At 33.4% G+C, this 144,179-nt stretch overlaps 3 protein-coding genes across 9 annotated transcripts; 1 reads left to right on the forward strand and 2 right to left on the reverse strand.

The window, feature by feature from the left end:
• Positions 1-70,620: 70,620 nt before the first annotated feature.
• LOC108483574 (3beta-hydroxysteroid-dehydrogenase/decarboxylase) lies at positions 70,621-76,712 on the forward strand. 2 transcript variants are annotated; one of them, XM_017787041.2, is made up of 12 exons: positions 70,621-71,078; positions 71,166-71,255; positions 71,331-71,464; positions 71,557-71,727; positions 71,814-71,939; positions 72,107-72,186; positions 72,636-72,834; positions 73,270-73,375; positions 74,200-74,374; positions 74,718-74,874; positions 75,338-75,404; positions 75,619-76,052. In XM_017787041.2, exons 1-12 carry the CDS (start codon positions 70,847-70,849, stop codon positions 75,762-75,764), a joined length of 1,683 nt encoding a protein of 560 aa, XP_017642530.1. In that variant the 5' UTR covers positions 70,621-70,846; the 3' UTR covers positions 75,765-76,052. The 2 variants fall into 2 exon arrangements, with proteins under 2 accessions (XP_017642530.1, XP_017642531.1); XM_017787042.2 differs by lacking the exon at positions 75,619-76,052 and adding an exon at positions 76,264-76,712 and having other exon boundaries at positions 70,627-71,078.
• Positions 76,713-77,827: 1,115 nt separating this feature from the next.
• LOC108483118 (endoribonuclease Dicer homolog 3a) lies at positions 77,828-89,194 on the reverse strand. 5 transcript variants are annotated; one of them, XM_053029532.1, is made up of 26 exons: positions 88,969-89,194; positions 88,389-88,531; positions 88,123-88,303; positions 87,911-88,024; positions 87,389-87,523; positions 87,177-87,246; positions 86,833-86,897; positions 86,603-86,734; positions 86,341-86,493; positions 85,874-86,003; positions 85,639-85,744; positions 85,370-85,562; positions 85,130-85,290; positions 84,775-84,999; positions 84,404-84,669; positions 83,575-83,846; positions 82,897-83,423; positions 82,720-82,814; positions 81,815-82,041; positions 81,517-81,726; positions 80,434-80,898; positions 79,892-80,164; positions 79,386-79,712; positions 78,845-79,010; positions 78,353-78,464; positions 77,828-78,244 (listed from the first exon to the last, which is right to left on the reverse strand). In XM_053029532.1, exons 2-26 carry the CDS (start codon positions 88,466-88,468, stop codon positions 78,034-78,036), a joined length of 4,896 nt encoding a protein of 1,631 aa, XP_052885492.1. In that variant the 5' UTR covers positions 88,469-88,531; positions 88,969-89,194; the 3' UTR covers positions 77,828-78,033. The 5 variants fall into 5 exon arrangements, with proteins under 5 accessions (XP_052885492.1, XP_052885491.1, XP_017641828.1 ...); XM_053029531.1 differs by lacking the exon at positions 88,969-89,194 and adding an exon at positions 88,665-88,960; XM_017786339.2 differs by having other exon boundaries at positions 88,389-89,028.
• Positions 89,195-105,814: 16,620 nt separating this feature from the next.
• Positions 105,815-107,734, reverse strand: LOC108481985 (serine/threonine-protein kinase RIPK-like). 2 transcript variants are annotated; one of them, XM_017785089.2, is made up of 5 exons: positions 107,149-107,734; positions 106,925-107,060; positions 106,710-106,846; positions 106,471-106,594; positions 105,815-106,378 (listed from the first exon to the last, which is right to left on the reverse strand). In XM_017785089.2, the coding sequence occupies exons 1-5, from the start codon at positions 107,536-107,538 to the stop codon at positions 105,918-105,920; spliced, it is 1,248 nt and encodes a 415-aa protein (XP_017640578.1). In that variant the 5' UTR covers positions 107,539-107,734; the 3' UTR covers positions 105,815-105,917. The 2 variants fall into 2 exon arrangements, with proteins under 2 accessions (XP_017640578.1, XP_052885857.1); XM_053029897.1 differs by having other exon boundaries at positions 106,710-107,060.
• Positions 107,735-144,179: the final 36,445 nt, after the last annotated feature.

Genomic DNA, 144,179 nt, shown 5'->3' on the forward strand with positions numbered 1-144,179 from the left:
TCACAGTCGGTTAAAAATTCATATCTCGAGTTCCAAAACTTGAAATTAAGATCTGTAAATTTTTCCTGAAACTAGACTCATATATCTATCTATCAAATTTTTTATATAATTTTTTGTGAATCCAATTAGTACAGTTTATTAGTTAAAATATTCCCTATTTCAGGGTTCAACTACTCTGACCCCTGTGTATTACAAATCAGATATCTCCTTGTACAGAGTTTCAATGACTATGCTGTTTCTTTCTTATAAAACTAGGCTCAATAAGGATTTCATAAATGTAAGATAAAACTCCTAATTGTTTTTTTACAATTTATAGTGAATTTTTAAAGTCAGAATAGGGGATACAGAGATCACTCTGACCCTGTTCCACCAAAACTTAAATATCTCACAAAATATAACTCATATACCTGTTTTGTTCAATCCATATGAAAATAGACTCATCAAGCTTAAATTTCATAACTTAATCATCATTTAATTCCATTTCTACTATTTTTAGTGATTTTTCAAATTTACATCACTACTGTTGTCAGATTCTGTTTTATGGCAAATTTTACTTTACTATAGATTTTCATGGACTAAATAGCATTTTAAACATACATAACATCAAATATGACTTAGATTGGCCATTCCAATGGCTAACCATTTACAAACCCTTTTCTTGCCAAACCATAGCCATATCATAAGATCATTTACACAAAGTGAGTATTTTGCCATACATGCCACATTCAAAACACACAAGCCATTTTACCAATTTAAGCCTTTAGATAGTGTGAACGAGTCTTCGACCTGTCCCGATTCTCAAGCCGGCTTGTTAACAACTACAATGAATGAAAATGAGAGGGTAAGCATAAATGCTTAGTAAGTTCACATGCAAATAGCAAGTAACATAATCATGCAATTCCACATAAAACATCATTTGCATAAACAACATCAAGACATTCGTGTTTCGTTTGCATTTAATATCTTTCTACGATTTCATCATACCAAGTTCTCAACCCGAGGATTTAAGCACTTACCTGTCAAATTTGCTCATTCACCACACTTACCAATATATCACCTTCGTTTTAGGCATTCTTCTCATTCACTTAAGATTCACCCGTTGAACACATCGGAATATAATTCGAATACGCGGATTTCATGAACGTAAGTGCCATACCCGCAGCTAGAAAAACTCAATAGCCTGTGGAAATTATGTAGCCAAGCTACCATGTAACCCGCCCATAAGTGAACTCGGACTCAACTCAACGAGCTCGGGCGTTCGCATCCATAAGTGAACTCGGACTCAACTTAACGAGCTCGGAACTCAAGTATCCTAGTGACATGTCACTTGTATTCTAATCTATTCCTAAGGTTCAAACGGGCTTTTTCCTCGATCTCACATCTTTGCCGTCTTCCACGGAATATCGGAACCGATACTCGGTGATAGTTCATACTCATCAAGTAATTCACATAATTACATATTATTCAACAATAACCACAAAACATAACAATTCATGATAATAATAAGCATCATATCATATAAACAGCATTAAATTGCTCAAAATGACAATTATGTTACTACATTTACACATGAACTTACCTCGATACAAAATATTAGCAATCGAGCCTATTCTTCGTAAACTTTGTTTTTCCCTAGATCGCGACTTGAATCTCGTTTCTCTTGATCTATAATGCCAAATTAGTCTTATTTAATACATACATTCATCAAAAAAGTCTTTAATACGAACTTTGGAAAAATTACATTTTTGCCCCTAAACTTTTGCATAATTACACTTTTGCCCCTAGGCTCGGGAATTAAACTTCATCCCTTATTCTTATGTTTTATGACATGCTGATCATTTTTCCCTTCTATAGCAACATCAAATTCACACTCTAACATGCACTTATGACTATTAGGTATTTTTACCGATTAAGCCATTTTACTCGTTTTCACTGAAAACCGAGTAGTACAAGTTGTCTAAAATAATTTAAAACCTCATTTTCTATCATAAAACACAAAAATACACAAATTTCACCTATGGGTATTTTTACAAATATGAACCCTAGGTTGAATTATTGCTAGCATAAGCTTAATCGAGCTACCGGGATTCCAAAAACGTAAAGAACATTAAAAACGGGGCTTGGAATCACTTACTATGGAGCTTGGAAGATTGAAACAAACCCTAGCTATGGAGAACCCTTGAAATTTCGGCCTAATGAAGAAGATGGACAAAAATTGGCTTTTAATTTTGTTTTTAATTCATTTTAATAACTAAATGACCAAAATGCCCTTACTACTAAACTTTCCAAAAATTCCATCCATGTCCAATTTTTGTCCATAGACTTAGAAATTGGTAAAATTGCTATTTAAGACCTCCTCATTAATATTCCAAAGCAATTTCATACAAAAAACTCCTAGAATGCAAGTTTTGCAAATAATTCGATTTAGTCCCTAATTTCAATTTAAGCACTTTAGGCATAGGATTTCATCACGAAATTTTCACACAATCATGCAGTCATATCATAAACATCAAAATAATTATAAAATAGTTATTTCTATCTCGGATTTGTGGTCACAAAACCACTATTCCTTTAGGCCCTAATTCAGGATATTACAGTTTTGATGCTTATTTGGTACCGTTTTAGTGCTAATTTTTGTAGTGTTTTATTGTTCTTTTGCAACTATTTATTATGCTATTTGTTATCGTTTTTAACATTATTTCGATATTGTAAAACTTTTTTTATTATTAATTTGGTTATTATTTTAGTTCTAATTTGTTTCAATTTTAATATAACCACTTTTTATTATATTTTCAATTTCTATATTGTTTTAAGAATTGTTTTAGTCTCATTTTTATTTGTTTCTTGTTTTAATATTTGTTTTATGTTTTTAAATGTATTTAATTTATCATATTTTCAAAATTTTTATTTAATGAAATAAGAAAAAATTTAATATGGGCCAAGCCAGGCTGGATCGGGCTCAGGCCTACTATTTTTGTTCGAGAGTGAGCTTGGACAACTTTTGGGCCCATATTTCAGTCGGGTAGAAAATTGGGCCCGAGCCTAAAAAGCGAGCCTAAAATTTTTTATGGGCCCGACTCGGCCTGGCCCATGCACACCTCTACTCGTGTGGGCCACACGCCTAGATTGGCCTTGCCAATATGGATCACACAGCTTGGTCCAGTTATCACACGCTCGTGTGGCATTGACAGCTCGGTTTCTTGTGTTATGGGTACACACCTGGGGTCAATTCGATGTAAAAATGCTCTCGATCCCTCCAAAACCTAAAATCATCCATTAAGACACTAATTTAGTCGTTTAGAACTGAATTAAAACCGAACTCGAATCAAGCTATTCATCCGGAAAGCCACCAAAGCTTACCTTCAATCAGACCACAGTAAATTCCAAGAAACTAAGTCTCCAACAAATGATTTGAGCCCTTGAATCTTCCCCTAATCAGCATTAACAACACCCATCAATAAAGGATTAACAAGTGAAACACAATTACTCTACCCAACTTATCGGTCATGCACGGGAGGCATAGAACTAAAAAGGCGCTAAAATTCAGTAGCAAAAAAGAAAAGAGGAGAAATGATAAGAGCAGAAATAAGAAGAATGCACGTCAGAAACTTTGGGTATTTTGGGAGGAGTGAAGAAAATTTGCAAAAATGAAATGAACCAGATAATATCAGGAATCCCTAAAATTCCTCTCTACTAACCCACTAACAACCACTACTCAGAAACCCAACTCCACCAAAACACTTGCCATTGCTGAACCAAAAATAAATACCCATGCTTGCGCAGGGATTCGAACATAGAACCTCCAACACACCAACTCCTTTACCACTCGAACCAGCAGACTCATTCTGATATGGGATTATAAACAATTAACTATAAGCCCACCGAACAAGGATAGAGCTTACTTCAAAAAAATAACAAAATTGCTAAAGCTAGGGCTTGAACTTGGAACCTCTTACACACACTCAGAACTCTTAATCACTGAAGCAGATACATAGTTATGTCACAATTTAACAAAGGCAAACATAAGAAAATTGGGGAATTACAACTCTACCCCTTAAAAGAAATTTTGACCTCAAAATTTACTTTATCAGAAAAGATGAGGATACTCCTGACGCATTGAATTCTTAGGTTCCCAAGTAGCCTCTTCAGTGCTATGGTTCTGCCATAGCACGTTCACTAATGGAATGGACTTCCTCCTCAGGACCTTAACATCGCGATCCAAAATCTGAACTGACTCCTCCTCAAAAGTCAAGTCTGGCCTAACCTCGATCTCCTCAACTAAGACAACATGGGATGGATCAGAATGATACAACCTTAATATCGAGATGTGAAAGACATCATGGATGCGGTCCAACTCTGGAGGTAGCTCTAATTGATAAGCAACTGACCCCACACGTTTCGGAATTCGATACGGCCCGATGAACCCAGGGCTCAACTTGCCTTTGCGTCCAAATCTCAGAATTTTCTTCCATAGAGAAACCTTGAGAAAAACGTAGTCCCCCACAAAATACTCAATATCATGCCTCTTCAGATCCATATAAGACTTCTGTATATCAGAAGCCACCTTCAGACGATCCTGAATCAGGTGAACATTATCATCAGTCTCAGAAACCAATCAAGACCCAAAACTCCACGCTCGCCCAACTCAGTCCAACACAAAGGAGTACGGCACTTACGACCATACAAAGCCTCGTAAGGTGCCATCTGAATGCTAGCCTGGAAACTTTTATTGTAGTCAAACTAAGCTAGTAGCAAAAAATCCTCCCAACTACCTCAGAAATCAATCATGCAACTCTGAAGCATATCCTCCAGTATTTGAATCACCCTCTCAGATTGACCATCGGTCTGAGGATGGAACGCAGTACTGAAGTCCAATCTCGAACCCAGAGCCTCGTGTAATTTCTTCCAAAATCGAGACATGAAATGAGGATCTCTGTCAGAAATAATCGACAATGAGACCCCGTGCTGTCTAACTATCTCGAAAATATACAACTTCGCTAGCTTCTACAAAGAGTAATCAATTCGAACCGGAATGAAGTGGGCAAACTTGGTTAATCAATCCACGATGACCCAAACAGAATCCTTTTTAGTGGGTGTCAAAGGCAACCCAGTAACAAAGTCCATCGTTACTCGCTCCCATTTCCACAAAGGAATCTTAACTGACTGCAACAAACCCGAAGGCAACTGATGCTCAGCCTTAGCCTGCTGACAAGTCAAACAGCAAGCAACAAAATCAGTAACCTCACGCTTTAATCTTGACCACCAGTAAAGTTCACGGAGATCTCGATACATCTTATTGTCGCCGGGATACATAACATAAGGGCTACTATGTGCCTCCCTCAGAATAGACTATCGTAGGTCAGAAAATTTGGCACACAGATCCGTTCTCGAAAATACAACACACCATCACCGTTTAACCCAAAATCGGCAGTAGTATCACTCTCAATCTGTCGAAACTTCAAGCTCAAAGACTCATCCCCTAACTACTTATCCTGAATCTATTCAATCCAAGTCGGCTTAACTTGTAACTCAACCAAAAGACTCCCATCATCTAACAGACTGAGGCCTGCAAACATCACCTTCAAATCAGACATCGCCCTATGACTTAGAGCATCGGCTGCCACATTGGCTTTACCAAGATGATACTCTATCGTGCAGTCGTAGTCCTTAAGTAGCTCAATCCATCTACGCTGTCTAAGGTTCAACTCCTTCTTAGTAAGGAGATATTTGAGACTCTTGTGATTGGTGTAAATGATGCACCTCTCATCATACAAATAATGTCTCTAGATTTTCAACGCAAAGACCATTGCAGCCAACTCAAGATCATGTGTCGAATAGTTCCCCTTGTGTGTCTTAAGCTGACGGGACGCATAAGCCACAACCTGACCATCCAACATCAGAACATAACCCAAACCATTCTATGACACATCATTGTATACTACAAACTCCTTTTTGGATTTAGACTGTATCAGAACAAGAGCCTGAGTCAAAACGAATTTGAGCTTCTCAAAGCTTGATTACTGTGCATCAGTCCAGACAAATGGCACACCCTTACGCAAAATCTTAGTCAACGGCACAGCAATCAAAGAGAAGCCCTCCACGAAACGCTGATAGTATCCCGCTAAACCTAGAAAGCTGCAGATCTCAGATGTATTCTTAGGCTATTTCCAATCCAGCACAGCTTTAATCTTTTGAGGATCAACACGAATCCTCTCAGCAGAAACCACATGCCCTCAAAAAGTTACCTCTCGTAACCAGAATTCACACTTACTCAAATTAGAGTAGAGCTGTTTTTCTCAGAGTATCTGAAGCACTACTCTAATATGCCCATCATGCTCATCCTCAGTCTTAGAGTATACTAGAATGTCGTCGATGAAGCAACGGCGCACTAATCCAAAGAAGGCTGAAACACACGATTCATCAGATCTATGAATGCGGCCGGAGCATTCGTCAACCCAAAAGGCATAACTAGGAACTCGTAATGTCCATAACAAGCCCTAAATGCAGTCTTATGCACATCAGCCTCCTTAACCCTCAACTAATGATACCCAGATTGCAAATCGACTTCAAAAACACATAAGCCCCTCTGAACTGATCAAACAAGTCGTCAATCCTCGAAAACAAATACTTGTTTTTCACGGTTAACTTATTCAGCTATCGGTAATCAATGCACATCTTTATGTTCCCATCATTCTTCTTAACAAACAGAACTGGTGTTCCCCACGAAGACACATTAGGATGAATGAAACCATGGTCCAATAACTCTTGTAGTTGAGCCTTAAGCTCTGTAAGCTCTTTCAGTGCCATACGATAGGGAGCAATGGACATTGGAGCTGGATCAGGAAGAAGCTCAATACCAAAATCCACTTTTCAATTAGAAAGTAATCCCGATAACTCCTCAGGAAAGAAGTTCGAAAAATCCTTTACTGTTCTGAAATCCCCAATAGAAGAGTCCTCAGAATCAGAAACACTTACGTAGTCCAAGTACGCCTCACACCCTTTTCAGACCAGTTTCTCAGCTACTAAAGCGGAGATCACATACAATAGATAGTCTCGACGCTCCCCAATCATAACTACCTCCATATCATCCTTGGTTCTCAGAACAACCCTCCTAGATGTGCAGTTGAAACTGACTCGGTGCTTCACCAACCAATCCATACGTAAAATCAGGTCGAACTCTCCAAACGGAAGCTCCCTCAAATTAGCCAGAAATATCTCTCCTTGTACCTCTAACGGGACATCTTTATACAGTTTACTAACTTGAACAAACTGCCCCAACGTACTTATCACAGTAACTTCACTAGAAGTACTCTCAATCGATAACCCCAGATTTTCGGAAACAGAACAGGCTAAATAGAAATGACAAGATCCTATGTCTATCAGAGTAAAGTAAGGTACATCAAATATAAAAAGCGTACTGATGATGACATCAGGAGCATCTCTGTCCTCTCAGCAACGTGCAGCATAAACCAAAATAGGCTGTCTCGCCTTAGTCTGACCAGTACCTCTGCCTGGTGCTCTCTGTCCACGACCCAAACCATTACTACCCCTAGCCTGACCACGGGCCCTAGGTGGCTGCTGAATTACTCTTTGTGGCTGCGCAGGACCTAATATCGGAGCTTGCACTTGATCCTCCCTCAATGGACACTCCCAATACGGTGCTCTAAAGACCCACATCTCAAACAGACCCCAATCCTCCTCCAACACTCGCCCGGATGGCATCTACCACAATCACCGCACTGCTGCAACCTAGTTGGAGCAACAGAAGAAACATGCGCCCCCACTCTAATTGGCCCATTAGATCTGGCCTTTTTTCTATGCCTCTGTGTAGAACTTAAGGGCTCTGAATCCTTCTTATTCTTCCTTTCTCATGGTCTTTGTTTTGGCGCTCTGCGCACTTAACATCCTCATCAATCTTTGCCTTTTCTACCAGAACCGTGAACTCACGCTCTCTCTGCGGAGCTATTAAAACCCTCAGATTATCCCTTAGGCCGTCCTCAAACATAACACAGCTCTTATACTCAGATGCCACCATGTGTAACACCCCAAACTTGGCCTAGATGTTATGGCTGAATCTAGCGATGTCACATGGAATGGAATTTGAAATCGAACTTATCAAGTTAAATCGTTCCCGTTTATTTTCCTTTATTTAATTTTCATCCATTTCAAAACTATTTTTTTCTTGTTAGTTTGATTCGTTTAAAAACATAATTTGTAGCGAAAGCTTTTAAAACTGTGAAATTTAAAGGAAATTATTCGCGTTTAGGAAAACATCGTTTTAAATTAAACTGATCTTTTGTTGAGTTTGTGGTTTAAAAATCTATGAAAATAGTGAAAATCCAGAATAAAAGCAACAGTCAAAAAGTCCAATTTACATAAAAAAATACCCCAGAACTAGGTAATAAAAACCATAAATGAACTTAAAATCGTTCAGTAGACATGTGGTCACCATTGAGTCCTCTACAGCATCGATTCGTCTAAGTCTGGGGATTACCTGTACAGATAAACAAAAAGGGGTGAGTTTACGTAAACTCAATGTGTAATCCCCACAGAAAACATGCACATAATCAAATAACAGTTTTAGTTAATTACAGTCTGGCCTAATCCCATTTTAGTTCTAGTAGCAGTTCAGGCATTAACCTATTTCAGTTTCAATATCAGATATGCATTATGGCCTATGCCCATCACAGTAATAGTATCAGATATACATTAATCATTAAACAGAGTCCTACCTAACCAGCCTCTACACACCATCTTCATCCATCCCTACACTCCATGTGGGGTTTAAAACACCCACCCATCCCTACACTTCAAGTAGTACCGGATGCGGCACATAATCAGTAAATTGTAGCTGATCTGTCAGATAATAGGCTTAAGAGCCTTTCAGTACACTTCCTCCAAATATCAACATCCCAACCCAATGCAATGCAACATACAGTATATGACATGCTAATACATAAATATCAGTTATACACACAGTTCAGTGGTCATTCATATAATCCTCATGCTCAGTACATACATCATACATATAGTTCATGCATTTAAAGGTCTAAGTAGTGCTTACCGACCCTACAGTGGGTACATAGTCAACTTGGGTGACCCGTGCAACCTTAGAATACATTTCAGTTAAATGGGTTCACACGCCCATGTGGCTTGCTCGTGTGGCCCATACGGCCTAGTTTGGCCTTGTCCATGTCGATTACACAGCCTGGCCCAGATTTCCACATGTCTATGTGGACTACCCAGTCTAGCTCGTGTATCACACATGGCCTACCTGGCCATCACACAGTCTTTTCTTGAGCGCATGGCCTGGACTCGTCGATCACACGCCCGTGTTATGGCATACGACCTACCATACGATAGTGTGGCGTCGACAGAAAGGTTTTCAGCTTTTGCCAAAAATGTAATTTCTTACGATTCGGAAACACACCTGGTATCAATTCACTGTAAAACAATCTCGGACCTCTAGAAGCTTAAATAGTATTCAAAATAACACCGCATTAGCCAAAAAGAGTGACACTACATCTAACCACAATGAATTAGACAACTTCAGAAACTATCGAAACCCTTACTTTTAAACGAGAAACGAAGCCTTCACACAATACGAGTGCCGATTAGCAGCCACCAGTCCCTCGAGCAACATCTAATCAAGAAAATAACACATTACTAAACTCTATACCGTTTCCAAACTTCCAGAACTTCAAAAGGACTTACCTACAAAACCCAACTGCGAGGACTCGCAAGACAGAAAAATGAACAGGAAGTAAAAGGTACGACGATCAGAAGTGAGAGTTGGAAAAAGAAGAAATTTGAGAAAAAAATGTCAAAAACTGGGTGAAATTAGGTAGGAGAGAGAAAAATTGATAAAAAGAAAATAAAATGGGATATCCCTTAATTTTCTCAATCCTATCCACTAGCATCCACTATTCAGAATTTCAATTTAACTTGAAGTCCACCACACGCCACACGCCTCAAGCAAAAATAATTCCCTTGCTCACGCAGGGACTCGAACACAGGACCTCCAACCAACTAACACTCCACTTACCCACCAGACCAGTAGGCTCATTCTGATAGGGTTTTATAAATAAATTAATGTAAGCCCACTGCTTAAGTTAGAAAAATACCAAAATTTTCCAAACGCAAGGCTTGAACTTGGGACCTCACACACACACACACCTAGAACACTTAACCATTCAAGCAGATACACAATTTTGTCATATTTCCACAAAAGTTGAAATATAAATTTTGGGGCGTTACAACTCTACCCCCTAAAAGAAAAATTCGGCCTCTAAATTTACCTGATCAGAACAGATGAGGATACTATTGACGTATCACATTATTCAGCTCCCACCTAGCCTCCTCAGTGCTAAGATTCTGCCACAGTACCTTCACTAAAGGAATAGACTTCCTCTGAAGAACATTTACATCGCGATCCAAAATCTGAGCTGACTCTTCCTCGAAGGTCAAATCTGGCCTAACCTCAATCTCCTCAATAGGAACAACATGGTAGGGTCAGAGCGGTAGCGCCTCAACATCGAGACGTGGAATACATCATGAATACGGTCTAGCTTTGGAGGTAACTCCAACTGATAAGCAACAGGTTCCATTCGCTTTAGAATTCGGTAAGGCCCAATAAACCTAAGGCTCAATTTTCCCTTGCGACCAAACCTCAGAACCTTCTTCCATGGTGAGACCTTAAGAAATACGAAGTCCCCCATAGAATACTCAATCTCACGTCTCTTCAGATTAGCATAAGACTTATGTTTATCAGATGCCGCCTTTAGACGATCCTTAATCAGTCGAACCTTATCCTCTGTCTTGGAGACTAACTCGGGACCCAGAACCCGTCGTTCACCCAATTCAGTCAAACATAGGGGAGTGCGACACTTACATCCATAAAAAGCTTCGTAAGGTGCCATCTGAATGCTAGACTGGAAGATATTATTATAGGTGAACTATGTTAGCGCAGATAACCCTCCCAACTACCTTGAAAATCAATAACACATGTGACAACCCGAATTAGGGCCTAATCGAAATAGTGGTTTCATGACCACAAATCCGAGATAGAAATAATTGTTTTATAATTATTTTGGGGTTTATGATATGATTGCATGATTTTGTGAAAATTTCGTGATGAAATTCTATGCCTAAAGTGCTTAAATTGAAAATAGGGACTAAATCGAATAAGTTGCAAAATTTACATCCGGAAGTTTTAGTATGAAATTGTTTTGGAATATTAATTAGGAGGTCTTAAATAGCAATTTGACCAATTTTAAATTCATGGACAAAATTAGGACATGGAAGGAATTTTTGAAAGTTTAGTAAGGAGGGGCATTTTGGTCATTTGGATATTAAATGAAATAAAATGGGAAAAATAACACAAAATTGATCATCATCCTCCTTAGTTGCTGCGAATTCTCCCTCTCTCCATAGCTAGGGTTTCTTCAATTTTCAAGCTCCATAGTAAGTGATTCCAAGCCCGCTTTTAATGTTCTTTACGTTTTGGAATCCGGAAGCTCGATTAAGCTTATGCTAGTAATAATTTAACCTAGGGTTCACATTTGGAAAAATACCCATAGGTGAAATTTGTGTATTTTGATGTTTTATGATAGAATATGAGGTTTTAAATTATGTTAAATAACTTGTGCTACTCGGTTTTAAGTGAAAGCGAGTAAAAGCAGCATAATCGGTAAAATACCTATTGTTCATAACTATATGATAGAGTGAGAATTTGATGTTGTTGTAGAAGATAAAATGTTCAGCATATCATAAAACATAAGAATAAGGGCTGAAATTAAATTCCGAGCCTAGGGGCAAAATGTAATTTTGTAAAAGTTAGGGGCAAAATGTAATTTTTCCATAATGTGATTTTTGGATTGAAATAAATAGTATGAGTATTAAATGAGCTAAATGTGTTATTATAGATCAAGAAAGACGCGAATTGATCTCGAGCGGGAAGGAAAAGTTTTGGACTAAATTGCAAAATTTCCATATTTTGCACCAAGGTAAGTTTGTATGTAAATATTACAATAATTTCATGTACATTCTTATATTTCAGCCTATTATATAAACATACTAGCTGATGTTAAAATGTAAATCGACTATTGGAAGAATGGAAATAAATATAGAGAGAGATCCGGTTGAACAATCGGAGAGATCGAATGAAATAGAGGGCGTAGCTAGGTCACATGTATGATTCGAGTGCACATCATGTGTACAAGAAAGCTACGAGACACCTGTAGTAGCTAGGTCACATGTGTGATACGAGATGTATCCCATGTAGACAAGAGAGCTACGTGAAAGATAAATGTAGCTAGGTCGCATGCGTGATTCCAAGTGAAGGACACCATGTAGACAAGAGAGCTACGTGAAAGATAAATGTAGCTAGGTCGCATGCGTGATTCCAAGTGAAGGACACCATGTAGACAAGAGAGCTACGAGACAAATCGGTTAGGTCGCATGAGTGGTACTAAGTGTTCACCATGTGTACAAGAGAGCCGAACTAAACGAAGTATGATGGTGGAGTGTCTTTGAAACCATTAAATATCGAGGATTGATCCGAATTGTTCAACGGGATGGTTTTGTGGTGATATTGTGGTTTGGACCTACACTTATGGTGAATGAAATGTGGTGAAAATGATTTGTGGTATATACATATATAAGATAAAATGAGGTTAGCATAAAGAATGTGTGAAAGAGTGAAACTAGCATTAAAACTGTTTTTAAATGGTATCAGTGACGTGATTTTGAAAAATCACCAAAATAGGAGGAATATAATTAGAGGTTGAATGAGATGTAAAATTAAAGCTTAATGAGTCTACTTTCATATAAAAGAAACAGAGCAAGCAAAGGAATTCTATATTTTGAGATATTTACAATTGTATGTGACTTGCTCAGGATGAATACGTGATCCCCTGTTCCAACTTTGAAAAATCATTAAAAATTGTAAAAAGAAAATTAAGAAATATAGTTTACATGCCTAAATTCCTTATTGAGACTAGTTTTAAATGAAACATACTTCAGGGTTTTTTGAATTGTGTACTGAGAGATATTCAATTCGTAGTGAACAGAGGTCAGATCAGTCGAGCTGTGTAACAGGGGAAACTTTAACTAATAAACTGTACTAATCGGCTGAACCAAAAATTATAGAAAAAAATTAGCAAAAAGCTTTATGAGTCTAGATTCAGGGAAATTTTACGGATTTGAATTTCGAGTTTTGTAATCCGAGTTATGATTTATTTAGTGAATATGACGCAGTAGAGACAGCTAAATCAAAGTGGAATGAATAGTGAAGTTAAAGTAGATAAACTTGAATTGTTGTATAAATATGTTAGGTTCTTTAATTAGTATTTACATACTTACTTACTAAGCTATAAGCTTACTTTGTTTCTCTCTTTTGTCTTATAGTGTTCTTCGGCTTGCTCAGGAGTTAAGGATCGTGAAGATCTACCCGCACTATCATACTTTAGGGTATTTGAACTAAACGTTTTGAATTATGGCATGTATAGTAGGCTTAATTATTTTGTTACGTGTCATATTTGTCTAGGTTAAAATATTAGTTACTGATACTCGACCGGATACTTTGTACAAGCCATTAAAGTGGGCTAATATTGTTCAAGACATATGTTATACGATGCACTATCAAATTGGATGACATATTTATATCTCGATTATGTTTAATGGTATGTGTTATGTTCTGGTAATACCTTATATCTGCTTAAATGACAGTAGCAGGTAAGGGTGTTACAACACAGCTCCTCAACATATCCTTTAGTATCTGAATCACTCTCTCAGATGGACCATCGTCTAAGGATGGAATGCAATACTGAAGTCTAATATCGAACCCAAAGCCTTATGTAACTTTTTTTAGAATCAATACGTGAAGCGAGGATTCCTATTAGAAATGATCGACACCGGAACCCTATGTACTTTAATTATCTCCGAGATATACAATTTCACTAACTTCTGAAAAAACAATTGGTTCTAACCGGAATGAAGTGCGCAGACTTGGTTAGTCGATCCACGATAACCCAAACAGAATCTTTCTTAGTGGGTGTCAAGGGCAACCCACTAACGAAGTCCATAGTCACTTGTTCCCATTTCCATAAGAGAATTTTAACCGGCTGCAGCAAACCCGAAGGTAACTGAAGCTCAGCCTTAACCTGCTAGCATGTCAAACAACGTGCCACAAAATCAATAAATTCTCTTTTCAATCCCGGCCACCAGTATAGTTCTCGAAGGTCTCGATACATTTTATTCCTACCGGGATGCATAGCATAAGGGCTACTATGTGTCTCTCTCAGAATAGACTGTCTCAGATCAGTATCATTCGGTACACAAATTTGACCATGGAAACAAAGTACTTCATTATTATTCAGCCCAAAGTCAGAAGTGTTGCCACTCTCAATCTCACGGAAACGAAGACTGAACGACACATCCTCTAACTACCTATTACGAATCTGTTCTATCCAAGTCAGTTTAACCTATAGCTCAACCAACAAACTACCATCGTCGAACAAACTAAGTCGAGCGAACATCGCTATTAGATTAGTCATTGCCCTACGGCTCAATGCATCGGCCATCACATTGGTCTTGCCAGGATGGTACTCAATAGAATAGTCATAGTCCTTAAGCAGCTCAATCTATCTATGCTGCCTAAGATTCAACTCTTTCTAAACCAAGAGGTACTTAAGGCTTTTGTGATCAGTGTAGATAATGCACTTCTCACCGTACAGATAGTGTCTCTACTTTACCGTCCTGCATCAGAACACAACTGAAACCCACATGTGATGCGTCATTGTAAACCACAAACTCCTTTCCAAGTTTAGGCTGTATCAAAACAGGAGCCTCAGTTAGAACAGTTTTAAGCTTCTTAAAGCTCTCTTGTTGTGCATCAGTCCAGACGAAAGGGACACCCTTACGTAGAAGCTCACATTTTCACTGAAGTAGATACACATTTGTGTCACATTTCCACAAAATTTGAAATAGAAATTTTAGGGCATTACACCATGCCTCGAGCATAGCGGCTCAACCTCAGAAATTCAGCCTCATACTCAGCCACAGATCAGTCACCTTATGTGAGGTTCAAAAACTCACGCCTGCGAGCATCAACATAGCTCACTTCCACATACTTACTCTAGAAGGTAGTCTTAAAGAAGTCCCAGGTCTATCGATCAGGTTGAGTGCTCTCCTTCACTGTCAACTACCACTAGTAAGCCTCATCGCGAAGTAAGGAGACTGTACCCTTCAATTTTTGCTCGAGAGTACAGTCAAATCATCCATAATCCTCTCAGTAGCCTTCAACTAGTACTCAGCCACATTAGGGGTGACTCCTATGACACTCTTAAATAACTCAGCTCCATTAGACCGGAGTCACTCAGTTACCGACCCTCTGCCTCCAGATCCAGAATTAGGTCCAGCGACCCTCTCCAATATCTTCAACGTGGCTTGGGACAGTACATCGTCCCCAGCAGAATGACTCTAAGACCCAGTCTCAGTAGTATGTGACACAGGTGTCTCACTAGTGTCCAGATTCGGCATGCTGCCTTTTGATGAAGACTCAGCTGGAGCCTCCCTAAGGCCTTTACCTCAGCCTCGAATACCGTATCCACGGATACCTCATGCACTCATTGTGACTTAGAAGTTTTATCCACATTAAAAAAATTATGCATCAGTTTCGATATTTATTAACAGGTGTTTTATCAATAAGGTATCAGAATTTCAGAGTTGTTTCCGAAAATTTTAGTCTCAACCAGTTTGATTACAGTTTCAGAGTGTACTAACTATAGTGTTTTCAAGTAGCTATCATTAATGTTTTCAGAATTTTCTATCAGAAATCAAAAATACTTACAGAATCAGCGCTAGAGACTCAGTGAACCACATACTAATCAAAATATTTTTAAACCATATGAAAACCAATTCCTTATACCCATTTTGAAACCCAAAATCCACATCGAGTTTTGCAACCTAACTCTGATACCACTAAATGTAACACCCCAAACCCGGCCTAGATGTTATGGTTGTATCTGACGATGTCACATGAAAGGGATTTTGAAAACGGAGCTAACTCGATAAAAACCTTTAATTGCTTTTACTTATTTCAACCATATGTTCAATTAGTCGACTTGCCTTAAAACGTATTAATTTAGCGAAAGCTTAAAAAAATGTCGTGTTTGAGAAAAATAGTTCGTATTTTTAAAAAAAAAATGCTTAACATGAAACCATCATAAAAATATGTAGGTTAAATCCAAAAACCCAAAACCAAAGCTAGACAATTTAAAAAGTCCATACAGTCTCAAAAAATACAAAGAAACCATAAAACAAAATAAACTAGTGATAATGTGTGGTCCCCATCGAGTCCTTCGCTGCACCGATCCTCCTAACTTTGTGGATTACCTGTACAGATTAAACAAAAAAGAGTGAGTTTATGTAAACTCAGTGTGTAACCCCACAGAATTAAACATGCACATAACAGAAAATCAAAATCAGACAGATGCAGATTCGAGCCTAAGCCTATCTCAGATACAGACACAGATATACAGATCAGAATTAGAAGTCAAATGTCCTACCCCCTATCCTCTACACACCATCTCCAACCATCCTTACGCACCATGTGGGGTTTAAAAATACCCATCCAGCCTTACACACCACGTTGTACCGATACGGTACATAACAGATTAAGTGCAGCCAAGCTGCCATGATATAGGCGATAAATGCCTTTCAAAACACTTCCTCCATATATATATCATCCCAACCCCAATATCAGATACAAAATATTCAGTTTCAGACATACAGATCAACTATGCGTACATGCTTACATACAAATATAACATGCTTATACTATCATGCTCAATATAGAGTATCAGTAAAACAGATCATATAGTTTAGTGTTTTGTTAGCCCTTACTGACCCTACAGTAGGCCCACAGTCATTAGGGACGACTTGTGCAACCTTAGGGAAAAATACAGATAAATGGGCCCACACGTCTGTATTGCTTGTGTGGACCCACACGCTTAGATTGGTCTTGCCAGTATGGATCACAGGCTTGGCCTAGTTATCACACGCCCATGTAGCATGCTCGTATGGGCTCACACACCCAATCTGGCCTAACCCGCATGGCTCACACGACCACATTCTGGCCAGCACATAGCCTTGTCTTGCACACGGCCTGGCCTTGGTCATTCACACGGCCGTGTCATCGTTCACGGCCTACCACACGGTCGTGTCATTGTACATGGCCTACCACACGGCCGTGTGGTGTCGATAGTAAGGTTTTTGGCTTTTGCCAAAAACTCGCTTTCTTGCGTTACGGGTACACACCCAGTATCAATTCGATGCAAGAATGCTCTTGAGCCCTCCAAAACCTGAAATCATCCATTAAGACACTAATTTAGTCATTTAAAATCGAATTAAAATCGAACCCGAATCAAGCTATTCATTCGAAAAGCCATCAAACCTTACCTTCAATTGAACCATGGTAAATTCTAAGAAACTAAGTTAACAAAAACGATTTAAGCCCCTGAATCTTCCCCTAATTAGCACTAATAACACCCATCAATAATGGATTAACAAGTGAAACACAAGTACTCTACCCAACTTACCGGTCACGCACGGAAGGCACTGAACTAAAGAGGCGCTAAAATTTGGTAGCAAATAGGAAAACAAAAAAAAATAAATCAGTGAAAAAGAAAAGAGGAGACAAGAGCAGGAAGAAGAAGAATGCACGTCAAAAACTATGGGAATTTTGGGAGGAGAGAGGAAAATTTGAAAAAATGAAAGGAATTAGATAATATCAGGAATCCTTAAAATTCCTTTCTACTAACCCACTAATAGCCACTACTCAGAAACTCAACTCCACCAAAACACTTGCCATAGCCGAACCAAAAATAAATACCCATGCTTGCGCAGGGATTCGAACACAGGACCTCCAACACACCAACTCCCTTACCACTCGAACCAACAAGCTCATTCTGATATGGGATTATAGACAATTAACTATAACCCCACCGAATAAGGATAAAGCTTACTTCCAAAAATAACAAAATTGCTAAAGTTAGGGCTTGAACTTGGGACCTCACACACACACCTAGAACACTTAACTCACTGAAGCAGATACATAGTTATGCCAAAATTTTACAGAGGCAGACATAAGAAAATTGGGGCATTACAAACAAAACCTCGGTTAAGGGAAAAAGAGCACAGCGCGTATTTACTCCCCTTCATGAAAACATCACATACTTTCTCATATTCTATGTATTCAATTTTGAATACTAGTCTTTCAAATGACTATTTGAATGTATCTGGTAAGCATTTATATCACCATTCTTTTGAAAGTCATGAGTGAGGAAAAAATTTTGGGGAAATATATTTTGATCTCTTCAGGAGTTTCATCAATAATCATATGAAACTTTAATCATAAATCTTCTATAAAAACACAAATAGGTATTTTGGATCATTTTATAATCCTCCTTCAACTACTATTCGCAAAGTCAAACTTACCACATATGTTTAAATTATTTCAATTCATATAAATGAACAAATTCTCGATAATTTTAATACGCTTCTAACATTCTAAATCCAATGATTTTAATATAAATTTTACACTATATAGTGATTCATAAAAGGTTGTAACAACAACCATTAGACGCAAATTAAATATTTTATGAACTGTCAATTTAATAATATATCTAAAGGTTATTGTATCCACACAAAAGATTATTATATCTTTTCACAATTAATGCCAAGGCTTAGCGAAAAATTTCATATTTTTATTCCGCTTTTGCAAAACTACTTCATTTGTACCGTTACTGGTTTTATACCTTTAGATATTTGGACTACTGGTCTAAAAAATCCACAAATTTAATTGTACTTGAGTTGCGTCTTTCTATTTTGAACAATCTATTCCATAGATTTATTCAAGATTCTCCTTTTATTTCATTATTTCAAAAATAATATTGTATGCAAAACCATTATAGACCACTTTTATTATCGATTCCACATTTTTCTTAATTGACATAACGTATCGGGATTTCTTTATTTTTACTAATTTAATCTTCAGTTTTAGGTACCTAAATCTCTTCTAGAGTTTTACTTATTAGTTATGTCTTGGGTCTCTTTTCGAGCACCCGCCTCCACTATATGACCATTCAGAAGAATTTTCATTTTTGGAATTGATCAATCTATTATTTATTCTAACTGGTTGTCCTACTGGGACTTTGATTCAAATTAAAATATAAATGATATATAACACTTGGTTTTTCTCATTAAGCTTGTAAACACATCTAACAGTTAACTTATAATGAGTTATCCTTGTTGAACTTCTTGTTCAAATTACTCTCCCCTTGACTCATTACAAGTTATTATTTCCCTCCTCCTAATGTTGAGAAAACTATTTAATCAAAATTATAATCACAAATCATGTCATAATTAAATCTCCAATACATTCAAAACATCTAATAATACAAAGAGACTTGTAATTAATATATATTCCCAACATTCTTTAAGGATTCACTCATCTTTATGCGTTGTGGTGGAGCAATTGGAACATATACACACAAACAAAAATTCAAAGATGAGAAATATTTAACTTTTGATCAAAAACCAATTGTAATTGGGAGTATTTCTAACTAATTGGCTTGATGCGTACAACACGTAAGTCAACATAATCACATGTTGAAATAGGAAGTTTAGTTCCCATAAGTAATGATTTAGACATTAATTAGAGGTGTTAAATCAATAATTTCTCTTAGCCATTATGCGCATAAATAACAAACTTTTACAAAAGTTTTTCAAACTCAATCAATAAAAGACTGAGATATAAAATCATCAGTATTAGTAAGATTAATTGTCTTAATTGCATTATCTGAAATTAATTATTTAAACAAGCAATCTTGCAAACTGACAGGTTATAAGTTGATAACACATATGTGATTATTTTGTAGATGCATCTACCAAAATCATATAATATCAAAACTATCCACATGGTGGGTGAATGAATCCATATTCATTTCAGAAATGCAAGACATTAAATCTCAACTTTAGCTGGTGAGTTTCTAACAATCAATTTTCATTGGGAATAACCAACAAATGAGAATTCTTTAAGTTAAAGAATCTTTTGGTTCTTTAATGAATGTCCATATGAATTCTCAATTAATTTTCGCATCATATATGATCCAAGATAGTCTAACTAGTGACGCCAAGTAATAAATGCATTTGTATCAGTAAACTTTTGGTTTACTTTAATATGCGTTTCAATTGTACTAAATTGTAACAAATTGATAATTTTACTATCATTCCTTTTACTTTGTATCCACATATAAGTACTATTGTGACATTTACTACTGGAAATTTCTAAATTAATGTGAAGTCTATAATGTCACTAAGTCAATAAATATAATTTTCAAATTATATGCAATATTCGCTTCAGGAAATATGTCAAAATCTTCAAAAGTAGGGCATTTGTTCTAGTGGTATGATTCTCGCTTCAGATGCGAGAAGTTCTGAGTTCGATTCAAAAATACTTTTAAAACCCTTTTAACAAGAGTTTTGTATAATCAGTTAACCACTAAGAATAACTATCTAGGTCATGTATAGAAACAAACCTATACTAAATATATCAATAAACGTCACATCTCAAACATAAAAATATGACATAATGAAAACGAGCAATTTTTTTCATAACTATCATCATAAACATGCATGAAATTTAATTCAAAATCCAACTATTCAAGCTCATAAAACTTTTCATTTACAATTGCTAATGTTATTTCTCCAAATAATTAACAAATGAAATAATATAAAACGTATGAACTACTATCTTTAACAATTCTTTGAACTAAATCAAATCAATAACCATAAAATTCATTTGTTTGTTAACATAAATTTGCATACTAAATATGTTTTAATCAAATATATTATTTAATTATAAAACCTACTATAACGATATAAATAAATTAGTTAATAAATTAGATATACGATCTTCTTACATGTCCAATATTATAGTTAGAAATTATATAACATTATAAATTAATTTTAAAAATATTATTAAAATTTGTTATTAAATATTTAATCTAAATATTTGTTAAACATGAAGTTTATTATAAAAATTAAATATATAAATATTATGTTTTATTTAATAAAGATAAATTTATAAATTATCGTTATATTTTTAGAAAATTCATTCTTGAAGCGAAATGTGATAATGTAATTTTCTTGAGATTTTAATAAATATTTTTCATGCATATTAAAGATTATAAAATAACAAGAGAAAACACCAAATACTATCTAAAATGTTTGTTATTATAATTCAGTTTTATTTGTCTGAAAAACAAAACTACATCTCACCGTCATGCCATAGGTGTGTGTCTTATTTCGGAAGTAAATGATAAGCATGTCCTTTATTTAATATAATTCCAAATTAGAAATGCAATCACACATTTGGGGTGTTTGGCCCAACTGTCCTAAAACCACTTTATTACGATTTTAATTTCGCTCATTTATTATTTTCTAATTTTTTTCTTGAAATAGTTTGGCTTAAGGGTATAAAAAGTCCTTAAACTTATTCGAAAAAAGCAATTAAGCCCCTTCTTTTTTTTTCATTCAATTGTGCACTTGAACTTTCAAAATGCATAAAAAAAGCTCTCAAACTTCTTCAAAAAAAAGTAATTAAGCCCTACTTTTTTTCCCACTCAATTGGGTACTTGAACTTTCAAAATATATCAAAAGACCCTCAAAATTTTTCAAAAAAATTAAGCCCCTACTCTTATTAAAAATTAGAAAAAATTATAAATAATAAAAATATTAAATTTTATAAAAATTATTAAAATTTAATAAAATTTTAAAAATTTTAAATTTATTAAAAATTAGAATTTTTATAAAAATCATAAAAATTGTAAACTTTTATAAATTTTGGTTATTCAATTGTGCGATAATTATAATCCTTTTTCCTATGAATTATATAAAACAAAAACAAGTCATAAGCAAATGTGGAAAAACTAGGCACAAAAATTTACGTGGAAAAACTCCTCCAATTAATGGGATAAAAAACTAGAGCAAAGGAAACTTCACAAATGAGCAAACAAATAGAGTGTACAAGATAAAGAAATTCAAAACAAACCCTAACCCCAAATACAAAGTTCTTTCTGGCTAAAACACAAAACTAATTTAAAGTTCTCTAAAACTCTTTATTGATTTTCTCTCTAATGTTATGTTATTGTCCTCTCTTTTTCTAGGGTTACTAAGACCCTTTAAATAGGCTAAGATTAGAGTTCTAACATGACTATAATATCTCTGGTGTAATTAGAGTTTAACTGGGAAAAACAAACCTACTGAGAGTCTAATACGTAACTGCTTTAAGTTTGGAATTCATCACGTTGTTGCGACGTCCCAAACTCCTTGTCACGATGTCGCCTCTACTTTGACTCTGGTTTGACTGAGAAATGCGAGACACGCTCCACAAATCTCCACCTTGACTCGGATTTTAACATGCCTCCTTTTTTTGGCCCTGCCATGGGCCTAACTCGATCTTTGCAAAAGACTAACCAAGTCCAAACGGTGCTTAAAGTTGGAAACTAGAAGACTCTTATTCAAAACAGTCATACCTTTATTGCTCAAATGACCAAGTCTTACAACTGAGTTGACTCCAACTCCGTAATAGATGAGGAAATTTCTACTACACCAGTCACTATTAAACCTTGCAGAGTATATATAGTCTGTCGATTTTCTGACCTCTCATTAAAATGAGAGCTCCATGAGATACCTTAATGCCACTTGACTCGATGACTACAACCATTCGAGTCCAACATACCTAGGAACATGAGGTTTTTCTTTAAATTAGGCATATGCATGACACCTAATAGTGTCCTGATAATCCTATCGTCCATCCTAATCTGAACAGTACCAATACTAATTATCTTACAGAATAAATTATTCCTCATGATTACAACTCTACCTTCAATTGGACTATATGTGGAGAACTAGTCCTTGTTGGGACACATATGGTAAGAACATCTTGAATCTAGGATCCACTCAGACATAAGCTTAAACCTTTCAGTCGTAGATACCAGTAACCAATCATCACCTTTGTCCTCAGTAACATTAGCATCGGCTACCTCAACCTTTTTCTTTCCTTTCTAGTTGCTCTCAACAACCCTCACATTCTCATTTTTCAGCTTATAACACTCTATCTTAATATGACCTAACTTCTTGTAGAAGATAAATGTCTTGTCTTGATTCTTCAACTTCGATTTAGTCATATTTTTCGCAACCAAAATTGAGGCTTGCCTATCTAACTTGCTATTTGAACCTAATTCACTGTCGAGTTTGTATTTTCTCAACAAATTTCCCTTCATGTCCTCGAACAAGAGTTTATCTCTACCATAAATCAGGGTCTCCCTAAAAGTCTTATATGAAAGGGGTAAATAGCACAATAATAGCATAGCTTGATCTTCACCATCTATATTAGCCTTGACATTCTTCATACCATTCAAGAAAGTAACAAATTCACTGATGTGAGCCCTAATAGACTCACATTTAACTATACAAATGTGTACAAGCGTTGTTTCAGCACTAATTAATTAGCTAGAAACTTTTTCATATAAAGTTATTCTAACTTTCTCAATAAGACAGATGTCATTTTCTCCATGCGCACCTCCTACAACACATTTTTCATGAGGTATAACTAAATTGCAGACAAAGCCTTCTCATTAAGCTTACCCCATTCCGACTGATTCGAATTCACGGGCTTTTGCCATGTAACAACTTTCTTTAGACCATTCTGAATCAATATTACAGTCATCCAAACTTGCCATAAATTGAAATTTGTGATCCCATCGAACTTTTCAATATCGAATCTCATTGTTATCATCTTTGAATAAGTTGATTGTGGAGTCCTAACCAAGCTTTGATACCAATTTGTCAGGGATTGACCCGTATAAACAAAAAGAATGAAGGAATAGAGAAAAATTGGGCACACAAATTTACGTGAAAAAACTCTTCAAATCAAGAGGATAAAAAACCATGGGCAAAGAAGACTTCACTAATAAGCAAACAAGTGAAAAGTACAAAATAGAGAAATTCAAAACAAACCCTAACCCTAAATACAAAGCTCTCTCTAGCTAAAATACAAAATTCCCTTAAAACTCTCTAAAACTCTCTCTTAATTTTTTCTCTAATATTGTGTTATTGTTCTATCTTTTTCTAGGGTTACTAAGGCCCTTTAAATATACTAAGATTAAATTTTTAATATGACTATAACATCTCTGGTGTAATCAAAGTTTAATTGGGAAAAATAACCCTACTAAGAGTCTAACATGTATCTGCTTTAAGTTTGGAATTCGTTGCATCATCACAACGTCCCAAACTCCTCATCATGGCGTTGCCCCTGCTTTGTCTCTATTTCAAATGTTGTCGCATCGTTGCGACGTCATGTGATTCCTTATCGCAACATTACCTCTGCGTGATTTCAATGTATGATTATTAACTTGCAATTAGTACTCAATTTGTTTTCTAAATGTTCTAAAATTTACTAATGTTTTCTGCTTAACTTTTTCAATGAAGAAAACTGGCAATTTTGGGGTTGCAAGCAACTACAATGTTAATTTATTTATTATTTTTTAGCGGCGTTGGGGAAAAAATGCCACTATACACTACAAAAGTTACTAAAATAATATTTTGGTCTTAGCGGTGTTGCCAACACTGATCGTTACTATTTTTCGTATATTGTAGTGGTACAAAATGCCATGTAAAGCGTTACTTCTACCCTATGATAACGACATTTTTTGGTCAAAGCATCATAAATTTTTGCAATGATCATTTTAGAGGCATTTTTCGTGGCAACTTCTCTCATGCCTCTAACGTTTTTAGAGGCACATGGAAACATAACTATATCTTTTAAAAAATGTCTCAATTGCCTAAATTTGCTACAATGAAAATTAACTTTATATAAGTTTTGTATAATCAAAGCTACAGAATGTTTACACCGTTAACCCTAATATTATGCAGTAGATGCTAGTTATTCAAATACTAAAGTTGGAGATGGTTGGGATACTGTATTGGTATAGGGTGTAACAACCTATTTTTCAGTGGTGTCGGAATAGTAGTTTCGGGGCCACAACTCCAACACATCGGTCTGTAAATATTAATTATTTAATATTTAGGAGCTCATTAGTGTTGTATTAAATTTTTATCCAGTAACTTTAACGTTTAGATACTTAATTAAAGAAAAATGGTTAAATTATAAATACTATAAAAGTCAATTAATATTTAATTATTAGTTAAAAGGGTTAAAGTTAAATGTGGGGGAAGCATAATGGCAAATATACCATTAATATTGGTAGTGGATGACATTAGATAGTTTGGTAAGAAATTTCAATTAAAATAAGGTTAAAATAATAAAAATAAAACAAAAGCAAAATAAAAGTGGGGGTTGTCATCTTCTTTATTTTTTTGTTTGGTTTGGTCGAAACACCATTTTCTTTGAGGCTTGGGAGCTTGGTTTTTGTTATTTTCGAATGCATGTAAGCTCAATCCTTACCTGTTTCTTGTAATTTTTATATTTTTGTGATTGTTGTATTGATATTTAACTAGTTTAGGGATTGATTTGTGAGGTTGTTAAAGTTTAGAAAAATTACCATTGATGTTCTTAAAGTATTCTTGATGTTTTTTCTTGAGCATGAAGCTTCATGATAATTTTGATATAATTTGTAAAGTGATTTTAGTAATTTTCATGATCGGTATTAAATTGGAAAATATTTTTTTTAAAAAAGACATGGTTTTTCTTGATAAATTCATAATTATAGGGTTGTTATAGAATGTTAAAATTAGGTTCAATGGGTTTAAAGTTTAATTATGTGAAATAAGCTTATTTTGGTTTTAAGGATAAAATTGAATAAAATGTAAATGTTTGGGGTCTAATGTGCAAATTGTAAATAGGAAGTTATATGTATTAAATTGAATAGTATATGGAATTGAAGCTAATAATTGAAATAAATTATATCATAGATCAAGAACAAGTAGATAACCGAGGAAAAGGGAAAGCAATTGAATGGTCCCTGGATCTTTACCGTTACTACTGTTTAGCCTTGGCAAGTTCGTTCGGTTTATTTTTGATATAATGTACAATATGAATTGAGTGATATTTTAGTTGTTGATTGTTAAACTAAAAATTTCGATGTTAAATTAGTATGAATGGAAATAATAAACTGTTGGATCTTGGTTTAGAGGTAATATCTCCTGAGCCGACAAATATAGGATAAAGTACGATTGGCATGCCAATAGGTTATAGTGCGCACGATATGAGATTAATTTGAGATGAGACGATGATTCCTGGCATGTGATTTTACACTTAATATACTGAAGTCCAACATTTGTTGTAGACTATCGCGATATATTTCAGTAATTCTGGCGTGTTACTGGGGCGGATGTAAAGTCTTCAGGCTTGGCACTTAGTGCCTAGGCGTGTTTTCGAAGGGATGTTAGCTAACGGGCTAGGCACTTAGTGCCGAGGCATGCTATCGATGGGATTGGCTCGTTTGACCATTTAGCATGTTTTGAATGGATAACTGTGTAATATCCATATATCGTTCATTGGGTAATGTTTCTTGTGTTAAATGTCTTATTATTGAATTTTTTAAAGATTATTCATGAATCTCTTGATAACATTGTAGCTTGATAGTGAATGATCTCATACTTGTTTATGTATAAACTCACCTTTTGTGGATTGTGGTTGCCAGGAGACTCTGACTTTTTAATCTTGTTATTAAAATTGTTATATTTAATTCAGTAAGCTTTATCGTTTTAACCTTTGAACTTACTAAGCTCTAGTGAAGATTACTCGTGTTTTTTTCTATTCCTTGTAGATAACATTTTGTGGAGTTAGGTGATCGGATCAACTTGAAGATCACACTATCCAGATACATTTTGGTAGATTTTGATATGTTTATTTTGGATTATGTGGCATGTAATAGGTGTTTTTGTATGTGTTTAGATACTTATTAAAAATGTTATGTTTTAAGCTTGGTATAAGCTTACTTGTATATGTGCGTTTAATCTTGGTGTGAAAATGTTCATATAAAGTTGTTTTGGTCATGTGATATAAACCTTATTTAAGTTTTTGAATCATGGTATGAATGAATGTGAATGATTAAGAAGAAATGATAAGGTTGGCTTGAGTTTTATACATGAACTTATGAATTTGAATTCAAATTAGTTGATGTGGCATGTAAAATAAGGCTGATAATTGAATTGTGATGTCAATGAGGACACATTTGTTAGGCAATTAGGTTGATTGTTTTGGCTTGTTTTAGGTTTGTTCAAATGTGTTTTTAAAGTATGGAAATGTTTGGTTTTGATTTGGATCGAAACCTAAGTGTTTGGATGAAAGTTTGCCTTATTTTTAGAAGTTTTTTAAGGTGCACACGGCCTGGGCTATTCCACATGGCCGTATGACACACACGGCCATGTGTCTTATTAATTTTAGGTGCAGGATTTTTCACACGATCACAGTTAGTTGTATGGTCTGGCCACACGGGCATGTGTGGAGCTACACAGTCTGGGCTATTCCACACGGCCGTGTAACCCCTGTTTCTAAAATTTTCAAATTTTTGCATATTTTTCTGTTTTGATTCAAATTAGTCACAGATTGTTCCCAAACTATTTTTAAGGCCCCATAAGTTTGATTTAAGGCACGTAAGTGTATTTGTACCATAAATTGATTTTTTATATGTTTATAATTTATTTGTTTAATTGTTCTCAAATAAAGTGAAATACCATTTTTTGCCTTTTAATACTTTGTAACCCTAATCCGGTGACGGAGACAGATCAGGGGTGTTACAGTGGGCATTTTGAAACCTTATAATGTCAATCGAATTTATGGAATCCCAATAGGATTGAAAAAGCCTCCTGATCAATTAATTTGGCATTGGTCCAATAATGGTTGCTACACAGTAAAATCAGGAAACAAGTTAGTTGCTTAGTTGTATTCCAATTTTGGTTCGTTGGGAGTCGATGGACCTTGGTTGAAAGTTTGGAAAGGTCAATTTCCCCTGAAGACTAAAGACTTTACTTGGAGATGTCTTGATAATTTTATTCTTATTAGGGCAACACTAGTAGATAAAGGTTTAAATGTGCCTACATCTTGTGTTCATTGTGGAGATTTGGAAATGTTTAACCATTTTTTATCTCTTGTACTTCTACTTGTGAAGTCTAACAGCATGTTGGGATTCAGTTAACGCAACTTGACTTGCGTCAATTTATTCTTTTGTTACTTAAGTCAGATGATATTAGTAGAGTTTGCTCGATTCTTACCATTTTATGAAGTATTTGGTTCTATCTTAATTTTCTTGTTTGGAAAGGTGAGGCTCACTCTTCACAACATGTTGTTAATTTTGTTGAAATTTACTATGCAATGGATGGTGGCTCAATCTATTTTTGTCTCTACACCTATTACTTATCATTTAGAAGAGACGACTCCAGGGTGGAAAAGACCAGCTATCGGGGTTCTTAAATGTAATGTGGATGGTGCTTTATTTTGTGACGAGTAGTGTTAAAGTTTTGCAGTGATCATTCTAGACCATAATGGTTCTTTTGTGAAAGGTTTGGTTGGTCATGTTAATAATTTTTAGGACCCTTGTATTATTGATATTTTTGTATTTGCAAAGCGTTATCGTGGCTTCGCTTTCAAAGGTTTTGCAACAATCTGGTTTTAGCTAAATCAGAATAGTGGTTTTGGAACCACAAATCTGAGGCCATAAAATTATTTTAATATTAATTTTGGTGTTTACAGCATGTGAATATATGTGTGTAAAAATTTCATGAGTTAATTTCATCGTTTAATAGCTTAATTTGAGAAAAGGACTAAATCGCGTAAAATGCAAAAGTGGCATTCTATATGTTAAATGTGTCTATTTGCTATGGTTTATTAAACCAATGGTCCTTATGATGTTATTATGACATTGATAGTGAGAGTGGACATAAATGGGCTTAATATCATGGAATTTGATGGTTTTTAATTAAGGTTATAATAGTAATTGGATAATTATTATGTGTTAATTAACACAAACTCAATTTTAAGCTTATTTCTCATCTTCTTGGTTGAATATAAAGAGAAGAACAAGCCATTTTTAGGTTTTTAAATTTTGGCTACTTCATTGCTCAATTGTAAGTCCATTTTTACTCAGTTTTTGATGATTTCTATGTTTTTGTAATTGTTGCTTCATGTTCTAGCTAGCCCATGCCTTAATTTTTGAAAGTGTTGATGATTTTGAAAGTTTCCATTGATGAATTCATGTGTTTTTGGATGTTTAATGATGAAATATGAAAGCTTGGTGTTTAATATACATGTTTTGTAAAGTGATTTTGAGTAAAAATGTCAATTAGGGATTAAATTGTGAAATTTGTAAATTGAAAGGTTGAAATGTGAAATAAATGAAAAATATGGGGTGCTAGGGACCTATATGAATTTTTGCTAGGCTTGGGTTTAAAGAAATTTCATGAATTTTGTGTATTTGTTAAACAAAGACTAAATTGAATAAATGTGTAACTTTAGGGGCCAAAGTGCAAAAATACCCAAATATGTGTTTGTGGATGAAATTGAATAATTTGGTGATTAAATGGATTAAGTTTGAATCTATATAGATCAATAACGAAAGAAAACGGATTTAGATCGGGAAAAATCAAAAGTTGACGAATAGTTGATCCAGTCTGTTTATCCCGAATACGAGGTAAGTTCATATGCAAATAAATGTCTTTAAATTGAATTATATGTGTATACTTGTCATTGAACTATTATGAATGTTGAAAGAACAATTACGAGCAAGAATTGATAGAGTTACGCCATCCAAAAGTCCCGTACGAACCTTAGGAATAGTATAGGATACGAATGTCATGACATTAGGTTACCGAGATGTGATTACATGTAAGACCATGTCTAAGACATTGGCATTGTATTGTGATTACGTGTAAGACCATGTCTAGGACATTGGCATCGTTAATCGATTACGTATAAGACCCTTTCTGGGACAGTGGCATCGATATGTGATAACATGTAAGACCATATATGGGATATGGCATTGTACGAGCTATATGTGATTGCCGAGTATCCTTAACAATTTCGAATGGTTCTGTAACAGTCGATTTTTAGGTCAAATCAGAATAGTGGTTTCGAGACCACAAATTTGAAGTGAAAATATTTATTTTATTATTTTAATAAGGTCTACAGCATGATAGATTAGTTATGTGAAAGTTTCGTAAAGAAATTTTACCGTTTAAATTCTTAATTCGATAAAAAGGATTAAATCGCGTAGCGCATAAAATTTGAGTTCTATTGTTTAAATGTATTAAATAGCTATAAATCATTAAAGTAGAAGTCCTTATGTTGAAATTTGACCATGATTAAGGTTAATGGACATTTATGTCCATGGATTAGTGATATTTAATGGTTTATAATAAGGTTATAAAGGTAATTTAGTATTAAATGATTAATTAAAGTAAAGAAAAATCAAATATCACTTTGTTTCTTCTTCTTCTAGCCAAACTTAGAAAAAAAAACACCATTAAAGGAATTTCAAGGGTTCGGCCATCAATCTTTAAGCATGTAAGTCTATTTTGCTCGGTTTTTGATGATTTTTACGTTTGAGATTGTTGCTTTGTATTTTAGCTAGCCCATACCTTAGATTTTGAATTTTTTATAGATTTTGAATGATGCCATTTTTGAATATTTGAGTTCTTTGATGTTTAATGATAGATTATGGAAGCTTGATAATAGTTTTACAGGTTTTATAAAGTGATTTTTGACAAAAATGTCAAATAGGGATTAAATTGCGAAATTGTAAAATGTGGTAATTAAAAATGTGAAATAATGAAAAATATGGGCTGCTAGTACTATATAGGAAATTCAGTTACTATGGTTTATGGCTTAATTATGCAATTTTGCATTTTTATGTGTTAAGGACTAAATTGCAAAGTAGTCAAAAGTCTAAGGGTAAATTTATAATTTAGCCAAAATGAATGTTTTAGGCTAAATGAATTGAATGAAAGTTTGAATGAGTTAATTTGATATAATATAGATCAAGATAAGTCGAGATCGAGTTTAGATCGGGGAAAATGAAAGATTGACGAATAGCCGATAGTTTTCATCCGAGCAACACGAGGTAAGTTCGTATAATTAGAATTGAACTTTTCTATACTTGTAATTATTGAAATGAATGTATATAATTGAAATAATTGAAGTATAAATGCCTTATTGATATACTGTAATTGTTACTGTACTTCGTTTGAACTGTATAGATTTATTGGATAAGAGTGACATGTTACTGGATTACCGTTTTGGTCGATCTCCTGCATTTTTTGTGGACTCATCACAGCTCGTATGAGCTTACCGATATATCAGCTTATTGGAGCTTACCGTTTCAGCTCGTATGAGCTTACTGTTCAGCTCCATAGAGCTTACTGTTAAACTGGATAGAGCTTATCGTTTTAGCTCGTTAAAACTTACTTTTCATCAACTCAGGAGGAGCTTATAGATCATGGCTCGAAAGAGCATATATGATAATGAATTGACAGATTACTGATGATGTTCACTCCAATATCCTTTGAAGTTTTAATAAGTTCAACGGGCCTAAATACTGGTTATACGGATAAGTTACAGATTATAAATGTTACTAGTGTTATAAATATATGATGTGAGAATTTTGGAATGTTGTAAAGTAGTATATCAATGGATGATTTTATGTATTTGTCAAATGACTAACATTGATGGATACTTGTGATTAGGTGTTGGTTAATTGAATTGTTGGCATTTTTAATGTTGCTTTGATTATGTACAAATAGTAAGTTTAATTCTGTATTATATGGGCTTACTAAGCTATAAAGCTTACTCTGTTTCTTTTTCTATGTTTTATAGAGGTTTGCTAGCTCGCTCGTTTCGGACAAGTAGGAGTTGCATATCACACTATCCAACTTCCAATTGGTACTTTTGAACTTGTGAATTTGTAAATATAGCATGTATAGGCTAGTTTGAAAGATGATAGTTATGATACTTGATATCATGATTTTGGTATGTTTTTGTGTATAAGTAAGCCATGTGATTTGGTTTATTTTAATGTTGTGTTTTGGTTGAATTGAAATGTTCAATTATCGTGTGTTTTGGCAAAGAATGATGGAATGAAATTATGCAAGTGAAGTTTTGATATGTTGTTGTTAAATGAATGGATTATGCATGATGATGGATAGGTATTTGGGTATGAATTTGTTATGGTATGATATGGAAAATATTATGTATTGAAATGGTTATTTTGGTTGCCAATTGAGTTGCATAAATGTGGTTAATTATGCTTGTAAATGCTTGTGTTTATAGGGTGGCAAAATGGCACATGGTCACGGGCGTGTGTCTCAGCCATGTGTGACACATGGTCATGTTGCACGGCTATGTGTCCCCTGGTGTGAAAATGAAATTGAAGCCAGTATGCTCCACATGGCCTCACAAACAGGAGTATGATTAGCCGTGTGGTACAAGTCAGTATACCCCCTAAATGGCACACGGCCTAACAACGGGCGTGTGACTTGGCCGTGTTGCATAAGTCAGTGTACCCTACAGTTTTGGCATGCCCTGATACACGGACGTGTGTGGCCATTTCAAAGGGCACACAGGCTAGGCATACAGGCGTGTGGTTGGTCGTGTGACCCAAGTCAGTAACCTCTCCAGCTTTCACACGGCCTAGCTCACGAGCGTGTTTTCGGCCGTGTGACACAAGTCAGAATGTATGCCCAGCTTTCACACGGTCTAAGACACGGGCATGTCTATTAGCCATGTGAGGCACATGGCCTTTTCACACAGGTGTGTGACACTTGAAATGTGAAAATTTTTTTAAGTTTCTAAAATTTTTAATATGTTACGATTGAGTCCCGAATGAATGTTTAAAGCTTTGTGTGCTCAATTTAATTACATATAAAATACGAATGAATGTTATTGACTAAGATATGATGTTATTTGATATTTGATTGTTCTGAATTGAGTTACAATTCCGATAATACCTCTTAACCTCTTCTGACGATGGTTACGGGTTAGGGGTGTTACAGGTTCAATAGGCAAAGTCAAATCGAGAAAGAATGTGTGAATGAGTTAAACGACTCAGGTACGTATGAGATTCATACGAGTATTGAAAAGGAAAGCATTTGATGAATTCAATTATGATATAGAATATGTGTACAATGAGAAAGGTTTGTGAACTTGCATGTGTATTTAGATGTGCTTATTTATATCTTGCTTAATTGATGGAAATGATATTGATTCATAAGATGATTTATTTGTATATGGCTTACTAAGCTTTTAAAGCTTACTTGTGTGTTCTTTCCATGTTTTATAGATTATCGAATCTAGCTTGGACATCGGGAATCATTGTCACACTATCAACTACTTGTTGGTACTTTTGGAGCTTTGTTTATATGGTATATGGCATGTATAGGCTAGTATCATTTTGGTATATTTTGAGTCATGATATTAGCCAAGAGATTTGGCTTGTAAATGTTAATGTGTATGGTCATTTAAGTTGACTTGAATTATGTGTTTGATAAATGTTATATGTGATGTATATAAGTTACCATGTGTTTTGGCATGTTTGCCAATGTTGTTTATATGGCTAAGTGATTGCTTATTTGGTAGTTATTAGTTGATGTATTAATGCTTGAGAAAGTGTAAATTTTGGCATGATTTATGGATAATGAATTGCTAGGTTTGAGAAGCATGATTTGGTTGATAGAAAGGTGAGAAAATTCATTTAAGAGATATGTATGTTTTGATGATTTTTGGTATATTGATTTGGTATGATTTTGATTATGGAATTGAGTAGTTAAAATGGTTGATGATAGATGGCATGATATGTGTGTGAATTGGCATGTTTTGGCTGCCTATATATGTATTAAAATGATAATACTTTGATGGTTAGGTGTGCATGAGAAAAGGGTGGCAAATTGGCTTTGCAAATGGCCTATTTTTGTCCACACGGGCAGAGACATGGGCGTGTCTCTCAGCTGTGTGCGACACACGGTCATGTTACACAGCCGTATTGTAATATCCCGAATTAGGGCCTAATCAGAATAGTGGTTTCGTGACCACAAATCCGAGATAGAAATAATTATTTTATAATTATTTTGATGATTATGATATGATTGCATGATTGTGTGAAAATTTCGTGATGAAATTCTATGCCTAAAGTGCTTAAATTGAAAGTAGGGACTAAATCGAATAAGTTGCAAAACTTGCATTCTAGAAGTTTTTAGCATGAAATTGTTTTGGAATATTAATGAGGAGGTCTTAAATAGCAATTTGACCAATTTTAAGTTCATGGACAAAATTAGGACATGGAAGGAATTTTGGAAAGTTTAGTAGTAAGGGTATTTTGGTCATTTAGTTATTAAAATGAATTAAAAACAAAATTAAAAGCCAATTTTGTCCATCTTCTTCATTAGGCCGAAATTTCAAGGGTTCTCCATAGCTAGGGTTTGTTTCAAGCTTCCAAGCTCCATAGTAAGTGATTCCAAGCCCGCTTTTAATGTTCTTTATGTTTTTGGAATCCCGATAGCTCGATTAAGCTTATGTTAGCAATAATTCAACCTAGGGTTTATATTTGGAAAAATACCCATAGGTGAAATTTGTGTATTTTGATGTTTTATGATAGAATATGAGGTTTTAAATTATGTTAGACAACTTGTGCTACTCAGTTTTGAGTGAAAACGAGTAAAATGGCTTAATCGGCAAAAAATACCTAATAGTCACAAGTATATGTTAGAGAGAGAATTTGATGTTGCCATAGAAGGGAAAAGTGATCAGCATGTTATAAAACATAAGAATAAGGAATAAAGTTTAATTCCCGAGCCTAGGGGCAAAAGTGTAATTATGCAAAAGTTTAGGGGCAAAATTGTAATTTTTCCAAAATTTGAGTTAAGGATTAATCTGATAATATGAGTATTAAATGAGCTAAATGTGTTATTCTAGATCAAGAAAGATGTGGAATCGACCTCAATCGAGGAAAAGAAAAGATTGTGGACTAAATTGCAAAATCTTTGTATTTTGGTACGAAGGTAAGTTCATGTGTAAATAATGTAGCATAGTTGTTATTTTTAAGTTATTGATGTTAATTATGTGTTATGCTGAATTTCATTATGAAATGTATGCTTTGTGGTTAATTTCAAATAATATGTAAATTATGTGAGCTACTTGTTAAATATAATTGCTACCGAGTATTGATTTGGCATTCTACGGAAGACGGCAAGGATAAGTGTTCGAGAAAATCCCGTTTGAACCTTAGGAATAGATTAGGATACAAGTGACATGTCACTAGGATGGTTGAGCATCCGAACTCGTTGAGTTGAGTCCGAGTTCACTTATGGATGCGAATGTCCGAACTCGTTGAGTTGAGTCCGAGTTCGTGAGATGTAACTAGGCATCCGAACTCGTTGAGTTGAGTCCGAGTTCACTTATGGATGCGAACGCCTGAGCTCGTTGAGTTGAGTCCGAGTTCGCTTATGGGCGGGTTACATGATTGCTTGATTGAATATGTGGCACTTATATGCAAATTATCCATGTATCCAAATTATATTCGATGTGTTCAACGGGTAAAGTTTTACTCAAATGGAGGAATACTCGAGATGAAAAGAGACGTATTGGTAAGTGATGAGAAATGGATATTTTGGACAGGTATGTATTTAACCCTCGGGTTGAGTGTTGATTACAACCACGATAAGGTAATAAGATGATGAAAATGATTAAAAATGTGATAAGTGTGTTGATGATATATGCTAATGTTGATTAGTTTGATTGTTTGTTATGTTATTTATTATTTACATATGAACTTACTAAGCATTTATGCTTACTCCTCCTTCTTACTCATTGTAGTTTTGGACAAGCCGGTTCAGAGTCGGGATAGGTCGAAGGCTCATCACACTATCGGGAAGATTTTTGGTAAATGGCTTGTAAATTTAAGTATGGCATGTATAGCAATATACTTATTATGTGTAAATGATTTTATGATATGGTGACAGAATGGTTGAGAAAATATTTGATAATGATAAATTATGAAAATGGTAAGTTTAGATTATGTTTGATGATAAGGAAAATTATTAAGATACTTAGTGCATAAAAACTCATAAGAGGGATGAAATTTGCCATAAACAGAGTACTGCAGCAACACTGATGCGAGTTTGAAAATTTACTAAAAATCATAGCAACTGAATTTGGTGATGAACTACATATCAAATTGAAGCTTATTATGTCTAGTTTCACATGAAACAAATGAAACAGGTAAAGGAATTATATGTTAGAATATATTTGAATTTTAGTGAAACAGGGTCATAGCAGTTTTTGAATCCCCTATTCCTACTTTATAAATTCACCATAAATTGTAAAGATATAATTAGGTGGTGTATTTTATATCCTCAGAATACTTATTGAATCTAGTTTTAGGATAAATAAACCTCATAGTCATATGAATTTTTTACAGAGAGAAATGTCCTTCGTAGTAAACAGAGGTCAGACCAGTCGAGTCCTGAAACAGGGGTAACTTTAACTAATAAACTGTACTAATTGGCCCAACCAAAAATTTTATAAAAAAAATTAGTAGATAGGTATATGAGTCTAGATTCAGTGAAAATTTACATATCTTGATTTTGAGTTTCGTAACTCGAGATATGATTTTTCTTGTGACTGTGACGCAAGTAGCTTAAAAGCTGTGAATGTAGAAACAAATAATCCAAAGTTCTAAAAATGTTAAATTAAGCTTAGTAACACCTCATACTCGACTCCGGCGACGGTCTCGGGCGTGGAGGCGTTACATTTAGTGGTATCAGAGTAGGTTTAGTCAGTTCTCGGACTACGTGTTGTATGTACGGATTTTGCTATACATGCCATATGTATAAATTGTGATAGTGTGACGACTTGACCTTTTAAATGATTTTTTATAGTAAATGGATCCCGATCCAGTGTGGCGATGAAGTAGAGATTAATGCGCCAGCTCCGCTGAAGGAGCAGCACGATGAAAATCCACCTCCTCATGTTGGTCGGGGAGGAGGAGAAAGGGTCGGAAGCCTTTCTCCAAATGATGAGTGCATGGTACATCGAGTTCGTTAAGACGAACCCAAATGTATAACCTCCCCACCTCCCCAATTCCTCAACTTGTACCCCGATGCCTCAAGGTATGGATCGATGAAATTTCACGAACTCCAGTTGATAGAATTCGCAAGCAAGGGTCAAGAATTTAAAGCAAATATTGATGATGATGCCGAGAGAAGCGAGTTCGCTTGAAAATTCAATCCGGGTATTTGACGAATTATCTTGTACACACGAAGAATGTTTGAAATGTGCTATATCTTTGTTGAGGATTCACTTATAATTGGTGGAAGACTTTGATTTGGTGGTACCGAAGAGAAAATAACTCGGAATTCTTTCAAGAAGAGTTTGGAAGAAATATATTAGTGAAAGATTTATTGATCGAAGCGTAAAGAATTTCTTGAGCTGAAGCAAGGTAATATGACAGTTACAGAATATGAAAGAGAGTTTGTTCGATTAAGTAAGTATGCCAGAGAGTATGTTCCTATAGAGGCCAAGATGTCCCGACAATTTGAAGACGGGCTCAATGAAGACATCAAGGTATTTGTTGGAATTCTTGAATTAAAAGAAATGGTAGTATTGGTTGATCGAGCTTGTAAGGCCAAAGAATTACTTAAAGCAAAGAAAAAGGTAGAGGCTGAGACTAGAAATTGGAAGAAAAGACCGATGAGCGGTTCATTTTCACAGCAGCCTGGAAAGTCAAGGAATATGAATCCTCGTTCCCAAGCTTCATTGGGCAATCATATGGGAATTATAAGAAGCAAAATGTGGGTCCTAAATCCCGACTACTTGACGACAAAGTGTAGGGAACTCGAGATTTGTTAAACCTGAGTGCCAGCGGTGTGGTAGAAATCATTTTGGTCCGTGTAGAGCAAATGAATGTTTTTGATATGGTTCTTTGGATCATTTTATTAGAGACGCCAGAGAGAGTGAAAAGAAAAATTTCAGAATACAAAAACAAATGGGGTGGATTCGAGAGGAAGATATCCAAGAAAAGCTGGGAGCGAAGCAAGCAGTAAGAATGAAGCTAAGGATGCACCAATTAGACCTGAAGGAAGGGCTCCGGCTAGAACTTATGCTATTAAAGCGTGAAGATGCTTCCTCACCGATGTGATTACCGGTACATTTTCCTCTATAATATTAATGTTATTGCTTTGATTGATCCGGTTCTACTCATTCATATGTGTGCATGAAATTGGTGTCTAGTATGAATATACTGTTGAGAACACGTAATTTATGATTAGAGTGTCGAATCCGTTAGGCAAATGTGTATTGTTGATAAAGTATGTAAGAAATGTCCTTTAATGATTCGGGATCATTACTTTCCTACCGACTTGATGTTGTTGCCGTTTGATGAGTTTGATGTTATTTTGGGTATGGATTGGTTGACATTGCATGATGCTAAAATAAATTGCAAAGAAAAGATTATAAAATTAAAGTGTGGAAATGGTGAAACTCTGCGGGTTGAATCGGATAAATCGAGGCATTGCCTAGTGTGATTTCTTCAATGTCGGCTCAAAGATATCTCGAGAAAGGGTTATGAAGCTTATTTGGCGTATGTAATTAATACAAAAGAAGTTGAAAAGAAAGTTGAATCAAGTCTTGGGTTGTGTGTGAATTTTGGACGTATTTCCGGAAGAATTGTCGAGTTTGCCTCCATCGTGGAAGTAGAATTTGGTATAGATTTGATAAGGAACGACTCCGATCTCGATTGCTCCATATAGAATGGCACCAACAGGTTGAAAGAATTAAAGTCGCAGATTGCAAGAGTTGGTGATAAAGGCTTTGTGAGACCAATTTTTTCACCTTGGGGTGCCCCCGTGTTATTTGTGAAAAAGAAGGATTGTTCTATGAGATTATGTGTTGATTATCAATAGTTAAACAAGGTGACAATCAAAAACAAGTATCCATTGCCGAGAATTGATGATTTGTTTGATCAGCTAAAAGGAGCGACATGGTTTTCAAAGATTGACTTGAGATCTCGGTATTATCACCGCGAGTAAAAGAGTCGATGTGCCTAAAACTGATTTTAGAACAAGGTACGGTCATTATGAATTTTTAGTTATGCCATTCGGGTTGACAAATGCTCCTCTTGTGTTTACGGATTTAATGAATCGCATATTTCGCCATACTTGGACAAATTTGTTGTGGTGTTTATAGATGATATTTTAATTTATTCAAAAGATGATACTGAGCATCTTTGAGCATTTGAGGATAGTTTTGCAAACTTTGAGAAATAAGCAGCTGTATGCTAAGTTTAGTAAAAGTGAATTTTGGCTTCGAGAAGTTGGATTTTTGGGTCATATTGTTTCAGGTGATGGTATACGGGTTGATCCTAGTAAAATTTCAGCCATTGTTGATTGGAAACCACTGAAAAATGTAACCGAAGTTAGAAGTTTCTTGGGGCTAGCTGGGTATTATCGGCGGTTTGTAAATGGATTTTCTATAATTGCTGCTCCTATAACTAGATTACTCTGAAAGGATGTTAAATTTGAATAGACGGAAGAATGTCAACAGAGTTTTGAAGAATTGAAAAGTTATTAACAAAGGCACCGGTGTTAGTACAGCCGAATCGGGTAAAGAATTTGTGGTGTATAGTGATGCTTCTCTAAATGGTTTGGGGTGTGTGCTCATGCAAGAAGGAAAAGTGGTGGCATATGCTTGAGGCGTTAAAACCTCATGAGAGGAATTATCCTACTCACGATTTGGAATTGGTGCGGTGGTGTTTGCTTTGAAAATTTGGCGACATTATTTGTATGGTGAAAAGTGCGGTATATACCGACCATAAAAGTCTTAAGTACTTGATGTCACAAAAAGACTTGAATTTAAGACAGTGAAGATGGTTGGCATTATTGAAAGATTACGAGCTTGTTATTGATTATCATCCGGGAAAAGCGAATGTGGTTGCTGATGCTTTGAGTAGAAAGTTGTTGTTTGCTTTGAGAGTTTTGAACACTCAGTTGAAAGTGTCAGATGATGGTTCGATTCTAGCAGAGTTAAGAGCAAAACCAATGTTTTTGCAAGAGATTTCAAGCTCGGAAAGATGATCAAGATTTGCAAGCCAAGAGAAAGCAGTGTGAAGTTGATACAGAGTCGATTTCAAAATTGGTTCGATGGGTGCTTAATGTTTAAAGATCGGATTTGTGTATCAAGAATGAGGAATTGATTCAAAAGATCCTACAGAAGCACATAGTGGTTATTTCTATATTCATCCGGTAGTACGAAAATGTATAATGACTTGAAGAAAATGTATTGGTGGAATGGAATGAAAAGAGATATATCGAGTTTGTGTCCAAATGCTTAATTTGTCAACGGTGAAAGTTGAACACCAAGTGCCTTCGGATTACTTCACCTATTATGGTTCTGAATGGAAATGGGATCGGATTACTATGGATTTTGTTTCAGATTGCCATTGACTCCGTGAAAGAAAGATGCCATCTGGGTAATAGTTGACAAATTAACTAAGTCGGCTCATTTTATCCCTATGACGCACGGATTATTCTCTTAACAAGTTGGCTGAATCGTATATTAGAGAAATTGTTAGATTACACGAATACCATTGTCGATTATTTCAGATAGAGATCCAAGGTTTACCTCGCGGTTTTGGCAAAAGTTGCAAGACGCGTTAGGTACAAAGTTAAATTTTCGATCTTTTCATCCACAAACCGATGGACAATCGAGAGAGTAATTGATTCTTGAAGATATGCTTAGATGTTGTGTATTGGAATTTCAAGGAAGTTGGGAAAGATATTTGCATTGGTAGAATTTGCTTACAACAATAGTTATCGACGAGCTTGAAAATGGCACCTTATGAAGCATTATATGGTCGTAAGTGTCGAACGCCATTGTATTGGACCTGAACTCAAGGAAAATCAGATTTATGGAGTTGATCTAATAAAAGAAATCAAGAAAAGTGAAAGTAATTGAGATTGTTTGAAAGTCGCCGGATAGACGTAAATCTTATGCGATCTAAAACGAAAGGACATTGAATTTCAAGTTGGTGATAAAGTATTTTTAAAGGTGTCTCCGTGGAAGAAAGTTCTTAGATTTGGACGGAAGGGCAAATTAAGTCCGCGTTTTATTGGGCCGTATGAAGTAATTGAAAAAGTTGGACCGGTAGCATATCAGCTAGCATTACCACCTGAATTAGAGAAGATTCATGATGTGTTCCACGTATCTATGTTACGACGGTATCGTTCGGATCCTTCACATGTAGTTTTATTGACAGAAATTGAACTACAACCAGATATGACCTACGAAGAAGAACCGATTAAGATTTTAGCTCGAGAGGTCAAACAACTAAGGAATAAAAATGTTGCACTTGTGAAGGTGTTGTGGGAAAGGCACGGAGTAGAAGAAGCTACATGGGAATCCAAATAAACTATGAGAAATCAATACCCACATCTGTTTACAGGTAAGATTTTTGAGGACGAAAATCCTTAAAGGGGGGGAGAGTTGTAATATCCCAAATTAGGGCCTAATCAGAATAGTGGTTTCGTGACCACAAATTCGAGATAGAAATAATTATTTTATAATTATTTTGATGATTATGATATGATTGCATGATTGTGTGAAAATTTCGTGATGAAATTCTATGCCTAAAGTGCTTAAATTGAAAGTAAGGACTAAATCGAATAAGTTGCAAAACTTGCATTCTAGAAGTTTTTAGTATGAAATTGTTTTGGAATATTAATGAGGAGGTCTTAAATAGCAATTTGACCAATTTTAAGTTCATGGACAAAATTAGGACATGGAAGGAATTTTTGGAAAGTTTAGTAGTAAGGGTATTTTGGTCATTTAGTTATTAAAATAATTAAAAACAAAATTAAAAGCCAATTTTTGTCCATCTTCTTCATTAGGCCGAAATTTCAAGGGTTCTCCATAGCTAGGGTTTGTTTCAAGCTTCCAAGCTCCATAGTAAGTGATTCCAAGCCCCGTTTTTAATGTTCTTTACGTTTTTGGAATCCCGGTAGCTCGATTAAGCTTATGTTAGCAATAATTCAACCTAGGGTTTATATTTGGAAAAATACCCATAGGTGAAATTTGTGTATTTTGATGTTTTATGATAGAATATGAGGTTTTAAATTATGTTAGACAACTTGTGCTACTCGGTTTTGAGTGAAAACGAGTAAAATGGCTTAATCGGCAAAAAATACCTAATAGTCACAAGTATATGTTAGAGAGAGAATTTGATGTTGCCATAGAAGGGAAAAGTGATCAGCATGTTATAAAACATAAGAATAAGGAATAAAGTTTAATTCCCGAGCCTAGGGGCAAACGTGTAATTATGCAAAAGTTTAGGGGCAAAATTGTAATTTTTCCAAAATTTGAGTTAAGGATTAATTTGATAATGTGAGTATTAAATGAGCTAAATGTGTTATTTTAGATCAAGAAAGACGTGGAATCGACCTCAATCGAGGAAAAGAAAAGATTGTGGACTAAATTGCAAAATCTTTGTATTTTGGTACCAAGGTAAGTTCATGTGTAAATAATGTAGCATAGTTGTTATTTTAAGTTATTGATATTAATTATGTGTTATGCTGAATTTCATTATGAAATGTATGCTTTGTGGTTAATTTCAAATAATATGTAAATTATGTGAGCTACTTGTTAAATATAATTGTTACTAGAGTATTGATTTTGCATTCTACGGAAGACGGCAAGGATAAGTGTTCGAGAAAAATCCCGTTTGAACCTTAGGAATAGATTAGGATACAAGTGACATGTCACTAGGATGGTTGAGCATCCGAACTCGTTGAGTTGAGTCCGAGTTCACTTATGGATGCGAATGTCCGAACTCGTTGAGTTGAGTCCGAGTTTGTGAGATGTAACTAGGCATCCGAACTCGTTGAGTTGAGTCCGAGTTCACTTATGGATGCGAACACCCGAGCTCGTTGAGTTGAGTCCGAGTTCGCTTATGGGCGGGTTACATGATTGCTTGATTGAATATGTGGCACTCATATGCAAATTATCCATGTATCCAAATTATATTCCGATGTGTTCAACGGGTAAAGTTTTACTCAAATGGAGGAATACTCGAGATGAAAAGAGACGTATTGGTAAGTGATGAGAAATGGATATTTTGGACAGGTATGTATTTAACCCTCGGGTTGAGTGTTGATTACAACCACGATAAGGTAATAAGATGATGAAAATGATTAAAAATGTGATAAGTGTGTTGATGATATATGCTAATGTTGATTAGTTTGATTGTTTGTTATGTTATTTATTATTTACATATGAACTTACTAAGCATTTATGCTTACTCCTCCTTCTTACTCATTGTAGTTTTGGACAAGCCGGTTCAGAGTCGGGATAGGTCGAAGGCTCACCACACTATCGTGAAGATTTTTGGTAAATGGCTTGTAAATTTAAGTATGGCATGTATAGCAATATACTTATTTTGTGTAAATGATTTTATGATATGGTGACAGAATGGTTGAGAAAATATTTGATAATGATAAATTATGAAAATGGTAAGTTTAGATTATGTTTGATGATAAGGAAAATTATTAAGATACTTAGTGCATAAAAACTCATAAGAGGGATGAAATTTGCCATAAATGTAATCTTGCAGCAACACGATGCGAGTTTGAAAATTTACTAAAATCATAGAAATTGAATTTGGTGATGGACTACATATCAAATTGAAGCTTATTACGTCTAGTTTCACATGAAACAAATGAAACAGGTAAAGGAATTATATGTTAGAAGATATTTGAATTTTAGTGAAACAGGGTCATAGCAGTTTCTGAATCCCCTGTTCCTACTTTATAAATTCACCATAAATTGTAAAGATATAATTAGGTGGTGTATTTTATATCCTCAGAATCCTTATTGAGTCTAGTTTTAGGATGAATAAACCTCATAGTCATATGAATTTTTTACAGAGATAAATATCATTCGTAGTAAACCGAGGTCAGACCAGTCAAGTCCTGAAACAGGGGTAACTTTAACTAATAAACTGTACTAATTGGCCAAACCAAAAATTTTATAAAAAAATAAATAGATAGGTATATGAGTCTAGATTCAGGGAAAATTTACAGATCTTGATTTTGAGTTTTGTAACTCGAGATATGATTTTTCTTGTGACTGTGACGCAAGTAGCTTAAAAGCTGTGAATGTAGAAACAAATAATCCAAAGTTCTAAAAATGTTAAATTAAGCTTAGTAACACCTCATACTCGACTCCGGCGACGGTCTCGGGTGTGGGGGCGTTACACGTATATCCCTTAAGGTACCCTTTCGAATTAAGGTAGTATACCCTACAGTTTTGACACGGCCTAGACACACAGGCATGTCTACTGGCCATGTGTGGCACACGGGCTGGCACATGGGCGTGTGGCTGGCCGTGTGACCCAAGTCAGTAACCTGCCCAATTTTCCCACGGCCATGTCACACGGGCTTATCTCTGGTCGTGTGGTGCAAGTTAAAATGTATACCCTGTTTTCACACGGCCTGTGACACGAGCGTGTCTGGAAACCGTATGAGGCATACGGCCTGTTCACACGGGCGTGTGACCCTTAAATTTTTGAAAATTTTCTAAGTTTCTCAAAGTTTGCGAATGTTATTGATTTAGTCCCGAACCACTTCTAAGTATGTTTTAAGGTCTCGTAGAGCATTATAAGGGACAATGTAAATATTTTGAATGGATTTTGAGTATGAATGTATAAATGTTTGTGAATGAAATGTGTTATTTGGTAATACCTCGTAACCTTATTTCGACGACAGATACGGGTTAGGGGTGTTATAGGTTTGATAATATTGTGATTGAATCTAATTGCTAAAGTGTGATCAATCCTTTGAATTATCCAAGTGTTGACGTGTCTAAATTCAGTATTCTCGTTAAAGACTTTGTTCATCTTTGTTCCTTTTTCTCTGACGTGTCTTTTTATTGGGCGAGAAGGGAAGATAATAAGGCAGCTCATAAATTGGCTAGGATGGCTTTATCTTGCACTTGTTTTCATGATTTTGAGATACCTATGAATGTTCTTTCGTATTTTCTTAATAGATTTCATATTTTCTTAATAGAGATGTAGTGTCTAACTTTTATGAGTGTAACACCCGAAACTCGGTCTAGAAGTTAAGACCAAATCTAGAGGAGTTACATTAACACATCAAAAACTGATTTCCATAAGTATCCAGAAACGTTCAAAGATTACTCAACTATTAGCGAAAAATCTTTTCAGAGTCTTATTTTGAAAACCAAAATCCATTTTGTCAACTTCAGTGATTTTGTAGTTTCACGTTAAAAATAATAAACTATTGACTAATTTAGAAAAAACCAAAACGAGCTCAGAAACAAACTACAACCCACAAGATCAAACATTTCTATATTATTGCAAAATAATCCGAGCTCCCACACGTCGTTTGGTCCTAAGTTAGGGATTTACCTAAAAACACAAAGATAAAACCAAAAGGTGAGCTATAAATCCCAGTGTATAACCAATATCAATTATAGTTAACAAAACATAGTATATAAATCAGAGTAAACATAGCGAACTTAACAGCAAGTGTAATATAACAGAACAACGCAACCCAACCAGAACAAACAGAGTAGAATAGAATAAGGCAAAACAGAACAGAGCAGAACTGAACAGAGCTAAATAGAGGATGTATGTTTATGTAGATGTGGTATTTTTCAAAACCAATCAGAATGCAAATTTATTAGAAAACATCCTACCCAAGTCCGCTACACACCAAAATAGAGTTCCCCAGAACTTGTCCAGCCAAATCACACTAACAGGTAACTGTGGACAGTGCCACCAGAATTTTGCAGTTAAAACTGCCAGATCAGGTACATATGGTCAAGCCACAAAATTGTAGCCAAGCTTCCAGAACAGGAATGTGGATAGACTACCAAAAAATGTAGATAATCAAACTACCAGAAACTTTCTCCTTTCACATCATCCCAAGTCCATGCAATGTGATACATATACAGAAATAGAGTGATAAGCATGTAAGTTATACTATTGTAGTAAGCATAGGAGTCCGTGCGTTATAAGGCAGATTTATCGAAACTTAACAAATAATATCATATTTTTCATGAAGTCACATGCATGGTTATAAATAGGAATTAGTGCCAATCAATTCAACATATTTGGATATCACATGTTTTTAAGCAACAGAGTCACGTAAAGGCGTACCAACAAACTTAACAAAATACAGATCGTACCTGGATAATTCACATTTATTTGACAATAGCACATTACGTTCTGATAGATCCTACTTAATTAGGTTAAAACATAGAAAACAAACGTACAGTCACAAGTTGTTCATTTCAAATCATCAGATATCAAGTTATTTAGCCTAATTCAGATCGTACGAATCCTATAGTAGGCCTACGTTCATTTCGAACGACGCTTGTGGCCTAAGGGAAAAGTTTCAAATATTGTTTCACATGCCAGTGTGGTTTCACACGACCTATAGAACTGGCCCGTGTGACTCCACACGGTCTGGCACATGCCTGTATGTCCTACACGGCCTAACACATGCTTGTGTCACTTGCCTTTATGGTCCTAATTTGGAAACAGTGAGTTACATGGCCTAACACATAGTTGTGTGGCTCACACGGCTTACCACTAGACCTGGCACACGGTCATGTGGTGTCGACAATCATGTTTTTCAACGACCAAAATTTGAAGAAGAAGGGGGTTTCCGATACCCACCTGATACAGATTCGATTCAGGAGCAACAAGGATGAATTCTCGTCCCTAAATGACAAGCAATTGCCTAGAAAACAATTAATTGCCAGTCAAATCGCTAAAAACTAACATTCTAGAATTGAAGTTATGTTGAAGAACTTTCAACACAAAAACATTAAATGAACTTACCGATCAACGAATTGAACAAAAACGGAGAAGTCAGAACCTATACAGAACCAGTTCGACATTACATAGCAAAAAGAAATGTAGTTTGAAGAGAAGAATCAAACGAAGAAAAATAAAGAAAGAACGAAGGAATGGTAGAAACAGAAATGGAAAGTAAAACGAAAATAAAGCAATATCATCAACTAAGGAGGTTTTTGGGAAGTTTACTTAACCACTTGAAACTAACTATCACATAAAGAATTTCAAAAAAAAAAATATTCCCTATTATTTCCCTAGAGATTCGAACATCAAACCAAAGAGTACACAAAAGATTAACCATTGAACCAGCAGGTTCATTCTTGTCATCAATTGGTTGAATTTAACTTATAACCCACATGTCTAAAGATAGAGATTTAATCAAAGGTAGAAAAGTTTCAAGAGATATGATTCGAACCTAGAACCTCACATATATAACCAAAACACTTAGCCACTAAACCAAATCAAATCAATTGTTAAAATTTTCCAAAATCTAAATTTGAAATCGAGGGATGACCACTCTTGGTTTCAAAACTCAATTTCTTCTAACCCAATTTTTGGGATATTACAATAAGAATGAGACATACAAAATTGGGTGTAAGGGATAAGTCTATTGGCTTGGGTTTAGTTTATCTCCCTCTTGCGTGTTCATTCTATTTTTAATATAAAATGTGTTTTACCCTAAAATGTACATATATAATATAATTTTTACTAGTTGTATATTATAATAAGATCCGTAATTAGTATAATATATACAATAACTCTTAAATTTGTATATATCATACAAGAATCAGTATGATATAATTAGGGTAAAATGTAGCCCTAAAATCAAAAACCTTTTTGTACTTGGTGATTAAAACATAATTTAAAGGATATGGATGTACTTAAACTTGGCAATTTGTACCTATTTGATACCTAATCTTTTTTTTAGACTTAATTAGAACTTAAGCTTAGAAACTATAAGCCAAATTTGTACTTTTAGATACCTGAATAGTAGCATTAAAATACGTTGACGTGCCACTTACAGCCAAAATACATTTGAACTTGGACAGCCATTTGTCCAGATGCATTCTAGACAAGTTATTTTAGTAATTATTTATATTTTTATTTTTCATAAATTATCATATTATGGAATTAAGAAATTAAAATACATAAAATTTGATATTTTATAAAATCTAGCATTTTATACAATTTTATACATTTTACATTTTATATAAATTAGGGATCTTATTTATTAATTCGTGTAGATTATAGTTAAAATTTTAAAGAAGCATGTTGGAAAAATATAGACATCACATATACAATAAGCATTATTACATGTTATTATTTACTATCATCAAATATTAGTCTAAATTAAAAGTGATCTAATTTGGTTAAAATTTATTGGGCTTCAGTTAATAAATAAATTATGAGTCGATCCGTGTAGATACTCTTATAACTAATTTCTAATTGATGATGGGTTGATTAGAAATTAAGGTTTATGTGCAAAATTTATATATTAGGATTATGTCCTCAAATCAAATTACATATACCTAACTTTTTTGGCATCTCATCTTCAGAAAAAAGAAAGTCACATTCTCTAAATTACTTGTGTGTTAATTTTGAAGATCAAAACCGTAAGACTCGAATATTTCAAGATATCAATGGATTCAGGTATGGTTTTGCATTACATATTCTGGTTTATTAAGTTTTTATATCCATTTTTTTATTCTTATAAGTTGTATCCAAGCCTCGTTATGTCAAATCATTGAAAATGAATTGATTCTTCATTATTTTTTAAATTGATTCGTTTTTTAGATTTTATAAATTTAATATTTCTGTTATATATGTTGATGTTTAAAGATCTATATTGAAGTCTTTTTATCTTGATTATTTTGAATTTTCTACGTTTTAATGTTTAATTTTTAATTTTGATAGATTTTGAATTTTTGTGCTTTAATTTCCATTGGGAAATCAAATAATAGTGTTGTTGATTGAATTCTATTACTCCATTGATTATTCAATAATTGAGAATTCAAGATTAACAAGTTTTAGTTTTATTTGGTGATTGTAAATGCATTAGAATTTTAGTTTTGCTAAAAGTATAATTAATACATATTATGGTGTATTTATATGTAAATTTATTTTGTGCGTTAAAAAATGTTTTGACGCATCTCAAGTTTTTTATAAGAATTGTTTTGAAGCATTATTGCATTATTTGTTTGATTCAAATTTTAATTGATTTATGTGATTCATATTTAATATTTTTATGTGTATATTGTTTAATAAAATATATCTTATTATATTTTTAAATAGAATTGAACAAATTGGTTAGGTTTAAATCAATTCCTCATGATTTTTTAGTTTCGATTAGAAAATCTAAATCAGATAGGTTTCTCATGGTTTTAAAACATTATTAATTAATCGATTAAATTAAAAGAAAAGGGACTTAGGTTTGTGAAATAATAGAAGACGCTATTTGTAAAGAAAGTAATTCAAATTCAATTTTTGTTGGTTTAGTTTTAAAAATTGCGGTATTTTAAGCATATTAATGATATATATTGATTTTACTATTATTATAGTTATGAAATTATTATAGTTTTTAAGGTAATTATGAAGTTATTATATTAAGATTACATCTTTAATGAATGATATTACCCTCATCGTAATATTAATATGTTTATCATTCTCTTGATTTTCATTGATTCGACTTTGGCTTGAATCATGGCGGACTTTATTTATATATATATATAAGATTTTGTATATATTATGTATTCTTTGTTAAAAAGATAAATTCTATTCATGATTTGCTTCTTTATTATGCATGAATTTGGGGATAATATTTGCACAAATTTTTAGTTCATTAGATAATTTTCATGAATTGATATTGAAATGATGCAAATAAATGATTCTTGAATTTTCGCATAACTTAGGGAAAATTTACCGATTCATATTTTGTTAGTTTTGTAAAGTGATGATTTTTAAATTGATTCCATGCTTCCAGTTTGATTTTAGTCGGCTATTATTTTTTTTTAAAGAAATCTCAAGCACATATATTTTGAATATATATATATATATATATATATAGAATTTTGCTCTGTAGAGAATTGTCAATTTATGTTTCGACAATTTTATTATATGTTTAGGTTGAATGCACGTTGAACCCTTATTCAATTGAAGTTATCTTTTTTTATATATATTCAATTTTTGAGTGTTTTGACAATACGTGTTTAAAGAATTTGGTTTTAAGTTTGGTTTTACCAAATTTGGTTTTGAATTTTAATCATAAAAAATTTGATGGTTGCTTTTTTAAGTATTAAAAAAATCAATGAAATATTAAGGTTTTCGGTTTTTTTATTGTGCCATTTAGACAACCTTATTTAGATTATTTTGGAAACTGTAGTACAGTCAGAAATTTTAGTTTTGACCTTTGGCTATTGGGTAAATTTTAAATTTGAGTATTGGTATGTCAATAAGAATTTTAAAACAACTTAATCGAAGCAATAAGTCGTCAAAGTGATCTCTGTTGTGAAAAATTAATTTATTTTAAAATATAAAATGTTGTGTGCATGTAACTTGAGTTAATATTGATCGGCCCAAAGGAAAGTTAAATATTTAACAAAATTACATGTACAATGTGGTAATAAACTTGTGACGATTATTTGATTTTGCATGTGAGTAATAAATCAGCCCAAAGGAAGATTTATTATTCGACATGTTCTTATTGTCAGTGTTTGATTACTACACCAAGATATCACTTACAAGTTAACATTTTGTCGAAAGATGAAATATTAATAGAGTGTCCTATATTTGAGATGGGTTTACCTTCATTCAAATTATTTTGGTTTGAATTTAAAGCATTATGTGAGCTTGTTTTGTTTTATTCAACTACTATTATACCTACCAACATCATTGCATACATTAAAACATTCAAAGGCATTATATCTAATAAGATTATCACAACAAAGAATTCATGGCTTACATCGAAAAGAGGTTTCTCAAGAATGGAAAATTTAAAATTGGTACGTTTATAACAAAGCTAACTTCAATAGGGTATATAAAGAAAAATAAGAAAACTATGCATATGACACTTCAAAAGAAACAACAAAATGAATTAACCAAGGATGGTTGTTTCTATTGTGGTGCGACATGTGCATTTCTTAATTTTTTTCTATTTTAAGGTTAATTTGACTTCGGTACTTAAACACACTTAGTGGGTATATTTCAGTACAACAACTCACATCAATGTGTTTATGAAAGGTTGCTAGAATTACTGGAAGCCTAATGATGGTGAAAGATACATCTATGAAGGTAACGGTAATTCAATAGAAGTTGAAGCAATAGAGACTTTTAAATTATTATTAAGAACTGAATTATATTTTAATTTGAATGAGACTTTTTTTTTTGTAAAGGCGGAACTTGATTTCCATTTCAGCATTTGACAAATTTAACAATTTTTTTTCATTTGAAAATAGAAAATTTAATCTCTTTCATAATCCAAATTTGGTTGGTTCTGCTTGTTTATCAGGTTATGATAATCTATATTTGCTTGATACTATTGTTTCATTTAATGAATCCTTGCATACTAGTGTAATATGTAAGAAATGCATATTAACTATTAAGAATGCAACTACTTCATTGTGGCACAAGAGATTAGGTTATGTCTCTAAAAAAAAAAAGAGAATTGAGAACTTGTGCCCAACGGTATTCTTAACCCTTTTATAATTTTTTGGATACTTTGAAAAATTTAAGGGTTACAATTTTTATGATCCCACTACTAAGGTTATTTTTAAGATTCATAATGCTTATTTTTTAGAATGTTGAATTTGTAGGGGAAAGAGAATTAAGGACCTTGTATTTGGAGAAAAATAGGTTGATATTTCTCAACACTTCCTTTAATTGCTATTGAATATGATTAGGAAAAGTCTATTATACCTAAAATCATTCAAGTAGTAACTCCAGATCAAGACAATGTCATTGAACCTCCAGGTTAAGTAACAAACTCTACAACCTGAAGAACTAATGACATTAAGAAGGTCCACTAGAGAAATAATTATAATGACTTTAGCGATATATTTTTCCTTGAGCTACATTATATGGATATTAAGACTGCGTTTCTCAATGGTGACATTGATGAGATGATTTATATGGTTAATTAGAAAACTTTGTGTTTATTGATGCAAAGTTAATTGTTTGCAAATCAAAGAAATTCATCTATGGGCTTAGGTAGGCCTTTTGTTAGTGGTATTACAATATTAACCAAATGATTATCTCATTGGATTATGAGATGAACTTGGTTAATGATTGTATATATCACAAGTTTAGTGGGAGTCAGAATAGTCTTAATCAATGCTCCAAGAATGATTTTGCGATTACGAAAATGCATAAGATTTCCCACATTTCAGCAGTGAGAAGTCTAATATTTGTTCAAGTTTGTACGTGTTCAGATATTGCGTACATTATTTGGATGTTGTGTAGATCTTTGATCAATTTGAGTATGGATAGTCGGAAAGCAACCAAATGATTCATACATTATTTTAAAAAATAAAACAAAACATTACATGCTCACATACCGAAGGTTTGATAAGTTAGAGATCGTCAGATATACAAACTCTGGTTTTAATGAAATATGAAGGAAAAATTTTGTCACTAAGGTACAAATTGTGACAACAAATTGCAATCATTTATTCCAATAGCAACAAGAGCACATCAAAGTCAAAGCACATAGGCTTTAAATTCCTTGTTGTTAAAGTAAGAGTTCAAAGTGGTTAGGTGTCAATCGAGTATAATGGTACAAACTCCATGATTGTAGATCACTTACTAAGGGACTACCGCCCAAGGTTTTTATGAGCACATTGCTTATATGGGTGAAATGTCTTTTTAGGATATTTGATCTTAGTTGAAATTTGTAATTTTAAATATTTTTTTATTATAGACACATTTTTCAGTTTTTTCAGTTTATGGATATTAAGGATATTTTCTGTAGAAATAAAGTTTATTTAGTTTATTCACATTACTCTAATTTTAGTAAAATTTGATCTCACTAAGGCTAAGGGGGACTAGTTGGAAATAGACATGTTTTGATCACATTGCATATAATTTCAATGCTACACATCCATACTTGATCAATGTCATTTGATTGTGTTAATAGACGTGATCATGATGGATTTAGTTATGATATATGTAACAAAAGTCGCTTTGGTTCTATGTTAACATGATTTGTAATGCCCTGATTTATTTATTCATGTTTCTGTAAATTTTGATACAATTGTGTATTTGCTTCAGTGGTTAAGTGTTCTGGGTGTGTGTAAGAGGTATTGGGTTCAAGTCCCACTTTTGCCAAATTTTGTTATTTTTTATCCAAGCCTTACCCTTGTTGAGTGGGCTTATATAAAATTGTCTGTTAATCCATGTCAGAATGAGCCTACTGGTTTGAGTGGTAAGGGAGTTAGAGTGTTAGAGGTCTTGTGTTTGAATCCCTGTGCGAGCGTGGATGTTATTTTTGCTCAATAACACGATAGAGTTTCAGTGGAGTTGGAATTTTGAGATAGTTGAGTGTTAGTGAGTTAGTGGGGAGGAATTTAGAGGATTTGTTGATATATTGTTTTTTATTTTATTATTATTTTCTCTCTTTTCCAATTCCCAAAATTTAACGTTATTTTCCGATTGGCTGGCAAAATTCATTGTCATCTTTTTTGTAAAATTTTGTCGCAATCCTGCCTTTTCAATCCCGGTTTTTTAGTTCTTCAGTGTTTTTGTGCGGTTTGGTAAGTGTAAGGGGTGAATTTCGAGTGGGTTAGGAAATCGTTTGTAGGCTGTTCAAATCAAGTTTATTCTTTTCTTTTCGTTAGTTATTTTTTTTGAGTTTTTGCAGCAGTGAATCATGAAGAACGGGGTTCTCCTCTTGTAGAATCACAATAGGAATCGTTCGGGGTGTTGGGGTAAGTGATGAACGCTTGAATTGAACTATTGTCAGTTTTGTGGTTTCGGTTTAATCATGAATTAAGATTGATTTTGGGAGTTTTGTTTGACGATTTTAGGTTCTGGTGATCTCGGGTGTGTTTACGCATCAAAATCAAAATAGGTGTGTACCCCCTTATGCGAGAAAATCGAGTTTCGGTAAAATTTAAAAGTGCAGTCTGTTGACGCCATACGGGCGTATGGTCACCCGTGTGGTTGGCCGTGTACAAGACACGGCCATCCCTTTGACAAAGGTACTGCTGTGCGCAAGACACGGCCTTGTGGTGGTGAGAGTGTGGCTGTGTGGGGCACACGGGCTAGGTCAAATTGGGCGTATGGGTTTCAGGCCAGGCCATGTGGGCCACATGGGCAAGGCTAATCTGGGCGTGTAGGCCAATAATTTTAAAATTTTCCTTAGGGTCGTACGGTTCGTTCCGATCGACTGTGGGCGTACCGTGGGGTCGGTAAGGGCTACCAAACCTTAAATTATTTGATCTGATAATCTGATAGTCTGCTTTGTGTAGGATACTTATCAGTACATCTGTTCTGTTAAGTATATATTTATGCGATTTGTATATGAGCATGTTATGCATGATATTATTGTATCTATTATTTTTGTATCTGTGATTGGGGTGGATTTTGTATATATGGAGGAAGTGATCTGTACGGCAATACTTCACCTAAGTTCTGGCAACTTGACTGCATATTATCTGCAATGTGTCGCATCGACACTATATGGTGTGTAGGGATAGGTGGGTGTTTTTAACCCCACATGGTGTGATAGGATGGTCGGAGATTGTGTGTAGAGGATGGGCGCAAGATTCTGCATATCTGTACTGCTTAACTACTTAATTGATTCTGTTATCTGTATCTGAAATGGACATAAGTCTGAATCTGTATCTAACTGCTTATGAGATTTCCGTATGTATTGCATGCCTATTTCTATTGGGTTAAACATTGAGTTTACGAAAACTCACATCTATTTGTCTATTCTGTACAGGTAATCCATAGACTTAGGCGAATCGCTATGGCGAAGTCTCACGGTAACCGCGAGTTCGTGAACTGTATTTTAATAATGGTTTTTATTTAATTTGAGGATTATTTCTTGAGAGTTGTGTAATTATTGGACTCTCTGGACTGTTTGATTTTTATTTTGGTTTTGGATGCATTTCAACTTTTATTGCGATGTTGGACTAAAATCACAGTTTTATACAAAACCAAAATTTTTTTTCCCAAAATACGAACTGGATTTCCAAAAATATAACGGTTTCTAAGACTTCCATTGTAAATTATGTTTTGACGAAATGAATTAATTAAATAACGCTTTCAATAATAGTTATAAAATTTGGATGATTTATCAAAATAACACTGTTTTCAAAATCCTACTTTGTGACATCTCCGAATTCGGCCATAACGTCTAGGTCGGGTTTGGGATGTTACATGATTAATGGACGAGATTGTTAGAAATACCTTTTGAATATGATAGTAAGGTTTTGAGCTCATAAGGTTATATAAAGATATGCAATTATAAGGTATATATATGTGGTCCAAGTGGGAGATTGTTGGAAAAATATGAACATCACATATATAATAAGCATAATTACATATTTTTTACTATCATAAAATATTAGTCCAAATTAAAAGTGATTTAATTGGGTTAAAGTTTATTGGGCTTCTGATAAATTAAGTATGGGTCAAATATGTATATATACACTTGTAACTAATTTCTAATTGATGATGGGCTGATTAGAAATTAAGGTTAATGTGCAAAAGTTATATATTAGAGTTACGGTCTCCAAATTATATAAACGTAACTTTTCTGACATTCCATCTTCAAAAAAGAGAGAGCCACCTTCTTTAAATTATTTGTGTATTAATTTAGAAGATCAAAACTGCAAGACGAATATTTCAAAATATCAATTGATTCAAGTACGATTCTATATTTAATTTTGTTCTTGATGACATGACAAATATTAGTTTATTAAGTTTTATATCCATTTTTTATTCTAACAATGGGTAGCTAAAACATAATTTAAAAGGAAAAATATTTGATACATTGTTAGTAAAATTTTAGACTCTACAAACAAGATTGAGAATGATGATAAGTGTCTTATAAGGTATAATAAAATATTAAAATAAATATATAAAAATAAAGCACATCAATTTTTTAACTCTCTTTGCAGGATATAATAAAATATTAAAAAATGAAACTAATTTAAAATACAAGAGGTTTTGGGTTGAGTTATTTTGTACGTAGTAAATTCGAAAATTTAGATGTGCATAATGAAAATTGTGGGTCCGCATTCCGAATTACTATTTTCTTTTTACGTTTAACAGCAAATTCTATGAAATTTTTTTTGGAAGTTTAACATCTTATCTTAACTTGAGATTGAAATTTATCTATAATTTTTTACTAAAAATAAAACATTAATTTTTTTATGGTTAACCACTATTCCATATATATATATATATATATATATATATATATATATATATGGAATTATATAATTAATTTGACATTAAAATAATTTATTAATATATTGATAATTCTTATTTGATAATAATAAAATTAATATTTATTAATGTAATAATCAATTTTGTCATATCTTTTAAAAACTTAAAAGATAACATAATATATTACTAATTAAATATAAAAAAATTTAAATATGTAAAATTATTAAATATAATTAGATAAATTAAAAATAAAAAATTCAATTTTTAAATTAAATAAATATAACTTTATGCATAAATGTGGTTTTATTTTAAATATAATAATTAATTGTGTTAAAGTATTTTTTATCATCAAGAGAAATTAAATGTGTGAGATTGACATTATATATATATATATATATAAAGATAATATTAATCTAATAATATCTATAATGTATAAATTTATTTATTTTTAATTTATAGGTTAAAACTCAAGAAAATAAATAAAATTTATAATAAATTCTATATACTACAATTAAATTAAAAACTAATTTTTGATAGATACTAATTGCACTTATCAAATTGGTTTGATTTAATCTAAATCCTATCTCAACAAATAGTAGAACTCATATTTATTTGAGAAATTATGTAACACTCCAAACACGGCCTAAAAGTTTAAGCCGAATTTGGACGTGTTACACCAATGTATTGAAAACTAATTTCTTTTCGAAGTTTTAACTTTGAAAACTAAAAATTCATTTTAGTCGATTTAGGTGTTTTAGTAGTTTCGTGTTGGAAATTGACAGATACTGACGAGATTAATAAAAACAAGGCAAGTCCAAAAATAAATTACAAACCCAAAAGATCAAATCATAGTTATATCAGTGCAAAACAATCCGAGCTCCCGTACGTCGTCTTATCCTCAATCAGATGCTTACCTGAACAGACAAAGGTAAGACAAAAGGTGAGCTACCAAGCACCACATATAACCAAACTCAAATACAAATAAATAGATCATATATATAAATAACGCAAAAAACCTAATAACAATTATATAACCAATACGGAACAGATCTAGAGTATCACAAAGATTTCAACAACAGTAGTACAACAGAACTGAACTAACAGAATAGAGCAAAACAAAACAAATCAAGCAGAGCAGAGTAGAACAGAACAGAATAGAGCAGAGCAGAACAAAACTATGCAGAGGATTTGTGTTATGACGATGTTGTATTTTACAAACAGATCAGAATGCGGATTTATCAGAAAACATCCTATCCAACTCCGCTACATACCAAAATAGAGTTCCCCCAGAACTAGTCTAGCCAAATCACACCAACAGATAACTGTGGGCAGTGCCACCAGAATTTTGTAGTTAAAACTGCCAGATCGGATACATCTGGTCAAACCACTATAGTACAACCAAGCTACCAGGACAGAATTGTGGATAAACCACCAGATAGTGCAGATCATTAAACTGCCAGAAACTTCCTCCTTTCACATCAACCCAAATCTCATGCAATGTGTCTTGGCATGCATATGCAGAACCAGAGTGATGAGCATGTAAGTCATGCCATCTTTCAGTAACAGAATCAGAAGACATAAGTGTCCATGTCCTGTAAAACAGACTTATCAAACCTCAACAAATCATATCAGAATTGCCATGAAGTCACATGCACAGTTATAAATCAAAACCAGTAACAATCAATGTAACATAATCAAATATCGCATATTTGTCAACAATAGAGTAATACAGAGGCGTACTAACAAGCTTAACAAAATACAGATCATACCTGGGTAATTCGCACATATTAGGCAATAGCACATTACGTTCCGACAGATCCTGCTTACTTAGGTTAAAAAATGGTAGTCATACATATAGATCACAAGTTTTTCATTTTCAGATCATCATATATCAAGTTATATAGCCTAATTCAGATTGTATGGACCCTACAGTAGGCCTATGTTCATTTCGGATGACGCTTGTGGCCCAAGAGAAAAATTTCAAATATTGCTTCACACGCCTGTGTGCTTACCCATGTGTCCCACACGATCTGGCACACGCCTGTGTACTTACCCATGTGTCCCACACGTTCGGACACATGCCCGTGTCACTTGTCCGTATGGTCCTAATTCGCAAACAGTGAGTTACACGGCTTGAACACACACCCATATCACTGGCCCATGTGAACCTTGCATAATTCATAACCACACATGGTCTGAGCACATGCCCATATGCCCCCAATTTTTGTGAACAGTAAGTTACACGGCCGTGTGGCATCGACAGTCCATTTTTCGATGACTAAAATTCATAGAATAAGGGGTTTCTGACACCCACTCAATACAGATTCGATGCAGGAGCAACAAGGATGAATTCCTATCACTAAACGACAAGCAATTGCCCAGCAAACGATTAATTCACAATCAAATCGAAGTTACATCGAAGAAATTTTGACACCAAAACTTCAAATCGAACTTACCGGCTAACGAATTAAACCAAAAAGAGACATTAGACCCCGTACAGAATCAATGTAACATAACATAACACAAAAGAAAGGTCACTTGAAATTAAGAAACCAAAATGAAGATTCTAAAGAACAGAAAAAGAATGACAAAAAAACGTAGCAGAAAAAGAAAGAACAAGATGAAAATAAAACACAATGGAGGTTTCTGGAAGGTTTTAAATAACCAATCTAAATTAATTACCATACAATGATATTTAAAAAATAAAACATTCCTTGTTGCTTTCGCCAGAATTCAGACATAAGACTAAGGATTATACAAAAACTTAACTATTGAACCAACAGGCTCATCATTAACATCAATTGATTTTATTTAACTTATAAACTAAACGTTCAAAGGTAAAGGTTTAAGCAAAATAACAAAATTTTCAAAAACTAGATTCGAAACCAGAATCTCACAAATCTAAACTCAAAATCGAGAAATAACCACTCATGGTTTCAACACCCAATTTCTTCTAACCCAATTTTTGGGATGTTACAAATTAGATAAAAAAAGTTGATCAATTAAAATTAGTATTTTGTGTTATCTACTTTTCTCATTTTTTTAATGTATAAAACCAGCAAAATAATATAAAATAATTATAATTGTTTTCTTAATAATGTTTTTGTTATTACTTTTATTGTTATTATCAGTTAATTAGACTTTGAATCAATATTAAATTATATTGATTATTTTACATTAATTATTACTTAATTAATATTACAGTTATATAAAAATCATACGTACATTAGTAAAACATTTTCATTCCAATAGCATGTAGGAAATCATATTTTACTATTATCAAATATGTTTTATTTTCATCACAAAAAAAGTATGGTTTTTATTATTATTCGATATTTGATATTTGGTAGTTTTACTATTACTTGATTTTAATAATATTTATACAATTGTAAATTATTAAAATAATAGTTTATGTTAAATATGACTCTTATTTTCGGTCAAATTTGAAAAATAATCTTTCAGTTAAACTCTGTTTACTTGTTTCAATCAAACACTGATTAGTTTCGATTATTTTATTATTATTTGACCTATGAATTTAGCCTATAAATAGGCTCATTTACAACATTACAAAAATACACCCATTAGAGATTAGAACTCATAACACATTTAGAGAATTTTGTGTTTACGTTTTGAGGGTTCTTTATTTTCGGGTTTTCGGGGTTTAGTCTTTATCTCCATCTTTTGTACTCTTCGTTCTTTTGCTATTATAGTAAAATTATTTTTGCCCTTGGTTTTTTATCCTCTTTGGAGGGGTTTTTTCACGTTAAATTTTTGTGTTTAATTTCTTAATTTATTCCGCTATTTTTTTTATTCGTTGCTTAATCGAGTCGATCCTAACAGTTTATTTGTTTTTTTTTTTTTTTTAGGAAAAAACAAAGCAGAGTAACAAACAAGTCACCTTCCTATACACGATTTGGCTTGCATCATCGTGGAGCACTCACAAAATCTCATCTCGGGGATTACTAATTCATATTTCCCTATGTTGGAGTTTAGCCCCAATTTTGCAAGGCCATCAGTAACACAATAAAGTAATGGCTTTTTTATTTTATTTAATTATTTAATATTTTACTATAAGTTATTTTTAAAATTTTTAATTTTATTGCTTTTATAATTATATTTTTATTTTTCAATTATTTTTAAAATGAATCGATTTTTATTATAGATTAGACCAATAATCATTTAAAATGATATAAATTTTATTTTAAAAATCAATACTAATTAATATTAAATGAGTGAACTTTAGAAGATATTACCTATCAATTTTAATGGTAAATATAAATTGTTGGGATTTTAGTCAACTTCAAAAGTAAATTTGTGTTTGGCAGACCTAAAAGATTAGAGTATAAGAAAAGTATAATTGCAGCTTACATATATGATTACACTTCAATGTAAAGAATGCGTACATTTAGTAATGGCCAAACAAAAGTGAATTCGATATATTAAAAGATAAACTGCATCCAAGGTGACTTTAAAATAATATTTATCTTATTTTAATTATTTTTTATTTTAATCATTTTAATTAAGATAACTATTTGAACTAGTCATTGCCATTAAAAATTTCGTTAATCCACTAATAAACTACTGACATGGTATATTAATCAATTGAATGATGACATGTGACACTTTTTTTTTTTTTTACTTTTGACTAAAGCTTAAAGACTTCTCTATAATTATCCTAAAACACTTTTTTTTTTCTCTCTTCTCTTTGTAAACCAAAGCCCCCCACCACCATTTTCTCTTTTCTATTCTTCTACCATTGTTGCCAACAATGACTTAATGTTGGGAAAAACGATAAGTTGAAATGCATGAACTAAATGCTTTTTGTTCGAATTACTCATGCCTGGGGACAATTAAATACAACATATGGTTAGAAAAATATTAATTAACAACTTGAAGAAATTAAAGTTCATTGCAACACAATTAGATCTTCAAGTTATACCTAGTTTTGTTCTATGGAGTAATTGGGTCTGATATAATGTGGAACTCCATTTCTATACCCAGTGAGTTGCCATCCTTCATGCTAGCTTCAAGCTCTACTAGATCTTCATCACTGGTTAATATTGTGATTCAGAAAGTTGGGAGACCTTCAAGCCTTGATGCTAGCATTCATATCAAGGAAGGCCATTGAAGGGTATGTTTCATTCCTAGATCAATTATGTGCAAGGGTTTTATACGAAAGATAATAATTTAACAATAGAATTTTATTAATCAATATGTTCAGAAAATTACAAGCATTTATGACGAAATAACTACATTAAGGGCACAATATCCCAACAAAATTCCTTTCTTTTTTTTCAATGGGTGTTTCTTCATTAATTGCTACTGCCTTACCTTTGTCATTGTTAAAGTTGTGATTCCTATCAAAATTCTTGCTCAAACTAGTTAGATTTTTAAATTCCCTATTGAAATTTTGAGTGAGAAAGGCTAATTGCTATGCGAATCCTCAATGATAGTTTCTCCTTTAGTTGCAACTAAAGATGCTACTTGTAGTGCGATGTTCTTCTCTGTTTTGCCCTTTCTCTTCTTGGTATCTTCGAGATTCATCTCAAAAGTTTGCAAGGAACCAATGAGTTCATCAATCCTTATTGTATCAATGCCATTGGCTCTTCCATAGTGTAACACCCCAAACTTGGTCTAAACGTTATAGCCGAATCCAAAGATGTCACAAGGTAAAATTTTGAAAACAGTGTTATTTAATTCATTTACTTACCAAAACATAATTTACAGCGGAAGTCTTAAAACTGTTATATTTTAGAAATCCTGTTCGTTTTTTAGAAAAACCTTTGTTTTCGTGAAACCATATTTTTCATCATGCATCGCCACGAAGGAGTCAGAAACCGCATCCAAATCCAAAATAAAGACCAACTGTCCGGAGAGTCCCAAAAATTACAAACTCTAAAATGAAATTAGAATTATAAATAAAAACGTAATTGTCTAAGTAAAATAGTTCTCGATCAAGTGGTCACCGCTGAGCCTCTGTCGCACCTACCCGTCTAAGTCTATGGATTACTTGAACAGAACAGACAAACATATATGAGCTTACGTAAACTCAGTGTGTAATCCAACAAAAATAGACATACCATTCATACAGAAATCTCATATATAGTTAGATTCATATTCGGACTTAAGTCTTTTACAGATACAGATAACAGAATAGATCTACGATCAGAAATACAGAATCCTACCCCCATCCTCTACACATCAACTCCGACCATCCCAGCACACCATGTGGGGTTAAAAACACCCACCCATCCTTACACACCATATCGTGCCATTACGACACATGTCAGATAATATGCAGCCAAGTTGCAAGAATATAGGCGATGATCGTCATACAGAACACTTCCTCTACATATACAAATCCCACCCCAGTCAGATACATATAATCAGAATAATCATGCTCACATGCTCATATATATTTATCAGATATATATATTTACATCAGACTAACCAGACATGCATAACAATATCATATTCAAAGTAGAATATCAGGCTAACAGATCACATAGTTTAAGGGTTTGGTTAGCCCTTACCGACCCTACAGTAAACCCACAGTCGATCGGAACGACCCATGTGACCTTAAGGAAAATTTTAGAAATATGGGTCCACACGCCCAGATTGGCCTTGCCCGTGTGGCCTATACGCCCAACTTGGCCTAGCCCATGTGGCCCACACGGCTACACTCACACCACCACACGGTCGTGTCTTATGCACGGTCATGCCCTTGGCAAACACACAGCCGTGTTTGGCACACTGCCAGGCACACGCCCATATGGCGTCGACAGATTGGTTTTTCGGCTTTTGTCGAAGTTTATTTTTCTACGTTTTGGAAACACATTTGGTGCTTTTTTTATGCGAAACCACTCCCGAGCCTTCCAAAACCTAAAAACAAAGTACCCCACATCTTTTAGCAACTAATTTACAAGTCTAAAATGATTTACCCAAATACACAAAATCAATTTACCGCTAACAAAAATGACCACAACCTTGAATCAAGTCGTTGAAGTGAGATTTTTCGCCTTACAACCTTCTTCTAATCACAGAATTCATCACTTAGCCACCATAGACTAACATTGCTAAACCAAACCAAAAGTTAAAGGCTGTAAAATCACTTACCAGCTAAATAAAGAACCAGGAAACCGCAGAAACGGTGATTAAACGCAGGATTCACAATCTGAATCAAAGGAAACAAAAGAAAGTTTACCGAAAGGAGAAAAATGTCAGAAAAGGGAAAAGGGAAAAAATTGACGTTAAAACTTTTGGGGATTTTTGGAGGTGAGAGAAAAGATAACAAATAAAAATAAAATAAAATAAAAAAGATTTAAAATCTCTCAATATCCCACTAAATCCACCACTAACCAATAACTACCTACTCACACAGACTTTCAACTCTATCCAAGCTCTCACAGTTAACCGAAGTAAAAACTATCACTCATGCTTATACAGGGACTTGAACACAAGACCTCTAATACATTAACTCCCTTATCACTTAAACTAGTAGGCTCATTCTGATATGGGTTAACAAACATTAAACAAGGGCAAGGCTTAAATCTAAAATAACAAAATTTGACAAAAGTGGGACTTGAACCTAAAACCTCACACACACACCCAGTACACTTAACCACTGAAACAGATACTCATTTATGTCAAGTATTTACAGAAGTAGAAATAAATTATTCAAGGTATTACACATAGTAATCATCTTAATCGCAAATTGTTCAAGTAATGACCTCAATAATTTTTGACCAACTTGGTGTTAAACACTCTTCACCAAGAGCAAATGCCTAGTCTTTAAATTCACACAATTTTGCATAAAACTCATATAAGGACTCATCATTCAACAATCTTATAGTTTTAAACTTTGTTGTCAACATTTGAAGTTGGGATTGCTTGACAGTATTGATGCATTCATATGTAGTTTCAATAAGCAATAGTGCACTTAGAGATACATTTTAACTCTTGAAGGCCCATATCATTAAAGGTTGCATTGATGGATTTTGATTTTGTATTTTCCATCTTACGTTCTTCAATAGTCCAAGTTATTTTTAGTTTAGGAGTCTTCACTCTTACATCAGTTGTAAAGGGCTCCCAACTAGTTAATATAAAACTCCAAGCTCTGTCATCCATACACTTGTTAAACACCCTTATTATTACCTTGTAGTAGGTGTAGTCAGAACCATAGACATAAGGGTCTTGAAACCAATATTCCTTCCATCTCTTATGTGATTCAACAATAGGCTCTTAACTTAGTTTGTCAAGTGTCTAGCTTTGATACCCATTGAAAGTGCACTTAATTTACCTACCACTTGCAACTTGTGGAAATAATTGGAAGTGTAAAAGTAAATATGGAAACATAAGTTTGTTACATAGTTCAAAAAACTATCCTACGTCTACAGGTCCTAAAGAGTAATCCTTTATGAAACTACAATACATTGATTTAAGTTTAACTAAATCACCAAGTTGCAACCTTACCACTATACATTAACTAGATCACTCTTCCTACTATGATTTTCCCCATGAAAAACTAGTTATAAATTGACCATGGAGAACAATTTGTTTACAAAGAATTTGCACTAAAATAAGTTCTTAACAATGAACAATTAAGTGCTCTTAACCTCTTATCTTAATAAAATAAGTAAGCCTTCCATATATAAGCATTAGTGAACTTCAATCTTCTTAAAGTCGTGTTCGAGTAAGTCTTCAATATGGCATCAAATAACAGAGATCTTTTAGGAATAAACTTCTTTTAGAAATAGGATTTTTTTTAATTAAGCAAATCATATCACACTAAAAGCCTTCAAGAAGTCCTTGCTTGACTTGATTTTCTTCAAAATTCAATTCAAGTAATTGTTACTAATAATCTTCAAAATTATGTAAAACAAAGTCTATTTTTTTATTAAAAGGATGTCAACAAATATGGCATATTGAACAACAATCCCATTGTAAGACAAATTACAGCTGGTGTTGCATCTGATATGTGCAAATAGATAAGTAAAATTTTCTAAATTTCAAATGCAATCATTAAAACTTGTGTTTGGTAGGCTTAAAAGATTAGAGTATGAGTGGAAGAAAAATAAGTATAATTGCAATTTACCTAAGATTAGACAAAATGAAAGAATACGTAGGCTACATTTAATAAAAATTGAAATGGAAAATCTCGGAAAGAGTTTGCTCCGAATGTAAAGACTTGTTTAGTTTGGTATATTAAAAAACAGACTTTGAATCTGATGGTACATTTTATAGTCATTTCATACTTATTCATTGCATCAGCTACAAACAACTCAAAAACTAAAAATAGAGATAGAAACATAAATTAATATTTACTAAATTAATCAAAATATAAAAAGACATAAATATTTAAAATAATATTTGTTATTTTGTAAAAATAATGGGTTTTTTTGGTAATCTTACAATTGAATTGTAATCTGAAACTTTTAAATAGCATAGAATATTAATATTATTACTAATAATATTATTTTTTTAGGGTAAATTACACCAACAATCATTCAACTTTGGAGTAGCTGACAAAACAGTCACTCAAGTTTCAATGCAGTCACTTAAATTTCGGAAAATAACAAAACAGTCACCACTAAACCATTTTTCGTTACAAACGTAACGGAGGTACCACTTTTTGTTACAGACTTCCATTTTCTATCCCCCTCTACCATCCCTTTCCCTCTTCCTTACCATCCCTCCCCCTACTCTGATTCTCTCTACTTCTGGCCTTTTTCCTACCATATCTCTTCCTACTCTAATTCTTTTCCTCTTACATCACCGTCCCTTTGCCAACCCTCTTCCCCTACTCTGATTCTTTCCCTCTCCCTCATTGTAAGAAAAGAAAAAGACCCAACCATCATATATAGAACATTTGAGTTAAAAAACGTAGGAGACTCGATAAAACCAACTATGATGGATGAAAAATAGTGACAAATAACAAAAAGCTTGTCCCAAGCAGAAATGAACATTGCTAAGAAAAAACACCAGAAACCCAATAAACTAAAACCTTTACGAGGAAGGAAGAAAAGATTCCCTAAAATCCAGAACCTAGCAGCGGCTATATTCTTAGGGAACTCCAGCCATGAAGAAACCAACACTCATTATTGGGATTCAAAACCTGGTAACAAATCTCTGATGTAAAGAGACCTATAAAAAAGAAAAAATGAGAACAGTCGTATTCCCTAAAAAAGGGGACTGGGTACTAGACAATTGAAGACCCATAGCTGATGGACCCAAAAACTACACAAATTGCTAATACTAACAAAGGCTATTCTAAAGCATCTCAAAGGGTTAAAACCCGAGTTGTTGATGATCCTATCCTGCAACATCGTTAGAAAATGATATCACACCTCCATAGGTACTCCACTAGCAGGTCAACTGCACCACTGTTGATTGCCTTGCATTGCTATAGATTTAATTTCAAGAGGGTTTGACCCAATTTTCCAAGTGATGGCAAGCTTTTGTCAGAGAATAGATTGCAAACCAACATTTTAGGTGATTTCTACTGGTAGGGGAGAGGGAAAGAATTAGAGTAGGGGAGGGATGGTAGGGAGAGGGAGAGGGATGGGAGAGAGGGATGGAAAATGGAAGTCTGTAAAAGAAAATGGTACCTCTATTACGTCTGTAACAGAAAAGGGTTAGTGGTGACTGTTTTGTCATTTTCAAAAGTTGAGTGACTAAATTGAAACATGAGTGACTGTTTTGTCAGCTACCCTAAAGTTAAGTGACTATTGGTGTAATTTACCCCTTTTTTTACTGTTAGTATCAAACTATAACTAGCTTACTATATGAGTGAAAAAAAATTGTATAACAAATATCTTTATAAAATTTCATATTAAAAACAAATAAGAGTTTGGTTGAAGTAGTAAAGCGGAGGTTTGAAAACTGTTAAAGCTTGTGTTTGAATACCACCATAAATTTATTCTAATTTTTATAGATTTTATGTAAATAAAAAAAACAAAAACACAATTATTATTTTATAAAGATATAATGACTTATTTGGTCTTTCACCTTTATAAAAAAAATCATTTTAGCCTTCTATTTAAATTTTCACATCTTTTAGCCATTGTACTTGCATTGCTTGTCAAATCATCCAAAATAGATAAAAAGGTTAAAGTTTGTTAACTTTATTAACGTGGCATACATGTGTATTACCATGTGAATGTCACGTAAGCAATTAATTAATTTTTTAAATTTAAATTTCTAAAAAAATCATTCCAAAATAGATGGAAAAGTTAAAGTTTGTTAACTTTGCTAATGTAGCATCCACCTGACAGTCCATGTGTATGCCCGTTAGCAATTAATTAATTTATTAATATTAAAAATATTTAAAAATTTAAAATTAATATTAAAAATTAACTAATTGATTATGTGACATCCGCATAACAATATACGTATATGTCACGCCCCTAAAATTAACAAACTTTAGTTTTTCCATCCATTTTTTATAAGGTTGTTGCCCTTTTATAAAAGAGAGTTTTTAGCCATTTAGATTAACTACGACAACTTATTATTATTATTATTATTATTATTATTATTATTATTAAAATAGTCACTTTTGTTTATCTCAAGTTACATTTTATTCGCTTATATTTGAAATGTTATGTTTTAGTCACTTACGTTATCTTGTTGTAATATTTTAGTCACTGAGCGTTAATTATTGTTAACAGTGTAACGGTAAGCTGAAGTGGTATATTAAATCATCATTTCAAATGAAAATTTTAGGTTAAATTATACAATTGATCCCTATATTTTTTTTTGTTTTGAGCAATTTAATTTTTTCTTTTATGTTCTTTGAACCTTTTTTTTCTTTTCTTTTTTTCCATTCTCTTCTTCTTCTCCCTTTGTTCTCCTCCTTTCTCTATTTCTTTTAACATAGTTTTTCTATGTTTTCATTTGTTAAAACTAGTCCCAATACTTTTATATTTTTGAACAATTTATTTTTTTCTTTTTATTTCTTTATTTTCCTTTTCTTCTTCCCCTTTATTTTTCTCTCTTATCATATTTTTCAATGTAGAAACATAATCTTTGCCCACCAAATAAACTAAGTCCTTGTTTCTTTCACATGATTCCTAAATTGAATTTCACTCAAAACCGAATATCAATAATTCTTAATCAAATCTCGATTTGAATATAACCTAATTTTGAAACTAAAATTGGATCCAACTAATCAATATAAAAAACAATATCCTTAATCAAATCTAAACATAAATTGAATTCTTTATATTCAATTTTTTCCATTCAAACTTTTACGAATCATGTAAATTATTCATTTCCTTTTCTTTTATTTTCTAACAAATAAAATTAAGCAAACGATAAAATTGATCCAAACCTTCTTGGATATTCCCAAGTAAGCATGATTGCAAGCCAAACATGAATTAAGCGAAGAGAGAAAAGGAGAATGGAACCAAGCTGGTTTGCATAAAGTTGAGGGTAAGTTTCATATGGTGGTCGTTTTAGTCATTGAGAGTGTAGAGCTCGTTTGAAGAATCCGTGAAACAACATAGTTTCAAGAGGGCGAGAATGTTGTAGGTAAGATAGATAAGGTGGTTGTGGGGGTGGTTAGGAGGTTAAAGGAACGGGCTTGGAAAACTTTATTGAGGATGAACTGCCGTAAGTCATGATTGGCGAGGTTTTCGAGTGAGGCGAGCTTGTGGACTAGGTCATTGAAAGATCTAAATTGGTTTGTTAAAGCGATGATAGACGATGAGGGTTTGTAATTGTAGGGTGAGAATATACGAAGTGTTGGGGACTGATCCTATATGCAACGAAGTAGTAAAAGTAGAAAAGAACAAACACAAATAGTTTACATGGAAAACCCTTAAAGAGGGAAAAACCACGGGAAAATGAGGCTTCAACTTTTCACTAAATGAGTAAACAGACGAGTGTACAATATGAAGAAAATAAACCTAAAAGTACTAAACGTACAATACCCAAAACCCCGAATATAAAGCTTAAAATTTGAAAGAACAAATCAGTAAACAAAACCCTAAATCTTATAAAGTACTTACAAACAGGGTATAAAATACTCTCGGTAATTACCACAAAACTCTCACCCAAACTCATATGCGACTACATCTTGTCGCCCTCAAAGAAAAACCCTTTGTTGATTGGCCTATCAAAATAGGGATATAATAACCCCTTTAAATAGGACACAACTAGAGTCCTAATATGACTATAATATTCCTAGAATAATCAAAGTTTAATTAAAGAATAAATAGTAGAGTTTAACTAGGAGAAGAAAACCCAATTGAATTTGGGAACACATCACCAAGTCGCGACATTGTTTTCCTCTCGTTGGGACGTCGTTTGTCACGTCATCACGACGCCGTCTCGTAAATATGAGGCACACCCACACGAAGCAAGTGTTATTTTGGTTTCAACGTTCGCCTTTTCTTTTTTCATAAACATAAAACAGTTTTAACAAATGGAAAATATAGAAAACTACGTTAAAAGAGAGAGAGAGGAGGGATGAAAATAGAGGAGAATGGAAAAAAGAAAAAAAAGGAAAGTTAAAAGAATATAAAAGAAAAAAATAGATTACTCAAAACAAAAAAAATATGAGGATCAATTGTATACTTTAACTTAAAATTTTTGTTTGAAATGATAATTTAACGTGCCACGTTAGCTTACCCTTAAACCGTTAATGGCAATTTACAACCCAGTGACTATAATATTCCTAGAATAATCAGAGTTTAATTAAAGAATAAATAGTAGAGTTTAACTAGGAGAAGAAAACCCAATTGAATTTGGGAACACGTCACCACGTCGCGACATTGTTTTCCTCTCGTTGGGACGTCGTTTGTCACGTCATCACGACACCGTCTCGTAAATATGAGGCACACCCTCACGAAGCAAGTGTTATTTTGGTTTCAACGTTCGCCTTTTCTTTTTTCATAAACATAAAACAGTTTTAATAAATGGAAAATATAGAAAAACTACGTTAAAAGAGAGAGAGAGGGAGGGGATGAAAACAGAGGGAGAATGGAAAAAAAAGAAAAAAAAAAGGAAAGTTAAAAGAATATAAAAGAAAAAAATAGATTACTCAAAACAAAAAAAAATATGAGGATCAATTGTATACTTTAACTTAAAATTTTTGTTTGAAATGATGATTTAACGTGCCATGTTAGCTTACCCTTAAACCGTTAACGGCAATTTACAACTCAGTGACTAAAATATTATAACACGTTAATATAAGTGATTAAAACGTAATATTTCAAACATAAATGACTAAAATATAATTTTAAATAACAAAAGTGTCTATATTAATAGTTTTCTCATTATTCTTATTATATATTAAAAGGAAAACGGGTAAAATAAAATGAGAAAAGAATCAGCCAGGAAGGGCCTGCTGCCTCGTTCGCTGGCTCACAACTCACAAGTCACAGGTTACAGAGTTCACTCTTCTCAAGTTCAGATCGAGATCTCTCAAATTGTCCGACTCTCCAATTCCCCTTATTGTTAGCTCCTCGTCTCCTTCTTTTATATTTCCAGCTGCTGCGAAATTTTGGGGCAAAATGTCGGGCGAGGAGAGATGGTGCGTGGTAACGGGCGGCAGAGGATTCGCCGCTCGTCATTTGGTCGAAATGTTAATAAAATACGATATGTTCGCTGTTCGAATTGCCGACTTGCCTTCTAAAATTGACCTCCAATCGCACGAGGAGAATGGACTTCTCGGCCAAGCTTTACGGTCCGGTCGTGCTCAGTACGTCTCCACTGATCTTCGCCATAAAGCTCAAGTACTCAAAGGTCTCTATTACTTCAAAAAACCGCATTATTTTCAGTCGATTTATAAGTAACACTCATTTTGGAACTGTTTTTTAATTGTCTATGTAGCTTTGGAAGGAGTCGAGGTTGTTTTCCATATGGCGGCTCCTAATTCGTCGATTAATAATTATCAGCTTCAACATTCGGTTAATGTTCAAGGTATCTTTTAGTGTTTCGGAATTTATTTCAATTTCTCTTTTTTTATATATATATATCTTTTACTGCAATCTGCAGGTACTAAAAATGTTATTGAGGCTTGCACTGAACTTAAAGTGAAAAGGCTTATCTATACGAGTTCCCCGAGTGTTGTTTTCGATGGGATTCACGCAATCTTTAATGGGAATGAATCCTTGCCTTATCCAGATAAAGTACTAATTTCAATCAATTTGCTTTTCTTTAAGTAGGATTTGGTATATGTTTTTTAATTGTTTGCAATTGATTCACTATTTCATTTTTTCAGCATAATGATTCATACTCAGCTACAAAGGCGTTGGGAGAGGCATTGGTCGTCAAGTCAAATGGAGTTAACGGGCTTCTAACTTGTTGCATACGTCCTAGCAGTATTTTTGGCCCTGGAGATGGGTTGTTGGTTCCATCTTTGGTTGCGGCAGCCAGAGCAGGGAAATCCAAGGTGGTTATGTGACTTTTTGTCATTATTTTTCATAGTGTATGCCTCTTTGTTGTGTCTTCTTATTTGTTTTTGTTTTAACTGATTAGTTCATAATTGGTGATGGCAACAATGTATATGATTTCACTTATGTTGAGAATGTGGCTCATGCTCATATTTGTGCTGAACGAGCTCTAGCATCTGGAGGAGAAGTTGCAGAAAAAGCTGCAGGGAAGGTACTCTTTTAATTGCCTTCTGCTTTTGTAATCTGTATTTGCTATCAAATGGAAATGAAGTTTAGTGTGCAAGACATAGTTTGCTTTACCTATCTGGAGATTGGTTTTAGTATTCTGTTGCTAAAGTCAATTCCTTGCTTGATAATGGTTATATGATAATTTGGCAGGCATATTTTATAACCAATTTGGAGCCTATCAAGTTTTGGGAGTTTGTTTCTCTAATACTTGAAGGTCTTGGCTATCAGAGGTACTCTTCTTTCTCCATTTTGATTTCTAGATTAGCTTCAACCCTTTTTCTTTTAAGCTAATGCTGATACCATGTTCATGTTATCTCTTTGTAAAAGCAAGTCATAGGTAACTTTCTCAAGATCCAGGTTGATTATTCAGGATTAGCACTTTTTTCTGAGATTGCTAACTTTTGTTGCATCTTTCTTTCCCATTACACCCTTCAAATCATAAAAGTTTCGGATAAGCCGAAAGATTGCATATTAGTATGTTTTACTATGCTATTTTTGTTAATTTTGTTTTATTTTTATTTTGAGGCTGTGCACTAAGGCACTTTTTTGCAGATTATGTGTATTCTTAATCTGTTTCTGTTTATCATATTAATTTCCAATTCCATTTCCCTCTGGTGGAAACTTAGGAAATAAAGATAGTTTTGAAACTGCCCATATTCTGAACTGCTGTACTTTTTAGGCCAAAAATAAAGATTCCTGCCATTGTTGTAATGCCAATTGCACATATTGTGGAGTGGACATATCGGCTATTAGGCCCATATGGTATGAAGGTTCCACAGTTGACACCTTCAAGAGTTAGAATTCTGACTTGCAGCAGATCATTTGATTGTTCGAGAGCAAAGGATCAGATTGGCTATACACCAATTGTCTCACTCGAGGTTCTATCATGTTTTGACCTCTCTTGTACTTAATTGCAGCATTTTTTTACCATTAGGTTTAATTACGTTTATGACTTTGAACTGAGAGACTGATGTGTATCTGACAATATAAAATGAAACTACACTAGTTTGCAACTAGGTTTATCATTACTTCTAGACTTCTCAGTTAAGTAATTTCCCCATTGTTGGCTGTTCCATCATGATGGGAGTGACCTGTGTATTTGACCAGCTTCATGCTTCTACTCTAAGTTCAGCATATTGTACCAGATGGAATTGTGGTTTTAAACTGGAAGTATTGGACAACATAGACTTTTGAATGCTTTTTATTGTCTGTAAAGAGAAATCATCTACAGGCTTCTCCTTTGTATGGACAATATTATACAGTAAATTATTACATTGATGGTTTAATTATGATGTGACTTAATAATGTTGCAGGATGGTCTGCGTAAGACAATTGAGTCGTTCTCACACTTGAGAGCTGAATGTCAACCCAAGAAAGGAGGGCCATCTAAAGCTTCAGTTTATCTTGGACGGGGGAAGGGTACTTTTATTTCTTTCTGCTTCTTTTATGATGCCTGACTGTGCTTATGTAATGTACCGTACACATCCTCACAAGTCAAAATTTTGGAAGTTATAGTAAATTCAACTTGATTAGGCTTGTTGAGTAATTCTTATACAATTTATTTGAAAGGCTCTAAATATTGATGGAGCAGAAATATCTTTCTTTTTGTTCTTTTTTTTTTGGGGGGTAAGAAAAAGAACATTTCCCGTCATGACATACTCTTTCTCTGCAATACCATGTTGCAGCATTGTTCACATTTCTGTTGGTTGTGTTGTTACGGGTCTCTGTGTTGTTTTTCAGTTCTTTTCTTTCTTCTATTTTGGAGGGTCAAAATTAAAATTGTTTAAGGGTTAGGATTTAAGACTTAGGATGTAATCTTAATATACTTTAAGGTGGTTTCGTTGATATAATTAAATTGAGATTCCTGTTTTATGGAAACCAGGAAGAGAAGCCTTTCGGCTTACTGCTTTGCCGTTTATTCTCTTTCTTTACTAGTTGAATATTTTTGTTTGTTTTCTCACACAAATTTGTTCCACACAAAGGGAAGCTAATCCCATAATCTTGGACTGCCTGTTGAATTTTATGAAATGAAATAGATGGATTTAGTGAGTTGAAGGTTAAAAGGTGGTTGGGCTAGTTGAGAAAGGGCTGTGCAAATCTTGTACTGAAGCTTTAGATGTGGTATTGAACTGGTAGTACATTGATAATGATGATAATCCATGTTATAAACTTATAATGGAATTGGTATATTAATTCAATGCATGTGCATGGTCTACATCACCTAACCATCTGTGCTTTTGCAGTTGCTGACACACTACTTTGGAAGAATAAAAGGCAGACATTGACAGTGCTGTTAGTAATGGTTGCAATTTACTACAACTTCATTGCTCCGGGTGCTACCATTCTTACCACAGTTTCAAAGCTTCTCTTGTTGTTACTAATTTTCTTGTTTATCCATGGCAGTTTACCGAATAAAATGTAAGCATACCCTCTCATTTTAAGCTGGCAATATGTCAATCTATTCTTTTCTTACAGTCGCAAGTTCTTAAAAAGGAAATTATTATATTCCAATTTATTCGAATTGCCAAAATTTTGTAATGTCGTTCGCTCGCAAGAGCATCTGATTAGCCTTTTCTAAAAAAAGGAAAGATTACCATAATCTTGGTCTCAATGAAATAAAAATTGTATGCTGTGGAGTCACCCACATAGCTAGATTTTATGTATTCTGGATCTTATTTTTTTATTGCTGGCTAAACAAGAAAATTCCCTAATGCTGAGCACAATAACTGCTGTATGTAAATGATATTTTCTAATGGTGCAGATTGGGATATACAGTAGAGAAAATTCCAGCGTCAAATTTCCACTTATCAGAAGAGAAATCACGGGACGTTGTTATGTCAATGGCTTCATCCTGGAACGGTCTTGTTAATGTTTTGAAGTCTCTTTGCAAGGGGAAGGACTGGATACTTTTCCTCAAGGTATTATCATTCTCTTAGTTTGCTTCTTATTTATGTGCTTTCAAATATGTTCTCTAGTACCAGAACCTTTCCTCTTTCTAATCTTGAATACTATAAAATTGCACGTCATGAAAAGCTGTGTATGACAATGCAACATCTGGACTTATCATTTCTGTTGCAAGTTCATACTCTCTTAGATAAATGGTGAATGATCGATTACTAAACCAAGACTGGATCCTCAATTCTTTGCCTTGGAGATCCAAAGTACATACATGATAGGTTCAATCTATTAAACATGAGCTCATGTGCCTAAACCACCAACCCTTTCTATCTCTTCCATTTCTCCGCTAGCCAAATGGCCAGTACTTATGCTTCCATTATTAGACATAGTTTATAAATGTGTCTTGTTTTCATTGTGAAATGGCAACAAAAATTACGGTGGCTGTAATCATTTGACATAGCTTTTTCTCTGGCAATGAAACAGGTGGTTTTTTCTTTACTGCTGCTTAGCTTCATTGGAGCCCTGCCATTTCGGACTATTTTTTTCATAGGTTCTCTCTCTCTCTCTTTCTCTCTCTCGTGGACACACACACACACTGCGATTGTGTCGCCTGTCCTATATAAAATAACCTGAAATTCCTAATGATTATGCTTAGATATTTTATCACTTGAAGTTCTGGACAAAACATTGTCATCAGCATATTTCCTTCGATAAGCTCTTTGTTTTATAATTTTCTCACTGCAACTGAAAACGTATTATTGCAGGACTTCCACTTGCCTTTATAGCTTTCTATGTATATGACAAAAAAGAGCAAGAAATTGATGCTTTCATTCTAGAAACTTTCTCAATGGGATGCAAATTGAAATCTGGTATTGCCAGGAAATTGGTGGCCTCCAAGAAGAAGGAATGATAGTATACTAGAATTGGAATTTGGAGCCCCAATTTTCCTTAAGATGAGAAAAAAAGAGGGGAGAGCTCTTTTCGAGGATTTTAAGCATTTGGACCATTGTTACTTGTATTGTAGGCATTTCACTTTGAGACCCCTTCATATCACTTGTATGTATTCCATGGGAATGTTTGATACGTTTTCCTTTTTGGATTGTATACTGAAGTTTGGTTTGGGTTAGTGTACTCTGTGTGTGTTGGTTTGATGAATAAAAAAACAACTAGACTTGGTTATCTTTGTCTTTTATCAAAAGGTGTTTTTGGTTGTGAAATCCAGGAACGTATTTTTAAGAGGATAGAGTTGCTTGACAGTAGACTCACTCAATAAATTGAAAGAAATCAGAAAAGCAAATTTTGGAGGGAATTCTATTAAGTGGGTTTGCAGTGAGAAAATGATATTCGAAAACCACTTCCTTCCAATACTATTTCCGGTTAATGCTATTAATTAATTAATTCATTTGCAGGGAGCTACCAACACTAACCATGATGTCACAGTCAACATCAATCCTATGGTGAATGAAAGAGGAAAGACAGGAACATGCACATAGTGACACAACAACAACATCCAATGATGGACATGGTATCCCAAGACCAACCAGAAAAATACCCAAACTTAAGAAATGTTGGACAAATCTTTTTGAAATCACAAAGCAGGATCAAGTTTGTTCTTGGTTACGCAAAAATCAGGTTACAGACTTGTGTCTTAACCAACCAAAACAGACACAACCTTAAAAGTTAATATTGAATTGGTCCAACAACAGTGGCGGATCTTCATGCTTGACTTTGGGGATCAGTATTTTATTATTTATATGTAGTTTTCTACTATTAAAAAATTTACATTATTTCATACGAGGAAATATATATGAATAACACTTTTGAATTGAATTTGAAGCAGATCTCTCGTATATATATATATATTGGCTTTTGCAATATATTAAAACTATATAAATCAGTTTCTATACCAAGACAATTTAAAAAATAAAAATAAAACCCAAAGCATATTAGCCAAAAATCATTCTCAGGTTTTTCAATTAGAAAGATGACAAAAAGATAAGAAGTATCTGGTTGAACTTGTATGAGAAGTTAATGTTTTAAAAATAAATTTAAGTTACCATGTTTATACTTGGTGACAAACCAATTATTTTATGAATAATAAATAAATAAATTTAATTTAGTATTTTAATGTATATAACAACAAAGGGGGATATTTTTGAGAATCCAAAGCATTGGAGAATGGTCCACTAAAAGCCTGCAGTCTTCTTTCAAAGAATTGGGACACGGGGCAGCGTGTGATCAAAGCAATAAAGGATTTTGTTTAGATCATCGGGGACACTAACTTTTACTCGAAAAAGAGCACAGTTACTTTGGTTAAGAAAACGAATGGACGTTGATTAAGGTATGAACTTTTTTGAGAATGTTCTTAAGGTATGTGAACTTTGGTTAAGGAAACGAAAGGTATATTACTATTTCGCGAATCTTAGAAAATAAAATTGAACACGTCAACTCAAGCATACATGAAACTTGAATCAACTCGTTACCAATATTACATGATAAAATGCTTTGGTTTAAAAGAAAATGAGGTTAATGAAACTTTTAATGGCTAAAGTTCTCACTTAGACACAATTTTCTTTTTAAGAATCTTCTCAAGGTATATCTCACCTATGGTTGCTTTAAATTATTTTATTAGTATTAAAATTCCTTTCTCAACATGTGGCTCCAGCGACTGAAGTCGCTAAACTATAAGCCTTCTACTGAGAACTGGATGACATAGGACTGCCTGCTGTGCATCTTATGCTCCATAGGGGATCCAAACAAATAAGGTTTTGTTTTCAAAAACACACCCCTAAGTCTATCCCGTTTCCACCTGGCTCCAATCAATACCTAATTTATATATTTTCAAAAGATAAGTATATATTAAATACAAACAATCTTCTATAAATATGAATTAAAGAGGTAATTTGCAGAAAAGACATTCCCTTTGGAAATCTACAACTGAAATATAACAGTAACATTGACAAAAAGATCAAATTCAGAAATAACTGCAGATTTATTAACATGGCTTGTTGGTAGATTATGGACAATATATACATACATGATATATGGTTGATATTTTGTTACGAGCCCTCAGTCATCGCTTACAATTTTAAACCAAGAGTCAAAAGTTAATAATTGGGCAGTGACAATATTGCAGATCACCTTTAATGAACACCATTGATGGTCAACTGCTAGTAGACTTATAAGGTTTCCTCAATGATGAGCTTCCCGCGCTGTTCAAGCTCATAAAGCATAAACAGTGCTGCTGAGTCTGAAGAACTTTTTTTGTCAGCTTTTGCATCTCCAGTGCATTCAATAATGTCGTATCCTGGGACATTCAGGATGATTTTCGACACAAAGCTGATAAACCCTTTTTTCCTCTCAGGACCTTCACCAATTTCCATGGGAGCACTACAAAGGAAAGTAATAGTGAGGCTTCGAAACACTGAAAATGTACTAGCAGATCAAGAAATGAAACTTCAGCAGATGAAGTATTTGCAAGAGATGAAAGAGAGATGCCTTGATTTGTGTTCTGTTGCTTTGATACTAGGCATAGGCCACAGCAGTTTCTTGCAAAGCTCAAAAAGAGTGGTCCTCGGCCCTCCTTTCTTCGTTTTTACCGTTACAATAACTAGAAATCAAAGAGAGGAAAATGTCAAGGACATGTTTGCATAAAGCAGAAAAAAAAAACACAATCTGATTTTAATTCCTAACATGATGGAACCAATAAGATATTCACGTTTAAAGCCAATTTATTTACCATACATGCACCCTACACTAATAAATTGGTATTTTTTAGACAAAGACATCATCTAACTATCCAAAAACAAGGGAACTAGATGAATATACTCATTTACTACAAGAACATAACAAATAACAAGTTTAACTGTGGATGATATTTTACATGTTTTCCTATTTCTAGTACCAGGCCTTGGTTCGGTATATGGTACCATTGAACTCATTCAGTTGGCTCATTAAACTGCAGTCAATATCCTCCAACAATTTACATACCTGGGGTGGCAGGCGTAGCACTGCATGCTTTCTTTGATTCATCAAGCAACTGAATTTCGGCTCTCCTTTGCATCTTAGGGATTGTTGGTTCTAACGAGTCATCATCCATGGTTTGACTTGAATCCACATAGTCATGTTTCCTTTTCTTCCGGGAGATTCCTCTGTTCTGTTCACAAAGAGTATCAGGACCATTGCAAATGTTAGCTCAAACAATCAGTTCTCAACATGTAGTGATGGATTTATGACTATATGCCTAAATGACTAAAGCCTAAACCGAACATGACTACATATCTAAAAGACCGAGGCCTAAAGGGAATCAAACAAATCAACAAATCCACCTAAAGAAACAAAGACTAGACACACATATGATCACCAATTGTAAGCATAAATGTAGAACCTTAATATTATATTATATGAAATGAAAGAAACTTCTAATTGGTCAAAGGAAGGCAGGGAGTGAAGAATAATTGTGAAGTTAAATGGCTGATGTGACCAGACTCACTCCTTTCTCATGTCCTGACAAACTTTTATGAATGCATACCTCAAGGTGCTTCAACAGACAAGAAGCGGCTTTTCCTTTTGCTACTTTTCTACTTCTATCAAACCCCTCTCCTACCAACAAATCATGATCTAGCTGCAATAGAAGCTCGGCGTGCACCACTTCCCCCTTATTTATACATTTTTCCTTAATAAAATATCCAAGAGAGTCGCATAATTCATTCAGTTCCCGGAATGGAGGCAGCTCAAGCTTATCTGGGGTTACAATTGGAGACAACAACGGTTCAACAATTCTCCAGACTTTTCCAAGATTCAGGTTTGTATCAATCAGAATTGCCCCAACAATACTTTCAACCAGGTCTCCAAGAGCCTGTAGCAAAGAAAGTGGAGATTATATGTCGTCAAGATCCCTGAATCCCATGGCCAATAATCGCCTCAATTCAATGAGCCATATGGTATACATGGAAAGTGCATCGAAGACAGTAATGGAATACAATAGAACCATATAAAAGACCTCTAATTATGCACCATAAAAAAGATTAATAATACCTTGGGACCTTTTATGCTGGGATCCAATCTGGTGGTGTTATCAGATTCAGTGAAGGACTGCACATATTCACTTATTTGGTTTGATAGTAAAGTTGAACAATGTTGAAGATGCTTATGAAGGTCATGGCGCACGGCAACTTGAGCAAAATTTGCATTATTAACCGAAGCAGAGCGCAGGTCAGTCAACTCACCCGGATCTATATCAGTGTGATGGTTGTAGAGATACTGGGTGATCAGCAAATCCAACACAGAATCACCAAGAAATTCAAGCCTCTGTAGAAAATTTTCAATACATAAAAAGGTGAGCTCACATGGGATCTATTGACCTAAGCAGCTGTTTACAGTTGTATTTATATTATTCAGAATTAGTATTAAAACTATTTTATTCCAATTCATGGAGAAAAAGGAACAAAAGATTAACATCAATATCCTATTCACAATGTATGCGCTTTTCCTTCTTGGACTCTAAATCACTTAAACTTTCTGAGAGAAAGAAGGAAAAATAAAGAACTCGAATATATATAGAGAACCTCCATAACTACCTGGTAACAGTAGGACTCATGCACAGATTCATGTGTCAATGCCTCCTGCAAGAAAAACTTGAAAGAAAAATTGTAGCCAACTTTTGACTCTATCATGTGGATTTTGTAATTGGGGACATAAGTTCTTAAGGATGCCTGATTAATGACTTCAGCTACCACCGAGGGATCAACTTCGGCATCAATCCCGAGCCACTTCATCACATGAAGGGCAGCAACAAGTCCACCACTTAAGTAGTATACTCCTATGAGAGCTTCAACACAATCTGATATGGTTTTTGAACAGAACCATCGGTGGCCTCTATCACAGGATTTACCAACCTTAACTTTCGGGTCTTCTGTCTGAAATTTTTTATCTAAAGGAACTTCTAGAGAGTCCACACCACACTTGCAAGGAACAGGGCGAAGCACTCGTTGTCCTGGAGCTACCCAACGACGGGGATCAAAAGCACTGTCCCTAATGTATCCCTGTAATATAAAAAAATAAAACCAAAGTAACAATCAAAAGTTCGTAATACTTGTATATTTGCCAAAACTGGCATAAATAATAAGAAGTTGAGCAGAATGGGCAGCTTCTGTGCCTAAATTATAGACTCCAGTTTTCAATAATGCAAGAATTGGAAAGGACAAAAGAGAAGTCCATGCGTTGCTGCTGCTTCTTATTTAAACCAGCTTATTAAACACAACCTGAAAACACTATGTAACTCAATAAAGTAAAAATACCAAAGTTGCCTGCTTTTGAGCACAAAGGATCACAATATATTATTATAAATCCTTCAATATAGTACAAACATTAAATAATTTTGCGAAGCAACAAGTGTCATGTTCTCTGTTAAGCTAGAACAATAATATTCCACTAGCAAACATATCATTCGTAGCCAGAAACCATCTCTTTTAAAATTATACAATTAGAGGAGGCAGATTATACAGGAGATACACAGAGATATTGGTGCACAATGAACAAAAAGAATGATTATATCCTATTAACAAGCATAAACAGTTGCCTCAAAGAATATATATCCATCAAAAATGGATCTCAGCGACTCAGCCTACGCAAGGATTCTAGCCAATATAAGGAAATATCACCTGTATTTTGTGGTCAGTTCCCAACTTATGCAGGGTTGAATTACAAACTGCCAACGAACGCCTGGCAGATAATTGTCCCTCATGTTTGTTGGGATATCTAAGAAAGAGGTGGCAGCTAACAGCATACTTCAGAACTGAATCCCCAAGCAATTCCAGCCTTTCCATTGAAAAACTTTCACAGCATCTAAGTGTTGTTAGTGCTTCCAGGATCTATTAGTTTAAAAAGATACCAAATTATTGTTAAAGTAATGAATTGTTTCAGAAACAGATGAGTTTAGAGGAGATTTAGAGAACAAACCATTGAGCTTGGAATATCAATGTTGCTAGAACAAAAGTTTATCTCTTCTCTGAGTTGGTTGGCCAACATTAAGGACTCCAGCCGATGCATCAATGATGGCAGTAAGTACAATGATTTTAGAACACTCACTGGGACATCAAGGACAAGTAAAAGCTCAGGGGGCATGTGGACATGAAACCGAGGCTTTTCATTAACCACGCCAGCTTGTGATGCCTTAGCTGATACACCTGCTCAGAAATTGGAAAAATATTTAGAAGTCACATGGACATAAGGTACATAGTGTTATTTCAGGTTTAAGACTTTATTTAAGTAGCTAGAAATTGAAAATCAAAACCACATTAAGTGGTAATCAAGAACTTCTACTTTTGTTGGATTGGAGGTAGAACAATGGGTGAAAGCACCTGAGAGGTCCCTCAATTATAGGGACCTCATCAAATTAGTTCCTTTACTATTAAATGGATCAATTTAGTCCTACTATTAAAATGAATCAAATAAGCCCAAATTTTAACATATGTAACAATTTCTGTTTAAAAAATGACATGATTTTCTTTTTTCATTCGCAGTTTTACTCCAAACAAAATAATTCTTTTGAAGAACCGTAAAGCTTTAAAAATGTTAACTCTGTTAAATAGTAAATGACAAATGACAATTTTTTAAACAGTAAATGTTAACACTGTTAAAATTTGGGCTTATTTGATTCATTTTAATAGTAGGACTAAATTGATCCATTTAATAGTAAAGGAACTAATTTGACGAGGTCCCTATAATTGAGGGACCTGTAAGATACTTTCACCTAGAAAAATGTCTTGGGAATAACGAACTGGATAAAATGATCACAGAACTACAAGATGGGGGCATTGCATCTACATAATCCCTAATTGTAATTAGCTAAAACATTTACAAACCTTCATCATTAAAATTCACAAGCAAGTTGTGCGGGTTATGGCTCTGCTTTAACAGCATCAAAGGCTGTCCTGGATGTTTCAGCACAATATTGTACCTGATCAAAGCCAACGTTGTAATTTGAACCACTTTGTGATGCAGAAATACATAAAAACTAGCTGGAAATTCCTATCACTTACTTTTTGTAGAAGTATTCATAGAAGTTAGCAAACTCTGATGAGACCGTATCAACAGTTTCAGCGAAAGAACTTTCAGCAGTTTTATCACTCACAGCTTCAATGATGCAGTAGATTCTTCCAGTGTGAATAGCCAATACTACCGTATTTCTAAGACTATTAGCATCAACTGAACTGTTAGCAAAGCGGATTATATTGGTTTCTTTGCAGTCTGTCACAGGTGAACCAGTACTGTTCAATGATGGATTGCTTCCACCATCATCAGATTGCTCAGTGCCTAACAAAGAATTTTTATTTAAAAATTCTGCAGCTAATGTGCAAGCTGTTATCCCTGGCCAGTGTATTCTCAATTCATCAGTTGAATTATCCTCGAGGGGCAAAAGCAAATACATGCGGGATGGACTCCACAATGAGCTTGATTTATCCCGAAGTAGAAATTCTCTTGGTGCTCCAGATGATTTAGATCCAACAAATAACTTACCAAACAAGCCATTAAAGAAAAATTCCTGAAAGCGCTTCGCTTTCATCATCTATAGTGAAGAAAATAAAAACAAAACAAAGAGAAGAGAAGAGAAGAGAAGAGAAGAGCATGAGATTGAGATTGAGATTGAGATTGAAATTGAAATTAAGGACTTCATGTAGGAAAAAAGAACAATTATACAACATTAGGTTTATTTATACCTGTTCTGCATTCAAATGCACTTGCCCACAGGAAGAAACACTGGCCTTAACCATCTTACCAATCAAGAAAAGATCCATTTCAGTATTCCCCACATCATCCGCAAGCTTTGATTCAATTAGAAGAACAAATCCAGAATAAACCACAGTAATGATATTGCATTTGAAGTCAAATTTATAGGCAAAGAAAACAGCATCATCAGATTTTTCTCCCCAGCTTCCACATAATGCCTGTATGCAACTTGTTCCATGAAGCTCCTTCCGTTTTGTAGTTCCTTTGTACCACAAAAAAAGAAAGAAGGAAAAACAGAAATATGAAACCATTTTTTATTTTCTGCAAGACTAAAAAATGCAAACAATGATGCTAGATAGAAAGACAAGCAAAGACATAACTAATATCCCAAACAAAAATTCACACCCCAAAAATGCTGGCCAAATTCTGTGCCAGTAATGCAAGTAACATAGCATCACTATGTCCATAAAGCAAAACCAAATCTTCGTGCTCGCTGCTAGCCATAACTTGAGAAGCACATGCTTGGAAATTAAAATGTAGTCTATTGTTAATATTTTCATTTTTTTTATTGCTACCACGAACCTGAATGGTAATGATGCAAGTAGCAAGGCACACTATTTTGCAGATGATGACCAGGAGCACAAGAAAGAAAGTACTATACATTTAGTAAATAATACGGTTCAAGTTTGAACTCAGGTCAACAATACTTATCAAAAACCACGAAGAGGGATGTTGTAAAATCTTCTAACACACTCACACCAGAGTTGCAAAATCAATCATTAAACAAGAATTTCATACTTAGAAAGATTATGCATATACCTGCACCTGCACCTGAATCTTTTCCTTTAGAAACACAAGCATTTTCTGAAGGCTCTTCAATGGATGGAGTGAGATGATCATCCAAGGCACCCATTTGATGAAGCTGCTTACATGCTTCTAAGCATACAAGCTGCTTTGCTAAATGAGAATTCCTAGATGGTGGACCAACTATTGTTTGAACGGCTGCATTAACAGGTAATGTTAATTTACACTTATATAATCCTTCAGAAGACATGAACTGGAAATTTGGCTTTGGTGTGTAATACCTACATTGAACAGAGGACAAAATGTGCATTAATATGTCATCAACAAACTCCCACACATAGTGAAATTGAAGATGAAACAACAGAATATAACAAGAAACAGCATACTTATCACCGGGGAGCTTCCCACAATATTTATGGATGAGGCTAACAGCAGAATCTGTAGTAACTGAAGCTCCAGTAGCATCCACAATAAAAACATTTGTTTCTTCAAATGTATGATCTTTAAGAAGGCATGGATCAGAATCGGGATCTCTTTTAATTGCCAAATTTGTCATTGAATACTCACTTCTGATTATATCATATAGTTGATTTCTTTGTTTCATATTTCCCCTGTCAACACATCAGTTAGACTCTATGCCATTATATCATAAATAGAGGCACCCATGACGAAATATCTTCAGACAGACAAAAGTACTACAGGCAAACAACAAATGCATGCTACAGAAGAACACAGTTCTACCTCTCAAGCATCATAATGAATTCAGAATTGTTCTGCCTAGCTCTTCCTCGAGATTGTACATAACTCCGGACTGTCTTTGGCAGGTCGAAACGTATCACATAACAGCAATTTGGTACATGAATTCCCTCCTCAACCACATCAGTAGTAAACAATAGATTCACCTACACGAAGCTTTTAATCATTGACTATAAAATATCCAAATTTCAGCGCTTATAAGCTATTACATAGAAGATGAGATACCTTCCCAGATCGAAATGACTCCAAGGTTTCCTTTTGTATTTTTGGTGCCAGGGAATCAACAGATGTATTACTTCCAGTCATATATGAAACCATGAAATGTGATAAACAGCTTACTTTTTTTGCAAATCTTTCAATTACTTTAGCAGTAATAATTCTTTCAACAAAAATCAGGCACAATACTTGTCTAGTTTTTCTGCAACAACAGAAATAAGACTTAAGTCAACACTGTCAGTATATTCCAAACACTAACCACTGAAGTTTCCTATTACCCAAATGATTGGAACAGTTGAAGTAGTTCATGCAGTTTTGGAGAAATATAGCCAAGATCTACTGCCTTTAAATAGTCAAATCCAGAATTCAGAAAATTTTTATCACCTGAAGAGGTGAGAAGCGAACAATATTAGTGACAGACAAATGTATCTTTAGATATGTAAACTTAAACATCTAGAAAACACGGTTTAAACCAGATAAAAGAACTACAATAAAAGGTACATCACATCATACCGAGGGGAAGAGACTCCCCAATTCTACATTGGACTTCCTCAAGGAAATTTTTATACTGCAACACACTTTCTCTATATGCTTTAGATTCCTCTGTGGTGTCAAGGATGTTCTCTAGACAAATGTTAACAGCCTATGAAAGAAGTAACATAAAGCACATCACATCAGGAGCAAACAGGAAGGCATAGCAGAAAGAAACAACATAAAGCCCAGCGAAACCTTATTTTTTATTTAAACTATGGTGATTGTATAAAGTACAGGGTTTTTGTCAAACTTTACTCAGTTAATTGGTTTTTAATGTAACTATTAGAGTTAAATTAGATAACAAATGCATCCAAGTAAATAATAGAAATCAAAAGATGTGGATGTTATAAGAGTAGCTTGAATTTTATATGGCATGTAAAAACGAGATGAACACACTTTTCCTCTTAAAGATCATTACTCTAATTGAAATTTACATCACATCATACCTCATAAGCACATATGAGACCAAGATTATCAAGGCAATGCAGAACCTTAGCATGGTCATTTGATAATCGCTTCCGTAGATTCTTAAGTTTATCATCCATGTCTTTATGAGAAGTTTGCAGTGAGCTTTGCAAATTTGACAATGACTCATCTGTCTGCCCAGAATAAAATAAAATAAAATAAAAGGCCTTCAACAACTCTATATGAAAAGAGTAAATTACACATTCCCACACATATGAATCACACATGAAAGTCCGTGGATACCTTTAACCAAGAGGCTTCTACCTTTGCTTTCAAATCCAAGCTAGAAAATTGTGCTGGATCAAAAAATCTACAACTTTCTTTAGCAGAAGGAACACACGCTTCCATCTCCGTCCTGTCTTCAATAGTGTATATCTGCAGCAGCACATATTCAAGATATTGTTCATATCAACATATGGTTTTTCCAGCAAATCAATCATATAGGTAACCAGAAAAACTAAATAAAAAGATACCAAGGAATCCAAAACACATTCAAGTTCTGACATTTGACCGTCGCAATTATTGCTGGACAACACACCTACAGAAAGTTGAGTCAAAAGCATAAGAACTACTGTATATATGCAACAAAATATGCTTGTGGGGCAAAAAAAGGTGAAGTATTTCTGCAACATCAAGGAGCTTCAAGATCATTTTCTTTAAAAAACTGATCCTTAATGGTTAAAACAACCATACTTTTAGATCTCTTCTGTAGTAGGAACAAAGCTTGAGCAAAATGGGGATATAAACAACTAGATAAACCTTATGAATAGGAAACACTTAAATATCATATGAAAAAACACTAATACAAATACCTTACCTTTGCTAACTACAGGTGATGCTGTCATTCCAAAAATCTTTGGCTTGTTATTAGATTTGTGATAAAATTCCTACACCAAAATATAGAACACAACAACATTTCATTTTTAATCAGAAAAAAGGACCACATAATTTAAATAGCCATCAAAATTCTTAGTGTCAAAAAACAAAAAGTCATCAAGATTCTTGCAAAAAGATTTCAGGATTACTGACCTTCATTATTTTGGCATATGGATGGTTGCCAGTAGCACGATGGCACTCGTCTATTATCATTAAGGACACCATATCCAGACTCAAGAATGCCTTCCTTAAGGCATCCAATAGAATTTGGGGTGTCATAACCAGAACCTACAAGATCAATGATAAAGATGTACATATCAAGATCAATGATAAAGATATACATATCAGTAACAAGTTGATCTAAAGGGCCTAGAAGCAGAAGAAAAAAAGTATGTCCCATGCTTTGCTACCCATTTACAAAGTATAGTGCCTTCAAAGAATATCAATGAATAATGCCTACAAGGTGCCCTTCAAAGATAAGTAAACACCAAATGCCAACTTTACTAGAAGTGCATTGAAAAACATTAGTACGAATTACGAAAAATTAAGGCAGAGGATTCTCAAAGTGAGAGTACTAGAACCAAATGGAATTTTTAAGCCAACTCAACATTTATAAGAGTCAGTGCATTAGCTTAAAAAGTAGCCTTATCAAAGCTAGATAATAAGCAAACTTACATCATGCTCCTTTGTTTCTTTCTCCCAACAATCCAAGGTCCATTCATCAACCCCCTTAGCTCCATAATACTGTTCAACTTCCAAACCAGTATGATCTTTTATATATTCAAATTGCTGCAAATACAAATATATGTATATACACACAATGTCAATGTTTAACTACAATTACCTCACCAGGAGGAATTCAAACTTTCGAGTATCAAAAAGCAAACCTGATTGACTAGATGAACAGTGGGAGCCAAGAAAATAATCAATTTTTTACTTTCAGTAGACTCGATAGCTTGACCAAAATCCTTTATGAGCATCACAGCTATCATTGTCTTCCCTACACCTGTATCCAACACTGCTATTATGTTTCTTCTCTTTGCCACCTCATATACCTGCAATTGATACCTGCAAAACACAAAAATAAAATCAAAAACTCAGAACGACACAAATAACAACCACACTCAAAAACGAAAAAGAGAAAAGGGCAAACCCTCTGGGGTTAAAGTCCTTAGGTTTTGAAGATGAAGAAGGGTCTTCTTCCTTAGCAGTTTCATTGTCGCCTAGAACCATCCAATCAGGTGGGTCTGAGTTCGCCTCACTGAAACTTCGTTTTAGAGGCTCACCCTGTTCCTCCTTTGGAGAATGCATGTAGATTGTGAGATTGTAATAAGAGTAAAAAGACTAAACCTTTACCGAATGGGACTGATAAGTATTAAAAAAAAAAAAAAGAGAGTGAAAACACAAAATATGTGAAACCCTAACGTACGAATAGTTTGGTTAAGATAACCGGAGAAAATTAGGGTGTTGAATGGGACTTCAGCAAAGACATGGATTATATAAAAATTAAAATGTACTGTTCGGGGAATTTTCTAATTAACTCATTTTGGCTATTTTTATGGAGAAAAAGGAAGAACCCTGCCCCCAACACCGAACGGTTTACAATGAAAGCTCGGGACGCAATTAACTAGCCAACTACCAGAAGCTATAAGAACACTGAGTCGCTAAAGGCACTTAATGTATGATACAAGTATAAAATGAAATTTTGGGGATGGGGTTTTGTTAGATTTTACTTAAACTCGTTGAAACTCGAAAACAGTAGCAGTGCTGAGTCTGCAGAGAGAAACAGGTTGAAACTATCAGATGATTTGGACCCAAGCTGTTTTGGTTAACGCGCGTTAGGGGGAGTGTGCAATGACAGCCCAATGATGATTTGGACCCAAGCGGTTTGGTTAACGAGCGTTATGGGGAATGTGCAATGACAGTCCAATGTTTATCGGACACGCAATGCAAACCTCCCTCTTTTAGTGGACATGTAATGCGCGTTGAGGGGGTCTGGCTTATGAGCGCAAACGATAACAGTTCGACAGTTGACGAAGTTCATACTTGTGTTATGTTGCATATTGTGATTTTGCAACATTTTTTAACATATTCTTTTTTTAATAAATTATTCTTATTTAATAATTAAGTTATATACTCGAAGTGATAATTTGAGGGAGTTGAGGTTACACTTAAGTAAAGTGTGGTCTCGCTTCTTGGAGTGAGCCCTTCTCCCGCGATTACTTATGTGGTAAGCTTAAAAATTTGGAAATATTAATGAGAGTAAATATATGCAAGGTTAAAAAGGTCCAACTGATCCAAACATTTTGCATCACTATATTGTAGGAGCACAATCTTAATAGGTTTGGATTTGTACCCCTTGCGCACAAGAGAAAGTATTAATTTAGTCATTTAATAATCACTTAGTTGGTTCACATATATAAAAATATTCCACTCTTGATATCTAACAAATGTAGGATAAAGGTTTCTATTTTCCTCAACATAATTCACAAGTAGCTTATTTTGAGTATCAATTTCTCACAAGTGGCTTACTTTGAGTATTAATTTCCCATTCATCACTCAACCATTTTGAGTATATGATATATTGTTGTAAAGATCTCATGGAGTAGAATATAAAACTATAGTTTTATAATTCAAATCTCCATATTTACTAATCAATAATATGCCTCAAAGCTTCTAAGATATCCATTTTTTCTAATATTTAATGGCGTCGTGACGATATTCTTTTCATAAATACATCTATAATAACATCAAACCACTATAATATCATGATTGAACTTCCAATTATTTATGAGCTAGCGAAAAAACCATTTAAACATATAAAATGTAGACTAAAATAACATGTAATTAAGTTTTGATTTTTCGTCTATTAATTACATTGTTATTAAGTCATAGAGTCAAACCACTATAATTACAAAAGCTATATTTAAAAACTTTTTTCCAATGAGCTTGCGATTTAACAAAACAAATGACCTATGCTTTCATTCCACTTTTATAAATTGTATATTGTCATTAACTTTTGAATTATGATTTTACCATCTATAAGTGAATTTATATTTCAAATATGTTAGTTATTCATACATAGTCTTTCACTTATTCAAGATTAAGGTAAGTACACAATAAACATTACAAGTGAATTAATTCATATTGGGTCTAGTTGAATGTATTGTCAATTTATAGAATCGCATCTATGTCAGTATCTTGGGAATCAATCTTACTCTGATAACTAAGACAAGCTATCTCTCCAAGTAAACTTCTAGACAACATAATAATTCTAACATAAACATTTGCTCCCAATAATTTCATGGGCTATGAACTTAATTTATACTACCTAACTAAATGTATCATATTTTGCATTTTCATTCCGTTTACATGATTAGAGTTTTGATAAACGAAACTGCAAAGTTATCTCCAAATATAATGTTGACAACAATTACTATTTCACCAACAACCACCTTTCTAGCACTATGATACTTGTGATCAATCTATTTTTTCTATGATGTTTGTTTCCTTAGAATTAGTCATTGTCACACTTTTATTGCAATACAATGTGATAGTAAAGTTATTTTAGACCTGTCCATGAGTCGGGTCGATTTAAAAAGTGAGAGGGTTTGAGCAAAAGTATATATTTGAAAAATGAGTTTGGAAAAAAAAAAAGCCCCGTTTAGAAAATGGCCTGGACCTCGGGTAAGGTTTATTGGCCTAGGCCCGACCCAAACTTGCAAAAAGAAAAAAAATTGTTGTTTTCTCACTATTTTGTTGTCATTTCACTATTATGTTACTATTATTTTATTGTTATTGTTCAGATATTGTATAACTCTTATTTTATTATTAATTTTGCTACTATTTTAAAGGCATCTGCTTATTAAGTTGCACATATGTTAGTGTTATTTAAGTATAAAGATTTTTTTAAAAAATTTTATTTTCAATTTGTTGGGGAACATTTATTTTAATGTTTTTAGTGTTTTTGATGTATTATATTTAAAAAACTATATAAAAAATAACATGGGTGGGTCAAACTAGGCCCGAGTTTTAGCATTTTTATTCGAGCTGGATATAAGTAAAATTTTAGGCTCATTTTTCGAACTGAATCTAATTCGAACTTATCAAACAAATCTAAATTTTTTTAAGGCCCAATCTGACTTATAAATAAGACTATGACGCATTGCCAAAGACAAATACATTGATTTCCTCAAATCCTTGAACATTTAGAATTCAAAATTTGCATATCACATTAGTGTTGGATCACTTCCACAATGCATTAACATTTTTTTGGTGAATGACAATAACAAGGCAAAATCTGAACAATAAACGCGACTAGCACGACTCGAACTCAGACCTCACCTAGGACGATGAACGCCCTAACCATCAGGTCATCACGTAAGTACAAAATGCATTAACATTTAATCCCTCAATATTTAGTCGTCAACTTTGTTAACACCATCTTACAACTCCTCCTCCCACTAAGTAAGATTAAAGAAAATATAGAAAAAAATTTGAATTTAATTCAGGTAATTTGTAATTTTTTTTTGTTTTACTTTCAAAATCATGTTATCCTAATTTTCTCTCATTTCTTTTGTCCAATTTGGATGAGTTGTATTTTATTATGTAGCAAAAAAAAAAAACATTTTCATTCAAAGGCATATTCAAAGTCAAAGGCAAGACCTTAGCACCAAGATAACAAGGTTATATTGGAATTTTAGACCCCTTAAAAATTAGCAATTTAATTTAACTCTTTTAGCATAAAATTTTAAAGTTTCACCTCAATAATTTATATTTTTATCTTGAGCCCCCAATTAAAAATTTTAGGCTTCACACTTGCTTTTATCCTATCTTCTGCATATATTTTTTCTCTCTCTCTTTTAAATAGTAAAGCACCACCAAATATATAACCTTCACAAGGGTGAATCCTAAAATAATAGTAGGAAATTATATTTTGGTCTGTTTAGAAAACAAATAATTAAATTTAAATTTAAATTTAAAAAAATTAGTTTTACCCAAAGTATTTATATATATTTCAATTTTACTAAGTCAAAATGTTTGACCCCGTTCATGTCCCTTCATTATAGTACTTCACTATTTTTTTTTAAATTCTCAAGATTCTATATTATCCTTTTTAAGATATATGTCTATTTATTTTATGAAATTTAATAAAAAAATGAAAATACTCAAATTTTCATATGCTATAACTTTGCCTCCAAAGGTCGAAGAATGTATTCGGCGTTTTATGAGGGAAGTCACTCCTTATAATAGCAGGCTTCTTCGTTAGGGAGTTTCTATTGATCCAACATGTTTTTGGTGTCAACAAGAGGACGAGGATATAAGCATGCTCTTTTTCACTGAACATATGCTAGGGATGTTTGTATGTTGATTGGAATTGATAGCTATTCTCTTTCAGTTATAGAGTTTATTACTATGGTTCTCATGGAGCATCAAGTCGCACGTTGAGAGAGAATACTTTGTACTATATGAAGGACATGGCTTCACAGAAATTACATACTTTGGAAAAGCAAACACAGACAGCAAAGTACATAGACCAACATGTGAATGGATATCTCCATAGTTGGCTGGCAACTCGCGTCGTTCATAAGGCTAGGGGTTTCCCCCAACAGTCGACCATAAGTGCCAATGGTAGATAGGGTACACCACCTTTGGGTAAGATTAAATGTAATATAGATGGGGTTGTTTTTATGAACAATGAGATTGTTGGCTGGATGGCCATTGTGAGAAGTGATTCGAGTCACTTCGTATGCTGCATAATCGAGTTTAAGTCAGGTATTCTGGACCCTTTTATGACTGAAGTTATTACTGCTTGTGAGGCCTTTCATGGCTTCATTCTTAGCATGTGAAGAATGTCATTCTGGAAATTGATAATCATTGTCTTTGGGATACCTATGTGGCATCCTATCAGCCTTTGTGGTGTACTCTGAATGAATCACCTTTGTGGTATACTCTGTATATATAACCTTTGTGGCATACTCTATATATATGGCCTTTGTGGTATACTCTGTATGGTTTGCCTTGGTGGCATATTCTAAAACAAGGACTTATGGTATGTATAGTTCATCGTTTGTTTGCCTTTAATGTGTTCTCTGAAGTCCGCCAGAATAGTGAACACGAGATTCTGTATGAATGTTTGTATGTCGTGCTCTATTAGGCCTATGTGGCATGAACTTTCAAGAATTTCTAGTAAAATTTGAATTTGAATGTCTGTCATTATTGTAAGATATGAGTAAATTTTTTTAGTTCTATAATAAGTAAACTTAAGATGAGGTATTGATATGATCTAGGTTATGAGTGACTAAGTCTTAAGAGTTTCTATGAAAAAGAGACATGTATCTGTATGTTAAGAAGGGTATTCATTATGATGATCTGTAAATATGAAAAGTGAGGGGTATTGTATCTTCTTCAAGAATTATTCTGAATCTGAGTTAATGTTATCTTGAATTATGGGATTTTGATATATCACGACATGTAATTCATCAGAGTAGTCTATGTAGTTATTGATCAGTATGGATATGAGTGGTATTGAATCAAGGTATGCCTGAGTATGAATTTATGGTATTATATTCTGCGCAAGTATTCGCCAAACATATAAGTATCCGCCCATGATAAATGTCCATGAGCAACTGTTTGATATAAGAGTATTAGTTAAGGCAAAGATTATTGGAAGTGGTTTCTAAGGGTATGTATTGTTAAGAAATTATTATTGGACAAGAGATTTATGAAACGTTTGGAAGGATTCCTCAATTAGATAAATAAGGAAAATGGAGTATGATAATAGCAGGATAGCTGAAGTTTAATAGAATAGTATTCTGTGGAGGTATCCATTGAAATAAATGATGTAGAATAATTGGCACCCTATAATTTATACAAGATTGCAAAGAATCCATTAATGTATTGTTATAATGAGCTCACTAAGTACTCATGTACTTACAAGATTTGTTATTGCTTTTCAGGTATCTGAGAGGAGACGTTGCCTGGAGGGACAACGCTAGGGGTACGTCAAGGTGCTGGCAGGTGAGCTATAATGGATACAATGGATATGTAGTGTAGTCTAGGAATACACCCTTTGAGTCTATAATAAATAAACTTCCATTTTGTAAGGATTTGAATTAATTCAGTTGTAATAAGATTATTTTAAGTTATTTCCTTTGTCTTCATACAATAAGTTTCTAATTAAAGTGTAAAATAACATGTTTAAAGAAATGTGAAATTTTAAACTGTTTTCGTTATTGATTAAGTTTTGGTGTAGTAACATTCGAAATCCAAACCCGGTGAATCGGGTTGGGTTTGGGGCATTACAAGTTCAATCCAGTTCATACATGCTATAAAGCTCATTATATAATTGCAACATTTTATATAATTGAATCTTGGCTTTATATGAGCTTACGAAAGCTCTTTCGATAAACCAAGGTTAGTTAAGGACTAAAATGCAACAATTTCAAAATCATTGGGTTGACATCACAACATTGGAGGTCCATGGTTGCGATGTCACTCTCTGTCAATTTCTTTCGGGACGTTAAAGGTTTGATGTTGCAACATCACCTACTATTTCCATAACATCTTTGAATATAAAATCACAACAACTCTATAATATGAACATTAACATATTTATATTCTTTTAAACCTTATGCTTCTTACATACATACATATATATATATATATATATATATATATATATATATATCATATACAACATTGTACCATATATCAAACTAACCATTATATCCAAAACACCAAATCGATAACTTACTACTTAAAACCGACTCAATCCTAGGTACATGCCACATATTGAACCATAAAAAAACTATACAAACTTTACTGAGTCGAGAGTTGTGGTTTGGATGTTGGATCACTCCTTGAGTCTTCGAGATCTACTAATACCTGCGTACAAAATAAACAAACGTGTACTGAATGATAAAGCTCAACGGTACTTTCATGATTCAAATTAATAATATGATCAACATAGCATGTTAGGCTTACAATAAAATCATGAACTAGTTTTCAACAATATCAATTTTCAATTCATGTCACATGTATCCAAAATGCATACCTTATGTCAATTGATAAATTCATATTAGTATTAGCATACCAAGTTTTCTATCATTGCAACAGTTCAATTATATACCAATGCATATCACTAAGTCATTTTATTTTCATATTTCCTTCTCGAATCTTTTGATTCATTTCATTTTCATATCGACCCTCAGGGCTTGTATAATCGGTTTGCATGATCTTTTACGTACTGTCAATTATCACATTTCATATGCATACAAAGTATTCTATTTTTCAAATGACATTTCATATCAACCATCATTTCAGTTTCATGTTTTATAACCTTGATTAACCGAACACAGACTTAGAACAAATATACAAATCATCCAACCATCACACTAATTTGGCACCCAGTGCCTCATCGGAACGCACGAAGTATAATTTACACTAACAACTTATTGGTATATCTGAAGTAAAACGTGAGCCCAACACTCATTAGAACATCCTAAGTAATATGCACTAATCACTCATCGGTATATAATAGAAGTAGAACTCGTACACAATCTAATCCAATGGCATACCATGTAACGGCCCAATTTTTGGGAATTCTGTGAATGTTGGCAAAATTTCACGCTTTAATTTTGTCATTTGTGAGTGAAATTATGAAATAGGACCTATGTGAAAATGTTTGAAAATGCTATAGGCTAAATTGAAGTGACCAAATAAATAGGAGTGCAAAATAGGAGGATTTGCATGACAAACCTCCCATTTTACATGAAGTGGCCAGCCATCATGTTGTTGTAGACAAAATGTGCACTTGATATCCATAATTTATGGTACAAATTGATATAATTTGATAATAGGTTAGGTAAATGTTCCATGATAATGGGTTAGGTAAATGTTTCATGATAATGGGTTAGGCAAATGTTTCATGATAAAAATTTCATGTCTTTTGTATTAAAGAATTAAATGGATGAAATATGAAGTTTTATTAAAAGAAAAAAGGGTGAAAAGAACAAAGTTTTGTCCATCTTTGTTCATCATAGCTGAAAGTTAGAGAAGAGAAAGGAGAGGAGAAAGCTCTTAAGTATTCGGTCATTAGGAGGAGGAAAATTGAAGGTAAGTTCTTGGTACCTTGCTTCTATTTTGAGGTTCATGAGTTCTTCTTGATTCTACCTTAACTTTTGAAGTATATTTTGATTTTTGGTTGTGTTGTGAGCATTTTGTCATGAATTAAAATAAAGGAAATGGTTGTTGTTTCATGTTCTTTTGATGAAAAATGGAAGATATGTGAAGTTGAGCCAAATAAATGAGCATGCATGTGCCTTAGATGCTAAAGGGAAAAATCGGCTAACATGTTGTGCTTTAAAATGATGAAATGGAGATTATGCTTAAGTAAAAATCATAGATATGTGATGATTGATTGGTGATATACATGTTTAAATAACATGCATGCAAGATAGGTGTATGAAAGAGTGATTTGGTAATAAATCTGCTTGGGACAGCAGCAGTAACGTGACTTTGGAAAATCACCATAAATTGTGGGAGATGAATTAGAAGCTAAATAAATTATGTAATTAAAGCTTATTGAGTCTAGTTTCAAATGGAATAAACAAGAACATATTTTGAATTCTGTACAATGAGAAATTTGATTCGTAATGAAGAGTGGTCAGATTAGTCAAACAGTGAAACATGAGAAACTTTAAGAAAAATCTGGTATTGATTGGCCAAACCAAAAATACTGAAAATTTTATAGATAGAAGATATATGAGTCTATTTTCAGGGAAAATTAACAGCACTTTATTTGGAGTTTCGTAGCTCCAGTTATAAATGATTTAGTGACTGTTGCTCAGGAAGACAGCTTGTAGTGAAATTATGATTATGTGGTAAACATTGACAAAAATTTGTTAATGAGTTGCTTATTGATTTCTTATAAGCTTACTATGATCTGTAGGTGTGGTTGGCCGAATATTGTAAGGGGTTAATCGTAGTTCATATTTGAATAGTTAGATTAACGTGTTAGTAATCCAATTGTAGGCGTTCGTGTGTGGATCTCATCAAGATATCGTCGCAAGCAGTGTGTAACTAACACCCTCTTTCTTAGTCTGGATCGGCAAAAGTCGAAAAGCCGAAATGCCGAAAATCGGTATTTTGTAGATTTGCGAGTGTGCGAATGCTCGTGAGGTAAAACGATTAATGTTTTTGGTAAGCTGCAAAATTTGGATTGCAAAATGCATGATTTCTGTGCCCTTGATATTTTGGGCTTAATGGGCCAAAATTGGAATGATGGGCCAACGGGCCCAATTTGGTAAGAACCCTCGGTACGTGATTCTGTTAGTACGTGAAAAGTAGGAATATGCATGAAAAACCCTAAAATAGATAAATTACTGAAATACCTTTAAAAGTGGAAAATTTACAGTTTTACCCCTAGTAGATAAATTATCGAAATACCCCTAGGGTTAAATTGACCTAAATGCATGTTTGATTGTTGTTATTTCTTGCATGCCATATTGTTATTATCGATGCATGGGATTGGGATATTATCGAGAAGTCTTGAAAGTGGCTTGTCCACGTCTTGGAGGCTTTGCCTCAATTCTTTGATAAGCTGAGTGACAAGGTCGCAAGCTGTGGAGTGTTAAATTTGGGTGGGTTGAGCTATCCCACATGAAGTGTATGGCTGGTACGGGTGGAGTGTAGTGGTTGGTGGGTTGAGTAGTCTCCCCAAATGGGCTTGCATATGTTTCTTGATGTTGCATGTATTTTGAAATGGGCCTATGGGCCATCTTGTTATCTGAATAAGGGCTAAGGCCCGTTTATTGTAATCTGAAAGGGCTCTAGCCCAGTACCACTGTTACCTAAATGGGCTTAGGCCCAATGGGCTTGAGCTGACTTGGGCTTTGAATGGGTTTTCCTTACACAGTGAGTTTCCCCAAACTCACCCCTTTTATTTTCATCCACGCAGAAATTCCCAACCATAGTGGGCTTGGAGTGTGAGGGAATTTGAGTGGCCACCCGCTCGAAAGTTTGATTTTCTTCGGTGAACTGGACATCCTTTTATTTACGTTTGAAGTTTTGGGTTTTTAAATGTAATAAGGCCGCTTAATTATTTTTAATGGTTTTTAATATGTATTACTAAGATAGGTATTACTTATTTTAATTGTTGAAATTGGATAGCTTTAGGGCGCGTTTTCAAAAACAACAGTTGATTTCAAAATAACACGACAACAAGCAAAGCTTCCGCAATGAAAGTAGTTTCCAAAATTAATCACTTTTCCTAAAAATGACTTAATCAAATCGGTTTCCTAGAAATATCCATGACGTTAAGGTGTGGCAATGGCGGTATGCATGTCTAGGATTGGATCCGAAGGGAGCTTGGTACTTAAGCAGTCCGATGGACTCACCACCTCTTTTCCGGTTTCCTACCTGGTGCACAGCTTCCATTCACTTTAACCTTTAATGAATTAATCTTTTGAACATCAAGTATGATTTTCTGGACTTAGAATGGAATTTTTTTTTTTACGTTTTTGATGTGGCATGCCGGATCCGGCCATAACTTCTGGGCCGGGTTTGGGGTGCTACATACCAACTATATCCAACTTTATCCGAGGAAGTTAATAGGATAACTAATGTTCCAATTGCATATTATAACCTGATTCACATATCATGATCTCATACCATCTCATCATCAATTCACATACATAACATTTATCATTTCATATCTTACTCGTTTCTACTATATTCAACTTAATCCAATTCTTGACATTTAATATCATAATGTATAAACCGAGTTAGGAAACAATAATATTCTTACCTTAATAAGTAGGTTTTCAACAACCACATGTATGTATATATGCATATGTATATGTATTAATGTATTGAACTCAAATTATAAAAGTACAAATCGCAATTTTTGTTATTTGTCCATGACTCTCGTCTTTCCCTTCTCTCGCAATGGCCCAATGTTGTCTTTAGCTATATCCGATAAGTCAATTATAAAAACAATATTAGTTTACATCCAATTTACATTCAAACACATAATTAAACATATTTTGTATTTTATTCAATTTAGTCCCTAATCCGGGATACTCATATTCTTCCAAATCTAACATTGGATTAAAATCCTATTTTGTATTCTTTCATTAAAGGCCTTATACTTTCTATCTATAACATAATTTCATGATAATTTTCAATTTATTCAATTTAGCCCCTAATGTTACAAAGTTATCTAACAAGTTTAACTTACTTTCTAATTTGGTCCTTATCATAATCTAAGCTTACTAACTACCAATTTTTCAAATCAAGCTCAAAATAATTAATTTTTAATGGAAACTTGCTAAATATTTAACAATTGAAGAAATTGATACATGAGTTATCTAAATCAAACTCCTATGATCATAAATCTATAAAAAAATTCAAGAATTAACATATTTCCATCCACTAATCTATACAGTTTAATTAACCTTTAATTAATCATGTTTAATTAAGGTATTGATATACTAATTTAATTATAAACTAAACTAAATGGAAAACACCATCATCTTCCACTAACTTATATTTAAATTTTGTTAAGTAACCATTTTGGTCCTTTGGGTAATTGCTATTTAGGTCCTCAAGCATTTTCTCAATTAAAACTCAACAGCGATTAGACTTTTACAATTTAGTTTCTGAACTTTAATTGACAGTTTTCTTGGTTAAATTACTTAACTAATCTTTACTATATTTTCATATTAACTCTGATAATATTTATATTTCATCCTTACAGACTCAGTTTATGGAAATAAGGTCTCGAAACCGCATTTTTGACACTGCCTAAAATCGGGTTGTAACAATAAAACCTCTAAAAAAGTATGTGTTGCCAAAGTTAATCTTTCAAAGAAATGAAATGAGAATGATAAAATATTTTACAATATGAACTTTGAGACTATGTACAAGACGAAAATGAGAAATAAAGAATTTGAAGCTTTTCTCTTGAATTGGATGCTTGGATATGTGTCTCTTATGTTTTCTAATGTTCTTGACTTGAGTTTACACACTCTAACTGATTTTGGACATTTGGAGCTGTTGGAGAGAGTTTTTAGCAGTTGAAAGAAATTATCTCACGCGTTTAGTGCAATCTATAGGATTAAATCTCAATACTTGGAAGATAGGTATAAAGACTTGGCTGAAAAATAGTCATTAGAAGACATGAGGTATTGAGACCTTATAGGCAAGTCTCGAGACTTGGGAGTAAGTCTCGATACTTTAGGTAGTAAGCCTCAAGACCATGCTACTCTTAAAAGGCCTATGGCTACTATTTTATAAGTCTCGATACTTGTAGTCCAAAGTCTCGAGACTTGACTGCTAGGTGTGGAGACTTGGCACATAATTCTCGATATTATATCTTTCTCAAAAGCTTTGTTACAGTTTGCTTGAAAGGTATCGAGAATTGGGAGACTAAGTCTCGATACTTGTCTTGAAAAATACTTTGAAAGGCTTAGAACAAAAGGTCTTGGAGATACTAAAAAACCTTTTATGAATTGTCTAAGTCATTTAAGACTATTGTTTGTAATACTTGAAAATAAATTTTAGATATTTAATTAAGGAATTTTAAAATTTATTTTATTATATTAAAACATTTGAAATAAAAGCTAACATTAACTTTTTAAAGCTTTTAACTCAAGCTATTTAAAAAAAAAAAAAACTAAACAACCTCTTACAGTTGGAAAAGTGTATAGTAGGTTTTTGTCTATTCACAAGCTAGGAAAAGTCATATATTTCATTCAAAATGCTTCAATAATATTTTTGCTTGGATGAGGCCAAACTGAAGCAGACATCTCTTATTTTTCAAACATTAATCTTACCAATCAACCTTCATAAAATGACTTCTTCCATTTCCCTTCATACAATATTTTCAACTTTTCAACAAACACTTTTGAATATTCTATGTTTATGGTGTAATTATCTGATTTTTTTATATAAAAAAAACTAAAGGGGTATAAAAGTCCTTTTTTACAAAAAATACCAATTAAGTCCCTCCTTGGAAAACACACTTAATTTAAGCTCTTAAACTCTCAAATTGCATAAATTAAACCTTTTGACCAACGTTTTCCATTTTTGACAATTCTATAAATATCAATTATATTTGTATTTATAATACATTCATATTTAACAATCATCTTCAAATTAAAATAACATAAATTATAACTTACAATTTAAAATTTTAAAGGAAAAAAATGGTTTATACTTTGTTTTTTCCTTTACATTACTTCATTCTATATGAAATTGTTAGTGTTGTGTTCTCTCTTCAAAGAGATTATCCATGCTAACTAACAAGTGTTTAATGTAGTGGTAAAGTATATTGTACTTTTAGAGAGAGAATTCAAATTTGAATCTTGGAGTTGACATTGTTGGGATAGACAACCAAGAACCCCAAAATGATTAATCTTGATGAATCGTAAAACTGACATGATAAATACCTTAATTCCAGAAAAATATCCATGCTATTTAGTATTGGATATGCTTAAACTTCCCTTAATTATATTAATTAACAAATCAAATAAATGTTTAGTAGTATTAATACACTTATTATCATCATTATAAATCTAGAAAGTCTTAGTTTAGTTTTGTAGAAAATTTTATTTAGTTTTGATATTTTTGGTTATTTTTAGAATAAACTTGGAAATAAAGACTTCGAGTAAAGAGGATGCATACCAAAGTTAACTAAAAGAGGTAAAGAGGTAAAGAGGATGCACAAAATGAATAAGCAAATTCGTGTATAATTGATTCACATTTATCCTAATGGGAGCTTTATGTTGTGATTTTGTGCCTCTAGTGTAGTGATTTTGTCATCATGCTTGTAACTTTTTAAACAAATGGTTAAATAGAATTTCATAGTTAAATTATTATCTTTTGTACATTTTCTTTAATGGTTTTTACACGGAAAAGCATAATGAATAAGCAAATATTGACTAATCGATTACTTAAGATTTAACTAATACTAAGTTGTATCATAAGGATGGATTATGATGTAGGAAGAAGACTTATATTAATAGGCAATTTAAATGGTCCGTAGTTTGAGGGATCAAATTTAAACAATTGATTCAAGGGACTATCATGTTATTTGTTAAGTCCAGTTGGGGAGATACATTGTCTTTAGTATCAAAGTGATTGATTCTCAGAAAACAGAAACATAAATGTGATTGTTTGGATTGACAATACATCATGTAGAACCTAAGTAGACTTTATCTTTGATCCGTTTTTGGATAAATTCATTTGTGACGTTCATAGTAGTATATAACTCATATACTTTAATATATTGGAAACTTGTGTTCAACGGTATCAAAGTCGAAAGTTGGTATGCTGGGTATATGACTTATTTATGACATGATTTCACTTGCAATAGTTGAATTCGTATCTCAATTAATGACAAAATGATATCCTCTCACTGTTATTATATGAATTATGAAAAAGGAATGGTCACAGATCATTTGTCTAGGTTGACTAATCATTATTACTATTTGTTAGTATAATCGTTTTCAATGTAGAAGATGTAATGGTGACCATGAGATAAAATAAGATTATATTGGGTGCACGAATTTAACCTAAGATTAAATATATCCTATGAGGGTAACACACTAATGACAAGGTCATTGAACAAAGCATAAACTAAATTGCTTTCATAATAGTATATAATAGAGAGTTCAATCATGGTACTTTTAATGAATTGACCCCATGACTAAATAAAGTAGTAATTAATAGACGAAAAATCAGAACTTAATTACAAATTATTTAAGCCCTAATTATATATGTTCAATCAGTCCATCTACTAACTCAATACAACCTTCTATGGATTGCAATTAGGTTTGATATGATAAATGAATGAAAAAATGAAAGATAAATAGATTTTATGAATTAATATTAAAATTCATATTCTTGAAAAGGAACAAGAGATGACTTAGAAATTAATTTAAATTTTTTAAATTATTATTTAATTGAATGTAATTAAGCGATTGAGTTTAAAGTGAAAATTAAATTAATTAGTTATCGTAGTTTTATAGAATAAAACATTTAAATTTATTTACTCATAGATTCTAATATAGTAAAATCAACATGACTTTGACGAGATTAGAATTGAGTTGAGAAAATAAATAAATAAAATTAATTAATTTTAAATAAATAAATAAATAATATTTTAAAATAGAAAACTAATTATTGAGTTGAATAATTATATAAACTTATTTTAATTTAAATTAAAACTGAATTACACATATAATTATACTCAATAAATAAAATACCTATCAAGCCCTATGATACATGTGGTAGGCGACACACTAGGCATAAGAACTTAGTGTGTGCCGCCTAATGTGTAGAGTCCTAAGGGGACTTTGGGTTTTTTATTAAAATATTATTTTCTCTCTCTCTTCTTATTCTAGTAGATATTTTGTGATTTTTTTACTATATAAAGGGACTATGAGATAGCCAAATAAAAATGCAAGTCATATCTAGATACTCAGCTAAAATTTAGGGAAGGTTTATTTAGCTGCAAACAAATTCTAATTTTCATTATTACTCGTGATTAAATTAGTAAGATTATACTTGTAACCTAATTGGCAATTATAATTCAATTTTGTGAATACAAATTTCAGTTTTGGTTGCCCATAGAGAAAACGAACTTTTCTTACTAGAAAATTACAATTTTCATTTTGTGTTCGGTTTTTTATAAGATTCCGTTCTATTTTTTATAGGAGCCTACTCTCTGTGTATGTAAGGATTCAGAAATAACAAAGAAGATCATTTGGTCGAAATTAAACTGGAATTCAATAGAACTCACTATCTCAAAAACACACGCTGGTAAAATTTATTGTCATAGGTAACATAATAAAGCTTTGGTTTTATGAAAATTTTTGAAATTTTGCCGTGCAATAAAATGCTTTTCATAAATGATTTTTCCAACACTTTAGCTATAAAATTTAATGAAAATTTTGTTTTTCAATTTTTGACAAATTTAGTTGTTAGGCCTGAAAATAATTTTTGAAAAATAAAAAAAAATGTTGGCAGCATGATGGTCATGCCATTCTCTATAACAGCACCAAATAAAAATAATAATTTGAGTTTAAAAAAAATCACTTAAAAAAAGTTTGACGCAATAAAATTGGTGGCGACAATCTATTTGGCTCCACCACTATTCTACCATTGGTCATGTCAAATAGATTGGCGCCTCCCAAAAATTTATTTTTTAGCCCACAAAATACACGAAAATATTGGTATTGGAGGTGATATTTATACAAGTGACACCAAATAGATCAGTTGCACAAAAAAAATAATTTTTTAATTCTAGTAGCCAATGATTGGTTGACGTAACAAGTGGGTGACACAAATCTCTTTGACTTCACCTCTTTTCAATATTAATTTTAGATTATTTACGTATATAATAAAAAAAAGTGGATCAGTTTTGTAATTAATAAAAAAATTCTAATTATTTTTATAATTTTTTTTTTCTCTCAAAGTCAATGTTATTAATGAAAATGAGTTTAAAATTTTAATATATATATTTAAAGTTTAATTAATTACCATGGTACTATTTGAAAATTAATTGTTATTTTAAAGTCTATAGTAAGTTTTGTCTATTTACAAGGTAGGAAAAGTCGAGCAATAATATATATATTTCATTCAAAACACTTCAATAATATATTTGCTTGAAGGATGGCCAAATTGGGTCAAACATCTTTTGTTTTTCAAACCTTAATTTTACCAACCAAGTTTCACAAAATAACTTCTTCTATTGCCCTTCATACAATATTTTCAACTTTTCAACAAATATTATCGAATATTCTATGTTTATGATATAATTATTTGATTTTTATTTTAAAAAAGATTAAAATGATTTATAAATCTCTGAATTTTTGTAAAAATATCAATTAAGTCACTCATGAAAAATAAACTTAATTAATTACATAAATTAAATTCTTTGACCAACGTTTTCTATTTTGACTATTACAGTATTGACGTGACCATTAATAAAGCTGATATAATGCTCTATGTTAGCGACAATTCTTGATACGACAATGCCATATTAACTGTTAAGTTAACCAAAAAATTAATATTCTTTTAAAATAAAAACTTAAAAGGAATATTTGTTTTAGTTTTTCTAGTTGTTTCATTCATTTCAAAATTTAATTTTAAAATTTAAAAAATAAAATTTTAAAAATATTAGTTTTGTAAAATTAATCAAAACTATTTAAAATTAAAGTCGAATAAATCTAGACATATTATTGTCCAGATTCAATGTGAACCTAGACTATCATATATCTAGATTCATTGATGATGAATTTTAAAATTATATAAAATTTTAAAATATAAAAATTATAATAATATACAGTAAAAAATAAAAAATACCACTTTTAATTTTTTATTTTAAAGAATTTTGAATTTTTTTTATTTTTGCTGACGCTAACATAGAGCACCACGTCAAATGTTGGTCAAAAGACTTAATTGATGCAATTGCAGAATTTGATGATTTAATTGAGTGTTATTTCACAAAAAGACATAATTGATTTTTTTCCTAAAAACCCCTTTATCAAAAAAAAAAAAAACTCTGAGCAGTTTCCAGTCGAAATTTCTACCTTTGTTTTTCATTTCGCACCACATAAATTCGACCACATATATCTGCAATTCTCAAATGCTTATGCCACATGGAGATTCAGCATTAGCTACCAAAGAAAGAGGCAATTTGATCATTTCGCCAACCACAACGATGTAGTTCGTGTTTTTCTACACCGCAATCCTTGGTCGTAAACAGCTCCTTGTCACCATCGGTTTCATTTGGCACCACATAAACAAAAGGTCCAACAAATTCATCCTCAAACCCCTGAACAGAGTCCAGGATCTTGACCACATCGCCCATGCTAGGCCTTGGCTTTGGTTGGTGGCTCAAGCATTTGTATGCCAACGCAGCCACCTTTTGAGCCCCCTTGTTGGAAAATTGTCTCTCAAGTCTAGCATCTATTAGCTTATCAAGCTTCTTAGGGTCCCTTAATAATGGCCTTGCCCATTCCACAAGGCTCTGCTCTCGACCGGGCCGGCTATTGTCCACAGATCGTTTCCCTGTTAGTAACTCTAAGAGAACCACTCCAAAGCTGTACACATCACTCATTGTTGTCAAATGACCTGAAATTAACATATAAAAATCGGGTTGGGTTTGGTTAGTCATATGCTTCGACTTAGAGACTTATATGTATATGAACATTAGCTCAGCTTACCAGTCATGATATACTCTGGAGCTGCATATCCTTGTGTGCCCATAACTCGGGTCGTTACATGAGTCTGTTCGCCTTCTGGACCATCCTTTGCTAACCCGAAATCCGATAGTTTGCAATTGTAATCCTGAAATAAGAATCGCAGACACCCAGTCAGCCTTTTGAGAACTATTTTCTCTCAGAATTTCATCAAACACTTACATGGAATTATTAAAACAAATAGACAAGAAAAAAGGGCTTACAGAGTCTAACAAGATGTTTGAAGATTTAAAGTCCCGAAATATTACTGGTTTATCAGCTTCATGTAGGAAAGCCAGGCCCTTTGCTGCTGCCAAGGCAATTTTCATCCTAGCAGACCATGGTAAGGGAGCTGAATACCCTGTAAAAGTTGGCCTATATAAATTCAGTGATCTATATATACATGTACATACACACTCTATGAAATAAAACAACATACTTCTAAAGAGTTGATTTTCTAAGCTTCCTCTTGGCATATATTCATACACTAAAACTCTGTTATCTTCTTCATAACAATATCCAATCAACTTAACCAGATGAGGATGCCGTAGTTGACCAAGAAAGATTATTTCAGCCTGCAATTAAAAATGTTACTATATGCTCATATCAGCACTCATGCTACATATATAGATTTATATGTTGTAGTTGATGAGTTAAATTAACCAGCCACTCCCTATGACCCTGCAAGCCATACAAGTCCAGTGCCTTGACAGCAACCGGCTGAGCCTTCAATCCAGGCCTAAGCTTGTCATCAATGAAACCTTTGTAAACCGGTCCGAACCCTCCTTCACCGAGCAGATTACAGCGTGCGAAATAATGGGTTATTAGTCTTAGCTCCGCAAAGGTAAACACATGAAGATTTGAGCCGAGTAGAGAGGTCGAGAGATCGTCGACAGAGAGTGGCGAGCTGCGATCACTTACGTCGGACATTGATAGTCTTTGGAATTGACATGGTTTCGAATCCTTCTCCCCTGAATCAGATGGAGAGATGATGTCCTTGCTATTGTAACAGCTTAACATGAGAGATTTCCATGTAATCTTCTTCACTGTCATGTTTGAATGAATTGTTTGCTTTTGCAATATGCAAGAAAATACAAAGAAAATGGAAAATTTCTGCCAGGGTCTATGGATTTTTGTGAAGGCTTTAGAGATTTTTATAGTAATTCATTCACTTACCTACCACTTCTCAAATCCGAATGTATTTAAAATTTAGATGGAAAAAAAAGTAATTATATGCTTCATGTATACAATGCCCTCTTCATTTTCTTTTTAAAATAATTTGCTAATTTTTCAAACACATTTTTCACTTTTCTTTGGGCGTGAGAAGACGAAATTTACCACTAAAATTTAAAAGAAAAAAAAAATCTAAAAAGAAAACCCAAAAAGTGAAAAGGTGAAATAGACAAACCCGAGTTGATTAGTAAAATCATATTAGAGGTTGGATTTAATCCATATGAAAATTAAGATTAATATATGTCATAATCACTCCAAATAAGTATCCATAATTAATTTTGGATACAATATATTATGGATGCATTAAAATTTAAAACAAGAATAAGTAATAATTGGTAACACTGATTCTAGAAAACATTGACCCATTTTCATTCGGCTAATTAAATTAGAAATAAAAAGAAACGGGTTGGGTGAGAAGCATCAAATAATTTCAAAACATGACTTCATGTTGATAAGATAAAATAATCAATAAAATGAAAACAACATGTTTGGCATCATATTCCTTCACTTATACTTGTATCCAACCCTGCTTTATTATTTCCTTTTAATTAATTTAATACATTACAAAATGTTAATTGCCTCTAAATACCAACAAATAAGTAATATTTAATTTTAAATAATGCATATTATCACCTCTTTTTATAAAAAATTATAATGTTTTATATAATCACTTAAGTTCAAATTTAAGAAAAATGGTTAAATTTCAAAAAAATAAACTTAGAGATTAAATTTTAAAATATATATAATATAATATATATCTATAAGGAGGTAAATGTTAACACCCAATTCAAGTTGCTGTTTAAAAAAAAAAAAAAACCAAAATCAATCTACTCACAACCACCCATAGAAAATGGATGAAAGACAATGAAGACTCACTTTATATAATCCCACATGACAATAATTTAATTTACATTTTTAATCTTTCACAATTACCTAATCGTTTGTACCAATAAAACTCAAACCAAAAAATCATAAAATCCAAACAAACAAACAAACAAAAGTGTATATATATAGCATTACAGTTTGATGTTGGAAGGCTAAACTAATTTTAACTGTGCAGTGTGTCAGTTATGTTGACAAGAATGTTAAAAAAAAAAAAACACTATGCAGAAAACAATGGCCGCCTGATGGCGGGGCGGCTTTTTAACATTTGGTTTTAGTTTTAAGAGAAATGATTGGATGAAACGGTTACGTCATGTCATCCGTGTCCCTTCTTAATCAATTAATGACATGTCAGCTATTTTTTACATGTCATTTATACCTCATTTAATTAGATTTCTAATCATTTAATGACATATCTCTCCTCTTTAAGAGAAAGGATTAGATGAAACGGTAAGCCGTGTCCCTTTCCAATCAATTAACGACATTCAGCTATTTTTTACATGTCATTTATACCTCATTTAATTAGATTTCTAATCATTTAATGACATATCTCATTTACACCTCATTTAATTAGATTTTTTAATCACAAATCTTTAAAATCCCAATTGAAAATTACTCAACCCTATTAAAAATTCTATTTTCCCTAATAAAATCTTCACGTCTCTGCTTGCTCCCTTACTGCTATTTTTTTTTCTGGCAATCTTCACCTCTCTGCCTTGCTATTAAAAATTCTATCTTCCCTAATAAAATCTTCACGTCTTTGCCTACTGCCTTGCTGCTATTTTAGTTCTGGTTGCTGCTTCTTTCGGCAATCTTCAGTTCTTCATGTCTCTGCCTGCCATGGGAGAAAAGGAAGGGATGTGAACCATGGGAGAAAAAGAGCACTAGTAGTGCCCTTCAAGCGATGCCGGTGGTGGACGGCAATAATGGAATAAGCATAATGCTAGAATAGTTTTAGATAAAATTAGTAAATTCTAGCATTATGCTTAATTGGATCAACATGTTAGGTTATTTAAGGCTGGTTGGGTGATTTAGTTTGGGATGTTAAGTATTTCCACTTGATTTTTATTTGTTTGAAATATAGTTCTATTTAGATTCGTTGAAATAATTGTGATTTTTAATAATAATGACTTAGCGTACTGAAAAAAAATTATATGATTCTTGAGCAGTGTTTTTATTAGATTTTAATTGTTCTTTTAAAGTTTTTGACGATTTCTTGTATTATCATGATTTTTATTATATATTAAAATTTATTCTCAGGTTTTGTTAATTTATAATTTCATTTATGGAGACAAATCAAGATGATATAGTTCATCTTGTCGAGAAACAAGATAATTCTGTTGAAGAAATTATAAAAGTGGGACTGAAAGTGCATTCCGAAGAAGAGGCTTATAATCTTTATAATCAGTTTGCTTTGAGTAAGGGGTTTAGTATTCGAAAAGGAAATAAGAGACGAAGTATGACTGAACCTATAAGACAACGCGAATTTTTATGCTCGAAATCTGGGTATCATGAACACGAAGATATTGGCAAAGTGAAAAAATTTAATCATCTAGAGACAAGGACAGGTTGTCAAGCTAAAATTCGTTTTACAATAGAAAAAGGTGTTTGGGTTGTTTCTTACTTTAATGATCATCATAATCACCATTTAGCAACTTCACAAGAAAGAATTAATTTAAGATTAGGAAGAAAAATTTTGGATGGACATGGAGATGTTATTCGTTCAATGGTTGCTGCAGGAATTAAACAAACAAGTTCATATTCGTTTCTCAGGAAGGAGATTAGGTTTGAAAATATTACATTTACCAAACAAGATTGTCATAATTTTTTGCGAATTGAAAGAGAGAAACTGATTGAAGCAGGGGATGCACAGAGTATTATCAATTTTTTCAAATATAAGCAAGCTGAAGACCCTATGTTTTTCTATTCAATACAAGTGGACCAGGATAATTGACTAGCTAATTTTTTTTGGAGAGATGGAAGATCAAAATTGGATTACGATTGTTTTGAAGATGTTCTTGTGTTTGATTCCACGTATAGAACCAATAAGTATAATTTGGTTTGTGCTCCATTTGTCGGAATCAACAATCAGTGGAATACTGTTTTGTTCGGTTGTGCTTTTTTTATCAAATGAAACCACTGAGTCATTTACTTGGCTATTTGAAACATTTTTAGAAGCCATGGGCCATCGACAACCGAAGAGTATTTTTACTGATCAAGATCAAGCGATGATGAAAGTAGTAGAGATTGTCCTCCCAGAATCTTCTCATAGATTATGCATGTGGCATATTTCAAATAATGCTAAACAACATCTTACTAGTCGTTTTGTCAATGCCGAGTTCAAAGCACAATTTAATAAATGCTTTTATGGATTTGAAAGTGAAACACAGTTTGAATCAAGTTGGGTTACCATAATTGAAAATTTTGAACTTCAAGATCATGCTTGGCTTAAGAGACTATATGAGCTTCACGTAAAATGGTGCCCTGCCTTTAGCATAGATATTTTTTCGGCTCGAATTAGATCCACTCAAATAAGCGAGAGTATGAATAGAATATTGCATTAGACTATGAATTGCTCTTTATCTCTTATTTAGGTTATACAACATTATGAGGAAAAGGCAAAAGAATTTCGCCAAATAGAGTTAAATCAAGATTTTTGATGTAAAAATGGAGCACCAAACAAAGTTAATGGACGTGGGATTTTGAAGTATGCATCCAATGTTTACACTCTTGCTATGTTTAAAAGGTTTGAAGAGGAGTTGATGGATTGCATAGGCTTGAATTATGTTGAATTTAGTAACATCGAAAATATTTCTTTATATCATGTGACTGAAGATGGACGTGAAAGAATTTACTGTGTGGAGTTTGATGTTCCAAATAGCATTGTCTCATGTAGTTGTAATATGTTTGAAAGTCTTGGATTACTTTGTCGTCATGCTTTACGGGTTTTACTTATGAATAACATTAAAGAGATACCCGAAAAATATATACTTAGGAGATGGACAAAAAAAGCAAAGTCATTGCAAGCAAGTGATTTTAGAGCCTCATCAGCACATGAAGAAAAATCTAGTTGTTTATTGCGCCTCAGTGAGTTAAATCATATCGGTTACAACCTTTTTGACAAAGGTTCATTGACTCCTAAGTGTACTCAGATTGTCAAAGAAAAACTATTTGAGGCATTGCACTTAGTTGAAAAAGAGCTGTCAACTATGCAAGAAGCTAATGATTCAGAAATTTCAAAGCATACATCTTTTCAAGATGCTATCAATGATGGCAATGGGAGATCAAGTGAAAAATTAATGTTTGATCCTGTATGTGTCAAAACAAAGGGTTCAAGAAATTCTCGAATGAAAAGCCAATTCGAGAAAAATCAAAAGAAAAAAAACAAAGAAGGCAATGCTCTCTCAAGTTTCAAAAGAGAAGGAGAAAATATCAAGTGAGTATGCTTTCCTTTATTATTATAGTTGCATCTATTTGTTGTGTTATTTAATTACTTTATCTCTTGAATTTAGCAGATAATTTTTATTTTGACCAAGGGAAACAAAACAAATCACTTATGCACGAAGGTTCTCCAGTAGTGCCTCTCCCAATGGAGTCTCAAACTCATGATTATTCTTCCTATCATCAAATCCCAATGTTAATGACTCCAAACTACCATAATCACTTTTTTCATCCTCTATAGGTATTGATTGAATGCATTATTCTTTTTAAATGTCAAAAGTCATAAATATTTAAGTATATGTATTGTAAAAATATTTTTATGTAGGATTTTTCTTCAAATTGGAGGTTCAATTCTTCATCTAACATGAGTTATACTAAATTGCTGGAAGAGAATGATCCATCGCTATTCAAGACTCAAGTAATATGTTTTTACTTATATTGTCACAAATTATTATATATATAATTCAAGGGTTTATCTAACAATATAAAAACTTTTTAATAGTAGGAACATTTCTCAAATTATTTAGAATCTCAAAAAACTGATGATAATTCATGAGAAAGACTTCAATTTTATTATTATTTGTAATTCTTTTATAATGTTTTGAGAATAATACTATTATATGGTTTTTATAGTGTGATCTTGTACTTTGTGTTAGTTATTAATATGGAATAAGTTCAATCAATATTTTTGTAAGTATATTGTTTTGGTAATTTGATGTATTTTTATTCTATCATTTGCTTTTTATGTTGGATTATCAAAGGCGCTTATAAATCATTGAAAATATTAATTTTAGATTATTTGTTCTATTTTCAATCGGTTATCTAAACAAAGATCATGTTACTTCGACAATAACCAATTAATTTTTTTTTATACAATTGAATAAGTAAATTGCAATGGGGAAAGGAGGAAAGATTTACAAATATAGAGAATAAACCTTGAACCTTATCTCAATCAACTTAAAATCCGCACAAATTTATCGCTGAGCAAGTGAAACATCCACAATAAGCAATTAGTTGCTATATTAAATCGATTGTTGAACAGAATAGCCAAAATCGAAGTTCAACTAAATATTTACAGTATCAACACATAATTTGTTTGTAAATTGAATCACAATGATAAACATTGTAGCAGTTTGTTTTTGAAGGTGGCCTTTCTAAAACCTACAATTTCATTGAAACATCACCAGGAACTTGAAGAGAACAAAGGCAGAGTAATAATTATTACAGGCACTTGCTTAGCTATAGCGTTCTTGTTGTTCCTTGCTGGAGTTTGGTTCCTTGCTAGAGTTTGCTGGAGTTTGGTGACTTTATTGCCAAATTCTTCCATCCTGCAAACGCTGGCAAAAATCGAGTATAAGAGCTGTGGACCGAGTTGCTCTAGCAAGTGCAGGAAGAGCAAACCAACGAAGAAATTGATTACCTGAAGAGCAATGTAAAAGCAACCAAGAAAAATAACATTAGAAGATAACAATCTCTTTGAACAAATGATATGGAAGAGAAAGAGAAAAAGAAAAGTGGAGAAAATTAGCTAGTGCACTGACATAGAACGCCACCATAAAATTTAAATGTTAAAATTAACTAATTATAAAGATAGAATTTAAAAATAAATTATTTTAATCAAAACCTCACCATAAAATAACATAATTTGTGTAAAAAAACCTTCTTTGTCGGTCTTAAAGTATTTACTTTGCTTTTCTCCAACATTGCTTCCCTGCCCAGTGGCCCTACAGTCAAGCCTCATTTGCCAAACATTCAGTGTTGCACCTTATCCCTGAAACAACCCTATTCATCATCTGTTATCTTATTCCATTATTGTCGTCCACCACCGGCATCGCTTGAAGGGCACTACTAGTGCTCCTTTTCTCCCATGGTTCACATCCCTTCCTTTTCTCCCATGGCAGGCAGAGACGTGAAGAACTGAATATTGCCGAAAGAAGTAGCAGCCAGAACTAAAATAGCAGCAAGGCAATAGGCAGAGATGTGAAGATTTTATTAGGGAAGATAGAATTTTTAATAGCAGGGCAGAGAGGTGAAGATTGCCAGAAAAAAATAGGAGCAGGGGAGCAAGCAGAGACGCGAAGATTTTATTAGGAAAAATAGAATTTTTAATAGGGTTGAGTAATTTTCAATTAGGATTTTAGGGATTTGTGATTAAAAAATCTAATTAAATGAGGTATAAATGACATGTAAAAAATAGCTGATATGTCATTAATTGATTGGAAGGGACACGGATGACGTGGCGTAACTGTTTCATCCAATCCTTTCTCTTAATTTTAATGTGACAAATTTACTCATCCTTTTCACTTTTTTCTTCTTTTGTTTTTTAATGAAATCTTTGATCACAAAATGTTTACTCTGAAGTGAAGCAAGGAAAAAGAGAATACCTAACGTTTCTTTCTATTTTTCTTCTTTAAATGTATATCTTTTCTATAAGTGAATATTTAATTTTTTAATTTGATAATTTTTTTGTTTAAATTAATCTCATAACTTTGAAAATTTTTCTCATTTTTAATTTATGTGATGGCATGATATTCTAAAATTACGTCTGTTAAATTATTTAATTTTGTGATTAATATGAACCAAAAAATTTAGAAATTAAATTGAGAAATGTTGTTAAACTCAAGAAAAAAAATATTGTTTTGCCCGTATATTCTTAGTATAATGGCCTGTCAACATTGAATTTAAATAATTTTTTAGTTGATTTAAAAAATATGTATGTATTGGTTTCATTTAAGGATTAGATGAGCACAAAATGGGTCTGATTTTGACTATTTAGTCTCATATAAACTTGACTTCCTTTTTCCCAACCAACATCTAGGATTGTTGAATGCATTTACAACTTGTAATTGTTTGACCGCCTACTTAAGTTGTTATAGTGAATTATAGAAACAATTTATAATCAGAAAAAAATCAATTAAATTATGTAATCTATTTGTTTTCCTTAAAGAATAATCAATTATAATTTTTATAGTAAAAGAGATTATTTAAACTTAACTTTACTCACACTCGTTACAATCTCATTCTCATATGATTAAATTTAAAAAACACACACACACACACTCTACTCACTTATGTTCATTGCAGCCATATTCTCATTAATTACAATGAAAGAACTCTCTCAAACGAGGGATTCAATTACAAAGTTTTGCTTAAACTATTACTACAGTTTAATTATAATCAAATTACACAACAATTTGATTACAAATAAATTGTAATACACCTAACTCTTATCCGTCGCCGGAACAGGATTATAGAGCATTACCAAATTTTTTATATTCGAATACAAGCATTTCATAACATTTAATATATATATCAGAAACCAATCTTAAATCACTCATATTGTCTCTTGTATGAACTCTCGAGGCCCAAAATACACATCAAAAATAAATTGGGACTAAACTGAAAACTCAGATAATTTTTCCCAAAATTTCAAAATTTTTATTAGGTGCAGGGGACACACGCCGTTGTGGCTCACACGGCCAAGCTACACGCCTGTGTGTTAGGTCGTGTGCAAAAACCTAAGCATCCTGTTTCTAAATTTTAAGAATGCAAGGGACACGCGGCCATACCACATGCCCATGTGCTTGGCCGTGTGTCACACATGGCTGAGACACACGCCTGTGTGGACAAAAATTAGCCATTTCAAGGCCACTTTTCTCACCCATTTTTAAATTCCAACCTAAACACTTCAAATTACACTCTCATAAGCCATAACAAATCCTTCAATACAACTAAATCAAGCTTTAAACATATGTTATTACCACCTACATCATAGTATTTTGAATTTACCATATTGATCAAACCACATATTTGATTTTTTATACCAATTAAAATATATTGCACATTCACCTATATGCCTATAAGCTATTCATCATTTAACCACTCTAAACATATATCAAGCATGATTAAACCATACATATATAAGTTGATGGGAAATATATAACAAAATGTGATTTTTAAACATTTGCACAAACTAACTTTACTTAAAACCATTCCAACTCTATACATGTCATATAAACCATAGAATACGTTTCAAAGACTACCAAGATGAGTTGGATAGTGTAACTTGATGTGTTGATCCGATCTTCTGACCTCACGTTTATCTACAAGGAAATTAAATAACACAAGTAAGCTTAATAAAGCTTAGTAAGTTCAATAGGTTAAACATAAATCTTACCCAATCGAATATAACAAATCAAATTTACAAAATTATTCATGCAATCTTCCTGTCAATCACAACCTTAATTGATGAACTCACTTATTTCAAATCAATATCAATAATAAACAATAAATCTTTCAATTTCAATTACATAAGTCACTTACCAAGTCTTACCAAATTGGAGAATAGCATACAGATATGAGTACATCGTTTTTAGAAGCCCGAAGGCTAAACAGAAGCACATAAGTGCTAAACAGAAACCCATAAGGATTGAACGAAAGCTCATAAGAGTTGAACGGAAACCCATAAGGGTTAAATAGAAGCTCAAAAGAGCTGAACGGAATCCCATTAAGATTGAACGGAAACTCTTATGAGTTAAACAGAAACTCGTGAGAGCTAAACGAAAAGTAAATACAAAAGTTCGCAACAAATGTTGAACCTTGATTTACTTGGGTAATTTTCCGTCAATTCTTTCTTTCCTATCTTTCGCCATACAGCGATTGTACTCAATCCCGTGTTCTATTTAAATTGGATATTCACTTCAAATTTATAATTTAACAATATTCCATTTTTCAAAAATATACCAAAATACATAATATCAGTCACCAATTCAATATAATTAATAAAATTTAACCATACGAACTTACCTGGGTTAAATTGTAAAATTTGTAGAAGTTCAGAGACTATTCTGCTAATTTCCCTTTTTCACGAGTATCTATGGGCTCTTGATCTAAAATATAAAATTACTCATTCATTAGCATATATTTCAATTCCAATTCACTTCACAATTAATACCCCTCAAAATTTGAAATTACACAATTACCCTAATTTTTACAACTTTTGCAATTTAGTCTCTTACTAATTAGTCTATCAAATGAACTAATTTTTCTCAATTGATAATTTATCTAAATATTCTAGGCTATCTTATAGCACTTGATACATAGAAATTTAATACCGAAGCCTAAATCTTTAATTCTTCACAATTTAGTCCTAAAATCAATATCTAACAAAATCACTTATTTAAATCATCATACAACAAAATTAAAGCTCTAAATCCATGTTATTTCATAAAAAATATCCAGTATTCATCAATGGTAACTTTTAAAATTCTCAATAAAATAAAAAAACTAATGAAATAGCTAGTTTGACCTAATTATAAAAGTCTTAAAACACAAAAATTACGAGAAAAATGCAAGAATCAAACTCACATGAAGCTAAAATATGGGAACCAGCTTTTAGAGCTCTTCAATAGTATTTTTGGACAGAAATTTGATGAAGAAAATGTCTAGAAATTTTTAGGTTTTCCAATTTGATATTTAAATTTCATTCCGCCTCAGCCATTCCACTTGGCATATTTGTCCTTTTAGTCCTCCCTTATTTACCATTTATGCTATTGAATCACTTTAGCAGGTTTTGTACCTTTTTCAGTTTAGTTCTTTTTAATTAATTAGCTATCAAAATATTAAAATTTTCTAACGAAACTTTAATACTACCTTAATGACACTCCGAAAATATTTATAAAAATGTTTACGACTCGGTTTATAGAATCGAGGTCTCGATACCTCATTTTCTAAACCATTTAACCTAATAAATCCTTATAAAACACAAATTACTAATTCCAAAAAAAAATCTTCCTAAAACCACATTTGACTCGTAAATACTAAATAATAAAATTTACGAGCTTACTCATCAGAATTAGTGACCTCGAATCACCGTTTCTGTTACCATTAAAAATCAGACTGTTACATAAATTACACTCAAAATATGTTCCACAATGAACAATTTGCTCTCTTTATTCCCCAAATAAAACCATATTACAATTCTTCATCATATAGCCACATCCATGTAAACCAAACTAGTGTGATTGAGATAGATAAGTAGAATTTCACTCCAATCAAACTTCATATTATGAAATAAATAATGTAAAGATATTTATCTTTATGTTATAAAATAAAAAAACAGAAAGTAAAGAACAAAGAGAATGGGATAGTAAAGAGAGAGAGTGTATTTTATTGATCAATCGAAATATATACAGTTCTTCTCCAAAGTCTTTATTTATAAGCATAAGAATTATAAATGAAGTAGAGATCTACTTCTATTGACTATAAGAATTTACAGTATATCAAAACTTATCTAGATCTTGATGGACATCCACTTAATAAAATATTCATAACGCTCACTCGTGGATGTCCATTTGTAGATAATGTGTCCTGTTAAAACTTTCCTAAGATAAAAAACCCTGTGGGAAAAACAAATTCCTAGTGAAGGAAAAAGAGTACACATATCTATAATACGCATAATATGCTACCTCATTAAAAACCTTACTAGGAAAACCCAATTGGACAAAATCTCAGTTAAGGGAAAAAGAGTATAGCGCGTATTTACTCCTCCTCATGAAAACATTACATAACATCTCATATTCTATGTATTCAATCTTAAATACTTACTTTTCAAATGACTATTTGTAACACCCCAAACCCGGCCTAGACGTTATGACCGAATCCGGTGCGCCACATCGATGCGTTCAAAACGTTCCGTTTTACTTAGTTTGGAAAACTTAGTTGGGGTTGTAAAAGATACTTTTAAAGAAGGTTAAGGTGAATAGAAGTCATGCACCGGTAGGAAACCAGGAAGAAGAGGAGGTGAGTCCGTTGATTGCTTAAGTACCAAGCTCCCTTCGGATCCAATCCTAGACATGCACACCACCATTGCCACACCCTAACGACTCGTATAATTTTGAGAAAACCGTTTGGTTATGTCTATCTTAAGAAAATGATTAAGTTTGAAAACGTTTGGTTAACGGAAGTTTTACTTGTAAACGTGTTATTTTGAAATTCCTTAATGTTTTTGAAAACGCGTCCTAAAGCTAACCCATTTTCCTTAGTCATCATAGTTTTTTCATCATAGTAAAATAAAATAATAAAAGTAAAACAAAACCATAAAAATAATTAAAAGGCCTTATTACACTTAAAACCCAAAACCATAGATGAAATTAAAAGGACGTCCAGTTCACCAGAAAGAAACCAGGTTCGTAGAAACATGTGGCTAGTCCAAATCCCTCACAGCTCCAAGCCCACTATGGTTGAGGATTACCTGCGAGGGTGAAAATAAGGGGTGAGTTTTGGAAAACTCAGTGTGTAATTCAACCCAACCATAGCCGAAATCAATTCAAACCACAGAGACAGAATAAGTTGGCCTCAGCCCAGAACAGATATCAGAATAAAGCCCGTAGGCCCAGAACAGACCAGAACAGATATATCATGCTTATGCAGAAACCCAACCATATCCAACCACATACACCCCCATACCATCCTTTCACCATGTGGGGAGACTACTCGACCCACCCAACCGCTACACGCCACAGAAATATGCAGCATGGCTGCCAGATACAGAAAATGTGACAGAGTCACTAGATACAAATATTTTGTGGCAGTGTGTAACACCCCGAACCCGAGACCATCACCGGTGTCGGACACGAGGGGTTAACAAGCCAAATCCACATATTTCACCCACCAATTTGACATTTCCAGACAGGCTGGAAATCTGCGTCACTGTCACCTTAAAAATCATATCTCGAGTTTCAAAACTCAGAAACTGATTCCGTAAATTTTCCCTGAATTTAGACTCATATTTCCATCTATGGATTTATTTCTAGAATTTTTGGTCCGGCCAATTGGTACAGTTTATTAGTTAAAGTCACCCATGTTACAGGGATCGACTGCTCTGACCTTTGCGCGTTACAACTTGAATATCTCTCTGTACAGGGCTTTAATACTGGTACCGTTTGTTTCTAATGAAACTAGACTCAAAATGGAATCTGTACATATAAGGCATGACTCCTAATTCTTTCTGGATAATTTATAATAAATTTTAAAAGTTGCGACAGGGGACCCAGAAACCGTTCTGGCCCTATCTCACAATAGCTTTAATATCTCTTAACATGTAACTCCTATGACCGTTTCGTTTATTCCACATGAAAGTAGACTCATTAAGGTTCATTTACATAATTTATTCACTATTTAATACCATTTCTACAAATTTTGGTGATTTTTCAAAACCACACCACTGCTGCTGCCAGCATCTGTTTTCAAAGTAACCATTACCTATTTCATGATTTCCACGATTCAAATGGCCCTTTTTGCACACATAGCACAAAGTGTGATTGTGATTAACCATTCCAATGGCTAATCCTTTCAAACAATTTCATACCCCATAATGATTATCATACAAACTATTATAGAATCATACTAAAACGATATAAGCCATTTTCGCATGGCTATCCAAGCTTACACAAAACCGAAAGGTACATGACCTTCAACATTAGGGTAGTCCTATACATGCCATTTCAAAGTTCAACCAAAATTATACCAAAATGGAGGCTTTGATAGTGTAGATGACTTCGAATTTAATGATCCCGAATCCGATTGTTACCGAGCAAAATCTATAAAACAGAGAGCCAAAGCAACGGAGTAAGCATTTTTATGCTTAGTAAGTCTCAAGCAATAAAATCAGCTTTAACCAAAGCATTACATTCACATAGCCAAATGAATCATTTCAGTAATACACATTCACATAATCATACTTATTTCACCATCCCAACTCTTATGTTCATACACAAATAACGGCTTCGTTAAGGCCGATAACTCGTTCCATCATAGGAGCGAATATTCATACGCTCTTACTCCTAGCGCGCAAAGCACACACAACACATACCTTGTTATTGGGAAGTTTCACAAGTGCATTAGCTGAAAATTTTCCAGCAAGCTTATAATTTTCAAATCACATACCTTTGGAGTTTAACCGGATATAGCTACTGTTCAAACGCCTTGGGACATAGCCCGTTATGGTAACCCGCACAAAGGCCTTCGGGACTTAACCCGGATTTCACAATTTGCACAAATGCCTTGAGTCTTAGCCGGATGTAGTCACTAGCACAATTGCCTTGGTCTTAACCGGATATAATTACCAGCATAAATGTCTTGGGACTTAGCCGGATATCATTCAATTGCTCATGCACACATATACATCAATAATCATTTCCCATTCATATTTCATTTTCGTTACTAAGGCTCAAACACAAACATATCACTAGCATAATCGCCTTGAACTTAGCCGGGTATCATTCAAGTACTCATACACACATAAATCAATAGTCTTTACACATCAATTTTTCATTTCACATAATTCGAGTAGGGTCATTTCTTGAGGACTTACCTCGGATGTTGTCGAACGGCTTTGACGGCTATTCGATCACTTTTTCCTTCCCCTTATCCAATTGTGGCCCTCTAAGCTCTTGAGCTAATTCAAACAAATTCAATTTATTAAAGTCTCGCTTGCTAGCCTTGGCGAATACACATATCATTGATTCAACATCACATAACTAAGCACTTTAGTCAATTTTCTTTAATTACGCACATTCGGCCTTAGCTCACAACAAGGTAGCCGATTACCTAAGTCAAGAATAGGCATCATTAAGCTTGCCTCTAACCGAATGCATGCACAATAATTCCCCTCATGTGGCCGATTATGCTTAGTCATTCTTGCATAAAATCAAAAATAAATTGCAAGATTTTCACATCATATGTGTACTAGGCCGAATGTACATGCAAATTTCACAACATTCTTCAACAAACTTCTTCTTTAAACAACATATTCATCACTTTCTTCATAATCAAAATATCATGTGCAATCATATATACACATATAAGTGCAAGGTCAATTTCAAGGTGTCCATAGCCATCCAAAACACAAATTTTAACTAACATGCAAGAAGCATGAACCATGCTCATGAATGCATCATGGCCGAATACATCACAATCATGCCCTTTCAACTTCAATCATGGTTAAACAAAAAAAACTCAATGTCTTACTTAAAATTGGTACAAAGAAGTTTCAAGAGTAGTCAATCCATCATTGCATGCATCATTAGCAAGCTTCACATTTAGCATGCAATGGCTTTAACACAATAACAACTTTGGCCAAATGCCATTTCCATGGCATAACAAGGATTTGAACCATGGCTAACATGCACATCAAGTTAGCAACCAAAACATGCATGAAACTCCTAACACAACCTCATACATACCTTAATCTTGATGCAAATTTAGCCAAATCTCCTTCTAGATCTCTTCTAAACCAAGCATGAAGCAAAAATCCTATCTCCTCCCTTAGTATTTTCGGCCAAAAGGAAAGAACAAGGATGAACAATTTTTTCTTGTTTTTCTTTCTCTTGCACGGCAATGGGGAAAGGATGAGCTATTTTTTGATTTTTTGTTTCTCATCCAACATCATTAATTATTTTATCATTTAATTCATCATGCATTAACAAAACATGTTTCAACATGTTTTCTTTGCCTATAAACCATGTCATGGCCGGCCACTAGCTTGTTTTGGGGAAATTTGACATGCAAGTCCATAGTTTTGCATGCATGCTTTAATTAGTCATCACACATTTCCTATCGTACTTTCAAAGTTCACTACTAAGTCCCTTCTAGTGAAATTCACCTTTATAACACTAAATCAATCATCAAAAATGTCACACATGAGCACACACATATTATAGGCATCAAAATAAATTTTAAATTATTTTTATGCCTCGGTTTTGTGGTCCCGAACCACATCCCGACTAGGGTCAATTTTGGGCTGTCACACAGTGCCACCAGAACAGATAATTTGTGGCATAGCCACCAGGACGCTTCCTCCATAATATAACCCAACCCATGCAAGAGATATACATTCATGGCATGCATCATACAGATTTAATTCATCATGCTTTTCAGACAAAATTAACCCTAGGGGTATAAAGGTCATTTAGCATACATAAGGGTATAATGGTAATTTTGCATACATAGGGGTATTCTAGTAAATCTAACTATTTCTAAGGTTTTCATGCATATCGTAGCTATTACGTTTAGCCGTAAACACTTACCGAAGCGTTTTATCAATTGGGCCGTTGGCCCATTAACCCAGTTTTGGCCCATTAAGCCCAAAATATCAAAACGCACGAAATCGCGCGTAATGCAGTTTTATCACTTCCGATTACCAGTAATAATTACCCATACGTCTCACGAGCATTCGCACTTTTCATAGCGCCTAAAATACCAGTTTTTCGGTATTTCAACTTTTCGGCTTTTGCCGATCTAGCCTATGAAAGGGTGTCAGTTACACACCTGATTTGTGACGACTTGCTGACAAGATCCACGCACGAACTACCTACAATTACGTTGCTACAATTCTTAGATAGCAAATCACAACACTAATCTCCATAATTACTTACCCATATTCGACTCTGTCCCTAAAAGCCTTTAAAACTTTACCTTCTTGCCGAAATCCGATAGCTAGATCCAAGTCTGATCGCTCCAAAGATCCAAGCCTTCGATCCAACCCTTGAGAAGACACTAATCATCAAAATAAATCATCGGTTAAAGACCCTTTATGCCCTATGCCCAAATCGATAGCCTCCCTAGATTTTAGGGACTTCGACTTTTTCCTAACTTGAAAAATAAGACTAGATTTGGAGTGATGAGCACTTACCACTTATTCCTTCCTGCTTTCCACGTAGATCTGATGCAGATTCAACCTTTAAACGACGGTAAAACTTGAATCTAGAAGCTTTGAAGTTTCGGCTACAAGTCCCTAACTCTATAGTAGTTTCGCTTTTCTAGGTGATATAGAAAATAATGATTTGAGGCTATAACCACAGGTAATGTTGTCGACGGATGCTAGGGATTTAGAGGAGAGGAATGTTGGTCAAAAGGAAAACATATTGAGGAATATGGCTTTGGAAAAACGGCACAAGAATATAGCTTTGGATTTTGAGATTTGAGGTTCGGCTTTAGTCTAAGAAAATTAATGGAGGAAAGTGATGTAGAGTAGGGTGGAGATAGACAAGAGGTTTGAAAGGTTGGCTATGGAGAAAGAGAATAAGAAGAAAGCAAAATTGCTAAAGGAGAAGGTGAGAAAAGCAACAAAGGACACAACTCCCTCCCTATTGTCGAATTTATCTTGGCACTTTAACCTAGCCGAATTTACCCCTCAGAAGAAACCCTTGGCGGCCACCTCTTGCTCCTCAAGAGTCCAAAATTCGCCAACACAACTCACCCCAATCAGCTCCTAGATTTCCTCCTTATCTCTATCCTTATTCAATCCCTTACCCTCTTAAACTCTTCCTGACAGACTTTTATTTCAGCTCCACTACTTCCTTTTCTGTACATAAAATTAATCACTTAATTTTTGTCATTGTGACTTGAACACAGGTCCTCCCAAGCTTCCACACGCCACTACATCCTTCCCAGTGGCGTCACATGCCACTTACCACTTGCTTCCTTGTGATCCATTTTTCACAGATAATTCCTAAAAGCCCAATTTATCGAACCCTTTCTCTTATAGAATTAAATTTAATTAAAACTACCGGGTTTTATCTAAGCTTGGGCCTTCTAGAGGCCCACCAACATGATTAATCCTACACATAACAAACAGAACACAGAATTTTAAATTTTACAACTTTTACAGAATTCCCGAAAATTAGGGCGTTACACTATTTGAATGTAATTGCTAAGCATTTATATCACCATTTTTTTGAAAGTTATGAGTAAGGGGAAATTTGGGAGAAATATATTTTGATCTCTTCCAGAGTTTCAACAATAATCATAACCAACTTTAATCATGACCTCTCTATAAAAATACAAATAGGTATTTTGGATCATTTTATGATCCTTTTTCAACTACTATTGACTAAGTCAAATTTACCACATATATTCAATTATTTCAATTCATATAAACGAATAATTTCCTGAAAATTTCAATATGCTTCTAGCATTCTAAATCCTTTAAGGGTTTTAATATAAACAATACTATATAGTGATTCATAAAAGGTTGTAACAACAACTATTAGACACAAGGTAAATCTTTTATGAACCTTTAATTTAATAATATATCTAAAGGTTATTATATCCACCATAAAAGAATATTATATATTTTCATAATCAATGCTAGGACTTAGCAAAAACTTCATATTTTATTCTGTTTTTGCAAAACTACTTCGTTTGTATCTCATTGGCTTTATACCTTTAGATATTTGGACTATAGGTCTAAAAACTCCACGAATTTAATTGTACTTGAGTTGTGTCTTTCTATTTTTAGCAATCTATTCCATATTTATATTTCTCAATAGATTTATTCAATATCCTCTTTTTATTTTATTATTTCAACATAATATTGCATGCAAAACCATTGTTCACCTAACTCATTACAAGTTATTATTTATCTCCCCTTAATGTCGGGAAAACTATCGAATCAAAATACTAATAACAAATCATGTCATAATTGAATCTCCAAAACATTTAAAAAGGATAATAATACAAGGAGGCTTGTAATTAATATATATTCCCAACTTTATTTAAGGATTCACTCATCTTTGTGCGTTGTGGTGGATCAATTGGAATATATACGTACATACAAAATTTCAAAGATGGGAAATATGTAGCTCTTTACCAAAAATCAATTGTAATGGGGAGTATTTATAACTTATTGGCTTGATGCGTACAACACATAAATCAACATAATCTCATGTTGAAATAGGAAGTTTAGTTCTCATAAGTAATGTTTTAGAGATTGATCAAATGTGTTCAATCAATAGTTTCTCTAAATCATTATGCACATAAATAACAAAATTTTACAAAAGTTTTTCAAATTCAATTAATAAAAGACTGAAATATAAGCTCATTAGCTTTAGCAAGATGAATTGCCTTAGTTGTATAATCTGAATTTAATTATTTAAATAAACAATCTTGCAAATTGAGAACACATATGTGATTATTTTGTAGATGCATCTACCAAAATTAAATAATATCAAAACCATACACATGGTGGATGAATAAGCCCATATTCATTTCAGAAATGTAAGACATTAAATCTCAACTTTAGCTATTGAATTTTTAATAATCAATTTTTATTGAGAACAAACAACAAATGAGAATTCTTTAAATTAAAGAATCTTCTGGTTCTTTAATAAATGTTCATATGAATTCTAAATTAATTTTCGCATCATATATGATTTAGGATGGTCTAATTGGTCATGCCAAGTAGTAAATACATTTGTATTAGTAAACTTCTGGTTTACTTTAACATGCATTTCAATTGTACTAATAATGTAAATATAAATTGTGACAAATTGATAGTTTTACAGTCATTCCTTTTACTTTGTATCCACATATAAGAACTATTGTGACATCTACTACTGGAAATGTCTAAATCACTATTTTCCAGGTGAAAAACAGATACATAACCAATGACTTTTCATACATAAGTTTTCTCTCATACAATTTCTTATCAATAATATTTTTCTACGTAATTTTAATTGAGAACTTATTCTAAATAATATAGAGTTATACTCACAGTTAAAAAAAAAAACTTGCAACTTCTAGTGCATCCAACCGTAACGAGCTTTAGATAAAATTATCATATTCTATTACTTATAAGTAGATATTTCACAATCAACTATTTTTCTTTCAATCCCTTAATGGACATGATGGCAAAAGAAGATCACAAAGATAGTCATAGTCAATTCAATTTACTAACAAGAGTAATCAATAACTCAATCCTCCCTTTTTTTTCATCCTTTCAAAATAGATATTTATAGCAATAGTGATTCATATGAAATATAATCTTTTCTTCATTCACAATCTCAATATGAGATCCATTGTAAATATCTTTTAAAACCAATGGATTAAACATCACAAGATATTAATATATTAGCTCTTTTGGAGCTTTCAACTAATTTTGTACTACCAAATATTGGAATAATATTTGTTTGTTTTAGTACCAAATAAGATAAATATTTTCTATATGTAATAATAGAATTCATTACTACATTCTCATATCCTTCCTCAAAGAATATTAACAAAAACAAAATATTTGGGCATACGCTACATATGTGGCCAATAATATTTCATATTACATTGATAACATAAGTTATCTTTACCCTTTGAAGAGTTATCTTGAGAACTCTCATTGTTCTCTTATTTATTACTATGTTCCCACTTTTAGTGGTTCATGATTATATACTTCATTTTCTTTTTGTTTGCATTTACTTCGAGGAATGCAAAAAAACTAGTAGGACAGACTTCTAAATTCCTACATTGATTCTTTATTTCATAATCATCATCGCACACATACGTAGATTTCAAATCAAAATCTATCTATTCATGTTGTCATGATTAGTCTCCAATCATAATAAACATGTATAATAAATAAATTATACTAAAATATACCTAAAGATCTTTAACATCATTGTCATCACCTTGATTATTATTAGGAGCACTAAGTGGTTAAAGGCTCTAATGATTACCCATAATGCGCAGGCCTCAATTGAAATAGCATCAACTCTAGGAAGAAATCGACAATAATAAATTTTTGGGTATTTTTGTGACTTATGGAGAAAACCAATTAAAAGAGAATCGTGTTGATAAGTGTTATAAAATAAAAAGACAGAAAGTAAAGAACAAAGAGAATGAGAGAGCAAAGAAAGAGAGCGTATTTTATTTATCAATAGAAATATATATACAGTGCTTCTCCAAAGTCTTTATTTATAGGCCTAAGAAGTATAAATGATATAACATCCCAAAAATAGGGTTAAAAGAAATTGGGTTAGTGAAACCAAGAATTATCATCTCTTGATTTTGAGTTCAGATTTTAGAAATTGTGCAAGTAAATTAATTTGTCTCAATGGGTAAGTGCTCTAGATGTGTGTTTGAGGTCTTGTGTTCAAATTTAATCTTTGAAAATTTTTGTTCTTTTTGTTGTAACGTCAACCACTGATCATTTAGCATAAATGATATTTCGATTAATTGATGTCAAGAATGAGCCTGCTGGTTTAATGGTTAGGCGTCTGTATACCTTTGGTCTTGAGTTCGAATCTCTGCATAAGAAAGAGGAAATATTTTTATAATGTTCCGTAAAATTTATTTTGTTTTGGTTTCTTTTAAAAGGTTAATTAACTTCCTTTTCCCATTCTTTTTTCCAAAACATTTTTCTCCTTCCCTTCTATTTTCCATTTTTTTTTGTTTTTGCTTCTTTTCACTTCAATTGTATATTTCTTTTCTTGTGCCTTGTTAAATTGTATTTGAATCTTTCCGTATTCGTTGCACCAAGTCCTATCGAGTTGGTTAATTTGAGTTGTGATAAATGAAGTTATGTTTTTTTTTTATGAGGAGTGAGTTTATGATTTGCATAAGATTTGTTAGGCGAGGATCTTGAGAGTGAGGTTCCTCCAACGATTTAAGTTTTGTGTTATGGTTTACAAGAGAGGGTAAGCGTTTAACTTCTGTTTGAGATCTTGTGTCGAGGTATTGTTCAACGTGACTTCAGTTGGATGTTAATTTAGGCGATTTGATTCGGTTTAATTGTCTGATTTGGTTAATGTAATGTCGTTGTTAGGTCCTAGAATCATCTCTGTTGTTTCAACGTCAAAACCGTATCAGGTGTATACTAAAAACTCAATTTTCTACAAATTTTGAGTGCTAGAAAACATGGTTGTCGACGTTATACAACCGTGTGCCAGACCGTGTAACTCACTATTTTGGAATTAAAGTCACACGGGCGTGTGTCCAGGCCGTGTGAAAGGTATTTTGAAATTTGAGTCATGCAGTCGTGCACTTGGCCGTGTGCTAAACCGTGTAACTTACTATTTTTAAGCCACATAGTTATGTGACACACTATGTGTGGTATTAAGAGTGCCACACGGGCATGTGCTAGGCCGTATAAACCACACAAGCCAGCTATCTAGGCTGTGTGAATCCACACGGACTTGTGGGCTAAAAATCATTATTTTTCACTAGGGCTGTAAATGTCGTTTAAATTTAGCATAGTCCTTTCTTAGGGTCTGTATGATCTAAAATAAGCTATTAAACTTTATATTTGATGAACTATTAATGTATAATTTGTTACCTGTTCTATGTCTGATATGATATAAGCTAAGTGAGTATGTTCTATTAATGAATAATGTGTTTTTGTTTGGGATGTGTTTAAGGTATGTGATTTATTCAGGTAGGATCTATGCTCTGTTAATTTTTATGATTCATTTCTGTGTTGCTATTTTGGATGAAGACATGTGATATCTGAATATGTTATATGATTTATTCAGGTTAATACATCATTTGTTAATTTTGATGATTCATTTCTGTGTTGCTGTGTTAGATGAGGACATGTGATATTTGAATATGTTATTATGTATGATACTGATTCTGATATGTAACCATGTATATGATTTTGTGGCAAATATGATATGAATCATTAAGATTTGATTAATCTATTTTGCTAAGCATGGACTCTCATGTCTTTTGTTTCTGTTATTGTATGATAGTATGTCCTACATGCTTATCATTCTGATTTTGAATATGCATGCCATGAACTTTACATGGGGTTTGGGTTGATGTGGAAGGAGAAAGTTCTGACACTTTAATGATCTGTATTATCTGATGGTATATCCACAATTTCTTTTGACAGCTTGGTTGCAACATAGTGGCTTGACCATATATTTCTGATTTGACAGTTTTAACTGCAATTCTGGTGGTATTGCCCACAACTATCTATTGGTGTGATTTGGCTGGATGAGTTCTGGGAAAAACTCTATTTTGTTGTGTAGCGGAGTTGGGTAGTGTAACGCCCCAAAATTTGGGCATAGAAGAGTTGGGTTTTGAGTCTGGGATTTGGATAGAAGAAATCCTGAATATTGAGAAGTTTTAAATATTACTAGTGTTTAAAATATATATATATATATATATATATTGATAAAATATTTCATTATTATTATTGATATTTTTATGAAAATTATAATTATTAGATACAAATATATTTATAAAATTATTGTTGTTAATTTAGTGTTTAAATTAAATTATTATTAGAAAATTTTCTGTATCTATTTTTATTTATTTATGGAAATTATAATTATTATTATTAGGAAAAATATATATATATTATCGTATTTGAAATTTTCATTGTTATGGTTATTATTATTATTATTATTTAAAATATAGAGGATATTATTATTAATGTGGTGTTTAAATTTAGTTTTTAAATAAATTTAGAAGTATTTAAAGTGTGGGAAAAATCTTGGTTCGATCCAAGACTTTAGCAAAGAAATTAGTTTTTTTCTTCTTAGGGGAACTGGGCAATAAGGCTTTGATAATAAGGTAGGCTAAATTAGGCAAAAAGGGAAGCTTGGTCCAGCAGCAGTGGCGCTAGGAGGTTGTAAGAGTGTCTGGGTTCAAGGCACGGTGTGCGCATAAGTTGCTTTTTATTTTAGAAGCCAGGTTGAGCTAAGGTAAAACTTAAGTATAGTTGCGACCGAGTTATGCCACTAAAAGGCTTGTGGCGCAGAAGGCGTTAGGAGTCCTGTGGTGGCTCGGGTTAGAGTCCAGCGCATGTATGTTCTTTTATTTTAAAAGAACTCGGGACGCCGCAGTAAGGTTTAAAGGTAAACGCGACGCTATTATATCAAAGAAGGAGGCCCGTCCCGGTGGTCAAAGTGTGTTGGGCACCCGGAGGTCCGTGTTCGAGCAAAGTGTTGCGTGCGAGAGGTGCTCCTTTTGATGTGCTGCATCGAAAAGGGCCATACAGATTGAAACTCCCCCAGCAGCAAGGTGCGAGGTGAGTCAACCAAGCGGAGGACTCCTGCTGTTGTTTGCGCAAGGAGAGTTTGAATTAAATTCAAACTATGTTGTTGGCTATAAAGAAGGAGATAGGCACGAGATTTAAATTGGGATTATTCTTAGCCAATTAACCGAATCTGTTTCTTTTTATTTCAATTGATTTTCATGTTGCTCATTCACTTTTCACAAAATCTTCTCACTTATTCTTAATTTATTTATTCCTTTTATTTTCTTTCCCAATTAGCCGAATCTTAATCTCTTCTCTTTTGATAACCTCTTCTATTTTTGTAACCCTTTCTTCTTCGATTTTCTTTTTGAAAACCAAAATAAGCATACCTCAGAATGAGTTTTAGAAGTCGAAACTAGATCCTTTGTTGTTAATTTTCTCTTGGTTCAAACTCCTTCTTCCTTCCATTATTTTTAAGACTATAGCCGATTGCCTCAAATCCCGAAATCCTGAAAACTTGATTCCTCTTGTACCGATTTCCTTAGCCAATTCTCTTATTTTTCTCATCATCTTTGGCCGATTCTCTCATCCTCTAAACCCCAAGTTTCACATCGAGCATTACCACAGTAAAACCCTCATATTTTATCTTTCTCTACACTATTGCAAAAAAAGCCGAAAATCCCACACTATCCTAGGGACATAGCCGAATACTGAGATCACTGAAGGCTCGAATTTTGTTATCGTTTGAGGGCTTAGAGCTGCATCAGAATCAAGTAGGAACTAAGGGGGGAACGTTGACTGAAAGAATCGGTGGTAAGTCTTTCCAACTTAGTCTATCTTTCATATTTTAGAAAAAAGCCAAAACCCCTAAAGGTTAGGGAGGCTGTCGATTTGGGTTTATAGCCCTAAGGGTTGTGATAATTACTTTATTTTGATAATAGTGTCATCTAGAGGCTGTTGATCAAGGGCTTGGACAAGTGGAACAACTGGATCTAAACCTAGTCGCTAACTTCGGCAAAGGTAGGATCGCTAGTGCCTAAGGTGTTATTAGCCGAATATGGTAAGGAGTTAATATGTAGTTCGTTTTCGATAGTTAGATTAACATGGTAGTAATACAATTGTAGGAAGTTCGTGTAACACCCCTACCCGTATCCAGTGTCGGAATAGGTACGAGGCATTACCGGAGTTTACTAAACATTTTTAGATAATTCTGAGTCATTTATTATTCATATTTTGAAAATAATCATAACGTCTCTTTATTGGGCCCTCGAAGCCCTAAACATACATTAAAAACCAACCGGAATTAAATCGGGATCATAAAAAATTTCGCAAAATCTTAAATATTTTCATCTAAGTACTTATCATTTCAATGCTTCTTATAATTAAACATGTTACCATTCAATCAATAGCTTGACCTTTGTCTAAGCGTCAAGCCACATCATTGTTAGTATACTTGCACATATTTCATATAAATTCAACATTGATATACTTATTTTCTCAACATGTCACACTTGAGTTTAATAATTGTCTTTACTTACATAATTTCCTTGTATCAACATATCAAAGATAATCATATATGTACATGTCATAAAACATATCATCCTCTTACCGTTTCTTCATAAGCATATATCATTCATTTCATTATATCAATATTTCATGCTCCATCATTTCCATTTATTTTATGTATATTTGTTCCGGTAAAGTTTATATCAAACTTAACATAAATTATATTCCATGTACTTATTCTTATTTCGTTTATCCATCTTCATAATTATTTCATACAACTATTTTGTACATACATTTCCATATGACCAGTTCTTGTAAACATTTCACACAACCATTTCATGTAACCATTCGTCATCTGATACATATTACCTAAATATCAATTGTTCAATAGATGTCATAGCGTCTCCCATCCACGGTCTTATTTATCTTTGACATGATGCCATAGTGTCTTTCAACTATGGTCTTACTCATTTTCTGTCATGTTGCCATGGTATCTTTCAACCATGGTCTTACACATTTCATATCAGGCTGCCATGGTATCTTTCAACCATGGTCTTACACATTTCATATCAGGTTGCCATGGTATCTTTCAACCATGGTCTTACACATTTCATATCAGGCTGCCATGGTATCTTTCAACCATGGTCTTACACATTTCATTTCAGAGAGCACACTCCCGCGAACCTCATCCTTACAGTGGGATTACCAGTCCAGGCTAAATCCCCTGTAATATAAACTCATAGAGTATTGTCGGGATTACTACCCGAGCTAAATCCTGCAACGACAATTACTCTAATGAGCTTGGATCCAATTACCATCCAAAGCTAAATTCAAACCCTAATTTGGATTACCCGTCAAGCTAAATCCATTTTACACGTATTCTTCAGAGGGCTATATCGAATAGGATCACCCGTCCTGCTAGATCCTTTTACCATCAATTCCTTTTCAATGATCCATCAATTCCATTCCATTCAACCGGATTTATTTTCAATTTATATCGAGTATTATCAATATTTCATCAAATATCATGAATTGAACATTCAAATCATATTTTCATCACATAACCACATATTTCAAGTATTTAAAATACAATTCAAGTTACACCAACTTACCTCATTGCTTGTTTGTGTCTATAATTTCATTAATCCGATATTTTTTTTTCCACGATCAAGTCTCATATTTGATTCGTCCGGATCTTTATAAATAAATTTGATCATCATTTTCATTCATTTTACATTCTAATGCATTTAATTAATGCTCTAGGTAAAATTACCATTTTGCCCCTAAATTTTTAATTAATGACGATTTCATTCTTAGGGTCGGAAAATAAAATTCTTGCAATTTAATCCTTATTTTCAGATATTATTCTCATACATATTGATAACAGTCCATGAATTCTATAAAATATCAGAATTTTTCATAATTTCAACTCTTTTCAATTTAATCCCTAAAACATGTTTTCCCCCGATCTTGAACTAAATTAATAATTTCTTTCAATTTTATAATTTAAATAATAAAATAATCCATTTCATGCAATTTGGTCATTTTTGACATTTTTACAAAATTGCCCATAAAGTTTTACTTTTTTTCAATTTAGTCCTTGAGCCTAAAATATGCAAATTAGCCATGCGAAATGAATATTCATATATGTTTTTCCTCCTCCTCCTCTCCATTCCACATCCTTAATGTATATAACACACTTGTAAGTAACATTATCTATATATATTTTTTTATTTACTTTTATGAATATTCAAGCTGTCTATCTATGTCATAGTCACTAAATTATTTATATCTGGAGCTATAGAGCTCCAAATTAAGATCCAAAAATTTTCCCTGAAACTAGACTCATATATCTTATTTCCATAAAATTTTCAGAATTTTTGGTTTAGCCAATAAGTACAGTTTATTCTTTAAAGTTACCCATGTTCTGTTGTCTGACAGTTCTGACCCTTTTTTACTAAAAATTAATTATCTCCTCGTACATAATTTGAATGATATTCATGTTTATTTCTATTGAAAATATACTTATTCAATATTCTAAACATATAAATTTAAGCCCCTAATTATTTCTATCCAATTTTTGATGATTTTCCAAAGTCAGAATAGGAGAACCCGAATTCATTCTGACCTTGTCTGACAAAATTCATTATATTTCATGATTTAAAAATCCATTACTTACACTGTTTCTTCTATAAGAAACTAGACTCAATAAGATTTAATCTCATATTTTATTCATCCTATAATTATATTTCTACAATTTTTGGTGATTTTTCAACGTTAGACTACTGTTGCTGTCTAAAACTATTTTAGTGCAAGATATTAATTGCCATGTTATAACACCCTTATTTTCTTTTTCTACACCATTTCTCATCACTTTCTCTTATTTTCTCTTCACTAACATATCAAGAACATAGGACCTTATGTAAGAAAACTCTACTATAAAATTATTTCCATGCTTTGTTAATAATAACAAACTTAAAAACATATTGAAATCTTGATGTACTTACCTTTTCTTATTGACTTTAATCTTTAACTTGATTTTTCTCTGTCCTCCAGCTTCTATTTCTTGAATCCAAATTGATATTATTGCTCCCCATCATCTCCTTGCTATCTTTCTCTCTTGATGGCTATGGAAATTCTTTCAATTTTTAGGTGAAAATAATGAATTTTTGGAGGAAGGACTAAATTGTAAGAAAAGGAAAACTTTCTTTCTTCTTCTTCTTCTCACGTTAGTTGCATGAAAATGGTGATCCTCCTCCCATTTCTTTCCTTACATATATATATTAAATCAAAAAATAATAAAATAATAAAATATCATTTAAAAATCAATTTAAAGTATTAATAAACTAATATTTATTTATTTAATTTATCTAAAATATCTCTAACATCATCATTGTCTCTAGATTTCTCTCTCTTCCAATTGACCATTTTGCCCTTTGTGATCTTTTAAAATTCCAATCTTGAGTCATCACTTAATTTGGTAAAATTGTAATTTAGTCCCTCATAATTGTTCACCTATTCAATTTGGTCCTAATTCATCAATTTTCCTTGGTTTCTAGATCATTCCACCCTTAAAATATTTACACTATTAGTCCTTCAACTTTTCATATTTACACTTTAATCCTTCAAATTTTGAGTATTTACTCTTGGGCCACAAAACTTTTCTCACTTTTACAATTTAATCCTTTCTTGAATCAATATGTCATAATATACTTCCCAATATTGACATAACTCAAAATTTCCCTTTTTGTCACTTTATTTCCTTATTTTACTATATCACGGATAATATTTTACTATAAAAATTTTCGGGGTATTATAGTTCGTGCATGGATCTCGTCAATGAATCGTCATAAAACAGGTGTGTAAACGACACCCACTCATAGACTAGATCGGCAAAAGCCGAAAAGCTAAAAAGCTGGCATTTGTGAACTTGCGAGCGTGCGAGCGCTTGTGAGGTGGTTTGGTTGTTAATTTTAGTAATCGCAAGCAGTATATTACAGAGTGCGCAATTTCGTGCACTTCGGTATATTTGGGCTTAATGGGCCAAAAACAGGTTAGTGGGCCAACGGGCCCAATTCGGTAAAAACGCTCGGTAAATGCTTCTGTTAATGTGTTAATGGTTATAATATGTATGTAAACTCTAGAATAGTAAATTTTACTGAAATACCCCTAAGTATGAAAATTACCATTTTACCCCTAGGTGCAAAATGACCGTTATACTCCTAAGGTTAATTTTGACTGAAATGCATGATATTCTGATTATGTTTGTTGTATGCCATGACATGTATATCTGTTGCATGGGGTTGGGTTTTGTTATGGAGGAAGAACCTTACGGTGGTCGTGCCACGATTTCGATATAAGCGACTTTTTTGCGGATTATAGTTAGTGCAAGAACGGTGCTAACACACTGTAAGTGTAGGGATGGCGTGGGTGATTTATTCCCCACGGAAGTGTAGGGATGGATGGAGGCAAGTGCGGGGTTGGATGGGGTTATCATGCATTAATCATATGAGATCTGTATTGAAATGGGCCCAATCAGGTTGATATGGGCAAGGCCCAATATATCTCGACTTGTATAGGGCTACGGCCCAGATTAATCTTGATATGGGCTAGGCCCAAGATACTCTTATCTTGTAAGGGCTATGGCCCAGTTAATATTGATATGGGCTAAGGCCCGATTAACACTAAATTCGAATAGGGCTTAGGCCCAAGAAAGCTTCGGTTGGGATACTTTACACATCGAGTTTTCCAAACTCACCCCCTTTTCCCATCTTTGCGGTGAGCCTTAGATCGATGGACTTGAGTGGCGGGATTCAGAGTGGCCACGAAGATTAAGTTTTGTTTTCTTTAAAATAAGTTTCGCATTTATTATTTTGATTATTTTTATTCTGGTTAAACTTGTAATAAGGCCACTCTTTTTATTATTTTTAATATTTTGGGTTATTAAATTGGTTAGCTCTAGGTCGTGTTTTGTAAAAGTTACTTATTTTTAAAATATCACGATAATCGAGCAAAGCTTCCGCAACGTAAATGTTTTCAAAGGAAATAAATATTTTAAATAGACTTAAACTTAATTTGTTGTTCGTGGACAAGTAATAAGCTTAAAGTGTGGAAATGGATGTATGCATGTCTAGGATTGGATCATGGAAGAGCTAGGTACTTAAGCAGTCTAATTGACTCACCTCCTCTTTTCTTGAATCCTACCTGGTGCTTAGTATCCATTCACTTTAAGCCATGACAAAGAAGGTTTGATTTTTTCGATACTTAACTGTTTTTTAAAATAACATGTTTTCGCCACTACAAAGGTTTACAAGTTTTCAAAGTTTCCCATAAGATTTTACAAGGTTGTTAACAATGCTTTGATTATTACAATGAATCACGTTTTGAAAAAAAATAAGGCTAAGGTTTTATTCAAGTTTAAACGGTAAAAGTTTTTAAACATCAAGAAGGGTTTTCAATGAAAACATGGTTTTCGAAAAACACTTCAATGTGACACGCCGGATTCGATCGTAACGTCTGGGCCGGGTTTGGGGTGTTACAGGTAGGATGGTTTCTGAAAAATCTGCATTCTATTTTTCTAGAAAACATTGCATTGGCACAAACATACATACTCTATTTTGTTATTCGATCGTTATGAAAATCTTGGTGATATTATGATTTGTTCCGCTCTAGTTATATGATCGTTTTGAATTTACACTTCTTAGGTGTGGGTCTTCCTAAGTCTAAATAACCTAAAACTTAAATAAATATATGTAAATAGTGTCATTTGATTGCTAATTTGGGTTCGGCCGAATGACCTAAATGCAAATAAGTGAGGTGCCAAGAAATGTACGTAATTAAATAAAAAAGCCTGATTGTTAAATGTCCTGTTTGGGTGATGAAATTGTGAATGGAATGTGTGTTTCGCATGCTAGATTTTGTATTACTGTTTAATGTGCATATAAATTTGCCATTACTGAAGTTGTGTTATGTATGTAATTGTGTTGCATATCATGTATGACATTGTTTGTATTGAGAGCATGTATATATGCCACTGATTCTGTTAATTGAAGATATGCAAGGCATACCTCGATACTGTTTACTGAAAAGCATGATAAGCATGGCATTGTATTGAACTGTTATTGATAAGCATGATGTGCTTCATTGGTTGTATGTCATAATTGCATTTACATAGGTGGTCATGTAGGGAAATGTGCCTATATTATAGTAAACAGGTAATCGTTTTCTATGTATTTAAATGATGAATAAATAAATTTCACGTTTTACTATTATGTCTTTTGTATTTTTGTCTTTCATATTTTGCATGCATAGCAAAGTTGAGACAAGAAAATATTAGCTCATTAGTTATCTAAGTTCAAACTGATGATAATTGGCATTGTAAGAATGTTTAAATTGCGAGAAAGATAACTTACTTCAGTAAATAATCTAAAAAAGTCCGTAATCTCGTAAAAGAATCAAAGTGAGCATTTGGTTTAAGTCTAAGAAGGATTATTATGTTGTCTACAATTTCAATTGAGGAGATGGCTAGTCTTAACTATTGGAGTAATTGACTCCACAGGTAGAGACATATATGTATTCATTGGCAGAATGATACATTGGACTGGACCCAAGATGAATTAATTCTGAACCCGTTTGTGAATTAATTCACTTGTGACATTCATGGTGTGATTTACCGAAATCCTGAGTTAGTCACTGACCATGTGTATGTAACTCATGTGCTTTAACATAAGTGGAGGTTTATGCTCCAAAGATGATCGAGTCGATAGCTAGTATATTGGGTACATGACTTGTGTATGGCATGACTTTACTTGCAACAATAGAATTTATAGCTCAATTAAAGAGTTAATGATATCCTTTTATTGGCATTGAGTGGATTGATAAATATGGAACGTGACCAAGGGTTCTTGTTCTCAAACGAGCAATTTATCACAATTATTTGTTGATAGTGATCGTATTAATCATGAAGAAAACATAATGGTGACAATGAGACAAAATAGGATTGTATTGAGTGAACGAATTTAACTCAAAGAAATCAAGGATATCATATGAGGGTAATACACAAATAACGATGTCATTGGATAAAGTAGTTGGATTACAGTAAGGAGTTTTCAATCATTGTACTTCTTGTGGACTGACTCCATGATTAAGTAATTGTGAATTATTGGAACAATGCTTTTAGACATAATTACAATTACTAGAGCATAATTGTATATGTCCGATTAGTTCCTCCGCTAGCTCAACAAAAGCTCGATCAGACTGTATTTGAATCAAAATAAAACTCTACGGGTTTGGAAATAATTGAGTCGATTTATTTGATGTGGAATTAAAATGGGCGATCATAAGAATTGTTCAACTAAAGAATTTGATTAAAGAATTTTCTTGAAAAATTCATTTGGAAAATCTAAGTAATTTTTGGAAAAATTAATTTTAATAAAGTAAAATCAAATTAATTAAAATTAATATGGTATTTTCGAAAATTAATTTTCAAGTCAGACAATTGGCCCAATGGGTAATTGAACTTGAAAATTGGACCTGAGATTGTAAATTGGGCCCGGTAGCCTAAAATTGAGACCAAGACCCAAAAACTGGTCGAGCAGGGCATGGTATGTTAAACCAGGTTGATGGTCCAATATGTGGCTAGCCCAGGCCGGTCGGACCATTACTGGCCTAGACTAAATTGGCTGAAATTGAACCATCTCAGGGTGCTAGCGGCTGTGACGACAACATTTCGGTGGCCGAAAAATGGTCGGTGGCGGTAGGTCTTCGGTGGTTAAACAATAGAATAATTACACTTCTACTGAGACTCTACTAGAGAATTTGATTTCAAATTAACTATTCCAATAATGATAATATTTTAATAGATTTAATATTTAATTTAATTTAATACTTATATTAATAGTATTTTATTAATTTAATATTAGAGCGATTATCTTAAATTAAATTAAATTTAATATTTATCTTATAGATAAATATTCTATTAATTTAATATTAAATGGATTAAGTTTAATCATAGTTAAACTCTCTAAACTCTCCCTATATAAAGAGAGCCTTAGGTCATTATTTTCACACACTTGAATTCAAGAGAAAGTTGTTAGAGAGATAATTTTCTGAAAAAAATTATTTTAGAAAATTTTTAGAGATATTTTTCTTATTTGTAACTTGCCCAAAAGTTTAGAGAAATTATGAAATTACTCCACTAGTAATTTTTGTGAATATTTTTCTGACTCGAAATGAGCCCATACTTGACAAACGTGAGCTTCAGGATAACGAAGAAGACTACTCGGTTAAAGCGTTCATCCTAGATGAATTGAAAAGGTACAATTTTGATTAAGTGTTTATTACTTTAGATATTACAACCAAGTTCTTATTTCAGAATTTTTTTTAAACTTTGATTTTTTCCTAAATTTATTTTCTACTGCGTTTTCTAAATTTGATTTTCCAGCAGTGTATTTGTGGTTGATAGAAGAGTTTCGTGGAGAACCAGACGAAATTTTAAGTTTGCAATACTGTTGTCAGTGCACTGCACTGAAGATTTGAAGAGATTAGACGATTTTTCATATTTTAACTGGAAGCTTGTTTGCAAATTTACCGACAATTTTATCTGTATATTGTTATTGGCAGTTTTAACCACAATGGGCTTAAGCCCTTACTGTTTTAGAGTTCGAATGACGGGTTCTAGGGAACTCGTGGCGTGTAGCGGATGAATGGGTAGGATTATTGCATTGAATCATTTAGCATGCCATAACTCGTGGTGTGTAGCGGATGAATGGGTAGGATTATTGCATTGAATCATTTAGCATGCCATACTCAAATGTTATAATGCCATGACAAATTGATTGATCTGTGTACTAAGTGAATGCTTGTTTGATTGATAAAATGCTTATATTGTATGCACTCACACTGGGCTTTTTAAGCTCACTCCCTAGTTTACTCATTACAGATAACCCTCAGGACTAGGCTTGGATTCGGCATTCAGAGGTCTCACTACGGATTTTCTGGCATTAAAGTTTTTTTAATTACTCTATTTATTTTTGGTATTATTTTTATTTTGGACTATAATTTTTATCTATGTATGGACTGTGGTATGGGATATTTTTAACTGAGATTTTTGCATGATTGAGTTTTTGACGAAAATTGAACAAAATTAAAATAATTGGTCTAACATAACTTAAAATATGGATTTTCAACAGAAACCAAAGGCAACACTTTTTCCGCCATGAAATAGTAAAACAAAGTTTTTAGAAGTTTACTAACAAAACCAACTAAAGTATTTTATTTTACAAACGACACGCCTTTTTGAGTAAAATTGGACTTAAATTATAGATGATCTAACAAACTAGTGATTTCATTAAATTCAATGCAATCGTGCTAGGTTTTCCTAAAATTGATCAAATTGCGATTTTCAAACTAGACGTTTTTACTTGATCATTTCGGTGACCAATGTAACCTTCAAGATTCGACCATAGCGTCTAGGTCAGATTTGGGAGGTTACATTTGGTGGTATCAAAGCTCGGTTAAATAATTTGGCCTAAAAGAAAATTTAAGTTTGCATGCACGTTTTCAAAAAGGGTATTTTGGGAAAAACTTGCCATAGTTTTATTTGAAATGTTGTAAAAAATATTATTATTTAAACTTTGAGACTCCGATGTTGACTTCATTAAGTACTGTTAATATCAGACTGTAGACAAACACTAGGACTAAATTGCATAAAATTTCAAGACTCTAAAAACAATTGGTGTTTGTGTCTTTGTGAACCTATAGATAATATCTAAAAACATGAAATAAGTAGTATAATGAGTGCCTGCAAAACACAAGGACGTGGTACGCAAGGGCGTGGAGGGCATCGTCGAGTGGCTCCAACTGAGTCCTCTGTGGGAGACATACCTAACCTAGAGACTAGTGAGATTGTCGAAACGCTTGTTACTGAGGGTGATAATCAAGGAATTATGAATGATGCAGTGTCCCAGGCGATGTTAAGAGTATTATAGAGAGTTGTTGGGGCCCAAACTGGTATAGGAAATCATGGGCTTATTGCTGAGAGACTCCGATCTAATGGGGTTGAATTATTTAGAGGTGTTGCTAAAACAACCCCTACAGTGGTAGAATATTAGATGGAGACTACCGAGAGAATTCTATAGGATATGGATTTGCACTCAAGAACAAAAGCTTAAGGGTGTTGTGTCCTTGCTGAGGGACAGAGCTTATTATTGGTGGAGACTAGCAGCTCGTCTGCACTTATATTGGTAGTTTAATTGCATTATGTCACTGGTGGTTTATCTACAACAAGCTTTCAGTTATACTATTTAGAGTTCGGTAGATTAGTTCTGGGGAACTCATGGTGTGTAGCGGATGGTTGAGTAGAAACCTTTTGTATTGGATTATACACATGACATGTTCATACATTGATTGGTTATGCTATGTACAGTTCTGAAATGACATTGTTGAATGTTATCCGTTATTGTTGGAATTCCTAAGATTAAGGACAGAAAACTTACCTTATTACTAGGAGTTCCCTTGTGAATAGAAACTAATCTCAGTCACTGATTCTTAGGAAGTTACTATTTTTTGGGGATTGTTTTCCTTGTTTGTGTGAATTCCTCTCTTTATAGGTGTAAACTAATTAGCAGAATGAATAATAATCTTTTTCTAAGTTTTTTCATGGTATCAAGAGCTTTAGGATTCATTCGATCCTGCTCATTCATCTCTAATCTCCCTTCCTAAAAATCCCTCCGGTTTAGTCCTCCTCCCATGGGTGACTTCAATGAAACTCTGTCTGAAACTGAGACTTCATAAATAACTCAGAATGTCAATCAGGGAATCACTCAAGGTGAACTTAATTCCTTCCTTATAATCACCAATCATCGGCTAGATGGGAAGAACTTCTTGCAATGGTCTCAATCGGTCCTTATGGTGATTCGTGGTCGTGGCAAATTAGGATACATCAATGGAAAAATTCCACGACCAACCATAGCTGACCCGACTTATGCCACTTGGGAACTTAACAACTCGATTGTAATGGCTTGGCTAATTAATTTGATGAAAGGCCATATAAGCCGCACCTATCTCTTTTTCAAAACTACAAAAGACATGTGGGATGCAGTCAAAGAAAACTACTCGGATCTTGGAAACACCTCCCAAGTATTTGAGATCAAGCTTAAGTTAAAGGATATCCGAAAAGGGACACTCGAAGTAATTCACTACTACAATAATCTAAAAATTTTGTGGCAGGAACTGGATATGTACTATGAGGCAGATTGGGGTGAAGGCTTGGAACACACCAAGTTTATGACTCACCTTAACAATAAACGTCTTTATGAGTTTCTAGCAGGACTGAACCGTGAGTTAGATGAGGTCCGTGGCCGAATTCTGGGCAGATCACCTCTACCAACCATTGTTGAAGTATTTGTAGAAGTTAGAAGAGAAGAAAAGCGCTGTCTTGTCATGATGGGAGACTCAAAGGAACCTAAACATGTGACAATTCTTAGCAATCGGTCTACTGAGACCTCTTCCCTCATCTCCAGAGGTCCACAACCACAAAAACCACGTGCTGGAAATGATTCTGGATCAACCAGGTCATGGTGTAACCACTGCAACCGTGTTGGTCATACAAAGGAAAAGTGCTTCAAATTCCATAGCTATCCTAAAAAAAAAAACAGAAGGATAATAAGACTTCCCTGTTATCCTCCATTGCTGTAGATGATGTTCTCGATGTTTACCTAACTAAAACCCAACTTGAGACTCTCCATAAGATACTTGGTACTTCTACTGCTCATAGATCTCTAGCCACCCAAGGTATTGCCCTCAATATTGCCTTTGAATCAAATAATCAATCCTCTTGGATACTCGATTCGGGTGCCTCCGATCACATGACAGGTAACTCCACTTTGTTTCACACCTACACCCCTTGTCATGACAAGTCCCGAATCCGTATAGCTGATGGTTCTTACTCACCTGTGGCTGGAGTAGGAGAAGTACAAATAACAGATAATTTTTCTCTCGATAAAGTCCTACATGTCCCAAACTTGTCCTGCAATTTACTTTCAATCAGTAAACTTACTAAGGATGAAAAACTTCTTGCTAAATTTTCTGCAATTGGTTTGTGATACAGGAACAGAAATCGAGGAGGATGATTGGCACTGCTAAAGTTGATGATGGACTATATGTTTGGAATAAAGACATCACACAAGGAGGATTGGCTCTATCCACTTCAAAAGAGGACACGATTATGTTATGGCACCAAACTTTTTGTATTTGAAGAAACATCTTCCGCTGTTATTTCGAAATAAAAGTATTAATTCCTTGAAGTGTGAAATTTTCCAATTATCCAAACATACCTGTGTGCCATACCCATTAAAACCATATATCCAGTCCCAACCAT

The sequence above is a fragment of the Gossypium arboreum genome, chromosome 6, assembly GCF_025698485.1.
Source record: "Gossypium arboreum isolate Shixiya-1 chromosome 6, ASM2569848v2, whole genome shotgun sequence".
Classification (NCBI taxonomy): Eukaryota; Viridiplantae; Streptophyta; class Magnoliopsida; order Malvales; family Malvaceae; genus Gossypium; species Gossypium arboreum.

Bases quoted from the DNA above. Each gene is read 5' to 3' on its own strand.
- LOC108483118 (XM_017786339.2), bottom strand. From the start codon at position 88,546: ATGCATTCTCCAAAGGAGGAACAGGGTGAGCCTCTAAAACGAAGTTTC. The intron at 88,304-88,388 runs GTTTGCCCTTTT...TGTGTTTTGCAG, and splicing joins AAGGACTTTAACCCCAGAGG to GTATCAATTGCAGGTATATG. The intron at 85,291-85,369 runs GTATCTCATCTT...AGCTTCGTGTAG, and splicing joins AGTCATTTCGATCTGGGAAG to GTGAATCTATTGTTTACTAC.
- LOC108481985 (XM_053029897.1), bottom strand. From the start codon at position 107,538: ATGACAGTGAAGAAGATTACATGGAAATCTCTCATGTTAAGCTGTTAC. The intron at 107,061-107,148 runs GTTAATTTAACT...TTTTAATTGCAG, and splicing joins AGGGTCATAGGGAGTGGCTG to GCTGAAATAATCTTTCTTGG. The intron at 106,379-106,470 runs GTAAGCTGAGCT...TGTTAATTTCAG, and splicing joins TCCAGAGTATATCATGACTG to GTCATTTGACAACAATGAGT.
- LOC108483574 (XM_017787041.2), top strand. From the start codon at position 70,847: ATGTCGGGCGAGGAGAGATGGTGCGTGGTAACGGGCGGCAGAGGATTC. The intron at 71,079-71,165 runs GTCTCTATTACT...TTGTCTATGTAG, and splicing joins TAAAGCTCAAGTACTCAAAG to CTTTGGAAGGAGTCGAGGTT. The intron at 71,256-71,330 runs GTATCTTTTAGT...TGCAATCTGCAG, and splicing joins ACATTCGGTTAATGTTCAAG to GTACTAAAAATGTTATTGAG.